The sequence below is a fragment of the Lathyrus oleraceus genome, chromosome 2 (genome assembly GCF_024323335.1).
Source record: "Lathyrus oleraceus cultivar Zhongwan6 chromosome 2, CAAS_Psat_ZW6_1.0, whole genome shotgun sequence".
NCBI classification, from domain to species: Eukaryota; Viridiplantae; Streptophyta; class Magnoliopsida; order Fabales; family Fabaceae; genus Lathyrus; species Lathyrus oleraceus.
This window is the reverse complement of record NC_066580.1, coordinates 54345771-54489949: the sequence shown is the minus strand read 5'-3', so window position 1 is coordinate 54489949 and position 144179 is coordinate 54345771. Positions and strand designations below refer to the sequence as shown.

At 36.3% G+C, this 144179-nt stretch overlaps 2 protein-coding genes and 1 pseudogene across 3 annotated transcripts; all 3 read left to right on the top strand.

The window, feature by feature from the left end:
* Positions 1-40241: 40241 nt before the first annotated feature.
* On the top strand, positions 40242-128240 carry LOC127118073 (cold and drought-regulated protein CORA). 2 transcript variants are annotated; one of them, XR_007802085.1, is made up of 4 exons: positions 40242-40409; positions 40560-40709; positions 40797-41030; positions 128142-128240. XR_007802085.1 is itself a non-coding variant. In XM_051048215.1 (3 exons), the coding sequence occupies exons 1-3, from the start codon at positions 40319-40321 to the stop codon at positions 40952-40954; spliced, it is 399 nt and encodes a 132-aa protein (XP_050904172.1). In that variant the 5' UTR covers positions 40242-40318; the 3' UTR covers positions 40955-41160. The 2 variants fall into 2 exon arrangements, 1 of the variants encoding a protein (XP_050904172.1); XM_051048215.1 differs by lacking the exon at positions 128142-128240 and having other exon boundaries at positions 40797-41160.
* LOC127121898 (serine carboxypeptidase-like 40) lies at positions 114153-116581 on the top strand (annotated as a pseudogene).
* LOC127118074 (cold and drought-regulated protein CORA) lies at positions 127248-128240 on the top strand. The gene is made up of 3 exons (XM_051048216.1): positions 127248-127480; positions 127671-127820; positions 127908-128240. Exons 1-3 carry the CDS (start codon positions 127390-127392, stop codon positions 128063-128065), a joined length of 399 nt encoding a protein of 132 aa, XP_050904173.1. The 5' UTR covers positions 127248-127389; the 3' UTR covers positions 128066-128240.
* Positions 128241-144179: the final 15939 nt, after the last annotated feature.

Here is a 144179-nt window from a genome sequence, read left to right as displayed (position 1 = left end):
CTGGTGACTAACTCGGAAGGGAATCAGGCTTTCCTTTCACGGATCGGTGAGAAAATAAATCTCACTGGGATTATCGATTCTGAATGTTGCCAAGAGAAACTGCTGCAAATGTGCTACACTGATGTTAAAAAATGACCCGTCTCTTCCGGAGATATGATCCAATCTGGTTTAATACATGTATGCATATGTTTGAGTTTTCCATGGCATAATGCTCCATACTGAATGGAAATGCTACGCGATTTGAGAATGCGAATGCAAATGATGATTACTACATGCAAGATGCAAAGGGAGGAAAACTCCTGCTGGGAAAGAAAATGATCACTTTACTGAGCACACAATTTCTGATTTGATCTTCCAACTCTGTGGGGACATATAACAATTCTGCTGAGGATACTTACTGATCTGACATTCTCGGAATGGTAGAGAAACAAACTCAACTGGGGAGTCACTTGTTGGGAAAGCACCAACCTCTCGACCATGCTGGGGAAACAAATTCTGAACTCGACTTAGACGACCCAACTTCTTACACGACTGGACAGTGTTGAAACAACAGGGTCTTCCTTCGAACAAACTTTGGCTCATTTGCTTTAGCCATCAATCAAAGATAGTAAGCTGCAAAACGGCAGGACATGCATGCCCCAGGGGATCGTATGGACAAAATATACTCAACTGTACTCAACATTCAAAATGATTTTCAGATGTTTTATCTTTCCGCACGTCATTGTCTAGCCTTCATGTTTTTAGATGCAATGCTTATAAAAAATTTGGACGTTTTTGCAAAGAAAACAGTAAAATAAAAAAACAAGAGAGCAATTTGACTAAATAACGACTTTTATTGATTGAAAATGACCTATAAAGGCAAATACATGAGGAAGCAATTCCTAGGAAGAGGTAATTGCGCCAAAAGAGAAAATAAACTATCCTATTGGCAATGTGAACACGGCATTCCACTATTTTCCAATTCTGTTATGACTCATAGATCTTCAATTTCCCCCAAATTCTTTGCTTTCTGAGAAAAGTGATTGGACCGATCATATCCTTCAAGATGATAGACACTGAAACGCGATGAAGTACAGGTAACTCAGACTGTAGCCTTCGCTTTAATCCCTCTTTTGCCTGGACCGCCTTTTTAGGTTTTCAATCCACCGGGATACCTATTTTTGCCTAAGCCGCCTTTGCAGGTTTTCGCCTTACCGGGTGTACATATTATTTTTATTCTTTATCCCTAACTTTTGCCCGAACCCTTTTTCTTTTCTTTTTCTTTTGGTTCGCCGGGATGCCCCTTTTTTCCTAGAATTTCTTTTTTGTCCAGCGGGTCAGTTTATGCGAAGTATTTTTTGACTACATCTGAACTCACAGGAGACGGAAAATCTTCACCATCCATAGTTGCGAGCATCAAGGCTCCACCAGAAAAGACCTTTTTAACAACATATGGACCTTCATAATTCGGAGTTCACTTGCCCCTGTTATCTATACCGGGAGGAAGGATCCTCTTCACAACTAAGTCACCTATCTGATAGCTTCGAGGACGCACTTTCTGATCAAAGGCCTTCTTCATCCTTCTATGTTATAGTTGTCCATGGCACACAGCTGCTAATTGCTTTTCCTCAATTAAATTTAACTCATCAAATCTAGCTTGAACCCACTCAGCCTCGTCAAGTTTTACATCCATCATCACCCTCAAAGAAGGGAATTCAACTTCTACTGGCAAGACTGCCTCCATGCCATACACAAGTGAAAACGGAGTTGCCCCGGTTGACGTACGCACTGAGGTACGATACCCATGCAAAGCGAAAGGCAGCATCTCATGCCAATCCTTGTACGTCACAACCATCTTTTTCACAATCTACTTAATGTTCTTGTTTGCCGCCTCTACAGCACCATTCATCGTTCGTCTGTAAGTAGAAGAATTGTGGTGTTCGATCTTAAAGTCTTTGCAAAGCTCTTTCATCATCTTGTTATTGAGATTCGAACCATTATCGGTGATGGTTCTCTCAAGAACCCCAAACGACATATAATTTCTTTCTTAATGAATCAAGCAACCACTTATCTGGTAACATTGGCATAGGAAACTGCTTCCACCCACTTGGTAAAGTAATCAATCACGACTAGGATGAAGCGATGTCCATTAGAAGCAGTAGGTTCAATCTTTCCAATCATATCGATGCCCCACATCGCGAATGGCCAAGGAGAATTCATAATATTCAGAGGGTTTGGTGGTATATGCATTTTATCTGCATAGATCTGACATTTGTGGCACTTCCGAGCGTATTTGAAACAATCAGATTCCATGGTTATCCAGTAATAGCCGGCTTTTAACAACTTCTTGGCCATTGCATGACCACCAGCATGGGTACCGAAAGATCCCTCGTGTACTTCCTGCCTTAACATGTCTGCTTCGTGTCTAACCACGCATCTGAGCAGAACCATGTCAAAGTTTCTCTTGTACAACACATCATCCTTGTTCAAGTAAAAGCTTCCAGCTAGCCTTCTCAATGTCTTCTTGTCATTCTTTGACGCTCCTTCAGGATACTCTTGGCTTTTGAGGAAATTCTTAATATCATAAAACCACGGCTTCTCGTCAATAACAGACTCGACTGCAAACACATACGCGGGCCTCTCGAGTCGATTCACAGCAACGTGTGGCACATGATTCTGCCAATGAACTTTAATCATGGAAGATAATGTGGCTAAGGCATCAACCATTTGATTTTCATCTCGGGGTACATGATACAACTTTACTGTCTTGAAGAAAGTCAGGATCCTTCTGGTGTAATCTCTATAAGGAATCAAATGCGGCTGATGAGTATTCCAGTCTCCATTGACTTGGTTAATCACTAGAGCAGAATCTCCATAAATGTCTATAGTTTTGATCCTTAGATCGATGGCTTCCTCAATCCCCATGATACAGGCCTCGTACTCAGCTTCGTTGTTGGTTACTTCAAAAGTCAATCTGGCGGAAAAAGGTAGGTGTGCACCTTTAGGATTAATGAGTACCGCCCCAACACCATTTCCATTCACATTTACCGCCCCATCAAACATCAGTGTCCACTTGTCATCGGGATCCGGTCCTTCCTCGACAAGAGGATCTTCACAATCTTTCATCTTTAAGTACATGATATCTTCATCGGGGAATTCAAACATCATCGGCTGATAGTCATCGATTGGTTGCTCGGCAAGGTAATCAGACAGAATACTACCCTTGATGGCCTTTTGCGACGTGTACTGGATATCATACTTTGTCAAAATCATCTGCCAACGAGCCACTTGTCCGGTAAGAGCCGACTTTTCAAAAATATACTTTACTGAGTCCCTCTTAGAAATCAACAAGGTAGTATGGTTCAACATATACTGTCTTAGTCGGCGAGCATCCCATGCCAAAGCGCAACAAGTTTTCTCGAGCAGCGAATATCTTGTTTCACAGTCGGTAAACTTTTTGCTAAGGTAGTATATTGCATGCTCTTTTCGACCAGACTCGTCATGTTGTCCCAATACACACCCCATCAAATTCTCTGTTACTGAAAGGTACATTATCAGAGGCCTCCCAGGAACTAGAGGTATAAGAATTGGAGGTTTCTGCAAATATTCTTTTATCTTATCAAAAGTTTTTTGACAATCATTGTTCCACCTGATTGCTTGATCTTTTCTTAGCAATTTAAATATCGGTTCGCACGTAGCTGTTAGGTGAGATATGAACCGTGCAATGTAGTTCAGCCTCCCTAAAAACCCACGAACCTGTTTTTCCGTTCTTGGTTCAGGCATTTCTTGAATAGCTTTTACTTTCGCTGGATCAACCTCAATCCTTTTCTCACTGACAATGAAACCTACCAGCTTTCCAGATCTCACTCCAAGCGTACACTTGTTTTGATTCAGCCTCAGTTTGAACTTTCTCAATCTTTCAAATAACTTTTGCAAGTTTACCAAGTGCTCTTCTTCTGTCTGAGACTTCGCAATCATATCATCCACGTACACTTCAATTTCTTTGTGCATCATGTCATGAAAGAGAGTCGTCATAGCTCTTTGGTAGGTAGCACCGGCGTTCTTCAACCCAAACGGCATTACCTTATAATAGAACGTTCCCCAAGGTGTAATGAATGTCGTCTTCTCCATGTCTTCTAGCGCCATGTTGATCTGATTATAGCCAGAAAATCCATCCATGAAAGAGAAAACCAGGACTGAGCAGTGTTATCGACCAATACATCAATGTGAGGTAATGGGAAGTCATCTTTCAGGCTGGCTCTGTTTAAATCTCGGTAATCGACACACATGCTGACTTTACCATCCTTCTTCGGCACGGGTACGATGTTGGCTACCCAAGGGGGATAATTGGTAACTGTCATACCCCAATTTTGTCCGGTCATATTTAAATTTTTGTAAATCTGACTTCATTTGTTAATTTGCATCATATGCACAGCATGACATGCATTTCATCATGAATAATACCTGAAATATCAGTCAGAATAAATTTATTAAGAATACAGACAAATTGGTTAAGTCGTTTCTCAAGAACATGCAAAATAAGCGGGTAAAAAGTTTCAAATTTAAAATTGCAGACACCAGTATTATTAATCTACTGTTCACGTAGTTTAACCTAGTGTGCTCGTTGTATTTTTTTAGCGACTGTTTTGATTACATTTTGACCCACCTAAGCCTTTTGACTGGTGCAAATTTATTTCAGAATTTGAGGAAACGCTGTATTTTTTCAATAAGTATATTTTGTGCTGATCATTTTAGTGTGTTTGATTTACTTTTTCGAGCAAATTTATATCCGACTTATATTTATAATCGATCACTATTTTTATTAGGTTAACAAATCAAAATAGTTATTAGAAATTTTTAATTGGATTTTTTATAATAGTAATTGTTTTCATCAAAAATAAAATAAAATTTACATTGGATTCTCTTTTTTGACAGCTGGTATCCAGCTTGCGTATCTCTTACCTTCACGCTACCTCCATCTCTGTCAACACACGCCACCTATCACCTCACTCACTTTAACTCTTTCTCAGTCTCACCTCATTCATATAACCCACTCACTATTCAGTACCTCACTCATAGACTCTCAATGAAAAGAAAAGAAAAGGATACTCTTCTCTCTCATTGGCTAAAAAAAACCCAACAAACACAAGAAAAGGGTTCTTTCTGAACGTCTTCTTCTTTCTCCTTCCGCCGGCACACAACCGCACCACAATATTCGCTTCACTCCCTCAGTTTGCTTCAACTCGCCGTCTTGCCTTCACCATCATAAAACAACCCATCACTCTGAACATTCAGCGACGCCGGTGACGACCTTCTTCCAGTCGCCGGAAACCCACACAAACCTTCTGCTTCACCGCTCACCACCACCTTTATCGTCTTCACCCACGAAAAACCAAGCTCACCAACACGATTATCCCTTTCTCATTCTCAATCGCCGAAATCCCCTTTGAACCCTCTTCTGCCACCAAACAAACAACCGAAACCACTTCTCTATTGGTCTTCGGATCTACATCGTGAACGAATTTCTCTTCAAATCCCAACCACGAAACTCGGTCCGATTCGAAGAGCTACCGCGCATTAACCTTGTTATTTTTGGACAGAACTCCATCCAACTAACAACGACGCCGTGTTGACATTCCGTTTCAGCAACACGAACCAACAACGACATTGTGACGTTCTCCCACTTTAGGTTCATTGAAATACCACGCATATGTGGTTCACGGCTCTGTTACACGACGGCACCGCAATGCCACTCACACTATTATGGAAATAATACGCTGATATTGTGAGATACGAAGTAAGGCATTGATAGTCAGCAAGCAACAATGTCAATCATTAGGCCGTCGGTAATGTTTCAATTTTAATTATGCTTGTGTGTTTTAAATTCGAATCGCATTTGTGTTCAGGTTGTTTTGGTTTGTTTTGGTAAATCGAGATTGGCGTTATAGTGTTGAAAAATTGTGATAAATATCTGATGATTCATTTCTATTTTATTGAATTTGTTTAGTATATCGTGATTCAGTTGCGGTTCCGTTTGGTTTATTAGTTGAAAACAACCTGCAATTTCGTTTGGTAGTATGGTGAGATACTGTCGTATGAGCTACTGCAGTTGTAATACTTAAGCCACTTTTTTTTCTTTTCTCTCTACATACTGTAAATAGATACCCATCCCCTAGGTTTCATTAAAACTAATATTATTTCAATATATCTTTTTTTGGGGGGTTTGATGTGATTATACTGTTGCTAATCTCTTCTCCCATATGTTTGCCTTAGGCCATGGATATGGTGATGCCTTAAAATCAACGTTTGTTTCTTTTTGTTTCTTTCTTTTAAAATTAGATAATGTTAATTATAACTAGAATTTTTTTATTATTAAATAGAATATGCCTGGCTTAATCTATAATTTGGGAGGATAAACGAAGAAGGAAATACGTTCCATGTCTTAAATTTTTTTCTCTTAAGCCATTGCCATATCCTGTTATCATTCGTTATGGTTAGTGTGGAAAATTCAAAACTACTTTTCTTATTTTTTTCATATATATTTCTTTATAGGTTCATGTTATTATAAAATGAATTTAAATCATGGAATTATAGAGATGAGTCTAGTTTAAACATTAAGCTTTCATGTAGATTAGACCAATTAGCCATCCTTTTTTACACCTCCCATTTGTAGATAAATTTGTGTTATATCATATTCTTTCTTTAATCAATTTCCTTTTATTTATGGATCCGACAATGTCATGTCGGTATGCCACCAAAAATCCAATACATCAAAAGAATACTTTCACCGCGTTATGATATTGCGAATGACATTAATTATGTTGTTATTTCGTGCAAACCGATTTTGAGCACATTATCGTTTTTTAAATCAACATCATTTACTTATGCCATTTTCACTCTAATCAAATTATTTAATTAATTAAATTTTGTTTAGTTAGTTAATTTGGATCAATTAATTTTAATTAACCTGATTATTTGATCTAATTAAATAATTTTGATAATTAATTTTGATTATCTTATTAATCGATTTAACCGAATTTTAATAAATTAATTTTGATAATTAAATATTGATTGATTTCTTCCACTATCATTTCATAATACACACTAGATTTCATTTCAATATCATCAATTTTAAATCATTAAACCATTTAAACAAATCATCAATTAATTCTCAATTTAATCTCGAGCCCATTTCTAAACACCTTTGTAAGTCGATTGCTCTCTAGCATCGCCATCAACCTCACATAGCTTACTCTTGGGCTTTCTTACAATGAGACCTATTCGGTTATTGAATAATCGAGTAGATGATCGATTCACTAAAATAAAATCCAATTTATTCACAAAACACAAATTTAAAACCTCGATCCAATATTGAGTGTTTTCATTTAAATTAAATAAAAGTACCCAATTACTATCAAATACTATTTCATTTGGAAATGAAAAGGGGGATGGTTTTGAGTTTTCAACTCCTCCTCTCGATTATTTGAATACGAGTTCTCTTACTCGGTTAGTCAAATAGTCGTCACTTCTATCCATCTAAGCACAAACAAATCAAATCATTTTATGATAAGAAACCAGAAAAGGGAGATGACTTTGAGTTTTCAATTTTTCTCCTCAATTATTTGAATACAAGTTCTCTTACTTGGTTAGTCAAACAATTGTCGTTTCTCTACAAACTTCCAAACCCAATTAAATCAAATTATTTTCATAATAGAGAAATGAAAAGGGAGATGACTTTGAGTTTTCGACTTCTCTCCCCAATTGTTTGAATACGAGTTCTCTTACTCGGTCAGTCAAACTATTGTCATTTCTTTGCTAACTCATATCGTAAGTCAAATCACTTTCATAATAAGCTAAATAAAAAGGGGATGACTTTGAGTCTTCAACTTCTCTCCTCAATTGTTTGAATACGAGTTCTCTTACTCGGTCAGTCGAACAATTGTCATTTTTCCACCAACTCATAACTTAATCAAATCATTTTTATAACAAACCGTACGAAAAGGGAGATGGTCTTGAGTTTTCAATTCCTCTTCTCAAATGCTTGGATATGAGTTGTCCTACTCAGCCATTCGAGTACTTGTCGTTTATTCTAAAATACATCAACCATACACAACCTTATCTTCATAAATATTCAGATGAAATAGAAAGCGGTCTAGAGTCTTCTATTCCCTTTCCCGATTATTAGGATACGAGTTGTCTTACTCGGTTATCTGAGTATTCGTCATCCGTTTAAAATACCTTAATCATCATTAAGATTCTTTTCACAATTAAGGATGAAAAAGAAAGCGGTCTAGAGTCTTCTATTCCCTTTCCCGACTGTTAGGATATGAGTTGTCTTACTCGACCATCCGAATAATCGTCATCCGACCAAAAACATCTCGACCAATCAAAACATCTGACATATTAATCCAACTTGTCACCCCCGTGTGACTGAAACTCTTTTCAGAAAGAACATTGTTAATCCTTTCTAATGCGTACAACAAACTAAATGCTTAAGCCTCCGCCGAGAGTAGACAAGCCAACGTTTAGCCTTTAGGATGCGATCTAAACAGTCGTTCATTAAAAGACACCAACCAACCATAGTTCCCCGAACTACGAATGCTCTGATTTCCTTATTATACCATAAGGATACGTAGGCAGGAGATTGTTGTATCTTCGCGAGCACACTAATAAAAAACCTCCCCTTTCTCCTTTCTGAGGTTCTCATCCATTTCTATTTTTAAATAATTTTATAACCTAAAGATAACAAACAAACATAAATTAACACTCGAAACGCACATTAGAACTAAAAGGTTCCCGTTGAGTACAACGGACGTAAGGGGTGCTAATACCTTCCCCTTACGTAATCCACTCCCGAACCCGAATATGGTTGCGATGACCACTATTCCATTTCCTAAAGGTTTTATCGATATTTTCCTATTCCTTCATTGGGATTAATAAAGTTCGGTGGCGACTCTGTTCGAACATAAATATTTTCCGCGACCATCGCGAGGAATCGTATTTTTCGAGATGCGACAGATGGCGACTCTACTGGGGACTAGCTCCAAGCAAAAGAGAGTGAAGTCTAATTTTGTTCAGTTTCTGTATTGTGTTAATCTTGTTTGTTTGTCTGTTATTGTTTATTCTGCTATTATTATTCTGTCATAATTATTATATTGTGATTTATTGACTATGTCTTATTTGGGGTTCTCTGGTTGGTGATACTTTGTGAGATAGGCTCTTTACCCGAGTCTGAGAAAAACTATAAGATTAAGTTGGTGGTCATGTAGTGGGCGCCCACAAGGAGTCTTCCTTGTTGGGAAGAAACGAAGACCCCGCCTAGAGGAGATTCTCTTGAGATATTATTGCCCGACGAGTCTTCGTCACGGCAATAGTATTTTCATGTTGGATCAATGACTCTAGGGACCTTTTAACCCACTATATCCGATGGTTATGTAGTGTCGACCTGAAAAGTCCCAGACTTATTGGGTTAATACGAAAGCCCCAATCAGATGAGATCCCTTGGACGTATTATTACCTTACAGTAATATTTCCAACCTCGATCTATGACTCTGAGAACCTTGTTAGAACCCTGGACTCGAGAGTCGTGTAGTAGAATCCTCATGGAGTTTTCCTTGTTGGGATAATACAAAGACCTCACCTAGACGAGATCTTCTTAAGGATACTATTGTCCGACGAGTCTTCGTCACGGCAGTGACGTCCTCAAGAAACATCCATGACTCTGGAAACCTACCAACTGTAGAGCCTACCCATGGGGTTCCATTAATCAGAGATACCTGTCATTTACCCGTTATTCTGATCCATATGAAAACACTTTGAACTTGTGATCCTGAACATGTCACTACAACTCATACACATATCATTGCATCTGCAATCGTCATGCATTGCATATCACCTTTCATACAAAATATATACAAAAAACTCATCCACCCTTCGTCCATAGCCTGTAGTTGATTTCTCGATACTCATATCAGACTTGAAGTAGCTCTTGAAAGATCATGGATCCGTTGGAGCAAAGTCATATTGCATTGGGAGGAGATGTGGACTCGATGAAAAATCAGCTAGACCAACTGGTGGAAGCTATGATAGTTTCATCAAAAAAGGAAGACATCCTCAACACTGGCAATCGTTGGACTGATTTGTTTCTATTTTTGCATTTGTAGTTTCTTTGTTGTTAAAAGCTGCTTGTGTTTAAACATTGTTGTTTTTAATGGTAATATTGATGAAGTAATGATGCATGTTTTGAATTAATTATCTGGCATTCGCTCATTTTTTCTTCTCTTATATCAAAAACAAAAATACATCAGTGTTTCTCCCATTCACTTTTCTTTATCATAACCTTTGTTTTAGCAAAGATTTGAGGGAGGATGACGAAAGCAAGATACCCATAATTGCTGACTGTATGCTTTCGGATAAAATCCTACTGATGATGTACAGACATTGTTTCAAATCCCCAAACACTGGAGAGATAAGGAGTTAATCCCTAGTCAACCACTTCGAGCCTAGAAGTAGGAGTTTCTTTCGGATCTAAAAAAACCTTACATTAAACCTGGGGCAGGGTAGTGTTCAGTTAATCTAACTACACATTCGGATTACAAAACGAAATATCCTGTCTGAGGATCAACCACATGACATTCTTCGCACACATCCTGAAGTATCGAAGGAACCTTGCAAAATCCAAAAGTTATGTTGGTTGTTCTCCCAATGACCATTGACTTGGTAGTCAAAATTTTTCAAAAAAGAATCAAAGAAAAGCCCGCTAAGTCGATACCCTAAAAGGAGACTTAGGCAAAAACCGGGGCAATCCCGATGGACTAAAGCTTCAAAAAGCGGTCCATGCAAAAGTTAGGGATCAAAAGAAAAATCAAAGGAGGTCACGAAAACCCTCAACAAAATAAAAATAAGATTTACTGACCACCATATCAAGAATCAAAGGGTCACCAACATCCATGAAGAGCAAAATAAGTCATTTCAAGAGATCTTACACCTATAAAATCTCTTAAAAGTTGAATGTGTATGTTGAATTAACTGAGCATAGGATTGGAGTTCATCGTGAAGAATGGGTGGGTAAAACAAAATTTGAGCCTTACATCCTTTGTTTCAAAAACCATGAACCAAGCCACGTTACAACCCTCAAAAGACCTAATTGAGGTAGGGTTATTTCCGAAAGCATATTACAGCAAAGTTGCGTAAACTGACTCCTAAAGATTTTCTAATCTTCAACATCGATGTCATTATTCTCACCGTATCTTTCACACTTTAAACTGCTAAATCAACATTACATTTGGACTCATGGTCCACTCGTCACACATTATCACATCATTCCAATAAATGATTCTTTTTCAAAACTTGCATGAGTATCGCATTAAAATTACCATTTCTGAACAAACAATTTTAACTGCAAGACAGTACTTGACGTCAGGGAAATTCCAACAATAAGGAACAATTAGAGGAACTTGGACATTCGTTGGTGCTAACCCGAATCAAGACTACCTCATAACCCACGAATCAGGTGCATGCCACCCAAAACATCAAGTTGATAATAGGAAAATTACTCCAAGAGTTGGTCAGTCTTAAACAGTCTCCAACATCTATTAATAAATGTGCAAATCATTTCAAGAATCAGTTTATCCAGAGCAAATCATCTCAGGACTCTATTAACTAGGGGCATGACACCCAAAAACAGCGGTTGATCGGAGGATGATTACTCCAGGAATTGGTCTGTTATAAACAGTCTCCAACATCTGTTAATAAATGTGCAAGTCACTTCAAGAATCAGTTGATCCAGAGCAAATCATCTCAGGACTCTATTAACTAGGTGCATGACACCCAAAAACAGCGGTTGATCGGAGGATGATTACTCCGGGAATTGGTCTGTCTTAAATAGTCTCCAACATCTGTTAATAAATGTGCAAGTCATTTCAAGAATCATTTTGATCTAGAGTAAATCATATCAAGACTCTATTAACTAGGGGCAGATCACCTAGAGGCTCTGGTGGCCAGAGGCAAACCCCTTCAATATTCAATTAGGGTGATTTAAGTCGCTTCAACGCTCATACCAGGGCAAGCTACCTCAAGAGCACAGAAAAGTCAACCACTCCAAGAGTCGGTTAACCAAGGATAAATCCTTTCAGGGATCAAAATTTTGGGGCAATCCATCTCCAAATTATGGTACAATTGCTTTCAAAATCCTTTCGAGGTAAACATTTTGCATAGACCCATCACATTGGGGCAAGATGAGCCATACAGGAGCAAGTCATCTCTCTGACTTCAAGCTGTTCAAGGGAAAGCTTTTTCACACGTCATCAACTGCAGAGTTCAAGATGCGTGTCGGGGAATCACGCTATCACCCCATAAAATAACCTTTTGACAGACAAAAGCCTTTCTACAAAAAAAAAACCTTCTCTTCTAATACCCGTGCAGGGGAATTTTGGAAACCTTCCAATCATTACATAAATCATCATCATGCATTAGTCATGTCTCTTTGCTCTAGCATAAAGCCATGCATATCATATCATTTATCAGGCATAACCCATAACATGAACCTGACATAAAAAAGCCTTGAAACCCAAAATCTGACACCAAAGCCCAACATCGTTTGGCCATTTCGAAGTCCAGTTCTCGTCTGGCAATTTATCACAAAGTCCAGTTCTCGCTTGGAAATTTATTTCAAAGTCCAGTTCCCGTCTGGCAATTTATTTCAAAGCCCAGTTCCCGTCTGACAATTTATTTCTAAGTCCAGTTCTCGTCTGGCGACTTATTTCAAAATCCAGTTCTCGTCTGGCAAACTATATCAAAAATCAGTTCTTGGACGACAAATCATTTTCCAAATACCAGTTCTCGTCTGGTAAATTATCTCTTAATACCAGTTCTCGTCTGGTAGGTCACTTATTTCGATACCAGTTCTCGTCTGGTAGGTCACTTATTTCAATACCAGTTCTCGTCTGGTAGTCAATTATTTTCACCAGTTCTCGTCTGGTAGCCTATTTTAAAAAAAGTCAGTTCCCGCCTGACAAACAAAAACAAATTCAGTCCCGTCTGACATTTCAATTATTTTCACCAGTTCGCGTCTGGTAACATACCCTTCGAGTGTTGTCCTCATCTGGCAGTTCAATCTCCTTCACCAGTTCTCATCTCGCAGTTCCCATTTAAAGTTCAACCTCATTGACAGTAAAAAATAAAACCCTACAAAAATATCCAATTACCTAGTTGCATTCCTACATGCATCACGCGAATCATCCATACATGGTTTTCCTACCAAACAGAAAATTCAAAAAACACAGTCATATCAATCATCAGCATACTCATGCATAACACTCTCACAAAATGGGAACTTCAACAAAATAAAAATCATTCGCATTCCTACATGCACATCCCAAATATCCCTAGTAATTGCATACTTGCATATATCTTATGCATCATCCCATGCATGGTATTCCCACCTAAAGTGGGACATCATACAAAAATCAAACATAACAAATATCAAGATCCAGGTTCATTCATATGTACCCCAGACACTCTCCATCTAAATGCTATAAAGTTATTATCTTGCATATGCTCGTGGAATTATTTCTCAACAAATCATTTTTCAACTTTATGATTAATAATGACATTCCTAGCATTTTTCTTTACAAACATTGCTCCCCAAGCAGAGGTTACCCTAAAAAGCCTCTTATGAGCTTTTTCCCCTACAGAACATTTCTAGTAAATCTCCCTCGAAAGGAGTCTTTTCCTAAAAAGTTCCCCCAACAGACAAATATTCGAGATACTGCTTCATTTATCTGAAGAATCTCATCTCTCTGTTTGAGATATTGCTTCATCAATTTGAAGAATCTCATTTGTTTTCTAGAGATACTGCTCTAAGTATCCTCGGAAAGTCTTAGATTCAATTAAGGTATTTTTTCCTTGCTGAAACACCTTAATTCTATCAAATAAGATGTTGTTTCGACTCGATACAGAGAATCTCACTTTTACTGTTAGAGATACTGCTTGATCAATATGAAGAGTCTCATTTCAGATTTTTTAGAGGTACTGCTCTAAATATCCCCGGAGAGTCTTAGATTCGGTTAAGGTATCTTTCCCTTGTTGGAATATCTTAATTCTATCATATAAGATGCTGCTTCGACTCGATACAGAGAGTCTCATTTTTTCTGTTTGAGATGCTGCTTCATCAATATGAAGAGTCTCATTTCAGTTTCTTTTTAGAGATACTGTTCTAATATCCTCGGAGAGTCTTAGATTCAATTAAAGTATCTTTCCCTTGCTGGAATATCTTAATTCTATCATATAAGATGCTGCTTCGACTCGATACGGAGAATCTCATTTTTACTGTTTGAGATGCTGCTTCATCAATATGAAGAGTCTCATTTTAGAATTTTTAGAGATACTGCTCTAAGTATCCTCGGAAATTCTTAGATTCAATTAAGGTATCATTCCCTTGTTCGGAATATCTTAATTCTATCATATAAGATGCTGTTTCGACCTGATACAGAGAATCTCATTTTTACTGTTTGAGATACTGCTTCATCAATATGAAGAGTCTCATTTCAGATTTTTTTAGAGATACTGCTCTAAGTATCCTCGAAGAGTCTTAGATTCGATTAAGGTATCTTTCCCTTGCCGGAATATCTTAATTCTATCAAATAAGATGCTGTTTCGACTCGATACAGAGAATCTCATTTTTACTGTTTGAGATTATGCTTCATCAATATGAAGAGTCTCATTTCATATTTATTTTTTTAGAGATGCTGCTCTAAGTATCCTCGGAAAGTCTTAGATTCAATTAAAAAAAATTCCCTTGCTGGAATATTTTAATTCTATCATATAAGATGCTGTTTCGACTTGATACGGAGAATCTCATTTTTACTGTTCGAGATACTGCTTCATCAATATGAAGAGTCTCATTTCAGATTTTTTTAGAGATACTGCTCTAGCATCCGGGAAAAGTCTTGAGATTTAGCTGAGGTATCATTCCATTACCGGAATATCTCGATTATGACATCTAAGATACTGTTCTGACGATTCTTAGAGAGTCTCGATTGTTTCATTTTACCTTCTAATAACTTTTCTTACTGTATTTCTCACTGCATTTTCTTTCTGCATTTCTCCCTTGCATTTCAAAGGACAAAATTCGGGTCTTTCCGTATTTAATTATCTTCCACCACGAATGTACGAAGCTTGCTATCATTCATACTTTCTGGTTCAAGGTAATTAAATAGGGGCAGCTGTCATACCCCAATTTTGTCCGGTCATATTTAAATTTTTGTAAATCTGACTTCATTTGTTAATTTGCATCATATGCACAGCATGACATGCATTTCATCATGAATAATACTTGAAATATCAGTCAGAATAAATTTATTAAGAATACAGACAAATTGGTTAAGTCGTTTCTCAAGAACATGCAAAATAAGCGGGTAAAAAGTTTCAAATTTAAAATTGCAGACACCAGTATTATTAATCTACTGTTCACGTAGTTTAACCTGGTGTGCTCGTTGTATTTTTTTAGCGACTGTTTCGATTACATTTTGACCCACCTAAGCCTTTTGACCGTTGCAAATTTATTTCAGAATTTGAGGAAACGCTGTATTTTTTCAATAAGTATATTTTGTGCTGATCATTTTAGTGTGTTTGATTTAATTTTTCGAGCAAATTTATATCCGACTTATATTTATAATCGATCACTATTTTTATTAGGTTAACAAATCAAAATAGTTATTAGAAATTTTTAATAGGATTTTTTATAATAGTAATTGTTTTCATCAAAAATAAAATAAAATTTACATTGGATTCTCTTTTTTGACAGCTGGTATCCAGCTTGCGTGTCTCTTACCTTCACGCTGTAACACCCTTCTAAAATACCCCAATAATGAATTAATTCAACAAAATATAAATCAGAGTAGATATGCAATTTAAGGGTGTCACACTTGACACTTCACACCATTCACCAAAATAACTTGTCATGCTCATTTATTAATCAAAAATACAACATTGCACATTTCGCAGCGGATAGAGATCTAATCAATCATGCAAACCATGTAATCACATTACATGTAAAACTGTTCAACAACCACAATTGAAAACAAAGTAAAACATCCCGTCCCGATGTTACATCTACCAGAGCATGACCCACTAAGGAACTACACTAGACTCCAAGCACTAGCTTCTACTCAATCACTGCTCGTTACCTGAAACATAGTTGTAAGGGTGAGTTCCTCAATCGATATAATAAGCATTATAAAATATCATGTAATGCTAAGTAAATTAACACATTTCATCACCCTAATCAGATCACACATTCAGTAACGGCAACACCAACTCATAATCACAATCATATTCAACACAAACACAAAACACACGTATAATATTGGAATACATCCATTCATATTGTACGCCATACATACATTATGCAATGAGACTCCATGCATGCGGTACCGACTATTCGTGAACACATAGTTCAACCTCACCGATCAAATCCAGATACGGCTACCAAGCTCACTAGTCCCACTCATTTGAGACCTAGTGACTCACATCACTAATTCCTCACCATGGGAATTAGCTACCACCCCAAGGGCTATGCTATGCACGCTAAATCACCTAGCATGCAAACATCAACAACAATCCACAATAATTCACTCACTAATTCCTCACCATGGGAATTAGCTACCACCATAAAGGCCATATTATGCACACTAAATCACCTAGCATGCAACCATCAACAATCCACAATGGACATATGCTCACACACTAAGCCATAAACAGTCCATTCACAATAGCATACATAATAGATATATTCACAACATTATGCACACCATCATACATCATCAATACAATTATCACAGAATCATATTATGTCATGCCACATAATCAATCACAGTATTAGCACACTCTACTAATACCTACACTGCTCAAAACAACGGGAAATTGATCCCTCCTATATCATACACCAATATAGGCCAATCATCAATTGTTCACAATATTTAAAATATCAGTTTTTCTACTTTTCAAACAGTGTTAACCGGTTAACGCCCTGGGTTAACCGGTTAACGCAAACAGAACACGCTTCCTGGCACATTTTAACAGTGTTAGCCGGTTAACACCCTGGGTTAACCGGTTAACGCAAACAGAACAGCAAATTTTCATAAATCACAACAGTGTTAACCGGTTAACACCCTGGGTTAACCGGTTAACGCAAGACAGAAAGCTGTTCCTGCGCTAACACGAAGCAGAATGCAGAATTCTCCGTATTTTCCGCCGTTGGAGGACTTCCGGACCTCCGATTCCAATTCCGTAAAAAGCTGCACGTTCGGAAAATCACAACTCACCCAAATATAGATTCAATTACAGCTTTAACATAACTTATTCATCACAATTTTTCAGCACTCATCATCCCAATTAGGGTCAATTCAACGGCTTATTACTACCCATTACATGTTAACCCATAATACCCATTAAACGACGATAAACCCCCCTTACCTGAGTTAATCCGGCAATTGATTCTTTGACCTTCAACAATCGCGAACTCTCTTCTTGAGCCCTAGCCTCTTCTTCTCCCTTTCTCAGTTTCTTCTCTTCTGCCCCTTTTCCACTTTCTGTTGCTTCTCTGGTTTTCACGTAAAAACCCTTTTTACCAAATGGGACCTTATATATATTCCAACTTATTATTCCAATAATAATAATTCCAATAATATTCCAATTATTTAATTAAATTAATAAATATACTATTAACTTAAATTAAATAATTATCATATTTTATCGGGGTGTTACAACTCTCCCCCACTAAAAGAGTTTTCGTCCTCGAAAACATACCTCAAGCGAATAACTCTGGATAAGACTCCTTCATCTGACTCTCAAGTTCCCAAGTCACATTGCCACCTGCTGGTCCTCCCCAAGCTACCTTTACCAAAGCAATCTCTTTACCCCGCAACTGCTTCAACTCTCGATCCTCGATCCTCATAGGTGATGTTTCAACAGTCAGGTTATCTCTCACCTGTACATCATCTACTTGGACCACATGCGACGGATCAGGAATGTACCTCCTCAACTGAGACACATGAAAAACCTCATGTAAATTCGCAAGTGACGGCGGTAAAGCGATACGATAGGCTACCTCCCCTATCCTCTCCAAAATCTGATAAGGACCAATAAATCGAGGTGTCAACTTCTTCGACTTCAAAGCTCGACCAACCCCAGTTATCGGAGTAACACGAAGAAACACATGATCTCCTTCTTGGAACTCAAGTGACTTCCTCCTCTTGTCGTGATAACTCTTCTGACGACTCTGAGCAATCCTCATCTTCTCCTGAATCATCTTAATCTTTTCCGTAGTTTGTTGAACAATCTCCGGTCCAACCACAGCACTCTCACCGGACTCATACCAACATAAAGGTGTCCGACATCTCCTACCATACAAAGCTTCAAACGGTGCCATACCAATGCTCGAATGAAAACTATTGTTGTAGGTAAACTCAATCAAAGGTAAATAACAATCCCAAGCACCTCCCTTTTCCAAAACACAAGCCCTCAAAAGATCCTCTAGTGACTGAATCGTCCTCTCAGTCTGACCATCAGTCTGCGGATGATATGCAGAACTCAATCTCAGCTTAGTTCCCAAAGCCCTCTGCAAACCTTCCCAGAACTTCGATGTAAATCTAGGATCTCTGTCCGAAACAATACTCGACGGAATACCATGCAAACTTACAATTTTCTCAATATACAACTCAGCTAATCTCTCTAACGGATAATCCATTCTGATCGGAATGAAATGAGCCGATTTTGTCAATCTGTCAACAATCACCCAAATAGCTTCTTCAAATCATGATACATCTTCGTAGCCCCAGGATGAATACTCAGGCCACTACGATGTCCTTCCTCAAGAATACTCTTCTTAAGTTCGGTAACATCCGGAATACACACCCGATTACCAAATTTCAAAACACCATTCTCATCAACTCTGAATTCACCACCTTGACCTTGATTCACTAGAGTCAACTTATCAACCAAAAGCACATCGGATTTCTGACCCTCTCTAATCTCATCCAGAATACCACTCGTTAACTTCAACATTCCCAATTTAACACTGTTGTGAGTACTCTCACACACCAAACTCAAGTCTCTAAACTGCTCAATTAAATCCAATTCCTTAACCATTAACATAGACATATGCAATGATTTCCGACTCAATGCATCAGCCACTACGTTTGCTTTACCCGGATGGTAATTCAAACCAAAGTCATAATCCTTCAGAAACTCTAACCATCTCCTCTGTCTCATATTCAGCTCTTTCTGATCAAACAAATACTTTAAACTTTTATGGTCACTGAAAACCTCAAATCTTGACCCGTACAAGTAATGCCTCCATAACTTCAGAACAAATACTACAGCTGCCAACTCTAAATCGTGTGTCGGATAGTTCCTCTCATGAACCTTCAGTTGTCTCGAAGCATAAGCTACAACCTGCTTATTCTGCATCAAAACACCACCCAAACCCAACAATGAAGCATCACAGTAAACCTCAAATGGTTCCGATGGACTCGGTAATATCAGAATAGGAGCAGTAGTTAACCTTCTCTTTAACTCTTGGAAACCTTCTTCACATTGTGAATCCCAAACAAACGCTTGCCCCTTTCTAGTCAACATCGTTAACGGTAACGCCAACTTGGAAAATCCCTCAATGAATTTCCTATAATAACCTGCAAGTCCAAGAAAACTCCTTATCTCAGAAACCGACTTCGGAGCTTCCCACTTAGATACCGCTTCTATCTTAGAAGGATCAACAGCAACACCACCTCTTGAAATCACATGACCAAGAAAACTAACCTCTTCTAACCAAAATTCACACTTAGACAGTTTAGCAAATAACTTCTTTTCTCGTAGAACTTCTAAAACCACTCTCAAATGTTCAACATGCTCTTCTTCAGATTTCGAATACACCAAAATATCGTCAATAAACACCACAACAAACTTGTCTAGGTACGGATGGAAAATCCTATTCATATACTCCATAAATACTCCAGGCGCATTAGTCACACCAAAAGGCATTACAGAATACTCATAATGTCCATACCTTGTTCTGAAAGCAGTCTTCTGAATATCCTCAGTTTTCACACGTATCTGATGATACCCCGATCTCAAATCTATTTTGCTGAACACACTCGCACCAACCAACTGATCCATCAAATCATCAATCCTCGGCAAAGGATACCGATTCTTGATCGTCACTTTATTCAGTTGCCTGTAGTCCACACACAACCTCATAGTACCTTCTTTCTTCTTAACCAATAACACTGGTGCGCCCCACGGCGACACACTCGGACGAATAAATTTCTTATCCAACAGATCTTCCAACTGACTCTTCAATTCAGCTAACTCAGCAGCAGACATACGGTACGGAGCCATCGATATCGGCCTAGTACCAGGTACCAAATCAATCGAGAACTCAACTTCACGCTCTGGCGGTAATTCATTCACTTCTTCAGGAAACACATCAGGAAAATCACACACCACGGCTAGATCGCAAATCACCAGTTTATCTTTAGCCTCCAAAGTCGCTAACAGCATAAACAACTCTGCCCCATCTGCTACTGCCTCATTCACCTGCCTTGCTGATAGAAACAAACTCTTTCCTTCCTCAATCTCAGGAAAAATCACAGTCTTATCAAAACAGTTGATATAAACTCGGTTAAACACCAACCAGTTCATACCCAGGATAACATCAATCTGCACTAGTGGAAGACACACTAGGTCCATCCCAAAGTCTCTACCAAAAATACTCAAAGGACAATCTAAACAAACTGAAGTAGTAGTCACTGAACCCTTCGCAGGAGTATCAATCACCATACCCCCATGCATCTCAGATATCTCTAATTTAAGTTTCACAGCACAATCCAAAGATATAAAGGAATGAGTCGCACCTGTGTCAATAATAGCTACAAGAGGAAAGCCATTAATATAACACAGACCTCGGATCAACCGATCATCTGCAGAAGTCTCAGAACCCGATAAAGCAAAGACCTTGCCTCCCAACTGGTTCTCTTTCTTCGGCTTAGGACACTGTGGGCTAATATGACCCACCTCTCCGCAGTTGAAACAAGTCATAGTCTTCAACCGGCACTCTGCAGCCAAGTGACCACCTTTTCCACACTTGAAACACTTCTTCTCATTACTGGTACACTCATGGAAACGATGTCCAGCCTGACCACATCTGTAACACTTAGCAGGGGCACTGGAGTCTCCCCCACTAGGTCTCCTCATCCCACTCTGTCTCTGGAAACCTTTGCCAGCTGCATACGGTTTCCCACGATCATTCTGATTCTTGCCTTTCCTATCAACCCTCTGCTGATAGCTCTCCGCTCTGGCTTTGGTATCCTGTTCAAAAATCCTGCAATAGTCAACCAAGTCGGAAAACACTCTAATCCGCTGATACCCAATAGCCTGCTTGATCTCGGGACGTAACCCGTTCTCAAACTTCACACATTTTGAAAATTCCCCAGTAGCCTCATCATAGGGAGTGTAATACTTCGACAGCTCTGTGAACTTAGCAGCATACTCAGTAACAGACCGATTGCCCTGCTTCAATTCTAAGAACTCTATCTCTTTCTTTCCTCTGACATCCTCTGGAAAGTACTTCCTCAGGAATCTCTCTCTGAACACCGCCCAAGTGATCTCAGCACTCCCAGCAGCTTCCAACTCAGCGCGGGCAGCAACCCACCAATCATCTGCTTCCTCTGATAGCATATGCGTACCAAACCTGACCTTTTGGTTATCGGCACACTCAGTCACTCGGAAGATCCTCTCGATCTCCTTCAACCACTTCTGAGCACCATCTGGATCGTATGCTCCCTTGAACATTGGAGGATTGTTCTTCTGGAACTCACTCAGTTGACGAGCAGCTCCCAGTCCCACAACATTCGGATTTCCTCCAAGTACTCCAGCTAGCATACCCAGAGCCTCATCAATCGCAGCATCGTCTCTACCTCTTCCAGCCATCTCTATTCTGAAAACCCAACAAGCTAAAACAATAAGTACTGATAGGGTTACACAACACCTATCACGTACAGGGAAACAGAATAATTACGACTCGACTCGACCGACTATGCTCTGATACCACTAATGTAACACCCTTCTAAAATACCCCAATAATGAATTAATTCAACAAAATATAAATCAGAGTAGATATGCAATTTAAGGGTGTCACACTTGACACTTCACACCATTCACCAAAATAACTTGTCATGCTCATTTATTAATCAAAAATACAACATTGCACATTTCGCAGCGGATAGAGATCTAATCAATCATGCAAACCATGTAATCACATTACATGTAAAACTGTTCAACAACCACAATTGAAAACAAAGTAAAACATCCTGTCCCGATGTTACATCTACCAGAGCATGACCCACTAAGGAACTACACTAGATTCCAAGCACTAGCTTCTACTCAATCACTGCTTGTTACCTGAAACATAGTTGTAAGGGTGAGTTCCTCAATCGATATAATAAGCATTATAAAATATCATGTAATGCTAAGTAAATTAACACATTTCATCACCCTAATCAGATCACACATTCAGTAACGGCAACACCAACTCATAATCACAATCATATTCAACACAAACACAAAACACACGTATAATATTGGAATACATCCATTCATATTGTACGCCATACATACATTATGCAATGAGACTCCATGCATGCGGTACCGACTATTCGTGAACACATAGTTCAACCTCACCGATCAAATCCAGATACGGCTACCAAGCTCACTAGTCCCACTCATTTGAGACCTAGTGACTCACATCACTAATTCCTCACCATGGGAATTAGCTACCACCCCAAGGGCTATGCTATGCACGCTAAATCACCTAGCATGCAAACATCAACAACAATCCACAATAATTCACTCACTAATTCCTCACCATGGGAATTAGCTACCACCATAAAGGTCATATTATGCACACTAAATCACCTAGCATGCAACCATCAACAATCCACAATGGACATATGCTCACACTCTAAGCCATAAACAGTCCATTCACAATAGCATACATAATAGATATATTCACAACATTATGCACACCATCATACATCATCAATACAATTATCACAGAATCATATTATGTCATGCCACATAATCAATCACAGTATTAGCACACTCTACTAATACCTACACTGCTCAAAACAACGGGAAATTGATCCCTCCTATATCATACACCAATATAGGCCAATCATCAATTGTTCACAATATTTAAAATATCAGTTTTTCTACTTTTCAAACAGTGTTAACCGGTTAACGCCCTGGGTTAACCGGTTAACGCAAACAGAACACGCTTCCTGGCACATTTTAACAGTGTTAACCGGTTAACACCCTGGGTTAACCGGTTAACGCAAACAGAACAGCAAATTTTCATAAATCACAACAGTGTTAACCGGTTAACACCCTGGGTTAACCGGTTAACGCAAGACAGAAAGCTGTTCCTGCGCTAACACGAAGCAGAATGCAGAATTCTCCGCATTTTCCGCCGTTGGAGGACTTCCGGACCTCCGATTCCAATTCCGTAAAAAGCTGCACGTTCGGAAAATCACAACTCACCCAAATATAGATTCAATTACAGCTTTAACATAACTTATTCATCACAATTTTTCAGCACTCATCATCCCAATTAGGGTCAATTCAACGGCTTATTACTACCCATTACATGTTAACCCATAATACCCATTAAACGACGATAAACCCCCCTTACCTGAGTTAATCCGGCAATTGATTCTTTGACCTTCAACAATCGCGAACTCTCTTCTTGAGCCCTAGCCTCTTCTTCTCCCTTTCTTAGTTTCTTCTCTTCTGCCCCTTTTCCACTTTCTGTTGCTTCTCTGGTTTTCACGTAAAAACCCTTTTTACCAAATGGGACCTTATATATATTCCAACTTATTATTCCAATAATAATAATTCCAATAATATTCCAATTATTTAATTAAATTAATAAATATACTATTAACTTAAATTAAATAATTATCATATTTTATCGGGGTGTTACACACGCTACCTCCATCTCTCTCAACACACGCCACCTATCACCTCACTCATTTTAACTCTTTCTCAGTCTCACCTCATTCATATAACCCACTCACTATTCAGTACCTCACTCATAGACTCTCAACGAAAAGAAAAGAAAAGGATACTCTTCTCTCTCATTGGCTAAAAAAAACCCAACAAACACAAGAAAAGGGTTCTTTCTGAACGTCTTCTTCTTTCTCCTTCCGCCGGCACACAACCGCACCACAATATTCGCTTCACTCCCTCAGTTTGCTTCAACTCACCGTCTTGCCTTCACCATCATAAAACAACCCATCACTCTGAACATTCAGCGATGCTGGTGACGACCTTCTTCCAGTCGCCGGAAACCCACACAAACCTTCTGCTTCACCGCTCACCACCACCTTTATCGTCTTCACCGACGAAAAACCAAGCTCACCAACACGATTATCCCTTTCTCATTCTCAATCGCCGAAATCCCCTTTGAACCCTCTTCTGCCACCAAACAAACAACCGAAACCACTTCTCTATTGGTCTGCCGATCTACATCGTGAACGACTTTCTTTTCAAATCCCAACCATGAAACTCGGTCCGATTCGAAGAGCTACCGCGCATTAACCTTGTTATTTTTGGATAGAACTCCATCCAACTAACAACGACGCCGTGTTGACATTCCGTTTCAGCAACACGAACCAACAACGACATTGTGACGTTCTCCCACTTTAGGTTCATTGAAATACCACGCATATGTGGTTCACGGCTCTGTTACACGACGGCACCGCAATGCCACTCACACTATTATGGAAATAATACGCTGATATTGTGAGATACGAAGTAAGGCATTGATAGTCAGCAAGCAACAATGTCAATCATTAGGCCGTCGGTAATGTTTCAATTTTAATTATGCTTGTGTGTTTTAAATTCGAATCGCATTTGTGTTCAGGTTGTTTTGGTTTGTTTTGGTAAATCGAGATTGGCGTTATAGTGTTGAAAAATTGTGATAAATATCTGATGATTCATTTCTATTTTATTGAATTTGTTTAGTATATCGTGATTCAGTTGCGGTTCCGTTTGGTTTATTAGTTGAAAACAACCTGCAATTTCGTTTGGTAGTATGGTGAGATACTGTCGTATGAGCTACTGCAGTTGTAATACTTAAGCCACTTTTTTTTCTTTTCTCTCTACATACTGTAAATAGATACCCATCCCCTAGGTTTCATTAAAACTAATATTATTTCAATATATCTTTTTTTGGGGGGTTTGATGTGATTATACTGTTGCTAATCTCTTCTCCCATATGTTTGCCTTAGGCCATGGATATGGTGATGCCTTAAAATCAACGTTTGTTTCTTTTTGTTTCTTTCTTTTAAAATTAGATAATGTTAATTATAACTAGAATTTTTTTATTATTAAATAGAATATGCCTGGCTTAATCTATAATTTGGGAGGATAAACGAAGAAGGAAATACGTTCCATGTCTTAAATCTTTTTCTCTTAAGCCGTTGCCATATCCTGTTATCATTCGTTATGGTTAGTGTGGAAAATTCAAAACTACTTTTCTTATTTTTTTCATATATATTTCTTTATAGGTTCATGTTATTATAAAATGAATTTAAATCATGGAATTATAGAGATGAGTCTAGTTTAAACATTAAGCTTTCATGTAGATTAGACCAATTAGCCATCCTTTTTTACACCTCCCATTTGTAGATAAATTTGTGTTATATCATATTCTTTCTTTAATCAATTTCCTTTTATTTATGGATCCGACAATGTCATGTCGGTATGCCACCAAAAATCCAATACATCAAAAGAATACTTTCACCGCGTTATGATATTGCGAATGACATTAATTATGTTGTTATTTCGTGCAAACCGATTTTGAGCACATTATCGTTTTTTAAATCAACATCATTTACTTATGCCATTTTCACTCTAATCAAATTATTTAATTAATTAAATTTTGTTTAGTTAGTTAATTTGGATCAATTAATTTTAATTAACCTGATTATTTGATCTAATTAAATAATTTTGATAATTAATTTTGATTATCTTATTAATCGATTTAACCGAATTTTAATAAATTAATTTTGATAATTAAATATTGATTGATTTCTTCCACTATCATTTCATAATACACACTCGATTTCATTTCAATATCATCAATTTTAAATCATTAAACCATTTAAACAAATCATCAATTAATTCTCAATTTAATCTCGAGCCCATTTCTAAACACATTTGTAAGTCGATTGCTCTCTAGCATCGCCATCAACCTCACATAGCTTACTCTTGGGTTTTCTTACAATGAGACCTATTCGGTTATTGAATAATCGAGTAGATGATCGATTCACTAAAATAAAATCCAATTTATTCACAAAACACAAATTTAAAACCTCGATCCAATATTGAGTGTTTTCATTTAAATTAAATAAAAGTACCCAATTACTATCAAATACTATTTCATTTGGAAATGAAAAGGGGGATGGTTTTGAGTTTTCAACTCCTCCTCTCGATTATTTGAATACGAGTTCTCTTACTCGGTTAGTCAAATAGTCGTCACTTCTATCCATCTAATCACAAACAAATCAAATCATTTTATGATAAGAAACCAGAAAAGGGAGATGACTTTGAGTTTTCAATTTTTCTCCTCAATTATTTGAATACAAGTTCTCTTACTTGGTTAGTCAAACAATTGTCGTTTCTCTACAAACTTCCAAACCCAATTAAATCAAATTATTTTCATAATAGAGAAATGAAAAGGGAGATGACTTTGAGTTTTCGACTTCTCTCCCCAATTGTTTGAATACGAGTTCTCTTACTCGGTCAGTCAAACTATTGTCATTTCTTTGCTAACTCATACCGTAAGTCAAATCACTTTCATAATAAGCTAAATAAAAAGGGGGATGACTTTGAGTCTTCAACTTCTCTCCTCAATTGTTTGAATACGAGTTCTCTTACTCGGCCAGTCGAACAATTGTCATTTTTCCACCAACTCATAACTTAATCAAATCATTTTATAACAAACCGTACGAAAAGGGAGATGGTCTTGAGTTTTCAATTCCTCTTCTCAAATGCTTGGATATGAGTTGTCCTACTCAGCCATTCGAGTACTTGTCGTTTATTCTAAAATACATCAACCATACACAACCTTATCTTCATAAATATTCAGATGAAATAGAAAGCGGTCTAGAGTCTTCTATTCCCTTTCCCGATTATTAGGATACGAGTTGTCTTACTCGGTTATCTGAGTATTCGTCATCCGTTTAAAATACCTTAATCATCATTAAGATTCTTTTCACAATTAAGGATGAAAAAGAAAGCGGTCTAGAGTCTTTTATTCCCTTTCCCGACTGTTAGGATACGAGTTGTCTTACTCGACCATCCGAATAATCGTCATCCGACCAAAAACATCTCGACCAATCAAAACATCTGACATATTAATCCAACTTGTCACCCCCGTGTGACTGAAACTCTTTTCAGAAAGAACATTGTTAATCCTTTCTAATGCGCACAACAAACTAAATGCTTAAGCCTCCGCCGAGAGTAGACAAGCCAACGTTTAGCCTTTAGGATGCGATCTAAACAGTCGTTCATTAAAAGACACCAACCAACTGTAGTTCCCCGAACTACGAATGCTCTGATTTCCTTATTATACCATAAGGATACGTAGGCAGGAGATTGTTGTATCTTCGCGAGCACACTAATAAAAAACCTCCCCTTTCTCCTTTCTGAGGTTCTCATCCATTTCTATTTTTAAATAATTTTATAACCTAAAGATAACAAACAAACATAAATTAACACTCAAAATGCACATTAGAACTAAAAGGTTCCCGTTGAGTACAACGGACGTAAGGGGTGCTAATACCTTCCCCTTACGTAATCCACTCCCGAACCCGAATATGGTTGCGATGACCACTATTCCATTTCCTAAAGGTTTTATCGATATTTTCCTATTCCTTCATTGGGATTAATAATGTTCGGTGGCGACTCTGTTCGAACATAAATATTTTCCGCGACCATCGCGAGGAATCGTATTTTTTGAGATGCGACAGTAACCGCTAGAAACCCTGCATCCAACTGTTTCTGAACCTCCTCTTTGATCTTGACAGCCATATCAGGACTCGTTCTGCGAAGCTTCTGCTTTACCGAAGGACAATCTTCTCTGAGAGGTAGCTTGTACACCACAATATCTGTATCCAAACCAGGCATATCTTCATACGACCATGCGAATACATCCACATATTCTTGCAGCATTTCAATCAGCCTTCTCTTGACCTTTTCCTCTAAAGCAGACCCTATCTTGATCTCTTTCTTTGCGTCCTCAGTACCAAGGTTAATGACTTCCAACTCTTCCTAATGAGGCTGAATGACCCTTTCCTCCTGTTTCAATAGTCTGGCCAATTCTTTGGGGAGTTCACAATCTTCTTCACTCTCCTCTTCAGCTTGGTAAATGGGATTATCGAAGCCATACTGAGCCATAACAGAACTGTTTTTAATGGAATCCGCAAGATCAATTCTGCACGAACGATGTTTCATGCTTTATTTTAGAAAAGAGTTCAAGGAAGTCACAAAAAAAACATTTCCATTTTTATTGTTTTGAATACGAAAGTAATAAAAACAGAAAGACAGTGAACACAAATTTGATTGCAAAACGTCCTTTATTGATGATAATCATTGAAAATTCGAAACATGATGTGACCCTACAATGAACCACTACGCCTTGGGCAGAGCGTAGGGCTTTCATGCAAAATGAAAAATAGAGGAAAATTACTCTGTCTGAAGAATAACATGGACTATTTTTTCAACAGTCCAGTTGTTGATCTTCTCTCCTGGCGCACACGGGCGCACCCAATTATCCATATCACAATCACTGTCATCATCTTCATTGTCTATTGCAAAGACATCACCGTGATTCATCAATCCAGCACTAGTGAAAGTACACGGCCCTTTCTGATTCTGGACACCCTGCTCTGATGATTGAAAAGGCTGATAACCAATGCCAAGCATGTCTTCTTTTACGGGCACATCAATCACCTTGCCCCAGCCTTCCGCGTTACCTGTAATGATGCAAGAATGATATGTGTATGATGCGTATGCTATGTTTTATCATTTCTCAGATATGCATATGCGGGTTAACTTTTTTCTTTTTATCCATTATTTTTTTGAAAATAAACATGCTATGATTCAAAATGATGAAACAATGGCTGGTTGGCTGTGTATCACGAGGCACAGGATCAGAACTTCAGCATGAATTCGGAACCGGGAACCATAGAACACAGTCATCAACTTAGAACCCATACTTCAGAACCAACGGTCACTAACAAGAACCAAACAAAAGTCACCAACAGGACACGGTCACCAACAGAACAAGTCACCATCAGTACCTGTAAATGACTCATTCCCGCCCCACTCACGGGTGTAATCTAGGCCAGGGTAAGGTTAAGAGAAACGTAGGATAAACAATCCTTTCAAAAATATCATCATATGCACACGAGAGACTGTACGAAGCCTAACAATCCTATGGGGAGACGATCACACCATACAAAAACATATAGCATAAAGTAAACACACCAACAAAGGGGCTCAAGCATACATGGGTAGGGCTTTAGTCAAGAGGGGTCATATCAACCTCGACAAACAAGCCATGGAAAGGTAATCAAATGGGCTCTTAACCACTGACATTAAACGTCAGGGTGAGCAGATCAAAAGGGTAATGAGGATAAGACCTCATAGCTCTTAACCCTGGACAGGATGAGCTCATGACAAAGCGTGGGGATTCTGAAAGATGGAACCCTCTCCACTGACTGACCGGACAAAAGATCTTGGGCTTTTGTTCTGAAGCATCGACACGTACTGCGAGCATAAAGAACGACACACTGAATAACGGGGGATTGACTACTAATCCCTTTTATCCGTCAATTGCCTCTTCATGGAGGTCTTTAGCACTGGTGCCTCCTCTTGGAGGTCTTTGGGCACAAAAGTAAACATACAAAAACATTGCCTCCTATCGAGGTCTTCCATCTAAGAAAACGGTAAAATGCTGGAAATATGTAAAGGGGATCAAGAGATCTACCATATGGATAAAGATCCGAAGTAACAACAACTAAAGAAACAAGAGACCCAGAGATCTCTCAAGCTAGCACCATCAAAGGAAGCAAGTCAGCAAAGCAATCAGAATAAATCTCCAAATGGTATCCCACAAATAAAGTGGAATACCAAGCAAGCTATCTCTTCAAGAGTCATGTGAGCTCTCACAAAAACTCAACAAACACGTTAGAATAACAAGATGGGGTGTAATCAAGAGTTGCGCCAAACAGAAGAACCCTAACAACAACAACGTCAGGTAAACAGTGCACGGATGCAATAGAAAACATGTCACAACAAACCCAAAACAGATTAGAGAGCAAACAGAAAAACCAACAACTGTCATGATCGTTACTGCTTCGCTTAGCGAAGACTTAGCGAAGCTTCGCTATAGGTTCTCTTAGCGAAGTGCTAGCGAATGCCTACGGGTTCTATGTTCTTCCTTGATAACAAACCAATTTCAGAAAACCCTAAATCCTGTGGTACCCATTTTGGAAACTAAGTGATTAAACATTCAAGGCATTGTTCTACACATTCATGCACATCTAAACCCACATGCAAAACCTAATGATACCCACTCTCCCAAATTCACCCATAATGTTTCTTACTTCAGAAATTTCAAATTGAAAGCATAAAGTAATGGAAAATAGGGTAAACCTGGTTGGAGAGGTCGATTGAAATTGAAATGCATGGTTGGGTTTACAAGGCAATGTTAGGGTTTGTGTGAGATGGAAGTGAAAAGTGTGTGAGTCAGAGTGAGAGTGAGAGTGAGAGGGAGTTTTTTCAGTGTGTATGGAGGCTGCTCGAATTAGGGTTTTGTTCCTATGAATTTTTAGAATTTATACTCTGATATTTGTGGCTTGGTGGGCTCAGAATGAAGGCAATTCAAGCCCAAGATTTTTTGGTATATCAGTAAGCTCGCTAGGCGAGTGAGGTAGCGAAGGGTTCGCTAGGCGAGCACCCAGCGAGGTTCCAGCGAACACTCCCAGACTAGGATAAAAACATAGCTAGCACTTACTGGCCAGGCGAGTGTCCAGCGAGCAGGTAGCGAGCAATTCCAGTAGCAACATCATCAAGGTTCGCTGGAGCGAAGGAGGAAGCGTGGGCTTCGCCTAGCGAGCATGACAGCTCAGGAAGTTCCTTCTGGGCGCAGGTGACTCTGGTGGTTTATCTTGGGATTCGCTAGGCGAACCATTCTGCTCGCCTAGCGAGCATGACAGCTCAGGAACAGACCTTTGTCCCTTCAAGATTAACGTTTTGAATGATGAGAAGACCCCATTTGAACATGTTGGAAGTATCTCAAGTCATTCCCTAGCCATTTGACCCTCAGTTGACCAACAGTTGACTTTTGACTTCACAGTTGAATACAAACTTCCTTGAGTGTTGAGAAAAACCCTAGTTGATGCACAATCTCCCTTGTGTTGACTGATCTTTCAGATAGAACCCACAAAGTGACTTGGATGATATCCAAGCTTCTTGGAAGACAAACTCTTGGAGCTAATTCTGATTGATATGATGAAATGCAATATAAAATGTTAAATGACCTAAAATGAATGCATGAATGAAGAGGGCAAATTTGAGGTGCTACACAGTAGAGTAGACCGTTTGATATGATGTTGGTTTTTTCAAAAGTTTAGAAGTGTTTAAGTGATGGGAAATTGGTATGATAAAGTTGAAAACAAATTAAATTGTTACATTGGGTTCTGGGTTTGTAAACAATCAGAATCAGAGACGTTAGAAAGAGACGATGTTGGTGGCATATTTTTATTGACAATTTTAACCATAAAAAAATTGAATACAGACATTTAGAACAAAGAGCAGAAATGTACTTTCTAGAATATATTACTTTCTTATATATGGTAGATTGGTTTCATATAATAATTATAAAAAAAATGAAGTTGTACTCTTTAACTTTTACTTCTGAAAACTTGTTTATTGAAAAGCCAAATTTTTTAATGAAATGGTATTTTAGATACAATGTAATTCAATAAGATAGAGTGACAAAAATTTACTTATATTTAAAACTACAAAATATAATAATATTCTGGTTTATGAATGCAGGTGAAGTAAAGGATTGGTTTGTTATAGCTACTAGTATTTATAATTTACTATCATTGAATCAAATTTACGTGGCATAACTATAGCATGTCGTGCTTTCCATAGCCAAAGGAGAATGTTTTACTCAAATACTCTATATTATAAAAAAAATCCTAAAATAACCCAATTTTTAAATTAATTCTCAATTTACTTCAGTTTCAAAAAAAAAATAGTAAGGCATAGGCGTCAGAACAATTGGCGCCCACCCTTAATTTTTAAGAGGGGTCGCCAATTGGATTGGCGAAGCACATGGTGCTGCCAATCCAATTGGCACCCATGTACATTGAATGAGATGAGGCGTCAATTCGTCTGGCGCCTCAGTGTAATGTGCATTTTTTTTGTATAAATAGAGGTCTTGTGTGATTCATTTTTTCACATCTCTTTTCATTATATTGCAAACATGTTTGGTGTTCATTGCCGCTATGGAAAAGTGATTTATTCGAAAGAAAATCCTCTGATGGTGAGGCTCTTCTAGAACATTTGCCGTTTCGATCAACTAAAGAGGGAGCCGGTTCGTTGGTTAGATTGAAAAATACCAGAAGAGGGAAAAATTAGAAGTATTGAGAGACTCGATAGTATATTTGATTAGGTGCGAGTAAAAACTGATAAGGATGCCATGGAAATGATGTTTTGAGTAGATGACATCAGTTTGATTATTGTAATCAGTTAGAAATGTTGTTTTTAAATATTATGGTAAGTATTTTCATCTGTATTCGATATTTGTTATTTGTGTTGTTTATTTAGACTTGCTCGATTTTAAGTGTTCTTATGTTGGAGTGATGTTTGTTGTTAACCTTGTTGTAACAAAAAGTTATTAATATAAAAAAAACCAAGGTTACAAAAATTGAAAGGAGGTACTAAATTATGATGCAGAGGTTGCTCCTAGATTGGGACATTTGTTCTTATTGTGACCGGGTTGACGACATATATTACATAATCTTATCATTTTATCAGTCATATCCATTTCTGTTCTAATACGCGTGTTGTTTGACCGTCCTTTTTTCTTTCCTCACATCTCATCGTTGTGCCAAACTATGTTCCCTTCATATGGAGGCTAGTATTCCTCCATTGCTAGCACTGAGAAGCTTTCGTTATACACATTCAAGACGGTAATGGCCTTGTAAACATCAGATAGAAGGCTTTAAGCGTCCTGGCGAGTATGTGCGCATGCCGCAATGACATGGGAGCAAGAAATATGGAAGACCTAGAACTTTCCACAGTCGCACCAACTTCTATTTAGTTTGACAAGATAGGATAAATTTGGCCTCCCCTCATTGTGGCCTATTGTTTCATGTGCACTAAAATTTTTCCTATGACGGTCAAAGACTGTAACCGCGTGTGTGCTAGCTTTGATAGTTTCCTCTTTCATCACTTTCATACAACATTCACTGAATAATTGACCTGACATTAACATTGCACTCCATCTTTCACCCCTGGTTGCGAAGGTAGATGTCAACCTAAAATAGGTTATTCTGACCAATGCGGTTATTGGTAGATTTCTAATGCCTTTGAATACGCCGTTCATGAATTCCACAAGGTTTGTTGTCATGTGTCCCCATTGACATCCTCTGCCAAACGTCCTTGTCCACTACTCTAATAGTATGTTATCCGCCCACCTTCCTGCATCTGCATTAGACAATCTAATTTCGTCACGGTAATTTGGAAATGACGGATGAGTTAGAGCATACCCTGCATTCACCACTTTTTTGCGAAGGTTCTTGACTTTGATTGCACGCATGAAGTTTTGTGCAATATGTCTAATGTAATAGACATGGGTAGAAGGAGGATCATGTCATCCGTTATCATGGTTATTGTAAGCACTCGCAATGGCAGCATGTCTATCTAAAATAAAACTGAGATTGGCTTTTGGAGCGACATGTGTTCTGAGATGACGAAGGAAGAAACCCCAACCACTAGCGGTTTCACCTTCAACCAGAGCAAAGGCAATGGGAAAGATATTATTGTTTCCGTCTTTGCAACAACCATAAGAAAATTTCCCTTATATTTTCCGTATAACCATGTTCCATCAATTTGAATAATAGGTTTGCAGAATGCAAAACCTTTGATGCATGGTTGAAATGCCCAAAAGAGGCGGTGAAAAATTCTATTTCCGGAAACACAAGTTCTGTCTGGCGTAAATGCTGGCAATGTCTCCATAATTGCAACAATTCCTGGTGTGTATTTTTTAAGTGCCCATAAAAATCGTGGCAATTCTTTGTATGAATCCTCCCAGTTGCCGAATACCTGTTCAACAACCTTTTTCCTTGCAATCCATGCTTTCTTGTAAGATGGAGTATAGTTATATCTTGTGACGATATGGGATATTATTATACTTATCTTCACTGATAGGTCTTTGTTAACAAGCGGCAAAATGTCTTGACATATCAATTCAACACTTAATTTACGGTGATCTTGTGCAACATTAGTGGCAATACAACTGTGAGGCGGGTCTATAGAAGCTATCTCCCAAGAATCGTTTCTCTTCTTGTGAGACACAGCCAACCAAACCTTGTAAAGGATGTTACGACATTCGATGACATACCTTTTAGAATCAGTGCGTTTCACGGTGAAATCAGCAGAGTTATTCATGTGAAATTTTTTGATAGCTCGCACACATTCTTCTTTGATGTGGAACTTGTCTCCCACTTTTAACTCACCCTCTGATCGAGGATACGAGTTATAAAAAACAATGTTGGGTGTTTCATCGTCATGCAAATACATGTTTGTCATATGTAGAGGTGGATTATATACATGACTTGGAGGTAATGGAACTGGATGATCATCATCTTCAATATTGTTGTTCAACATATGATTGACTTGTGTCTCGGTTTCTTCTTTTTCTTCATCAACGACGTTGACTTCTGCTTCATCTGAGTCTTCTGAATCAAATTCATCATATTCAACTTGATTAGTTATCTGAGATTGTTGAGATGATATACTTTATTGAAGAGTAATATATAACTCAATAGAGTTACAACCAGAATGTTCATGAATAACAAACATATATTCAACATCTTCATTGTCATGTACCTTTAGCGGGTAAAATTTACATTGATTGTTCTCGAAATAAATTGGATTTTGGTACATGTTTTGTGACACAGGACCAGATCCTATGCATGACTCAAGTCGTTTTTTTAAATGCAAGAAATTTGAATTTATCTTGATCGTAAGTCGAATAGTATCGGTGTTTCAAAAACAAAACCCGTATACATCACACTCATATGTCACACCGTTGCAGTGAGCATTGATAATATATCTGGGTGAAGATGACATAGTAATATTTGGGTGTAGATGAATTTGTGTTGGTTTGAGGATGACATGGGAAGATAATTAAAAAGAATGTGACATGGAATGCGTGCAAGAGCTAGCGTCATTCCATGTGGAACCTGCATGCATTTTCTCAAAATGGGCGCCAGTATATATGGCGCCTTGTATGTGCAGACCTCGAGATTCTGCATTGCATGCAAATAGCCATGCAAACTAGGGAGAAGACCATGGATGTAACCTGCAACGACCTAAGAGGCGCCAGTCCATATGGCGCTAGCTTTGAACATTACATGTGCACGCCAAACCAATTGGCGGTAACTTGCATGCAAACTTTTGCATGTCTCTCATTATAAATAGTCATGCAATAATCACTTCTTCATCAACATCAATCACTTCTACACCTGCAATAACCACTCTTCAATCTGCAACAACCACTCTTTCATATGCAACACTACGACACGATCTCTCTGCTCACTATGGATGAATCGCATAGAGGCACAGTTGCAAACATAACAACTTATGTAAGCATTTACTTCTTGTATTATTTTTCTAACACAATTTTTTATAAAGTAACTCATTTTGTTGTTTAATTTTTAGGATGTTTCTAGGTTTCGAACTCGTGTCCACGAATTTGTTCACATGGACGTGATGATTGAACCTTATGTCGAACTCGTCGGTTTTGGACATGTAAGCAAAATAATGTCTTGGTCAGTTGATACAAAATTTATTCTTGCATTATGTGAAAGATGGAATCCCGAGACACACACATTCTGATTTTCATCCGGTGAATGTATCATGACGTTAGAAGATGTCTACATGTTATTGGGACTGCCTATCGAAGGTAAGGAGGTAAATGGTAAAACAACTATGGGAATTCAATTTGCATGGACCTCTTGGATGTTGACTTGTTAGATGATAACTCGAGAGGTTAAGGTATACTCTTTTCATGCCTTGATGCATATTACAACAACTTACAGTTAGATGAAAATTCTACCGAAGTCGCTCGAATAATAAAAACTAGGTGTTATATTATGCTTTTAATTGGTTCATTTTTGTTTCCCGAAGGTAGTGGTTCTAGTATGCACGTTATGTATTTACCTTTACTAAGACATGTAGATAGAATAAGAAGTTACAGTTGGGGGTCCGCTTGTTTGGCTTATCTTTATAGCTATTTCTGTAAAAATGCACACAAAGACACATCTACATTTTCTGGATGTGTTGTTTTTCTCCAAACACGGGGTTGGTCCAGACTACCGTCCCTAGCGCCCGTTAACCACAACCCGTTCACATTCCCGTACACACAAAAGTAAGTTCTTAAAAATGGAATATATTTACTTACTTTACCAATTATTATCTCTAAATAATATTTTTACTTTTATGGTGCAGATGGTCGACACGTGGTATGAGTTACATTAGATGTCCTAGACACTGTATTATCCAGTATCCTAATCTCTTGGATCACCTTCAACCAACAAATGTATTTCCATTAACCTAATTAATTTGTAATAATTTGTTAATTTCTTCTAACAAATTTATAATCTAATATATGTTCACATTTCAGTTCATTTGGCGTCCATATCTAAACTTGGATCATGACCATGAAATCAACGCACAAGACGCAGCTGTTTGGACTACATGCACACCGATCATAAGATTCACCATTGTGGAGATGCACAATAGTGATCATGTTAAATTTCAGTTCGGTATGCTTCAACACATCCCAGATCCCCCGACAAACCTCGGAGAATGGCATCTACAAAATGTTAACGACCAATGGAACTTTAACCCTTGGCAAAGCTTCGCTAGATCTTAGTATCGAAAATGGAAGCACTGCCAAGACCATGTCTTAACTGACAATATGATGCCAACTGAAGAAAAACTAAGTCGTAATTATATAGCTTGGTACAGATCGGTTGGATTTGAGTTCATTGTCGAGGATATGTACCTATACGACCCACTCCAGACAACTTACACACAAGAAAGTTCAACATCTAACCCCCAACAAAATTGTTAGACCGGTTACTCACAACTCCCTATCCATCAAAATTTCTGAACCACAAACACACAAACCTACGATTATAACATGCCAAACACCCAACCACAATACCAAGAGCATACCCCATACCACCACCAACAAGTAGATCCTCATCAAGACACCCAACATCGCTATGCACCCAACACATCACCCTACCATAGCCGCCTTAGCCAAAACACCCAACGATCATTTAACACCAACTGTCCCTCCTTCTACTATAGCCAAGAAGCCCAAAGATCACTGAACCAAAACCTGCAACAACCATATGGCTACCAAACACCACAACAATCATTTCAACCTTTCCTCGATGCTTCATTGACACCAATGTCACCCTTCAATCGTCCTGGTTGCCCTCTGATAACTCAAACACAATCCAACTACTCTGGCATGGGTCGTGAACTCAGTTATGGCGGTAGCACTTCAATGCATACACAAGACTATGCGAATTTGTCTGAATATCTTAGGCAATCTCTTGTAGTTGGTGGTGATGTTCCTGGGTCCTCAGATACTCAAACACCTGGGCTGAATCATCAACGTGGGTTTGAGACATGCGTTCGGGTAGCTAGGGGATGTAGGACCGGAGGTCGATTAGGTTCCCGATCAACGACATTAGCCTTTTTGTGTAAACTCGTATTAATATTAATATCAATTGGTCCGATTTCGACTTTTATCTAAATTGTACAATATTTTTCAAAAAGAAATTATGAAACACACACATGCGCCAGACCAATTGGTGCATCCTTTTTAAATTAACACATATGCGCCAATTGGATTAACAACATTAGATGCACTAGTCAATCCAATTGGAGTCACCTCTCTATGTTTAAAAGCAGGCGTCAATTGGTCTGGCACCACCTCTTCAAAGTGAGATATTTCGGGAAATAATCAAAAAAGTGAATTATTTTTAGATTTTTTTTGAAAATTTAGATTATTTGAATAAAAAATTCGTCAACAACAAGTAACACTATTTGAAACAATATTTAGCATTAAAAAATTATTTATTAATAATTATCATTATAGTAAAAATAAGTTAGATAAAAAGATTCTTTAAATCCAAGTGGCAATTTGGCAAAAAAATAATAATTTAATTAACCCAATTTAATTTTTTATAATTCACCCCATTAAAGATATTCTTATGAAAAATTGTAACATTTGTTAAAATTATTCATATATTTTTTTTATCATTATTTTTATAAGTTTTCAAAAATAACTTATGAAAATGATTTATAGTCCATATAAAAATAATTTAATTATTTTATTTTTTATTAAAGAAATATCATATGCAAGCTTTTTTCGTAGTTGTTCATTTTAAGAGAAAAAATATCCCTACATCAAATATATATATATCTATACCGTATTTTAGTGTTCATCAATACGATGAATAGCAAAATATCATAATAATATATATTTTTTAAGTTTTAGATTAAATAATACTTATATAAAATTGTGTGATTAATCAATTTCATAACTATATTAACCAACATTTTATATTGTATCAACCAACTTTTCTAATTGTTTAAAATTATTTTTGATACTTGGACGTTTATTAACCAACTTCATAACTTCATTAACTAACTTTTTATATTTCATTAACCAACTTTGGTGTATTAGTAAAAAAAATTGTAATATCTGAACGTATATTAATCAACATCATCACTTTATTAATCAACTTTTTTTATATTTTACTAACCAACTTTATTTTACAACTTTAAAGTACAGGCAGGATCGATCCCGACTTTTTAGATACTCAGAACAAATAATAAAAATGGACCCCTAATAAAAAATACAATTTTTAAAAAAAAATAACAACCTTTTATTCGTCATATAAAAATGTTACTGAACTCACTTCTCTATCAAATCGTTGTATTCATCCGCGTCGGCATTAACTATAAGTACTTCCTCCTCCAACTTGAATACTGGAAAAACCTTTTCATAAGTCTATATAAATAGTATAAACAATATTAAAATCGCTTTGATATAATTAATCTTAAGTAAAAATTATCAAATTAAGATTATTTGTTAGTTATGGTAGAAGTCTTAAACAAGAGAATATCTTTACATAAGGAAGAGCCTTGCAATTGCCTCACCTAAATACAATAATGAATTTGTAAAGAAAATAAGATTCAGAAACATTGAAAATGAAAAAAGATCATTATATCATAAAGTTACAGAAGATTGTGTTAATCTATTCGTACCACGGTGCATAGAACTCCACTAGAACATCTTTTGTTTGATCTAAGACGACCTTATCAAAGTTATCAGGCGTAAAAACTATCACACTAGATGGAAGAGAAAATATCTTCAGGTTGATACCTACATTAAAAATATATTTTATACTAATGATAACATATCGGTTGCCCAATGATAAATTCATATTTTTTTTTATAATTTATTTAATATAATATTAAATATATAATTATATTTTTAAAAAATAAAATATGATAATCAGTATATCCAGTTCTATTATTTGGTGTTTAGTTATTTTAATAAGCATAAACTTTTTATCCAAAGAGATTCGAGAGTCGGGTGGAGTTTCTCCTCCATACAGTAAAGCAGCTATTCTGTTAAAACTGTCATTTTCTGCTTAAAAACAAGTAGACAAAAAACACCACTGCTTCATTTCAGACCCTTCAATCCATCTTTACTAGTTTTAAAGATAAGATTGAATTAATACTGACTAACTCGTTCCCAACTACCAAGTAATGGTTCCGTATTGATTCCTCCTTTCTTGCATTATAAATAGACCACACTTTCTTACTATTTTTCTCATCCTTCACTACCAACTATCACATTTCAATTCATCTTGAATCGAGTACAATGGATTCCAAAAATGCAATCCTCATCTTTGGTCTATTGGCCATGCTTCTTGTTATTTCCTCACAAGTGTCAGCTAGGGACTTAACTGAGGGTGAGCTAGTTGTAAATTATTTTTCTTAATTTGAGCTTAATATATATATTTTTTCAGAGCATATTATATATGAAGGGATGAAATTAGAAGTTATATAAAGACATTATGACTAAGTTATAATTAATGTCATATATAATTACAATGTTGCAGAGGTTGCTGAAAAGTCAAATGAAGTAAATGATGCCAAATATGGACACTATGGTCATGGTGGTGGTAGTTACCATGGTGGTGGCGGCAGTTACCACGGTGGACATGGTGGACATGGAGGACATGGTGGACATGGTGGTGTTTCCAACAATGGTAACCATTTATATTACATTCTTAATTAGTGATAAATTTCAAGAATAAATGTCAATATACAATATAAACATACTGTTGTATTTGCAGAGGTTGTTGAAACTTCAAATGACGTAAATGATGCCAAATATGGACACTACGGTCATGGTGGTGGTAGTTACCATGGTGGTGGTGGCGGTTACCATGGTGGACATGGAGGACATGGAGGACACGGTGGACACGGTGGTGCTTCCGACAATGGCAACTGATTATATCATGATGCATGATGCACATTCAAAGTAATAAGTTTCATGAATGAATAGTGTTTGGTGTAAAATAAAAGAGGTACAAATAGTCATCATTATGTTGTGGTTATTATGTATTATTTTGTATATGGTGACGAGTTTTATTTCGAGTGAAAGTGATGAATGTGTTATTATTTGTAATATATCAAAATATATTATCGTTGTTTGTACTTTGATTCCTTTTAAGTTTGTACTTTGCATATTACTGATTTGTCTAAGAAAATTGGTCGATTAATTGACATGACAAGCAATGTATAATTCTTAATAACATAATCTTTTAGTAATGAAAAGTCATGCATAAGTCATAAACATAAATTAAAAATAAAATAAAAGCCTTGCGAATGGCTCTCAAACGGAACATTAACTTAAAAAAAAATTGACGAAATAAATTCTTCAAACTAATTATGGGAGATTCAATATTATTTAAGAAAAATTTACAGGATTTATAATTATTTTTAAAAATTATTGATTTATAAATATCAACTATTTTGATTAATTAATATATAAATATAAATAAATAATCTCATAAGAATCTGAATCATAGATCAGTCGTTTATTCCAATTTAATCTATAAATTATTTTGCTTTCAAATTTATAAAAAAATGATAAATTTATTAAAATTAAATAACACTTAATTTAAAAAGATTTCACCTATATTTTAATAATCGAAGATTAAAAAATAAAAAATAAAAATGATTTCACGTCACATATTAATATTTCTCAATAACATTGCTAATACACCATAAAAATATTGTGTTCAAAAATTTAAGAGTGTCAGTACCCTGGGAACTTTTATTATTTTTCACATGATAAAAAGAGACTATCAACGCTTAAATATTAATGATCTTGTCTTTTTTTATTTAAAATTTACATCTTAATGCTTGTTGAGTGAGTTCTTCATTTACTCTTAATATATATCACATCACATTCAACACTTATCTTGCCTAAATTCTTGTCTATAGAAGTATGATAGTGAATGCTGATTTGCATTTGCAAGAAAAAGATAAAATTCATTAATAAGATATTAAAATTATTATTATTATAGTATTTAAAGTTTATAAAATATTAATTTTAAATTTGTGTTCAATTTTACTTTAATGTTGACATCACCTTTTGACTTGTCATATTTAGTAATAAAATCATCTTTAAATGCTCTAACTTATAATCATTTAGAATAAGCTGTAAAGTAATTTATATTTATAAATAGGAATCTAAAATATTATTGTTATTATGACATTTAAAAATTAATAAAACATTCATCTTAAACTTATATTAAATTTAGTCAATCACCATTTGTTATTTTTAATAATAAAATTATCTTCGTCACAAAGAATATCACGAAGAATTTACACATATAAATATTTTAAATCGTAAAACTCTGAATAAATTGTATGAGTAATTTATATTTATAAGTAGGTATGTAAAAAATTATTACTTTCAATAAAGAAAAATTGTTTCGAACAAAGCCACTCATAACGCACAAAAAGCCCTTATAATGCATACAATTTCGAGGGGTAAATGTTGTTCAACAAAAAAGGTCATGTCAACTTTTTGTCAAACATAAAATCCCTTTACAAAGTTGTCCGGGTTAAAGTCCTTCCCAAACTTAGACTCATGGTAATCCACTCAACTAGCATACAAAATTGATGTGACTTTCTTTAAGGACAAAACCACTCACAAAACCTATATTAATAAAATTTATTTATGTTAATTGTATTATTTAAAAACATTAAAATTATATTAACTACCATTGAAACTTATTTAAAAAGTGTATTAACAAACATTAAATATGATTTTAAAAATGTATTAATTAACATTAAAATTGGTTTTTTTTGTATATATTTAATTATTTTTTAACTATTTAAATATCAAATATTTACTTAATTTTTTAACTTAGAGTATACTCCCTCCCTATGTTTTTTTTTTTATAAATCGTTTTAGAAAAAACTATGTTTATAATATAAGTTATTTTTTTACCAATAAATAATTAATGTTATTTTTTTAATTATATTTTTAAAAGTTTATTATTCTTTTTTTCTTTTCATCATGTGAATTTATTTTTCTTATATTGAAGGACAATTTTGTAAAAACATTCATAATTTTTTATTTTCATACAATAATTATTATTTTTCTTAATACATGTAAAAACAAAAAAAACAATTTATAATAAAAAACAACATACAAATTTTATACAAACAATACAAGAATTTAACTTACAATTTTACACTAACATGCCTATTTTTCACTATCAATATCAAACTTTTACACAAACATATAATCTATGACAAATAAACATAAAAATTTTACACTAAAATGCATTTTTTTCATTCATAAAAAACATACATACATATTTTTATTACCAATTAAAATAAAAATCTAAAATATCTCATCCTAAATTACATGAATAAAAAAATTATTTAAGATGTATATTTGTAATTGAGTACTACTAAGAAAATCAAGTTTTGAAACCCAAACTAACTTCTCGAAATGAAGAGAAAAGGAGAGAGTGGAAACTCTTAAAAAAATGTACAACTTATATCCTTGGTTTTGTACAAAATCGAGAATATATAGCTATCAGGGACCCCGTTTTTAATCCCAAATACTATATTTTATGTTTTGTTTTTAATTTTTCAATTGGTTTAGGATCGTTATTTCTTATTTGGTGCCTTTGTGTTTTCCAATTTTTTATATTTGGAATCAGGAAGATAATATTTTCAAATGCTTTTTTTTCTATAATTTTTTATTATTTTTAAGTTGTATTATCCGTCTGTTATATGGCCCAACTGAGGGTAATATCTTTCGAATCAATATTTTTAAATTAATATTTTCAATTATATTATTTTTTATTTTTTATTTTTTATTTAATTATTAAATAATCTACTCCCTTAGTTTTATCTCAAAACCAAGATGATAGTTATTTTACATGAATTCCTAGAATATGATGCTTTTTAAAAAAATTAATTTATTATTTGCTTTTTTCATAAAAATCAACGTGTTTGTTCTTTTGCATGAATACTTTATATAATTAGAGACTCTAACTTTTCATTTATCCATCACCTTTCATCGTCATTCACTTAACAAAAAACCCTAGGCGGTTTTTATCAAAACTTTTTTCAACATCAACTTTTTTCAATATCAACTCTTTTCAACATCAACTCTTCCAACATCAACTCGATGAAGCTTCATCATCACGTTTGAGGTGCGTAACTCACCAATGAAATGTTATTTATCACTGAAATGGTGTTAATTTTAGAAATATTCATAGAAATAACGTTAGTTTTAGAAATGTTGTTACACACTATGGTGTTGCGTACTAACTGAAATGGTGTACTATCCATATATGTTGGTTTTCTAGAAATGATTCATCATAACTTGTTGTTTTAATCTTTAATCATGTTCATGCAATATGTTTGTAACTTGCTTCAGAAACAGTCATTGTAGCTTGTATTATAAATGTGCTAGAAATAGTAATATTGTGTCTTCTTATTACCTTATTATCCGTGTTTTAATTTGTGTTAGAAAGAAATCATGTGTTGTGTAATTAGTTATGTGTTAGAACTTAGAAATATTCAATATTGTGTCTTCTTATAAGTTGAATTTGTGAATCATTTCGGATGAAATGTCATGTATGTTTTTAGTTAGTATGTCTCTATGGTCTTTCTCTCTCTCTACTGCATATTTCTAGTTAGTATGTTACAATGGTCTGGATCATTTTGGATGAAGTGTTGTGTGATGTGATGTTAAAGTTCATGTTGCTATGTTTCTTAATTTACATAGACATGAGTGATTCGACAAGCACATCTCATACAACCTCTTCTACAACCTCTTTTAATACAAAGATTAAAAAGAAAAATTAGAGGTGTCGTGATGTTGACCAAGGTGAAAAAATCCCACAAAAGTAGTGTTTGCTTCCCGGTTATTTTTTATGTAAGAACCGATAAGGCTTATAGTGAACTTGCTAATGATTTTAGGGGTTACTTAGCATTACAAGGTAGAAGCATACTGAGTATTTTGATAGATAATTAGGACGACGTTGACAGTGATTTGAAAGATAACATATGGACCAATATTACAATATTTATTATGAATTTTATGATTTGTTTTACAAGTGTAGATGATCATTTATTTTTTGATTTAATACTAATAGCATTTCTATTATGTAAACATGTGAAGTGTTTAATGTTCTAGACGATAAAATGTTGCAAAATAAAACGGTGAACATGGTGAACATGCTGGTAATTTTAGGGGCTATTTAGCATTACAAGGTAGAAGCAAAGTGAATATTTTGATAGATAATTAGAATAACGTTAACAGTGATTTGAAAGATAGCATATGGACCGATATTACGATATTTATTATAAATTTTATGATTTGTTTAACAAGTATAGATGACAATTTATTTTTGGGTTTAATACTAATATCAACTCTATTATGTAAACATATGAAGTGTTTAATGTTCCAGAAGATAAAATATTGTAAAATAAAATTCGGATTAAAATTCAGAGTTTTCTATCCCTAGTCCACCAGCGTAACCACAATAATTCCCCTAGGTCCAACACATATACTAATGGTCAGTATTCCCTATGTGCCCAAATTCGGATTAAAAGAGTATCTCACATGAAAAGCAGTAAGAACAAGGTGCAATTAAATAGAATTATATATCAAATTACTCCTGCAATATCAAATCAAACATGTGTCCCAAAAATATCAAAAAAGGTTCATAAAACACAACCTAACATAAAGATAAGTAATAACTCATAGCTCAAATTACAATACCAAAATCAAATAAGCTTGCATAAGAAATCCCTTGAAGAATTGATCTCCAATGGCTTCAAATGCTCTCCCAATGTGACTTCTAGTGCCTCAAACCCTTCCTCCACGTGTACAAAATCAAAACCCTTTAAAAAGTATCAAACTTCCCCTTTTAAAGCAGTCAGAACACATCAAAAAACCCCAGAAAAAGATTCATCGCCCCCGCGTGATACTTTTCCATCACACACACAATTTTGTACATGTTGCATTGCACGTGCGATACTTTTCATCGTGCTCATGATTATTTCAGAAGTTAGATATTCCTTTTAGCTTCATTTTTCAAAAAACTCCGCCTCAAAACGAGTTATGAAACTCCAGATATATTCAATTTACTAGATAAACATCAAGATATAGATTATGCTGAAAAATGCTCGTTTTTTTTCATAATTTCTTCCTGATTTCTTGGTTTTGCTATGTTTTTTCGACTTCTTCACTTTATTCATATTTCTTCATATTTATCTCATCTTTAACTTGAAATTCCATCGAATTCATGGCAAATACTCATAAAAATTATGTAATGACAAACTGTTATCACAACCTCAAACTTACTATGTTGCTTGTCGTCATGTAACTTGCATGAAACTGCAAATTTCAAACAGAAAACTAATTTGCAATAATTATGAATGAACATCAACAATTGTGTTACAGATCATCATTCCAGTTTCCAATTTCAATCGGGCAAATTTGGAATTTTTTTTCTAACACAACAAGTACTCAACCTGTCTCTTGGCTCACTAATTTTTCACTTGAATTGATACGGTAATCACACAATAAATGTACAAAAGTATTTTACCATAAATTTGTAAAATTTCTAATAAAAGCAATCAAATTCATCTAAACACACACTTTTGGAGGTCTTTCAAGGTTATAATGAGGCTTATGTCTTGGTAGGATAGTTTGGGATAGTAGGCATAAACCTTTAGAGTTAGGTACCTAGTTTTCTTTATTTTATCATATTCCTTTTCATATCAATTCTTGCTTAATTACTTTGGTACTAGATATTAACATTTTATGGTCCTAAACATTCCTTTTCTAATTTTTTTAAGAAGTTGCTTTGACTTCTTGATTTTTCTCTTCTTTTTTTTTGAATTTTTGACCAAAATATCTAGTACACCAACCCTAAACTTAAACTTTGTTGACTTCCAAGAGCAACCCCAAACTTATTCTTTTCCATATGACCAAGGAACTAAATTTTCTACCTAACTCCAAAGAGAGGGTGGAAAGATTTAATCTTTCAAGTCAATTGGCTAATTATTGTGGCTGTCTCATAGAAAGAAAGGGCTTAGACTTAAAGTAGTTAGCAAAGCATATAAACATGATATAGATGTTAGTTTGAAAAGGTTCAGAGTACCATAAACAAGTTCTTCAATATGTATTTATCAAACCAATAGATTAAATCATAAATAATGCAAATTCTAGAAAATTGCAATTGTACAGATATTCTCATAAGAAGGAAAAGTAAACAATGAGAGATTTGGCTCAAACCTTACTAGTTAAGGTATCTAGAGATTAAGTACAAGGTAGTTAGTTGTTCCTTTCTTCCTCAACTCTCAACCCACAAGGAAATTTCCTGATTATCACCTTTTTTATTGATGATGCTTATGGTTCATATGTTCACTGCTAAAATTGCAATTTTGGAAATCTGAATGAAACAACAGCAACAAACTTGTTTGTTAAAGACAAACATAAATTTATTGGTACAAAGGAGAACCAAGTATTGTAGATAATACTCTAGATTGACTTTAGAGATTGACTTGTTGGACGTAAAAGGGAATCACAAAAATTAATACAAATTCATAAAACTCCAAATTTACATGTCATTGGAGCAGAAGAAGTCTTGCACGTCTTGCATGGTGTTGTTGAAGTCTTTGTTCTATTTGGTCTACTTTTCCCTCGTCTGATTGATGATGATGCTCGAGATAAGTGACTTCACTTTGGACTCATTGCTTAGAACAACAACAACAACACTAGAAAGTGCAAAGAGATTAGAAAAAAATATGATTAAAGAGAGTTTTTAGTCTCTCTTTCTTCTTTCAATCCCTTTCTCAAGTCTTTATCTTACTGCTCCTAAATGTGACATGCTACAAAACAAAAACAATTAATTGAAATAAACTAAAATTTAAATTTTGCAAATGAAATAAAAACTTATCCGATGTGTTGCCTCCTATTAAGTGTTTCTTTCAGGTTTTAAGCTTGACATTTTGATTTTTGTGTTAGGGCGACATATATGACAAGAAAAACATATCATCCTTCTTCTTCCTTTTGTTTGGTAGGAGTTCCATCACTTTCAAGAATTGAAGGTTTTCTTCCATATTCTCTTCAGCATAAATCTCCTACCAAAGCATAAATCTCATCCAGTCATTCATTTATTTCTCCTATTTTATCAGTCTTGTTACTAGGTGTAAGATTATTCTTTTGTTGAAGATCTTCTAGTTGGATATCTAAGTTTGAACAAATTATTGAAATTGAAGCTTCTTCCAAAATGATACAATCTTCATCTTGCATTCTCGCTCTTATCCCACATATCGTTTTCATCTCTGTTGCTTCTATCTCTTTATCAGGTGGTTTTCTTTTTTCTTCTTATTTCTCTTTTTCAAATCCTCCTTCATTAAATACTTCACATTCATGTTTGCTTTCTCTTTCAATTTCCTTATCTCTAGGACTATCTAACATATTTTCATAGAAAAACCTACTAGATCTCGATTTTAATGCTAATTGGGTAGATAATTAACCAAGTTGCATCTCTAAATTCTCGAAGGATGTTTCCATGTCACTTTGCATGGTTTCTTGATTCCTGTTGATTTTCTCAAAATTGAGTTGAGTCATATTTATAAACTAAGTCAAGGTTTCTTCAAGTTTAGATGACTCCTCCTCCCATGAATGATCAATGTTGATGTAAGGTTCTGGCTCTTAATAATTTGTAGCATTTTTTAGAATGAGTGTTTTTGATGCAAGCTTCTTTGAATATGCTTCGAACTTTGCCAAGCTAGCACATAAGTCATCTTGCATGACTATCTTGACATAGCATACAAAACAAAAAGAAGAATACCTTAGTAGCACTGCACAAGGTTAAAAATTTTAAACAAGTATAAAACTAAAAATAAAAAGAATAGAAAATAAAAATTAAGAAGAAACAAAAATAAAATATTTACAAATGAAAAAAATAATAGTAACCTAAATAAAAGACTAAATTAAGCGGTGCACAAGCGTTGCCTTGTGGAAATTATCAACAATCCCCGACAACGGCGCCAAAAACTTGATGACTTCTCGGCAAGTGTACTGATAATGTCGTAGTAATAAAATAATATCAAATTCACAGGGACTGCTATTTAACAAGATAATATTATGCAATGTGTATAAAATAGTAAATTGGCGGGGGGGGGGGGGGGGGGGGGTTCAGGTTTCAAATGCAAAAATAAAATAAAATGTTCTGACAGTAATGAGATAGCTGTCAGGATGTGTATATAATCCCACGTCGAATGAACAAAACCGCTATACCCAATCCCTTGGTATATAGCTCACTAATCTATACTTGGAGTTTCTATCCTTAGTCCGCCAGCGTAAGCAAGTTTAGGCAATGCAATAGAACATTAACTCCTAAGCCACTACTCAGAGTTTTCTATCCCTGGTCCACCAGCATAAGCAAGATTAGGCAATGCAATAGAAAATGAACTCCTAAGCCACTACTCAGAGTTTTCTCCCTAGTCCATCAGCGTAAGCACAACAATTTCCCTAGGTCCAACAAATAGACTAATGGTCAGTATTTCCTATGTACCCAAATTCATATTATAAGAGGATCTAACATAAAAAGCATTAAGAATAATGTGCAATTAAATAGAATTATAGATCAAATTACTCATGCAATATCAAATCAAACATGTGTCTCAAGAATATAAAAAAAAGGTTCATCAAACACAACCTAACCTAAAGAGAATTAGTTACTCATAGTGCAAATTATAATACCAAAATCAAATATGGTTGCATAAGAAATCCATTAAATAATTGACCTCCAAGTGCTTCAAACCCTTCCTTCACATGTACAAAATTAAAATCCTTGAAAAAATAACAAATTTCCCCTTTTAAAGCAGTCAGAACACATCAGAAAAGCCTAGGAAAAGACCCATTGTGTGCTTGATACTTTTCCATCATGCACACAATTTTGTACACGCTTTATCGCACACACGATACTTTCTATTACGCGCATGATTATTCCATTAGTTAGATATTCCTTTTATCTTCATTTTTCAAGAAACCCCATCTCAAAATGAGTTACGGAACTCCATATATGATCAAATTATTGGACAGTTGTCAAGATGTAGATTATATAGAAAAGTACATGTTTCTTCATAATTTCTTCCCGATTTCTTGGCTTTGCTCTATTTCTTTGAGTTCTTCACTTTATTAATATTTCTTCATACTTAGCTCATATTTAACTTGAAATTCCATCGAATTTATCGCAAATACTCATAAAAATCATGTACTGACAAACTGTCTTTAGAGATTCTTCTAAAAGCCTTGATCGTTGCCCATCTCCACCATCACACCGTGAGAAATGGAAGAGGGAACTTCAAAGACCATATGGCAAGTTCACATTAGAGCCTACATGCAATGTGGCTATAAAGGTTTTAAGTAGATACTTTTTTTAACATTACTTATTTCAGTTAATTAAATTTGGTAAAGATGAACTTCTATATGTATTATAGGATGTAGTGGTTGAACAATCCAAAGTTGGTATCTTTGTTCCATAAGATCGTCATGACATCTGGGTAGAAGCGATTGGAACCTAGGAGCATGTTAGGCGTGCTTGTGGTCTCGGAAGAGGCTTTGTATTGAAGTTACATTTTGAGGTATTAGTATAAGTTTAAAAAATTTGCATTGTATGTTATTGTTATTGTATATGTATTTTATTTTTGTATTGTATTTCATTTGTTTTTATGATACAGCAACTTAAATCAATTAGTGTACTCAACCACCCAATTTCAGATTAGTTGGAATTACTTGAGAGAGTAGCTATGGGTGATGCAAGCACAAAAGATAGTTGTTCTGCCCCGCAACATAATATTGAGACCACACCACCTCAACTAGATAACACTCAGAGACTATCGAGGATGATATTGGAGATTTCAGACATCTACGAGTCTATTAGATTAAAACATGAACTAAAACAAGAATATATGCTTCATAAGAGTTATATTATGGATTTTTTGAAGGCAGCTGAATGGCTAGACATAACTGTACTATGATTATGGTGCTCCTAAGTATAATTTTTATGATGATTTCAATTTAAATTCACTATTCTCATCAAGATTCCCTCTATCTGGCCCCTGGGTTGACTATTTCAACCTAGAATCTCATTTGAAGCATATGTCACATGTTTTCTTTAGTTTACATGGCCCATGGTTTACCAAGTCATTTCGATTGTCATATATCATCGTTTTTCTTCTTCCTCCTCATTACAATCTTCGACCTTCCTCGTGACCGCCATCGTTTGAGTTTCAAATATCGTTCTTCATCAAATTTTGTCGTTCCAACTATAGGCCTTATCATTGTTTTTCAATATTCGTTGTCCACATCTACATGTATCAGGTGAAAAAGAAATTAGGGTTTTAAAATGGGAGGAAGCAAAACCTCATCATTGGAAACTCAAGCAGAATGAGTTTACCCATATGTGTACGTAATGAACCAATGAATATATGGGTCTCAAACACCATTGAAAACCCCAATAGGAAATTATGGAAATGTCAAAATTTAGGGGTAAACAAGTCGTTAATTTTTATCTCTATTTTTATCTTAAGTTTAACTCATACTCATTCTTATTCTGTACCAAATTATAGAGTGTGGTAAGTTGTGAATTATTCATATAGGACGATGAACTTGGTCAGGTTCAAAGAACTCAGAAGATTCCCACAAATTGCAATAATTGTGAAATGGTAATGGCTTACTTGAGGGAATCCGGGAAGGCCATTGGAAAGGAAGCTGGGAAGGAATTTGGCAAGAAATTTGGTGTAGAAGTCAATTCAAAGAAGCATTAAAAGATCAAGAAGAATGGTTACACTTATGTTGTCCTAGGTTTTGTTCTTCATAGTTGTCAAGTTCATGTTATAGTAGTGTATCAGATGATATTGTAATGTTTTAATTCTATCAATTATGATGTCGATGTAATATTAGTTTATGTAATGGAAAATTTATGTTTTGGTTACAATTGTGATGTTTGATTTCTATCAAATTTGGGTTTTCTAAAATTAGGTTTTGTTTATTTTTTGTCATGTGGCCATGTGATTAAGTGCATAACAAGTAGCACAAAATTAAAATTCTATCAAACTGTCAATTTGTCTGAAATGAAAGTGAACATATTGTAGATAATAAGAAGCACATAAAGTGCATAAGTCATTACATTTGTAGTACAAGATGGCACATAAAAGTGCATAAGTCATTACATTTGCACATAAAAGGAAGCACATAAAAGTGCATAAGTCATTACATTTTCATTACAAAATGATAACATACTAATTGACAAATAAGACATAACAAACTCATTACAAAATGATAACATGTTACTTGGCACATAAGGCATAACAAATTCATTACAAAATGATAACGAATCTAATTAATTTTTCCTCCAAGATTTTATTGATCTTAGACATACACCCAACTTTGAATCAGGTCCATGAGAAGTTTTTCCTTGTGTTATAGTTCCTTCATCATGCTCTGTCAATGTTATAGGCTAGTCATAATTTGAATCAGGACCTATAATTGGTTTTTGAAACACTTTTAGCTTCAATCTCTCTCTTTCCCTCTTTCCCAAATTCAAAAATGGTTTTTAATCTTCTTCTGTTTTGGTTCAGTCTGACTTGTTTCAACCATATTTGAATCAGCTTGACTTGCTTAAACCATACTTGATTTAGCCTGACTTGCTGCAACATCATCATCATCAACATTACATTCATCAAAATTAACTAGACATTCAACAACATCACCACGCCTTGCAACAACTTGAACATTCCTTGTATCAAATTGAATATTTTATGCATCAAATTGGACATTAATTGCATAAGCTTGAATATTTCCTTCATAGACTTGGACATTACTTGCATCAGCTTGAACATGACTTGCATTAGCCTTGTTCTTCTTTGGCTCAACTTCATCATGGATCTTTTGGATATGTATGTCATATCCAAAAAATCCATCTCCATCCTGTATATCTTTAGCAAGTAAGCATTAAGATAATGACACCCATTCAAGCGTAGACATCCTAGATGGTTCATATGGAGTACCATGGATGTGAGGGGTTCTAATACCTCCCCCTTGCATAACCGACTTCCGAACCTGTTTGTGGTTGCGATGACCATTCTTTTGGGGTTTTCTAGATATTTTCCCTTTCCTATGGAATAAATAAAAATCGATGACGACTATGTATTTTTCGCGTAGCGACAATGTCTTGCATAGATGTTCTGTTGCATTCAAATAATTACAGTTCAAGCATATAAAATGCAGTAGTTTAGAAAATTACCTTTCTTTTTAAATCATTATGATCTTGTGTTTGGCTCTTGTATGACATTGCATTGTGACCAAATATATCACATTTGGTACACTTATAAGCTACACTAGATCTTCTTCTCCTAACACCATCCTCACCACATTCCTTAATCCTAACCTTTCTAGGTATCCCTTGTCCATTTTTGTACCCAAATGGTTAAAGTTCATCAGTTTCAACTTAAGGCCACATGTCCTACCCATTTATAAGACTCGCAGAAAAACAATAACAAAGTGCTTACCTTTTTTCTTGAATAACAGTCATCTATAAAATCATCAGGGTTTTATTTCCTATAACTCAATGAAGCCACAACATGCCTACATGGAATATTAACCAATTCCCATAAATTACAGCTATAAGATCTTTTGACAATGTCTACAATGAATTCTTGAGTGTTGAATGAATGTGTATCCTGAAATTTTTCAATAATAGACCAAGTTGGTAGCCAATGATCACTCATAAAACCCTCCTTATCTAACCTCTTCCTAGGAATTGACTTAACTCTATGTTACAACTTCTCAAGTTTGGTGAGAAATGTTGTTAACCTATTCATAAGGTACTTTCCAATCCATTCACACATGGTTAATATAGGCCTATCCCTAACAACTAAAATAGTGGCATTAAATACTCAGTAATGTTATTCATTAAAACATCACATTTAAGGTAAAAACTAAATGCATGCTTACACCAATATTTGGTAGGATCACATTAGCCAATTCTAAGCTTTGACATCCATTTGCTTCACTTCATTCATCTTTTTCACCCAACATTGATAGTAATTTTCCTTGGCAGCTTCCATCATCAAATTCCTTATAAGTGTGCCATCTCCAAACCTTTTCTTAAAATTTGCATACAAGTGTCTGAGACATAACCTATTCTCAATTCTTTCAATCATTTCTTCAAAAACAACCACTAATCCCTATAACAAACAAACAAATTCAATCCATGCAATAGGTTAGCAACACTTATAAGGAAATGAATTAAATACTTGATGAAATAAACTTTGTTAACTACATACCTTTTGTTGATCGGAATTGAATACATATCTTTTATCTTGTCCAACATTTTCCATTAGTAACTATAGAAACCACCTCTAACTTTCCTTTATTTCACTTTCAACAACACCAAAAGCCAATGGGAAATATTGGTCATTAGGGTCCCTACCCACATCAATTAGGAGTTGTCCACCATATTTTTTTTATCAGGTGGCTGCCATTAACTCCAATAAATGGTATACATCCATTTATGAAACCCTTCTTTCAAACATCAAAACAAAAGTAGAATGATCCAAACCTTGGTTGTATTGATGGGCTTGGTCTTTCAACATTGATCTTTACAGTATTCCCAGAATTAACTCTTGTTAACTCAACAACATACCTTCATAGGTTTTCATATTGCTTATCAGCATCTCCATCAATAATTTCCTTTGCAATCAACTTTGCCTTCCATGCTCTAGAAACACTTATCCCCACAGAGACATTTTGTCTCATATCTTGCATTATATCACATATTCTCACTGTTTTAGAAGTTTCCATTTTCTTTACTACTTCCTTGGCCACCCACTTTTATTTTTGAGATTTATTATTCAAAACCCTAGCACATATGTGGATATCCACCAATGTCTTTATATCATAAGTATGCTTGTGGCCCACTTTATAACACAACACTAAAAAACCACATTTAACCTTGCATTCTACCTTCACGTTATAACTCTCGTTTTTAACAAAGGTAATTTCCCTACTATTTAACACTGACCACTCACGAACTGCATCTCTAAAATCATCTAGTGAATTAGATTCCATATCCCACTTAAACTTGTAGTCCTTATTGAGCTGCTCCTTTCTAAACTTTTCAAACTTTGGCCCTTCATCATCACCAGATTCATCTGGATATGAGTTGTCTAGTTTTGTGTAGTTCATCACTTAAATAATAATCATATTCATATTTCTTTTGGGGCTTACCTAGATAGCCTGCAACTATCCCTTCCTGACTTATAGGTAGATTAACATCAATTCCATCAAAACCATCTATAATAGCAGTAGTTATCTCATCCTCACTATCATTAAAACATTTCGCACCATCATCATTTAATCCTTCCATATTTGTCATCCCATTAATGCACCTAGGTACCTTGACTTTAAGTTCTATGTCACTCACATCATGTTCCAGATAAATATCACCATCAAAATGAACGGAACAAGCATATGCAGCAAAATTGTATGCATCATCATCATTCCTCATCTAAAAGAAATTTTCATATATTTTAAGAATTTTCGACCACATCCTATAACTTCCTTGTTTATAACCCCACCCCATCACCAACTTATGTATTTTAAACATTATCCACTTGTCAATCATTTGTGAGGAAACTATCGTATCCACACTGTTATACCCTGATTTTGGTCCTGAAAATTTTCTTCATCAATCATTCATTTTCTTTCCTCCTCATGACCATTTCATCCGGTCATGAATCTATCCACCTACACTAGTTATTTAGACATTGCCACTACTTGCCATTCCATGACTATTAAATTTTTACCTCTCTATTTGACTTTATATGTTTGGTACATTTTGATAGAATTAGTTGGAATGTCATTCTCATGTCTAAATTCAATCCATGTTTTGTCTCTCTCATGGAACATCATTTTCCCTTTCAATCTTAATTCAAGGAGATTCCATCTATATTCCATCTCATATTTCTATATATCATGTTCAAACTTGCATTCACATTTTTTCATTCACATTGGAAAAACTTCCATTCATCCATACACATACTCATTCATATTTCAATTACGTCATTCATCCATTTACATGGCATGTGGATAAAGTATCTCATCACCCAAACATCGGGAAGTTCTAAGGTCCACCAAAACACCGTTGAAGAAAAACACAATGAGTAAAGCAATGAAAACTTCTCTTCTTCTATCCTTTCTCATTATTTTCTCACACTTTGTGATTGAAATCCACGAAAAAACAAACAAGTTGAAGCTCTTGACAGTCTTCACAAAGCAAAATACATAGAAAATTCAGAAATTGATAAGAGTGAATTTGAAGTACAAGAGATTGTGTAGGACATTGATGCCGTTGCTGATTCTCAAAAGGGTGTCAAAGAGAATGATAGAATCAAAAGGCTTCCTGGTCAACCCTTTGTGAAATTCTCTCAATTTGGAGGGTATGTTATATTGGATAAATTGAGTGGTAGTGCGTTTTACTATTACTTTGTTGAAGCTCATCAGTCTAAAGAAACACTTCCACTTCTTCTTTGGCTCAATGGAGGTCCTGGATGTTCATCTCTAGCTTATGAAACAATGCAAGAATTGGGACCTTTTAGAGTAAACAGTGATGGCAAAACACTACACCAAAACAGATACTCATGGAATTATGCTGCAAATGTTTTGTTCTTGGAGTCTCCAGTTGGAGTAAGATTTTCTTACTCAAACAAATCAACAGAATATATTAGCAATGGAGACAAGAAAACAGCTAAAGATAGCTATTTATTTTTGGTAAATTGGTTGGAAATATTTCCAGAATATAGAAATAGAGATTTTTATATTTCTGGAGAAAGCTATGCTGGACATTATGTTCCTCGATTTGCACATACCATCCTCTATCATAATAAAAAGGCAAATAAGACAATCATTAACCCCAAAGGAAATCTTGATAACAAATGCAGTGATCCATGATACTACAGACTCAACAGGAATGTATGATTTTCTTGCTACTCATGCTATCATCTCAGACAAAGCAGCTTATGATGTCAACAAAGTTTGCGATTTCTCGTCATCAGATAATCTCACCGCTGAATGCAATTCAATTCAGTTGCTGATTTCTTCACCGTTGGCTCAAATTCTTCTTGCTGCTGTTGTTGCTCTAGTATATTTCTCTAAAAAAATCAAGTTTGGAGTCATCAATCAGTGGAGTCAATTGCAAGCTCAGTTTTTCACCAGCGACTCCCATGGCTCAACCTGCTGTGGCAATCTTGAGTCAAGGTTCCAATGCAAATGTGGTAAAACCTGTTACAATTCCACCACCGCCACAACAAATTCAACCATCTTCTTTCACCCACCCTGCAAAGCATAACCAGAAAATTCAAAACCATGTTCGAGAATAAATTACATATTGAATGAAACCATGCTTTAAGTAGTCATGCAAGATAAGCCTGCAGCATTCCATCGCCAAACCTGCCAGTTCACAATGCAACAATGTTGAAAGCAAAGAACTAGAGAAAGAAATGGAGAATAGCAACAGAGAAACGAGACATGTTACTACAACCACTGTATCATTAAGATGAATAGCTTATGGAAAGGTGGATTTTTTTAGTGAAGTTATTTGAAACTTGTTGCAGTAAATTATCAATTTCACAGTTGCACTCACACTGTTTGAAAGTGGGTCTTGTTCATGATAGTTTCATTGTTACCAAGCTCAATGGTTGCCTGTTATGCTTCTTGCTGCAAGGGCTTCCAGGATTGAAAACCAGGATGCCAAAATGTCCGCCTCTCCGACCACAACCGATACCTGCAATCACCAGCAACATCCTGCAACATGGCCAACATTTTGCATCAATTAACACTGCTACTTGAACTAGGTCGAATTATGTTAACACATGCGAATAAGACGATCTTACTTCAGAACTTAGAGAACTGGGGTGGTCTGAATTAGACCTACACAAGGAAGATAAAAAATCAGCAGATTTGAGCTTGGAGGGTGAACTCTCATCATTAATTGGAAAAACCTTTTCAAAAACAGGTGAAGAAAAGGGCAGCAGGATCGACAAGTCTGAGGTTGTTGCCATGAAAAGGAGGGCTCTAGCGCTGAAGCGCAAGGGTAAACCTGCAAAAGCTAAAGAAGAATTAAAAAGAGCTAAAAAAATCTTAGAAAAAACAACAGGAAGAACAAGAACTCCTTGGTGATGCTGAAGATTCCGATGATGAGCTGTCAGCATTAATATGTGGCATGGATGATGATAAAGAATTTCAAATCTGCATGATCGTGAGCATGATTTTGATTTTGATAATCTCTTGGGCATTACTGATAATCTTGATGGTAATTTAGAAGTGACCGACGAGGATTTGATGGACCCTGAGTTGGCTGGTGCTTTGGAATCACTAGGTTGGACTGAACCTGAAAATACATTTTCCAAATCTCAGACCTTCGACAAAGAAGCGTTTCTTAGTGAAATTCAGTTATTAAAAAGAGAGGCTGTTAATCAAAAGCGAGCTGGTAACACCGAAGAAGCAATGGCCATGGTCCATGATTTAATCACCAGGAGTTCGATTAATCTCATAACTACAAGGAAAGTTGCAACAAAAACCTTAAAGTTGCAAGAATTTTCACTGTAGTAAAAACAAATAAATTAGCAAAGCGGTAAAAATTCCTCAAGCAACCCAAAAGAGAATCAAGAAGAATTCAAGGAAAGAAAGTGTATGAATTGTATTAACTTTTCCAGATTAAGTATCAAGCGAGACAGACAAAATTCAGCACCTTAAAGCACTTCCAAGAGATGCCCTTTTGATCTCCATAAGTCGAATCTGAAACCCTAGCAAGCTGAGTATAAAAAGAGGAGCGACCACGATTCAGAAAAAAGGAGATAACGGCGGAAAAAACCCTAGAAAAGAGAAAAAGGAGATAGAAACGAAAAAACCCTAGAGAGAAGGAGACAGTGGCGAAAGAGGAAAAACCTTTTAAAAAAACTTTGAGGCGAAGAGAGGAAGATCCAAGCATCACCATCGCCGCCGAATCACCGCCGAAGGTGAGCGTTCTTGTTTGATTTTCTTTTGAAGCCATGGTTTTCGCATTTAGAGTGAGAGTAGGGTATTGCGAGAGGTTGGTGCGAGAGGTTGAGAGATTGAATGAAGACGAGTGAGATTGAGGGAGTGGGAGATGGTCTTCGTGAGGAAGACGAACGAGTGTTCTGGGTTTTGCTACACTTTCTCTCACTTCCTTTTCTTTTATTTATTTTTCAAAACAGGCAATGAAAACCCATTTAAAACTTAATGACAATTGGTTTTTCCATGCAACCTTTCATTAACTTTTGTCTGCTGGTATTAATGTGTTTTATTCCCACCTAACAGCCAGGCGGCTAGAGTTGATCTTTGGGATCCCTCTCACCATTTTTGTTGGGCTTTCTTTCGTCCCAGACCCATCTCATATTTAGTTTATTTTATTTATTTATTTTCATTATTTTTATTTTGGTTCTTGTTTATGTATTTGGTCGTTGGTAGCCTAACAGCAAACAACTTGTGGCCAGGTGGAGATGGAGTTAGTTCATCTCCCTCTTAGTCCTGGGTTCGATACCCATGTGTGTTATTTTGGTTCTTCAACATTCCATTTTCTCAGTTTTTTTTAATTCTCATGTTTATGTTTTATTATGATTTCTCCTACACTCGTAGTTTCATTATCACTTAATAACACAAGTTTGGTTTCCTTTAATTTCATCATCCATTCAAAACCGCTTTAAAAATATAAATCACCTAATTCTCGATTCAATGTCGAGCCCATTTCGATACCCTTGTAAGTCGATTGCTTTTAAGCATCGCCATCAACCTCACATAGCTTACTCTTGGGCTTTCTTACAATGAGCCTGTTCTCTTGCACTTACACTCTTACATTGCATTATTTATTGTTTGGGCCCGATTTAATTATTCCAGTACTTTGAATCCCCATTTGACAAAATGTACCCCCACTCCCCCGATGTGTAATAATTTTACTGCTTTTCATTTCTTTATTTGTTTGACTGTTTAGTTAGCTACTAACACAAGAATAAAATCAACCATTTCCAAAAGATCAAAAATAATGACTCGATCCAACGTCGAGTATTTTTCTCAATAAACGAATCAAATCCATTTCTTCCTCCCATTCTATTCCATTTCTTTCAAAACTTTATCAAACGCTTGATCCAACGTCAAGCCATTTTTCATAATCAAAAACTCAAAAATATTAATTCATGTTCAAGACCTTTTCAATAAAGATGGAAATGGAACGTGGTGTATACCGCGCACTCCTGAGACTAGGATTCGAGATGGATGTCTCGCATATCCTAGCTCTCGCCATCATCCAAACTTATCTATTCTATTTCTCTCAAACACTCATTCAAATTCCTCAATCGCTCATCAAATGCTTGATCCAATGTCAAGTCATTTTCACAACAAAACTCAAAAAAATACTTAATTCCTACCTTAACACTTTTTCAATAAAGATGGAAATGGAACATGGTGTATACCGTGAACTCCTGAGATTAAGATTCGAGGTGGATGCCTCGCCTATCCTAGCTCTCGCCATCGTTTAAAATTGTCAATGCGGTTTCTTCGAACCCCTTTCTCAATCAAACCTAAAAATACTTAATTTTTACTAAACACTTTTGTCAATAAGATGGAAATGGAACATGGTGTATACCGTGCGCTCCTGAGACTAGGATTCGAGATGGATATCTCGCTCATCCAAGTTCTCGCCATCACTCAAAATACATCCAACCAATCAAACTCTTTTCTCGCCGTCGTGCGATTGACTCCTTCAAACCTTTTCTCAAACGAAAGGTACTTTGTTTCAAAACAATGCAAGGCAATGTTTTTCCACCTGTTTTGGGTAGTCCAACAATGTTTTCATCGATTTGACACAAAGTAGGTTTCGCTAAAATCGACCCACAAACAAACATTTTTCTACCCAGAACTACGTAAGCCTTGATTTCTCTGTTGAGATACGTAGGAGCAGGATTTGTAAATCTTGTCAGGCCCACTAATAAAAAACTTAGGTTTAGTCCTTCGTTAAAAATCCAAAAATATTCTCCTCTCACCCTTTCTTTCTTTCCCACCTAATAACTTAAAAAGCCTAACATTTCAAACTAACACTAACGCACACAACTAACCTAATGGTTCCCGTTGAGTACAACGGACGTGAGGGGTGCTAATACCTTCCCCTTGCGTAATCGACTCCCGAACCCTGATTTGGTTGCGAAGACCATAATCATTGTCGTTTTGTATTGGGTTTTATCGATATTTTCCCTTTCCTTTTTAGGAATAAATAAAGTTCGGTGGCGACTCTGTTCAGTCCATCATTGCGAGCGTGCGATTGTGCTTCGCTTAGGTCGTATCCCCATTTTTCGAGGTGCGACAAATGGCGACTCTGCTAGGGATAACAACCCCTACGTGAGTCAAGCCTAGTTAGGACGTTTGTGTGCCTTTGTTTGTTTAATTGTGTGGCTCTTCCTTATTTATTGCTTTTATTATCTTTATTGTTATATTGATATTTTTGTTATATATTGGTTCCACTGTGTTGGGTACTTGGATATTTGATTACAAACCATGTGGGAAAGACTCTACACCCGAGTCTAGAGTGGAAAAACATAAGATAGGATGATGGTTGAGTAGTACAGACTCCCGAGGTGAATACTTCGTAAGAGTCGGTACGAGAACCTCACTTAGAGTAGATCCTTTTACAAATATTGTCGCCCGAGGTGTATACCTCGTAAGCTTCGATGTTTCAAAGGGGTCCATGACTCTAAGAACCTTTTAGAACATTGAACCTTTGGCCTACTAGAAATGATGGTTGCGTAGTATGGATTCTCGAGGTGAATACTTCGTAAGAATCGATACGAGAACCTCGCTCAGAATAGGTTCTCTTGATGGAGTTGACGACCGGAAAGTATTTTCCGTAAGCGTCCAACATTCTTTTGAATCCATGACTCTGAGTACCCTGTCTAGAACCAAGTCGGTGGTTGCATAGTGCGGACTCCCGAGGTGAATACTTCGTAAGAGTCGGTACGAGAACCTCACCCAGAATAGATTCCCTTGATGGAGTTGACGACCGGAAAGTATTTCCCGTAAGCGTCAAACATTCTTGTGAATCAATGACTCTAGGGATCCTTTGTAACAGAGCCCTAGATCATACCCGGTGAGAACCCCGTTTTGGAAAGCAATCAAATTTATCCATACCTCGGACCTTTGAACCTATCCAAAAAAAAAAACATTGCATCCATCCATTCATTGCATACGCATAAAAAGCAAAACTCTTAGTTTGTTTCGCATTATTTCAGGAATCCAAGACTTGTTAGCAAGATGAATTCTGAGAGAAGAGGCACTTTTCAGTTCAAATACAAGAACGTGGACCTTGTCAGCCTGCAGAAGTTGAGTTCCAAAGTAACACCAATCAAACTCAACAGCTTCATGCAAAACTATGGAAGAATTCTGGACATCCTAAATGAGAAGATGGACATGATGACCACAATGACTATTGCTCAGTTCTATGATCCACCTCTACGTTGTTTCACATTTTCTGACTTCCAATTGGCTCCTACCTTGGAAGAATTTGAGAGGATCATAGGCCAGAATTTGAAGGATCATAATCCATTTCCCAGGTTCAATAAAGATATTCCTCCCAAGAGGATAGCTTTAGCTTTGGGTCTGAAAGTTTCTGAAGTCGTGGATAATTGGGATGTGAAGGGATCTTTCAATGGTTTCTCTAGGAAATTCTTGGAAGATCAAGCTAAGAAGATGGAGAAAGAAGGGAATTGGGAAGCCTTCTATGCTGCGTTAGCCGTGTTGGTATATGGGATAGTTCTCTTCCCAAATATTGACCATTTTGTGGACCACCTGGCGGTGAGAATTTTCCTCTCTGGTAACCCTGTACCGTTCCTCCTGGCAGACCTCCACTACGCTCTCCATGATCGCCATGAGAAGAAGGGAGGAATCATCTTATGTTGTGCGCAGTTGTTGCATGTCTGGTTTAGATCCCATATGCCCGAAGAAGGCCCTTTTGGTGTTGCTAGAATCCATTTGGAACGAGTTTGTACACGGCTGAAATATCATTTGGAACGAGCCGATGCTAGAATCCAGGCACTTGAAGGTGGGGATCAGGATGCTGCCTATATGGTGTTGCTAGGTGAATGCAGATATTGGAGAAACCTCTATAGGGACATAGAGGTGACCAAGGCTGAAGACTTGCACATCATTCAAGATCTCCAAGGGCTTTACACTGTGTGGAAGGGCAAATTTCTGAGGCTGTCCGGATTTGCGAGTTCCATCATGCGAGAGCTACCTGAGAAACTACAAGAAGCTGATTGGTGCATGTGTCCAGAGAACACCCCGCATCAAGTCTTTAATTTTATTAAGTTTTATAAGGCGATGCTAGAAGGGCTGACTACCGACCTTGCTACGGTTCGGAAAGCCCATAAGCCATAAGCACGTTGTTTGTATTTGAACTTTGCTATGAGATTAATGAAAAAATCGCTTTTGAGATTCATTTTATTATGTTTCATTTCCTTATTATTTTAAATATTTGCAAACAAGTATTGTGGCATTTCTGAAATGAATGATTGAAACTAACCAGGAGTTTTGCAAACAAAATGCATCCATACATGCATTCATACATTTTCAAAAAAAAAAGAGTCTCACTCCGCCCTTTCTTCCTCCAGTTTCACGCTGAATTTTCAACACCAATATAATACTCGCACCAAAGCAAGACAGAGAATGGCTGAACAAGAGCAAGAAAGCGCCCGAGTTAGAGCTGAACTAGATGAAATCAAAGGAGGCATGTCCCAGATGCGAGAGATGCTGCAAGCTTTAGCCTTCAGGTTTGAGGTTCCGCAAGCGACCGTGATTTCAGAGACCATTGGCCCAGCAGTGGAAGCCCAACCTCAGAGGACGTTACCCTCGACCCTTCCTCCGTATGGGCTATCCTATGACTTCGTCCCCCGAGCGGAGGTAGTGCACGACATGGGGCAATCTGTCCAACAAGCCGTGCCATTACCGGTTTACACTGACGCACGTCCAATCATCCATATTATGGTTCCACCAGCTGCCTATGCTAGGCATATTCCTCATTATGAAGATCAAAACCACATGTACCAGACTGTCGACTCAACCGTTGCTGGTGACGAAGTAAGGCTTGAGGATTTCAGAGAAGTAAAGGAGAACATGCAGCTCCTCGAGAAGAAGTTGCTGCCAAAAAAATGTGCCTGGTATTCGGGTTGGTGATTCCAGCTAAATTTAAAACTCCAGACTTCGACAAATACAAGGGGCATACTTGTCCAAAGAGCCATCTCATCATGTATTATCGAAAAATGGCTGCACACGTGGAAGACGACAAGCTGATGATCCATTGCTTTCAAGACAGCTTGAGTGGGGCTCCTTCCAAATGGTACCTAAGTCTGGATCAGAATAGGATCAAGTGTTTCCAAGACCTGTCAGACGCGTTCATAAAACATTACAAATACAATATGGACATGGCGCCTGACAAAAGACAGTTTCAGAGCATGTTTCAACATGATAAGGAGTCCTTCAAGGAGTATGCTCAAAGATGGAGGGAACTGGCTTCTCAGGTTGAACCACCTCTGGCTGAGAAGGAATCGGCTGAACTATTTATTGACACTGTCCAACCTCAATTCTACGAGAAGATGGTTGGAAGTGCTTCCCTAGGATTCTCGGAGCTTGTGGCTATAGGGGCTCGCGTTGAATATGGTGTAAGGAACGGAAAACTGGCGGCTGTAGCTGGAACTTCAAACGTTAATCAAAAGAATTTCTCTGAAGGGTTTCCCAGGAAGAAAGAGGGATAAATAAATGCCGTGACTACTGGTCAAGGAAGAGCTCCTCCAAGAAGGAGACCACAATAATATCCACCTCAGCAGTATGTTCAACAACCAATTCCCTATCAGCAACCCATGTATCCCGTCCAGTACGCTCCTCAGCCGTACGTGGCTGCCGTGACGCCTGCATTCAATTAACAGCCTACTCAGGCTTATCAAGCGCCTCCAGTCTATCGACCAACTCCAGTTCAACAACGTGCTACGGATCCTCCAACTTATCAACAAGCACCAGCAGCTCCTGTTTATCAACAGCCGAGAGCTCAAGCGCCAAGGCAAAATGCTCAAAACCAAAATAGGAGACAAGGGGAGAGGACGACCTTCAATCCAATCCCAATGTCGTATACTGAGCTTTATCCCTCCTTGTTGCAAAAGGGTTTGGTGGTTCCCAGGCCTATGGGACCTCCACCTGATCGTCTGCCTCCATGGTACAACCCTAATGCACACTGTCCTTTCCATGAAGGTGCCCCCGGGCATGACCTAAAGGGTTGTTACGCTCTAAAGCATAGGGTTCGTGAACTGATTAAGAGCAACATCTTGTCATTTAAGGACATGGGACCGAATGTGAAGAACAATCCTCTTCCTCCCCCATGGAAATCCTGCGGTAAATGCCATTGAGGACGCTTCTGTTGGTGTTACGGTTAATAAGGTGGATGATGTAAAGACTCCTTTGGCAGCATTCCATGCCCGATTGGTGGAAGTTGGCATGATTGATGTTAATCATGAAAATTGTGAAGAGTGTGCCACATACCCAAAGGGATGTCAGGTGGTACGAGACAACATTCAAGATTTGATGGATAAAGGAGTGCTTCAAATATCCAGTGCTGTGAAGAACGAAGATGTGTTGGTAATTGAACCTTGTTTCAATTTACCTGAACCAGTTGAAATCCCATATTATAGTGGTGGAGTGGTTCTAGTGAATAGTAAGCCGTCGCCTGTGGCAATATGTATGCCCACGCCTTTTCCCTACGAGAGCACCAAGGCTGTGCCTTAGAAATATGAGATTACTGTTGTGGATAAGGTTGTTGAAGGAAGTGCAGAAGCTGAAGTGCAGAAGCTGTAAGTGAAGACGTCACCAATATTGCAGGAATGAGCAGAATGACCCGTAGTGGTCGAATCTATACGCCTGAATTCAATGTGACTCCTCAAGGGCCGGCCAAGGAATCAACTGTTGTAACTCCTGCTAAAGAACCCGAAGTGGTCCAATCCGAAGATGCTATGGAATTCTTGAAGTTAATCAAGAGAAATGACTACAAGGTTGTGGACCAGTTGCATCAAACGCCGTCTAAGATCTCTATTTTATCTCTGCTGTTGAATTCCCAAGCCCATAGGGAAGCTTTGTTGAAGGTACTTGCTCAAGCTCATGTAACGCAAAGCTTAACAGTAGACCAATTTGATGGAGTAGTTGTAAATATCACAGCCTGCAATACTTTGAGTTTCAGTGGAGAGGAATTACCCGAGGATGGACAAAATCACAATCGTGCTCTCCATATCTCAGTAAAATGCAAAGATGATGCTTTGGCAAAAGTGTTGGTTGATACCGGATCTTCTCTGAATGTTATGCCAAAGAGAACACTCGCCAAGTTATCTTATCAAGGACCAGCTATGAAGCCTAGTGCCTTGGTAGTGAAAGCTTTTTATGGTTCCAGGAGAACCGTGATTGGAGAGGTTGAATTGCCTATACTGATTGGCCCTCATGTATTCCCGATTAATTTCCAAGTCATGGATATTAATCCAGCGTATAGTTGCTTACTAGGACGTCCTTGGATTCATGCTGTAGGGGAAGTTACCTCCATCTTACATCAGAAAATGAAGTTTGTAGTGGACAATCAATTAATCATCATTTCTGGAGAGGAGGACTTTGTGGTCAGTCACCTTTCATCCTTCAGATACATCGAGGCTGATGAGGATGCTTTGGAAACTTCTTTCCAAGCTCTTGAAATAGCCAATGCCACTTTTGTGGAGATGAAGGACCCGGTTGGGAAAGCTTGTTCATCTTTCGCTTCTCTGAAGAGCGGAAAGTCTAGAATTGAAGGAGGAAACCCTGAAGGTTGGGGTCAGCTTATCGATATTCGTGAGAAGCATGATCGCTTTGGTCTGGGATATGTGCCTTTCGCTGCAAAAGGAGCCCGAGTCCCTACAAAGGACAACACCCGAAGCATCCAAGAAGTATTCCTTAGCACAGGATTCATCCATGGAGATCAGGTCAATGCAATTGGAGATAGCGCCGAAAATGAAGATGAGCCATGTTTGGTTTACCGGTGTGAGACAGCTTTGAACAACTGGAAGGCGGTTGAGATCCCCGAAATTTTTCCTTTGTCAAAGTAATAATTATTGCATTTTTCCTTTCAAATCCTTAGCTCTGCCCAAGACTCATGGATCATGTTGTAGGGCCCCTTTTCATTTTCAAATAATCATTATCAATGAATGTAAGACATTTTGTTAAATTCTTTTTATTCATTTACTTGGCTTTCTCTTAAGAAAATGGCAATCCTTTCAAAAACAAAAACATTTCATTTATGCATCTTTTATTTTTTTACTTTTCTAAAAGAAATCAATCATTCAAACATGCAGAATAACTGATAACCCCGTTAAATCCAATGACTTTACTACCTCTCATAACTTTGACTCCCCTATCTACCAAGGGGAAGAAGAGGATGAGGAAGATTGTTACATCCCCGACGAATCGTCAAGGCTGCTCGAGCACGAGTTCAAAGCCCTTTAGCCACATGAAGAACCGGTGGAAACGATTAACCTTGGCACAAAGGAAGAGAAGAAAGAAGTCAAAATCGGTACCACGCTTGAAGCAAGCATCAAAGAGAGATTGGTTAAGCTGCTGCAAGAATATGTGGATGTATTTGCATGGTCATACCAGGATATGCCAGGTCTAGACACCGACATCGTTGAGCACAAGCTGCCGCTTTAGCCAGACTGCCCGCCGGTAAAACAGAAACTCCGAAGAACGAGACCAGATATGGCTCTAAAGATTCGTGAAGAAGTCAAAAGAGAATTTGACGATGGTTTTCTCGCAGTGGCGAAGTACCCACAATGGGTAGCTAATATTGTACCTGTGCCTAAAAAGGATGGAAAGGTGAGAATGTGTGTTGACTATAGGGATCTGAACAAAGCTAGTCCAAAGGACGATTTCCCTCTACCATACATTGATACTCTGGTAGACAAAACTGCAAGTTTTGCTGTATTCTACTTCATGGATGGTTTTTCTGGATACAATCACATCAAGATGGCTCCAGATGACATGGAGAAAACCACTTTTATTACCCCTTGGGGCACTTTTTGCTATAAGGTAATGCTTTTCTGTAGCGGGGTATTCGTTACCATTAGAGATATTGACTAAATCCAAGGTAAACCATACAAGTCGAGTCGCCACTGCACTTCTATTTATCCAAAGGAATGGTTAGAAAGCGAACAAAAACCTAAAAGTTTTATCGAATCAAAAACTAGTAAAAATGTCAGAGATCTGGGTAAGGGGGTTGGTTATGCAATGGGAAGGTTTTAAGCACCCAAAACATCCTAGGTACTCCTAGGGAGCCCTTTTCACATTTGTTGTAAGGTTGGTATTTTTGTGAAAATTTATTTGTGCAAACATGATTGAAGAGATGAGAAAAGAATATACAGGTTTATTTACATTTTTGTGTTTGGATGGATGAACCCAATGCCTACGTACCATCTTAAAAAAGATTAGGATCAAAACCTCATAGTTTGGGATAAAAATCTCAAAACAAGTTGGTGAATTATTGGTCCAAAAGCCTTAAGGTCTTTTGTTATCCAAGGGAGAAAACTCAACCTAAAACCACAAATCCACCATGTGAGGATAGCTTCAACATGCTAGTGAGGGGTTAACCCTATAATAAGCATGGAAGACTCATTGTCCATCACTAAGGATATAGGTGAGCATTACATCTACCTCAAGGATAACTCAAACCTAACAACTAAAGGTTATGAAAAATTTCGTCAAGAAGGTGGCCATTGAAACCACAAAAAGACATTTGAATGGGTTATATTTACCAATGAAAAGTATATACAAAATATGGTCAAAGTTGACTTAGAAGTTCAATTCAAAATAAGTGTTATGAAAAGAAAGTTTGAAAATCAAAAGCATAAGGCTTAGGTTTCTAATGTTTGAAAAGAAGTATTAAATGTTTGCACAAAAGTTTTGGCTTGGGTTAGAGTGGAGAGAAGAAAAAGAAAGGCTAAATCCTAAACATACAAGAGGTGAGGGATAAGAAACAAAACCATAAATGGAGTTCCTCTCTTGAGATCATATTGATGATCCAAGTAGCTCCCATCCTTTGGAATAAGCAATCACATAAGCATAAATTCAAGCAACCAACAATCAAATGAACTCTTGGAAAGCTCCAAATGTATCTTGGATCTCTCTTGCTTAGAATCTCATGGCAATGGTTCCTCAATTTGAATCAAGGTGGAATCCCTAGCACAAGAACACACACATTAAAATATTCTAGCAAACAAACAAGGAATGGACAAGAAGAGTTTAGAAGTTGGTCCTTTCAAGGTTATCTTCAACATTAAGCATTCTAAAGGCCTAATGCCTAGTTGCTCTTTGACTTTTATAGCACTCTAAAGGCCCAATGCCTAGTTGCTATTTGACTCCAAATTTGCATAGGGAAAGTCCTAAAGTCTAAGTCCATTTTGTCCAATTCTTTGCATTTGGTCCACAACAATCAAAACAAAACACAAGCACAATGATATATACACAATTATGTGCTCAAGTGAGCAAAAGGCAAATTGCATTAACATAAACATGTGCTCAAGTGAGCAAAGGAAAAAGCAAATGAATAATATGTACAAGAATAGTAAATTGCATAAAAGTAGAGTGCAAAAAGTAAATGTTAATGGTTAATGGTTAGTGTTAGTAGTTAGTATGCCATAAGGCAAATTTAGCGCTATGTTAAGCAATCGTAATTGGACTTATGTAGAAGTCACAACTATCCGAGGCCGGTCAATAATAATGTAGGCAACAACACAAGTTAAAAGTCTTGATTAGTGAACCAAGTTCCAACAACTTGCCATGCCAAAAAGAAAATGGGCAATGATCTTGTATTGGTTTAAGTCCTTTGCATGATTTAGGAAGCAACCTATCCTTAATGCAAAGCCATTCATTTGATCAATTGATCAAGATGAATTAGATTTGAATCAAGGAAGATTAAGCCTCCCTAATCAATGCTAACTTATCAACCTTTAACTCATTGATCAAAAAGAAAAAAGAGAAGAAGAAGAAGGAGATGAATAATGGATAATGGAAATGGAAAGAATAAAGTGCATTAAATGGAAATGGGATGTACCAATCAACAAGTGTTGACCAATGACATTGAGGATCATGGTCAAACAATCAAAAACAGAAGTGAGATAAAGATTGGAGGTCAAGAAATGAACAAGATATTTTTAGGCATTTTTAATATTCAAAATAAACTTGAATTAAAATATTAAAGGAAGGTCAAACTTCAAAATCACTTCAAATCAACTTTGAAAAGTCCAAGTGATTTATCCTAAGTTCAACAAGGTCAAACAAAGTTTGACAAAAAATTTCAGCATTTTTAAAAGTCAGAGACTATTTTTAATCAATTAAAAATGAATAAAAATAACCTAATTGAACTAAAATCTCAAATAAATCTCAAATCAATTAAAAAATTGATGAGAATACTTTTCATAGATCCATCATCATTCAAATAGGTTGAGAAAATATTTTTGTATTTTTTGAATATCAATAACTAATTAAAATGAATTAAAAATAACCAGAAAAGAGAAAATTCACAAAAAATATCAAATGACAAAATAAAAAATGTTAAAAATCATTTTTAGAAACTAGAATTTAAATGGAGAAGAATGCAATTGGTCCCATATTTTTTGGATTAAAAATGAAAGAGGTATGAATTTTTGAAATAAAATGGAATTAAAAAAGTAAAATGGAAATTAAGTAAATCAGAAAAAGGAGAGGCGTATGATCAAGCCTCATTAATTGATGTGGCTGATCAAACGCTCCACATGCGCGCGCTTACCATATACATGAGTCAAGCGCGTGGTACCGTGCATTAAATGAAGTCAAACATAACAAGGGCCAGGATTAGATCGTGGGAAACGCATCCAATGGTCCAGATTCAATCTGGCATGGTGGACGGTGGTGTACACCACCGTCTTCTCCGGCGAGCACACCAGCTCCGGCCAGAGTTGCAGGTTTGCAAAAGTTAACCAAAACTCACGATCCATATACCAAAATAAAGCTGGGGTGATGTACATCACCCCTGTACCATTAGTTTCTCTTATAGATCCCCATAGTAAGAGAAATTAGAAGGAGAAAAATATGGTGTTCATGTTGAACTTCATGGATTTCAAAAATTGAGCATATAGCAATGATGCCTCTATAGAGAGGACTTCAGACAACACAATATCAAGGTCAATAGATCAAGGAGTAAGGAGTTTCGAAGAAAAAACCAGTTGATGCACACCTTTGAATTGTGGAGCTTTGAGTCCCTTTCCTTGCTTCCTTTTGCCAAACAGAACTTCAATGGACTAGATGATGAAGGTTTAGGAACTTTAGATCTGAAGATTCAACCAGATTCAATTGAATTTCAGATATGAAATTTTGAAGAAATGTGAACTTAGTTCCTTTGGTATGGTTGGGAATTGATTTCTGCAGAGCTTTAGGCGCCTTTAGGTTAGTCCATAATGAAGCATAACACATGTATTTATAGCTGGAATTGGCTGAACAAGTGAGTTTGCTCGTGTGCATGGCGAATGGATTTTCCTTGCATGGGCTTGTGTGATCATGTGGAAGGCCCAAACTCAATTGTATTTGCATGCTGATGACCAAACAACTTGAAATGGACGTGTAGTTTGCAAGGCAATAGCTTGTGCATGAAGTTTCAACATGAATTCCATAATTGTGCCTAAAACTTTAACTCTTCGAAAATCCCAATTAGAAAATCCAAACATAAGCATGTGGGTAATGGTTGGAAAGGTCTTGACATAAGGAACAAATGTTATGTTGAGCAAAAACTCATTTGAATTGTGGAAATTTATGATAACATGCCATGAAGTTCATAGTGCAAAACATGCCTTTGAGAATTTTGCCAAATTGAACCAACTTCAAGCCCTTCTGTTTTGATGATGCAAGCCTCAAATGGAAAAACCTCCAACATCAAAGTTGTATATCTTTTCAATAAAATCAAAATGGACTTAAAGTTTGCATCATTTGGAATTTTGATGAAGGAGTTATGGGTACTTGAAGTTGGACTTTTTTGCCTTTCAATGCATTTGGTCCAAAGTGACCTATAATGTTTTGCACTATCACATGTATTTCTTTTGATATTTTGAAATTTTGTTCAACATAAAATTTGAAGTATACATCTTAAGCGTTCCAATGAATTTGATCCCACCTTAAAATCATAAAAAATGAATGAGTTAAGTTCTTGGGAAGTTGACCCAAAATTAGGGTTTTCATTCAAAATGACCTATAATGTCTTGGAATAGGAGATGACTTTACAAGCTTCAAATAAATTTTTGATGAACATGAAATTTGTTCATATTTTTCTTAAGAACATGTTTTCTCTTGGGATCATCTCCATTTGACCAACACACAAAAAGTTAGGTCTCAGTGTATTTAAAAATAGTCAGATGAATTGATTGATCAACTTTCCAAGTCCACAACTCATATCTTGATGAATTGATGATTGAGGACACTCAAATAAGTTCAAATATGCATGAAATGATGAGTTAAAGAACTTCCCTTGATTTTATTTGATCATGGGCTGAGGTTGCTTCATGAGCAAGGCATTGTGGATGATCAGATGAATTAGGGTTTCCTTGAGGAACAAACCTCAAACCCTTTGACTTGCTTTGATAAAAAATGATGACTTGAGATGCTAGGGAGGCATATTTGATGGATGAGAGATTTGGGAACCATTGCCATGCTTGCTTTCATCTTCTCTTGGCCATATCTTTGCACAAAGGATCTCCTCGAAGCTGTTGACCTTGTGATTGCTCAAGCTACACACAAGAGATGTTAGTGACATATTTTTGTGCTTTTGGTTAGTAAATAAAATGAGAAAAGCAATGATATACAATTCAAGCATTCTTGGTGATCCCAAACCACTCACAAGGAGTCCCACCCAAAGGTAAAAGGAACCAAGATACTTATGATCCTTGAGGCTTTGCAAATGCAATGTTATGATGCCATGAGGGATGTTAGGGCCAAAATTGGGGTCTTACAGATGCCCCTATTTAAGGTCATTCTAGCCGGAGAAGCGAAGGTTAAAATCTTCGTCTCGACGAGGTAGAATGGGCTTAAATAATAACAGAGAGACGAATTTTGGTCCCTAAGAGACCTCATGATGCAAATGTATGTATGCAACAAGTAACACTCTATGGAGATATGTGTCCACAAAGGAAGAAATAAACCAGGAATAACCGAAAATCCACTAGAGTGACATACTCAAAAACGGGACAGAGACTCTAAGGATTCTACTGGGGAGTAAAGGGATAAAAGTGCGTGAGCAGGTCACGACTTGAAACTGCCTGAGAGACACGAAGGAAATCCATGCAACGGAAAGACTCGAGCTGACTCAAAGATGCCTGTATTGGGGAATATGCCAATACAGCAAAAATTATCCGTAACGGATACTTCGGATAAGAATCCGGATCCGAGCTGGGAGAAATCCACTAAGGGACTTCGTTGGGGAACGCCCAAACAAAACTCCTCTAGGGAAGCAGCGAAATGAGGTATTACCGGTTACTGGGTAATAAGCTCAAAAAGACATGTGATCTGAACACCGGTATAAGGGTGAGAGAACAACATGCTCGGGAAGAATGAATATCTAAGACCGGTATAAAGGTGAGAGATATCAAACATCCGAAATCATCTGAGGAAGACCTAAAAAAGGTATACTTCGGCTCAGGAAAATCTGACTCCGCAAGGGACAAAAGTCCTAATAGGGAGCAGAAGGGAAGGAACACCAGGGATACCGGTTACTGGGCATATAATAGGTGACCAACCACAACGTGAATTGGGGAATATTCCCAAGACACTCATCATCCAAAAGAGGGTTAAAAGCAAACTCGATTATAGGATGGACATTCGGTCCCATAAAAAGGGATACGAATCTTACTCGACTGGAGGAAAATAAAAGATTTCGACCGAAGAGTGCATGAGATATATTATCTATTACCGTCAGAACGTAGACAATATACTCGCATGGACGATTATCCACAACCGGTTACTGGGTTAATAAAGGATAAATCGACCGAAAGAAAAGGGGCATCAGGATACCAAATACTGGGTATACAATGATGACCTAAACAACGGGAAAAACGATCATTGCTGACAAATAGGCAAATGAAAGATGACTCGCTGGGGATACATTGACAAAGGCAATGATCCGAGAGATATACTCAAAAAGGGTGAAGGACTATCAATACCAAATATTGGATAATGACAACCGTCAAGGAGGGGATTACATATACCGGATACTGGGTAGAAAACCACGGAAAAGTAACCGTCATCCATTAGGATGAGAAAAAGGTTTACTCCGCAAGGGAATGAAAATGGGGTTTACAACTACCGGTATGAGGATAAAGAACCACAAAAATAGGACTTCTAACTACCGACATTAGGGTAGGAGGCCACATACTCCGCCGGGGAAAAGATGGACGATTACTAATTACTGAGCAATCATTCATGTACATCACAGGGGAGTGAAGGAAACAGTCGTAAGAGGCCAGTCTAGGATCAAACTAGATAGGCACGATGAAATGAAGCATGTCCCTATGAGGATATAACTCAAAGGGGAATTCCATCCCAATATATGTGTTGGGAGGGAACAGAAACAACCATCATCCACGAGGATATAGCTCGGTGGGGAATATGGAAGGAAAGATGAACACTTTCTGCTTATGGGGCTGACCCTATATGGAGGGATCAGACACAGACATCTGCTTGGGGAAATGTATTACTAACTAGCAGGGGATAACAAACAAAGATATATGGAAAAGAATGCAACGTGAATATCTGAATGTTTGAGAATTATGCACACATACGTGGTTTATGCATGATGAATACTGACAAACAGACATATCTAACACAAATAGGTCCAACGAACAAGTACACAAACATCCGGTACTACATCTCAAGAGAGAAATCCAGAACCACAAAGATCTCTGCAGGGGAATGAGCATCAGTCATTCTAACTGGAGGGGCAAAGTCGTTGCACAGATGAACTCTGACGTAGAAGTAACTCTATCGGGGAAGTTATCAAAGAGGAGGATGGATCTCGGGAAGGGAGCAACCATAAACCAGAAGCTTCCAAAGACCACCAGATACTGTCCCAATGAGATCATATCTGCTGAGGAGGAAAGATCCCTACTCTGCTGAAGGAAGGAGGGATGAATAATCTTACCAAACACTCTGCTCGAGAGAAAAAACCACGAGAGGCCCCGGAGGAAGAGGACATGAGCATGCTAGGAGTATACACAAATGTCTTACCCTGTCGAGAATCTTACCATCCTTGGGAGAGCACTGAAGGCATTCTCAGTATCCCTTTATCATTGTGAATGTCCACTTTGTTTAAAAATAAATTATGAAAGATTTGATTATTTAAAACAATGATATTTTTTCAATTAAAACAGACAAAACATTTGTTGAATAGAAACAAATAAGAGTGCAAATAATTGGGTAAAGGCTCAAATTTGTTTGATGGGATGGTAGTCTGCAAATGGCAAGACTCCATAGATCTTTACAAATTTGAAATTGGTGAAATATATTGGAAAAGGGCTACATTGAACATAATGACCATTTCTTCACCAATTCTGAATCCGATGTATTCGAAACTTTGGTTGATGATGAATGAGCGAGAATCTCTGACGGATGACAGTTGTAGAACAAAGTCTTGTCAAGATGCAGTTACTTGCCAAATCCCTATTTTATGCCTAGATTGCCCCAGGAGGAGGTACTCAATCTAGCGGGATACATTCATTTTTTTCATGTCTCTAACTTTTGCCTGGATCTCCCTTTCGGGTTTTCAATCCACCGAGACGCTCATTTTTGCCTAAGTCGCCCTTTCGAGTTTTCAACTTAGCGAGCTATTCTGTTTTTATTTTAGGCGAAGTATTTCTTGACTGCATCTGAATTCACAGGACGAGTGAAATCCTCCCCATCCATAGTTGTAAGTATCAAAGCACCGCCTGAAAAGGCTCTCTTAACAACGTATGGACCTTCATAGTTTGGAGTCCACTTGCCCCTGGAATCGGGCGCGAAAGACAGGACTTTCTTGAGCACAAGGTCACCTTCCCGGAACACACGAGGTTTAACCTTCTTATCAAAAGCTTTCTTCATTCTCTGCTGATATAACTGACCATGGCACATGGCAGTCAATCTCTTCTCTTCAATCAGATTCAACTGGTCGTAACGACTCTGAACCCATTCAGCATCAGTCAACTTGGCTTCCATCAAGACTCTCATTGATGGGATCTCCACCTCTACTAGGAGCACTGCCTCCATGCCGTAATCAAGAGAGAAGGGGGTTGCCCCTGTTGAAGTGCGGACAGATGTACGATACCCATGTAAAGCAAATGGCAGCATCTCATGCCAATCCTTGTACGTGACAACCATCTTCTGTATAATTTTCTTAATATTCGTATTAGCAGCTTCAACGGCCCCATTCATCTTGGGTATGTAAGGAGAAGAATTATGATGTGCTATCTTGAACTCGCTACATAGCTCTTTCATCATCTTGTTATTCAAGTTAGATCCATTATCAGTAATGATCTTATCTGGCACACCATACCGACATATGAGTTGATTCTTGATAAACTTCACGACCACCTGCCTGGTCACGTTTGCATACGATGCCGCTTCAACCCATTTGGTGAAGTAATCGATTGCTACGAGAATAAATCTGTGACCATTGGACACTTTCGGCTCTATCATGCCAATCATGTCGATTCCCCACATGGAGAAAGGCCATGGTGATGAAATCACATTCAGAAGTGTCGGAGGAATATGAATCTTATCCGCATAAATCTGACACTTGTGGCATTTCTTCACATATTTGCAGCAGTCAGACTCCATTGTCAGCCAATAGTAGCCTGCTCTCAATATCTTTCTAGCTATGGCATGTCCATTGGAATGTGTACCAAATGATCCCTCATGAACCTCAGTCATTAATAGGTCTGCTTCGTGTCTATCCACGCATTTGAGCAGCACCATTGAGGTAGAAACTGCCTGACAATCTCCTCAAAGTTTTCCTATCTTTCACAGATGCCCCAGGCGGGTAAATCTGGTTCTGAAGGAAACACTTGATATCATAATACCACGACTTATCATCTTTCACTTCTTCAACTGCGAATACATGAGCTGGTCTACCCAAGCGCATCACGGTGATGTTGGGAACTTCATTCCAAAGTCTCACCACAATCATCGAAGCAAGTGTAGCAAGAGCGTCTGCCATCCGATTCTCATCTCGAGGGATATGATAGAAGTCAACCTTAGTAAAGAATGTTGAAATACTCCTTGCATATCCCTATATGGAATGAGGCTAGGCTGATTCGTTTCCCATTCACCCTTAATCTGATTAACAATGAGGGCCGAATCACCATAAACATCAAGATGCTTGATCCTAAGATCAATGCACTCTTCCAATCCCATAATACAAGCCTCATACTCAGCCATATTATTCGTGCATTTGAAAGTTAGCCTTGCTGTAAAAGGAAAATGTGTGCCCTGAGGGGTAATAATCACTGCCCCAATACCATTTCTATATTGATTTACAGCGCCATCAAATACCATACTCCATCTGGAACCAGGCTCTGGCCCTTCATCGAGCGTAGGCTCATCACAATCTTTCATTTTCAAATACAGAATCTCCTCATCCGGGAAGTCGTACTGAACAGACTGATAATCCTCAATTGGTTGATGTGCCAAGTGGTCAGCCAAGATACTACCTTTAATAGCTTTCTGAGCTCGATACTCAATATCATACTCAGATAACAACATCTGCCAACGGGCAATTCTCCCAGTTAAAGCAGGCTTCTCGAAGATATACTTGATTGGATCCATTTTGGATATCAACTAAGTCGTATGATTCAACATATAGTGGCGTAAGCGCTTAGCATCCCAAGCCAAAGCACATCATGTCTTCTCGAGCATTGAGTATCAAGACTCACAATCAGTGAACTTCTTACTCAAGTAGTAGATGGCATACTCTTTCTTTCCTGATTCGTCCTGCTGACCAAGGACATAACCCATTGAGTCTTCAAGAACAGTCAGATACATAACCAATGGTCTTCCTTCCACAGGCGGAGACAGAATCAGAGGTTCAGACAAATATTCTTTAATACTGTCAAAATATTTCTGGCAATCCTCGGTCCAATCATGAGACTGATATTTCTGGAGTAGCTTGAATATTGGTGCACATGTGGCAGTCATGTGTGATATAAATCTAGAGATGTAATTCAAGCGGCCAAGAAAACCTCGGACTTGCTTCTCAATTTTGGGCGCAAGCATCTCTTGTATTGCTTTGACCTTTGCAGGATCAACCTCAATACCTCTTTCACTAACGATAAAGCCCAATAGCTTGCCGGAACGGACTCCAAATGTACACTTGTTGGGATTCAGACGAAGCTTGTACTTCCTCAAACGCTGAAAAAGTTTCAACAGGTGCTCTACATGTTCAACTTCCGTTTTTGACTTAGCGATCATATCATCAACGTATACCTCGATCTCCTTGTGCATCATGTCATGAAACAAGGTAGTCATAGCTCGTTGATACGTGGCTCCGGTGTTCTTCAAACCGAAAGGCATCACTCGATAACATAATGGTCCCCAAGGTGTGATGAATGTTGTCTTCTCCATATCCTCGGGTGCCATTTTAATCTGATTATATCCAGAAAATCCGTCCATAAATGAGAAGACTTTGAACTTAGCTGTATTGTCTACCAACATATCTATGTGTGGTAGAGGGAAATCATCTTTCGGACTAGCTTTATTCAAGTCTCTATAGTCCACACACATCCGGACTTTTCCATCTTTCTTAGGCATGGGCACAATATTGGCCACCCATTGAGGATATGTAGAAGTCACCAGAAACCCTGCATCAATTTGCTTCTGAACTTCCTCCTTGATCTTCACTGCCATATCGGGATGAGTTCTTCTGAGCTTCTACTTCACAGGCACGCACTCAGGCTTCAAAGGTAGGAAATGTTGCACGATATCAATATCTAGACCAGGCATCTCCTCATATGACCAGGCAAAGACGTCGACATATTCTCGTAGCAACTCAATCAACCCCTTCTTAACAGACTCTTCCAGGAGTGCCCCAATCTTCACTTCTCGCACACAGACCTCAGACCCCAAATTGACTATTTCCAGATTCTCAAGATGCGGCTGAATGATCTTCTCTTCATGCTCAAGTAAACGGGTAATCTCGTCAGGAATCTCTTCAACATCATCTTCTTCCGCCTCAAATACAGGGAATTCAAAGTTGGGAGATGGTGTTGGATCATTATGTTCAATGGGTTTGATCAACCTGCATAATGTTTTTTGGATATAAAGAGCTTTTAGAATTCAGACAAGGCAAATCATTATGCAGATGAAAAGATTGATTTTATTTTATCTTTAAGGGTTTTATGTGATCACCAATTTCATGCAAAAAGCGAAAAGGGAAAATAATTGGAAAAACAAACATTTAACATGAATTTATTGAATGAAAGTATCATTGTATTTATGTGCCAACAATATCATCACTTCTCCTTTTGGCATGGGAGGAGGGGTTTTAAACACAATGAACATTACTTTGACTTATGGATAACTGTTGGAATATCCACAGCGACCCAATTATTGCAGATTCCTCCAGGGATAATGAAATTTCCAGAATCCTCTTCGTCCTCTTCCAAAATGGCAGCAACTTCTTCATCTTGACCAGTGTGGATGAAACCCCCACTCTTGAACAAACCTTGCTTGTTGAAGACGCCAGAAGAATACCCTATGCCAGCCCGGGACTTGTTATCTTCAAACCTGATCATTTGCCCCAATCCAGCAGTTGCACCATGCTCAATGGCCAACTTCGCATCTTTGTAGGAAGCAAATGAAGGAGTTCTCTTCTCAACAGGTTCAGCAATAGATAAAGCTTGGAACGGAGTTCCAACTTCATCCTCAACATCTATATAAGAGAAGGAAGACAAATGGATTACCAGAAGAGCATTTTCTCCCCCTACCACCACCAGCTTCTTGTTCTTTACAAATTTCAGTTTTTGGTGTAGGGTGGATGTCACGGCGCCAGCCTCGTGAATCCATGGTCTACCTAGGAGACAACTATACGATGGGTGAATATCCATAACTTGGAAGGTAATCTGGAAATCACTTGGTCCGATTTTGACTGGGAGATCAACCTCACCAATCACAGTTTTGCGAGACCCATCGAAAGCCTTCACAACTACCCCACTCTGCCTCATGGGAGGCCCTTGATATGACAACTTCGCGAGAGTGGTCTTTGGTAATACATTCAACGATGGCCCAGTGTCTACCAACAAATTGGACATGGCGTCATCTTTGCAGCTCATAGATATATGTAATGCCAAGTTGTGATCTCTTCCCTCCTCGGGGAGATCAGCGTCACAAAAACTCAGGTTGTTACAAGCGGTGATGTTTGCAACAATGCTATCAAACTGTTCTATCGTGACATCGTGATCCACGTATGCCACATCCAACACCTTCTGCAGAGCTTCTCGGTGTGGTTCTGAATTCAAAAGGAATGATAACACAGATATTTTGGATGGCGTTTGTAGAAGCTGATCTACAATGTTGTACTCGCTTCTCTTGATGAGCCTCAGCATCTCATCACAATCTTCTCTCGTATTGCCACTCGGGCCAGCAGAAGCAGGAGTTTTCAACGTAGAGGAGGGTTTAGCAAGAATTGCCGGATTCGGAGCGCTCACAGCATTCCCAATCGGGCGTTCAGCAAAGTCAGTATCACCACTTTCTCGAGCGTCAGCTTGAGGCTTCAACGGAGCTGAAAATACACGACCGCTACGGGTCAACCCACTGACATCAGCAATGTTAACAACAGATGAAGAGGGCAAGGACACCTCTTTCCCATTTTCCACTGCTACATCGTTGTAGCGATAAGGAACCGCCTTCTCGAAGGAGTACGGTACAGGTCCGACTGGCTTGATAGTTAGAGCGGGAGAAACCTTCTTCTTGCTGCCATCATACTTGATGACAGCAGGCTCAGGTATCCGGAATACTGGAGAAATTACGTTGACTTCGAGAGCATCTTCGTCAACATTTCTGTTTTGAAGGATCTCAATGACTCCCTCATCCAACATCTCTTGAACACCTCTGCGCACCTGGCGACACCCTCTCTGATTAACAGAACAAACTCGACATCTATCGTGGTCATGCTCATAATGGCTATAATCACACAGCAAGCGATGCATCTCTACCAGTGATTTCCGGATATGACTGACGTATTTCACTTTGTACTTGCCAGGACAGCCCTGGACCATATTAACAGATTTCCCATGCTCGTGCAATGGGTTCTTCTTCACATTCGGACCTACGTCCTCGAAAAACAAAATCCCACTTCTCACAAGGTCTTGCACCTTGGTCTTCAAGGGATAATAGTTCTCTACGTCATGTCCGGGTGCACCGGAATGATGCACATAATGAAGTTCAGGCTTGTACCACCACTGGGGGTTAGCAGGTACAACGGGAGGGTCACGTGGAGTGATTAATTTTCTATCGATCAGAGATGGATAGAGTTCAGCATAAGTCATCGGAATTGGATCGAAGGTGACCCTTTTCCTCTCATAGCTGGTGCTGGCATTGTTGTTGTTGTTTCGAGGCTGGTAGGTCTGTTGTTGTGGACGTTGTTGTTGTTGATATTGCTGAGTTTGCGGTTGTTGATAATGTTGAGCTTCCCTGAAAACAGGTGCTATATGAGCCACCTGATGTTGATTGTTGACTGGGCGAGCAATCTTCTTCTTCACAAAGGGTCTTCTCTTGACATGGGCAGACACGGCATGTGCCTCTCCCTCCTTCTTCTTAGCAAATCCTCCATATCTCTTTGCTGAAGATCCTTCATCTCGGGTTAATCGTCCTTCACGGACCCCCTCTTCCAGTTTCATTCCCATATTCACCATCTCGGTGAAGTCTGACGGAGCGCTGGCTATCATTCTCTCGTAATAGAACGAACTCAAGGTCTTCAAAAAGATCTTGGTCATCTCTTTCTCCTCAAGGGGAGGCACTATCTGAGCTTCCAATTCGCGCCACCTCTGGGCGTACTCTTTGAAGGTCTCCTTATCCTTTTGTGACATTGCTCTCAATTGGTCCCTATCAGGAGCCATATCCATATTGTATTTATATTGCTTGACGAAGGCCTCACCAAGATCGTTGAAAGAGAGGATGTTCGAACTCTCCAAACCCATGTACCACCGGAGAGCGGCACCAGACAAACTGTCCTGGAAATAGTGGATGAGCAGTTGGTCGTTATCAGTTTGCGTCGACATCTTGCGAGCATACATCACAAGATGGCTGAGAGGGTATGTGTTTCCCTTATACTTCTCAAAGTCAGGTACTTTGAATTTAATAGGGATCTTCACGTTGGGCACAAGGCACAACTCAGCAGCACTCTTACCAAAGATGTCCTTCCCCCTCAAAGTCTTCAGTTCCTTGCGAAGCTCAAGGAATTAATCCTTCATATCATCCATCTTCTCATAAACATCTCGACCTTCAGATGGTTCAGAATGGTAGATGGTATCTTCAACCCTTGGTAGCGTGTGCACAACAGGAGGTGGCACTGAAAGGACCGGGCTAGATGTCGGCAGGGAAGCAAGAGTAGGGGCAAAACCCTCAGGTACAAAGTTGGCGGGCATTCCCCAAGGGAACCCGGCTGGCAAGGATGGTGCAAAGTGAGCAGTTGCAGCAGGCGCAGCAGAAGTCACGATCTCAGAAATGACCGTCCTCTGGGGAGGAGTTGAGGGTGTCGGAGAAGACTGGCTCTGAGCGGCCAAGAATGACTCCATCAGGGCAGTCAGCCTGGCTACTTCCTCTTTAAGCTCGCGGTTCTCTTGTTCCAAATGATCCATCAATCTTGAGGAATTGGCTCTGGTGTAGTACCGGTGAGTCAGCTTGTCTTCAAAATAAATGAAGAACACAGAGTTAGACCACGGGACAAGAAGCCTGGAGCAAAACCTGCTTATGCACATGATGCATGCAATGCTTGTGCATATGATTTTTTTTATATCAGAGGAACTTTAGAGTTGTACTTGCAAATTTTGGAAAATATTACATTTTTATCACATATGAAAACATCTTATCAATAATATCTGGAAAAATATTTGTTACACCAAAGAAGTATAACATTGGTAACCAAGATACAATACAGGAGAAAAGGAAAATGACCATCCTATGGATCCCTAGAAACAATCATCTAAATCTCGGGACACATGAAGATAAGATGCACGAAGCCTCTTCACCTCCTCCTCATAGGCTGCCTCCATATCTGCCTTCTCTTTGGCGAGTCGATCGTACTTCCTCTTCCAGAACCTAGAAGACTGAGGAAGTAGAGAAGTCCATGCATCATCAGGATCATCAATGACCTGATGCTCAAGAAACTCAATCAAAGCATCCTTCTCCTTAATCTGCTGAAGCAACTCTTCTCGTTCACGGATCCAAGCACATTAACAATCTTCATCTCTCAACTCCTCTACTCCTTGGTCAGGGAGGGTTGATGGCCCAGCCACAACCAAAGGTGTAGGTCTCAGATACTCGTACGGCATGAGGTACTCAGAAGCTCTCCTCCTAACCCAAGCAGTGTAAGGCTCCAAAGCGACACAATTCTTTGGACCCAACTCCTTCCTTCCTTTCCTATGAATCTTGCGCCAAGCGCGGATCATTCTAGATTTCAAGCCTTGGGGATCTATACCCTCCTGAAAGAACACACCCTCTAACAGAATGTTATTGGGTTTATCCTTTAGGGGGAACCCAAGCTGACGACACGCCAAAACAGGGTTGTAGTTAATCCCACCACATGTACCAAGAAGAGGCACATTGGAGAATTCACCACAAGAGTCGATAATCTGCACGCCATCATACACACGGTTGTACCAAGAGATATCATCATTAGTGAGAGACATAAGTCTCGTGGACCACCGTAGACATCCCTTGTTCTCCTTGAAAGCGACCGTCTGTGGTAAGTTAGAAATAAACCACTTATACAACAGACGTAAACAACACACAATGGCACCACCACATTTTGCATTCCTCATATGCAAAGAAAAATAAGTGTCACCCAACAGAGTCGGAACGGGATTAAGAGTAGAGAAAATCCTAATAGCGTTCACATCCACAAACTTGTCGATGTTGGGGAACAATACTAACCCATAGATGAGAAGTACAAATATAGCCTCAAAGGCGTCCTCACTCATGGCCTTCCCATACATAGTAGCTTGAGCAATGAGGAACTCAGAAGGGAGACCTTGAATTCCACCTTGGGTAGTCATATGAGCACCAACCAGTGCAACATGTCAGCTATCTCTCGAGAAGTAGGAATACTCTCTAAGCCACTGAACGGAAACTGGTCTAGAATAGGTATACCCACAAGGTAGGCATACTCCTCAAGCGTGGGCAAAAGCTGGAAATCCGGAAAAGTGAAGCAATGGTACAATGGATCATAAAACTGCACCAATACACTCATCAATCCTTCATCCACCTGAGTAGTCAGAAGAGGAAGAAGCTTCCCAAAACGAGCCTTGAAACCCAAAGGATCTAGTACATAGGATGTCAAATTCCTTAGCTCTTTCAAATCTGGTTGTCTGAAGCTGTACTTCTTTGTATTCCTTCTTTGTCTTTCCATGTCTGAAAATTTGCAAATAGACCTCTTTAAGTTCCTTGAAAATTTTCTTATTATTTTGATGATATGGATGCAAATGGGTGCATGAATGCATGAATGCAATAATCACACTCAAGGATCAAGCAAAGCACACCAAACAAAGGTCATGGGATGGATCATGTCATCCGTAATATCAATCATCCATTTTGGTGGATTATGGTTTACACCTTATCAACACCCAAGTTCCATTGATATTAAGGATTCATGAACGGATCGACCACGAATTAAGTGTTTGTTGCAAGTCACGAGCATGGAGTCTCGGTTTAGAACCACCCAAAGGAAGTGTACTAGGGTTTAACCTGCCAAGCATGTTCTACAAGAGGTTCCCATAATCATTATCCCATCTTTCGGATATTATTGGAGAAACGACTACTCGTATTCCAAATATATCCTCAAGAGAGACTCTTATGAGTGTAGTATCGCGTAACAATCGTATCAAATCTTACACTTGAACGACTTTCGCACTACATCCTAAGAATATGCCAAGATGGGCTTGGTAACCTAAGGTCCTTGGCTTCTAAGGTCTATATTGGAAAGAGTAATGTCTAACCACAACTACTTGTGTGACATTATTGATCCCAACATGACCTCCACCAAGTGAATGGACTTGCAAGTCAACTTGCTAAGGAATAACTCCACACAAGTCAATAAGACTATGCCATTCTCCTATCCTAAGTGCACTCGAGTTCGGGTATAGAACTCATCTCACAAAGATCACCAAGCATGCAAGGAATTAATATTCAAGCAATTCAATCATTACATACAATACAGTAATCCCAAATTGCACAAAAATATGTCACAAAATAATATACAATACAATTTAACAAAAAATGAAAAGTAGGCAAAACCCACTAGGCAAATGTCCCCAGCAGAGTCGCCACTTTTCTGTAGCGGGGTATTCGTTACCATTAGAGATATTGACTAAATCCAAGGTAAACCATACAAGTCGAGTCGCCACCGCACTTCTATTTATCCAAAGGAATGGTTAGAAAGCGAACAAAAACCTAAAAGTTTTATCGAATCAAAAACTAGTAAAAATGTCAGAGATCTGGGTAAGGGGGTTGGTTATGCAATGGGAAGGTTTTAAGCACCCAAACATCCTAGGTACTCCTAGGGAGCCCTTTTCACATTTGTTGTAAGGTTGGTATTTTTGTGAAAATTTATTTGTGCAAACATGATTGAAGAGATGAGAAAAGAATATACAAGTTTATTTACATTTTTGTGTTTGGATGGATGAACCCATTGCCTACGTACCATCTTAAAAAAGATTAGGATCAAAACCTCGTAGTTTGGGGTAAAAATCTCAAAACAAGTTGGTGAATTGATTGGTCCAAAAGCCTTAAGGTCTTTTTTTATCCAAGGGAGAAAACTCAACCTAAAACCACAAATCCACCATGTGAGGATAGCTTCAACATGCTAGTGAGGGGTTAACCCTATAATAAGCATGGAAGACTCATTGTCCATCACTAAGGATATAGGTGAGCATTACATCTACCTCAAGGATAACTCAAACCTAACAACTAAAGGTTATGAAAAATTTGATTAAGAAGGTGGCCATTGAAACCATAAAAAGACATTTGAATGGGTTATATTTACCAATGAAAAGTATATACAAAATATGGTCAAAGTTGACTTAGAAGTTCAATTCAAAATAAGTGTTATGAAAAGATAGTTTGAAAATCAAAAGCATAAGGCTTAGGTTTCTAATGTTTGAAAAGAAGTGTTAAATGTTTGCACAAAAGTTTTGACTTGGGTTAGAGTGGAGAGAAGAAGAAGAAAGGCTAAATCCTAAACATACAAGAGGTGAGGGATAAGAAACAAAACCACAAATGGAGTTCCTCTCTTGAGATCATATTGATGATCCAAGTAGCTCCCATCCTTTGGAATAAGCAATCACATAAGCATAAACTCAAGCAACCAACAATCAAATGAACTCTTGGAAAGCTCCAAATGTATCTTGGATCTCTCTTGCTTAGAATCTCATGGCAATGGTTCCTCAATTTGAAACAAGGTGGAATCCCTAGCACAAGAACACACACATTAAAAGATTCTAGCAAACAAACAAGGAATGGACAAGAAGAGTTTAGAAGTTGGTCCTTTCAAGGTTATCTTCAACATTAGGTATTCTAAAGGCCCAATGCCTAGTTGCTCTTTGACTTTTATAGCACTCTAAAGGCCCAATGCCTAGTTGCTCTTTGACTCCAAATTTGCATAGGGAAAGTCCTAAAGTCTAAGTCCATTTTGTCCAATTCTTTGCATTTGGTCCACAACAATCAAAACAAAACACAAGCACAATGATATATACACAATTATGTGCTCAAGTGAGCAAAAGGAAAATTGCATTAACATAAACATGTGCTCAAGTGAGCAAAGGAAAAAGCAAATGAATAATATGTACAAGAATAGTAAATTGCATAAAAGTAGAGTGCAAAAAGTAAATGTTAATGGTTAATGGTTAGTGTTAGTAGTTAGTATGCCATACGGAAAATTTAGCGCTATGTTAAGCAATCGTAATTGGACTTATGTAGAAGTCACAACTATCTGAGGCCGGTCAATAATAATATAGGCAACAACACAAGTTAGAAGTCTTGATTAGTAAACCAAGTTCCAACAACTTGCCATGCCAAAAAGAAAATGGGAAATGATCTTGTATTGGTTTAAGTCCTTTGCATGATTTAGGAAGCAACCTATCCTTAATGCAAAGCCATTCATTTGATCAATTGATCAAGATGAATTAGATTTGAATCAAGGAAGATTAAGCCTCCCTAATCAATGCTAACTTATCAACCTTTAACTCATTGATCAAAAAGAAAAAAGAGAAGAAGAAGAAGGAGATGAATAATGGATAATGGAAATGGAAAGAATAAAGTACATTAAATGGAAATGGGATGTACCAATCAACAAGTGTTGACCAACGACATTGAGGATCATGGTCAAACAATCAAAAATAGAAGTGAGATGAAGATTGGAGGTCAAGAAATGAACAAGATATTTTTAGGCATTTTTAATATTCAAAATAAATTTGAATTAAAATATTAAAGGAAGGTCAAACTTCAAAATCACTTTAAATCATTTTTGAAAAGTCCAAGTGATTTATCCCAAGTTCAACAAGGTCAAACAAAGTTTGACAAAAAATTTCAGCATTTTTAAAAGTCAGAAATTATTTTTAGTCAATTAAAAATGAATAAAAATAACCTAATTGAACTAAAATCTCAAATAAATCTCAAATCAATTAAAAGATTGATGAGAATATTTTTCATAGATCCATCATCATTCAAATAGGTTGAGAAAATATTTTTGTATTTTTTGAATATCAATAACTAATTAAAATGAATTAAAAATAACCAGAAAATAGAAAATTCACAAAAAATATCAAATGACAAAATAAAAAATGTTAAAAATCATTTTTAGAAACTAGAATTTAAATGGAGAAGAATGCAATTGGTCCCATATTTTTTGGATTAAAAATGAAAGAGTTATGAATTTTTGAAATAAAATGGAATTAAAGAAAATAAAATGGAAATTAAGTAAATTAGAAAAAGGAGAGGCGTCTGATCAAGCCTCATTAATTGACGTGGCTGATCAAACGCTCCACATGCGCGCGCTTACCATGTACATGAGTCAAGCGCGTGGTACCGTGCATTAAATGAAGTCAAACATAACAAGGGCCAAGATTAGATCGTGGGAAACACATCCAATGGTCCAGATTCAATCTGGCATGGTGGACGGTGGTGTACACCACCGTCTTCTCCGGCGAGCACACCAGTTCCGCCCAGAGTTGCAGGTTTGCAAAAGTTAACAAAAACTCACGATCCATATACCAAAATAAAGCTGGGGTGATGTACATCACCCCTGTACCATTAGTTTCTCTTCTAGATCCCCATAGTAAGAGAAATAAGAAGGAGAAAAATATGGTGTTCATGCTGAACTTCATGGATTTCAAAAATTGAGCATATAGCAATGATGCCTCTATAGAGAGGACTTCAGACAACACAATATCAAGGCCAATAGATCAAGGAGTAAGGAGTTTCGAAGAAAAAACCAATTGATGCACACCTTTGAACTGTGGAGCTTTGAGTCCCTTTCCTTGCTTCCTTTTGCCAAACAGAACTTCAATGGACTAGATGATGAAGGTTTAAGAACTTTAGATCTGAAGATTCAACCAGATTCAATTGAATTTCAGATCTGAAATTTTGAAGAAATATGAACTTAGTTCCTTTGGTATGGTTGGGAATTGATTTCTGCAGAGATTTAGGCGCCTTTAGGTTAGTCCATAATGAAGCATATCACATGTATTTATAGCTGGAATTGGCTGAACAAGTGAGTTTGCTCGTAGACATGGCAAATGGATTTTCCTTGCATGGGCTTGTGTGATCATGTGGAAGGCCAAAACTCAATTGTATTTGCATGCTGATGACCAAACAACTTCAAATGGACGTGTAGTTTGCAAAGCAATAGCTTGTGCATGAAGTTTCAACATGAATTCCATAATTGTGCCTAAAACTTCAACTCTTTGAAAATGCCAATTAGAAAATCCAAACATAAGCATGTGGGTAATGGTTGAAAGGTCTTGACATAAGGAACAAATTTTATGTTGAGAAAAAACTCATTTGAAGTGTGGAAATTTATGAAAATAGGCCATGAAGTTCATAGTGCAAAACATGCCTTTGAGAATTTTGCCAAATTGAACCAACTTCAAGCCCTTCTGTTTTGATGATGCAAGCCTCAAATGGAAAACCCTCCAACATCAAAGTTGTAGATCTTTTCAAGATAACCAAAATGGAATTAAATGTTGCATCATTTGAATTTTTTATAAAGGAGTTATGGGTACTTGAAGTTGGACTTTTTTGCCTTTCAATGCATTTGGTTCAAAGTGACCTATAATGTTTTTCATTATCACATGTATTTCTTTTGAGATTTTGAAATTTTGTTCAACATAACATTTGAAGTATATATCTTAATCTTTCCAATGAATTTGATCCCACCTTAAAATCATAAAAAATGAATGAGTTATGTTCTTGGGAAGTTGACCCAAAATTAGGGTTTCAGTCAAAATGACCTATAAGGTCTTGGAATGGGAGATGACCTTCCAAGCTTCTAATAAATTTTTTATGAACACTAAAGTTGTTCATATTGTCCTTAATAACATTTTTTCTCTTGGGATCATCTCCATTTGACCAACACACAAAATGTTAGGTCTCAGTGTATTTAAAAATAGTCAGATGAATTGACTGATCAACTTTCCAAGTCCATAACTCATATCTTGATGAATTGATGATTGAGGACACTCAAATAAGTTCAAATATGCATGAAATAATGAGTTAAATAACTTCCCTTGATTGTATTTGATCATGGGCTGAGGTTGCTTCATGAGCAAGGCATTGTGGATGATCAGATGAATTAGGGTTTCCTTGAGGAACAAACCTCAAACCCTTTGACTTGCTTTGATCAAAAATGATGAATTGAGATGCTAGGGAGGCATATTTGATGGATGAGAGCTTTGGGAACCATTTCCATGCTTGCTTTCATCTTCTCTTGGCCATATCTTTGCACAAAGGATCTCCTCGAAGCTTTTGACCTTGTGATTGCTCAAGCTACACACAAGAGATGTTAGTGACATATTTTTGTGCTTTTGGTTAGTAAATAAAATGAGAAAAGCAATGATATACAATTCAAGCATGCTTGGTGATCTCAAACCACTCACAAGGAGTCCCACCCAAAGGTAAAAGGAACCAATATACTTATGATCCTTGAGGCTTTGCAAATGCAATGTTATGATGCCATGAGGGATCTTAGGGCCAAAATTGGGGTCTTAGACTTTCGATCTCAAAAATGCTGGGGCAACTTACCAAAGAGCTATGGTCACTCTTTTCCATGATATGATGCACAAGGAGATAAAGGTTTATGTTGACGACATGATCGCTAAATCTCAGAATAAAGAAGATCATATTAGCCATCTGAAGAAGCTTTTTGAACGCCTCATAAAATTTAGATTACGATTAAACCCTGCAAAATGCACATTTGGTGTCCGTTCAGGGAAGTTGCTTGGTTTCATCGTTAGTCAACGAGGAATTGAGGTAGACCCTGACAAGGTCCGAGCTATACAAGAAATGCCTACTCCACGCACCGAGCGAGAGGTTAGAGGTTTCCTTGGACGTTTGAATTATATCTCAAGGTTTATCTCACACATAACGGCCACATGTGAGTCTCTCTTCAAATTGCTTCGAAAAGATCAAGCTGTTGAATGGAATTCTGATTGTCAAAGTGCTTTTGAGAAGATTCGTCAGTACTTGCAAGAGCCCCCTATTTTAATTCCACCTGTCCCAGGAAAGCCATTAATCATGTATATGATTGTGCTTGAAGGATCAATGGGATGCGTGTTGGGGAAACATGACGAAACTGGTCGGAAAGAACGTGCTATTTACTACCTGAGTAAAAAGTTTACCGATTGTGAAAGTCGATATTCGCTTTTGGAGAAAACTTATTGCGCACTAGCATGGGTCGCTCGTCGTTTGAGGCAGTACATGATTTTCCATACTACTTTGTTGATCTCAAAAATGGATCCAATAAAGTATATCTTTGAGAAACCTGCCTTGACTGGAAGACTTGCCCATTGGCAGATGCTTTTGTCAGAGTACGACATCCAGTACGTAACCCAGAAGGCAATCAAGGGAAGTGTTTTAGCAGAGTATCTTACTCATCAACCAGTTGAAGACTATCAGGCGTTGACGTTTGATTTCCCTGATGAGGATATCATGGTGATAAAGGATTGTGAGATCCCAGGCCCCGATGAAGGACCAGAACCAGGATCTGATGGAAGCTCGCGTTCGATGGTTCTTCCAATTATAGTGGTCATTATGTGGGAGCTGTTTTGATGAATCCAAATGGTGGCTTTACCCCTTTCACAACAAGGTTGTGCTTTGATTGTACGAATAATGTCGCTGAATATGAAGCTTGTATCCTTGGTCTTGAAGCTGCAATTGATCTCCGAATCAAGATCCTTGAGGTGTATGGAGATTCAGCCTTAGTGATCTATCAAGTCAAAGGAGAATGGGTAACTCGCAATGCGAAGCTGATCCCGTATCGTGCTCATGTTGTAAAGATGATAGAATACTTCGACGATATCACTTTCCATCACATCCCAAGAGTAGAAAATCAAGTGGCTGACGCTTTGGCAACATTAGCATCAATGTACCAAGTCAGATTCCATAATGAAGCTCCACTTATTCGAATCGAGCGAAGAGTTGAGCCTGCTTACTGTCAGCTAATTGAAGAAGAAACTGATGGTAAACCTTGGTTTCATGACATCAAGCGATATCTTTTAAGTCAAGAGTATCCAGAAGATGCTACATTGTTGGATAAGAAAACTCTAAGGAGGTTATCGTCCAAATTCTTTTTGAGCAATGATGTGCTTTACAAGAGAAACCATGACATGGTTCTGCTCAGATGTGTGGATAGACACGAAGTAGACAAGTTGATCAAGGAGATTCATGAAGGATCTTTTGGAACCCATGCTAATGGACATGCCATGGCCAAGAAGATTTTGAGAGCTGGTTATTATTGGTTGACCATGGAGTCCGATTGTTTCAGCTATGCAAGAAAATGTCATAAATGCCAAATTTATGCTGATAAGGTGCATGTACCGCCAACACTACTGAATATTTTGACATCACCTTGGCCTTTCTCAATGTGGGGCATCGATATGATTGGTGCTATAGAGCCTAAAGCTTCCAATGGTCACCGCTTCATCCTGGTTGCCATCGATTACTTTACTAAATGGGTAGAGGTTGCTTCCTACACCAATGTGACGAGACATGTGGTTGCTCGCTTTATCAAGAAGGATATTATTTGCCGTTATAGAATCCCAAGCAAGATCATCACCGACAACGGTTCAAACTTGAACAACAAGACAATGACAGAATTATGTGAAAGTTTCAAGATTGACCACCATAATTCTTCTTCATATCGTCCAAAGATGAACGGTGTTGTTGAAGCTGCCAACAAAAATATCAAGAAGATCCTGCAAAAGATGGTGAAAACTTATAAGGATTGACACGAGATGCTACCATTTGCTTTGTATGGATATCGGACCTCAGTCCGCACTTCAACAGGGGCAACCCCATTCTCCTTAGTGTATGGGATGGACGCAGTTCTCCTAGTAGAAGTAGAGATACCTTCAACGAGAATATTGATGGAAGCCAAGATGTACAAAGCTGAATGGATCCAAAATAACTATGATCAACTTAATCTCGTTGATAAGAAGCGGATGACCGCACTGTGCCATGGACAATTGTACCAGCAACGAATCTAGAAGGCATTTGACAAAAAGGTCCGTCCTCGAGAGTTCAAGGAAGGAGATCTCATGCTCAAGAAGATCTTGCCAGTACACAAAGATTCACGTGGGAAGTGGACTCCCAACTATGAAGGCCCATACGTGGTAAAGAGAGCATACTCTGGATGTGCTCTATTTCTCACAACTATGGATGGCGAAGAGCTCATTCACCCTGTGAACTCTGATGCAGTCAAAAGATACTATGCCTAACAAATCCCGGTGGATTGAAAACCCGAAAGGGCGGTCCAGGAAAAAGTTAGGGATAATAAAAGTGGTAGCTCGCTGTAAGACCCCAATTTTGTTCCTAAGATCCCTCATGACATCATAACATTGCATTTGCATAGCCTCAAGGATCTTTGAGCATCTTGGTTCCCCTTGCCTTTGGGTGGGACACCTTGTGAGTGGTTTGAGATCACCAAGCATGTTTGAATTATATATCATTGCTTTTCTCATTTTATTCACTAACCAAAAGCACAAAAATATGTCACTAACATCTTTTGTTTGTAGCTTGAGTAATCACAAGGTCAAAAGCTTCTAGGAGATCCTTTGTGCAATGATATGGCCAAGAGAAGATGAAAGCAAGCATGGTAATGGTTCCCAAAGCTCTCATCCATCAAATATGCCTCCCTAGCATCTCAATTCATCACTTTGATCAAAGCAAGTCAAGGGTTTGAGGTTTGTTCCCCAGAGAAGCCCTAATTCATCTGTGCATCACAATGCCTTGCTCATGAAGCAACCTCAGCCCATGATCAAATACAATCAAGGGAAGTTCTTTAATTCATCATTTCATGCATATTTGAACTTATTTGAGTGTCCTAAATCATCAATTCATCAAGGTATGAGTCATGGATTTGAGAAGTTGATCAGTCAATCCATCTGACTATTTTGAAATACACTGAGACCTAACATTTTATGTGTTGGTCAAATGGAAATGGTTCCAAATGAAAAAATGTTCCTAAGGACAATATGACCAACTTTCATGTTCATCAAAATTTTATTTGAAGCTTGGAAAACCATCTGCCATTCCAATACATTATAGGTCATTTTGACTGAAACCCTAATTTTAGGTCAACTTCCCAAGGACATAACTCATTCATTTTTTATGATTTTGAGGTGGGATCAAATGAATTGGAAATATTAAGATGTCTAATTCAAATGTTAGGTTGGACAAAATTTCAAAATCACAAAGGAAATACATGTGATAATGCAAGACATTATAGGTCCCTTTGGGTCAAAGGCATTAAAAGTCAAAAAAGTCCAACTTCAAGTACCTATAACTTCTCCATCAAAAATCCAAATGATACAAAATTTAAGTCCATTTTGATTGTATTGAAAAAATCTACAACTTTGATGTTGGAGGTTTTTTCATTTGAAGCTTGAATAATCAAAACAGAAGGGCTTGAAAGTTGGCCAATTTTAGAAACCTTGCCTTGACATGTTTTGCACATCACACTTTAAACTCAAAAATCACAAATTTCCACACTTCAAATGAGTTTTTGTCCAACATAAAATTTGTTCCTTATACAAAAACCTTTCCAACCATTACCCATATGCCTATGCTTGGATTTTCTAAATGGTATTTTCGAAGAGATGAATGATTAGGTTCAATTGTGGAATTCATGTTGAAACCTTGTTGCACAAGCCAATTCAGGGCAAACTACACGTCCAATTCCCTTTGGTCTTTGCTCAGAGTTCATTTGGCATTGTTTTTGGGCCTTGTGCATAGTCATGCAAGCCCATGCAATGAAGCTTCACATGCCATGCACACGGTTTCCTTCACCCTTTCCTTGCCAATTCAGCTATAAATACAAGCTTCATTCCCTCCATTTCACACGCCAATTCAACCTGAAGTACTTCAGAAATATTTCCCTAACCATCACTAGAGAAGCAAGCTCACTTTTCTCATTTTTTTTCAGATTTGAAATTCAACTTCATCTGGTTGAATTCTCAGATCTAGTGCTTCTAAACCTTCATCATTTATCTAATAGAACTTCTGTTTTAGCAAGGCATCATGCTCAAGACACCAGAACTAAAGCTTGCACTCCAACTGGTAATTTCTTCGATTCTCTTCATCCATGAACCTTTTTGTTTGGATATAATGTTTTCTGAAGTCCTCACTTGAGAGGCAAGTTAGTGGTAGCTTCAATTTTACTTTTCCTTGACCTGCATTTTTCACACCTGAATCTTATACCTCAGATTTCTCCATTTATAGAGATCTTGAGTATGATTCAAGGTTACAAGGGTGATGTACATCACCCCAGCTTCATTTTGGTATAAGGATCGTGTATTTTCATGGAGGTTTAAAAACCGTCAAGTTTGGCCGGAATTTTCAGACTCACCGGAGAAGAAGGTGGCTCCAGTGGCCGCCTCTCTCCAGTTTGAATGCTGACCGTTGGATGTACATCCCACGTTTTAATCTCAGTCGTGCATTGTGTTTACTTTCATTAATTCATCATGTTTCGCGTGGACTAAGGCCTACCGTGTGAATGCGCTCCTGGACCATTAGATGTTGCCACGTCAATTAATGAACTCCATCAGACGCTCCTGGTTTTTTCTAATTTTTAATTTTTGTTTTCATTTTCTTTAATTCCATTTTATTTCAAAAAATCATATCTCTCTCATTTTTAATCCAAAAATTATGGGACCAATTGCATTATTTCCCAAATAAATTCTAGTTTCTATTTCTGATTTTTAATATTTTTTATTTTGTCATCTGATATTTTTTGTGAATTTTCTCTTTTCTGGTTATTTTTAATTCAATTTAAATAGTTTTTGATATTCAAAAAATGCAAAAATATTTTCCTAACCTATTTGAATGATGATGGATCTATGAAAAATATTCTCATCAATTTTTGAATTGATTTGAGATTTATTTGAGATTTTAGTTCAATTAGGTTATTTTTATTCATTTTTAATTGATTAAAAATAGTTTCTGACTTTTTAAAATGTTGAAATTTTTTGTCAAACTTTGTTTGATCTTGTTGAACTTAGGATAAATCACTTGGACCTTTCAAGGTTGATTTGAAGTGATTTTGAAGTTTGACCTTTCCATTCATTTTAATTCAAGTTTATTTTTAATATTAAAAAATGCAAAAAATAGTTTATTCATTTCTTGACCTCCAATCTTCATCTCACTTCTGTTTTTAATAGTTTGACCTTGACTTTCAATGTTATTGGTCAACATATGAGGATTGGTACATGATATTCCATTTAATGCATTTATATTTCTTTTACCATTTTGTCCTTTCCATTTCTTTTATCCATCTCATTCTTCTTCTCCTTCTTCTCCTTTTTTCTTTTTGATCAATGAGTTGAAGGTTGATAAGTTGGCATTGATTAGAGGGATTTAACCTTCCTTGATTCAAATCTAATTCATCTTGATCAATTGATCAAGTGAATGTCTTTGCATTAAGGATAGGTTGTCTTTTAAATCATGCATAAGGCTTAAACCAATACAAGATCAATTCTCTTCTCCTTTTTTTGGCATGGCAAGTTGTTGGGACTTGGTTCACTAATCAAGACTCCTAACTTGTGTTTGTTGCCTACATTATTATTGACCGGCCTCATATAGTTGTGACTTCTACATAAGTCCAATTACGATTGCTTAACATAGCGCTAAATTTGCCTTATGGCTCACTAACTACTAATACTAACTATTGACAATTAACATTTACTTCATGCAATTTACTTTAATACAATTTACTATTCTTGCACATATTATTCATTTGCTTTTCTCTTTGCTCATTTGAGCACATGTTTATGTTAATGCCATTTGCCTTTTGCTCACTTGAGCACATAATTGTGTATATATTATTGTGCTTGTGTTTTGCTTTGTTTGTTGTGGACCAAAGTGCAAAGAAATGGACTTAGTTTCTAGGACTTCCCCTATGCAAAGAAATGGAGAATTGGACTTAGATTCTAGGACCTTCCTTATGCAAAGTTGGAGTAAAATGGACCTTAATGTTGAAGATGGATTAGAAGGACCCAATCTCTAAACTCACTCTTGTCCATTCTTGTTTTACTTCATGGAACTTTTGGTGTGTGTGTTTTTGTGCTAGGAGTTTCTCTTTGAGCTTGATTGGAGGATCATTACCATGTTCATCTAAGTGGAAGAAACAAGATACATTGAGGATCTCTTATGAGACTTGTTTGATTGCTTATGCTTTGTGGTTGCTTATTCCAAAGGATGAGAGCTACTTGGATCATCAATATGATCTCAAGAGAGGGACTCCATTGTGGTTTTGATTCTTTATCCCTTCTCTTTTTGTTTTACTTAGGATTTAGCCCTTCTTCTTCATCTCTCCACTCTAACCCAAGCCAAAACCTTTTGTGCAAACATTTAACTATTGCTTTCAAACATTAGAAACCTAAGCCTTATGCTTTTGATTTTCAAACTTTCTTTTCACAATACTTATTTTTGAATTGAGTCTTTAAGTCAATTTTGACCATTTTTGTACATACTCTTAATTGGTAAATATAACCCATCTAAATGTCTTTTTGTGGTTCCAATGGCCACCTTCTTAATCAAATTTTCCATAACCTTTAGCTATTAGGTTTGAGTTCTCTTGGTGGTAGATGTAATACTCACCTATATCCTTAGTGATGGACAATGAGTCTTCCATGCTTATTATAGGGTTAACCCCTCACTAGCATGTTGAAGCTATCCTCACATGGTGGATTTGTGGTTTGGTTGAGTTTTCTCCCTTTGATAACAAAAGACCTTAAGGCTTTTGGACCAATCAATTCACCAACTCTTTTGAGATTTTTACCCCGAACTACGAGGTTTTGATCCTAATCTTTTTTAAGATGGTACGTAGGCAATAGGTTTATCCATTCAAACACAAAATGTAAATAAACTTGTATATTCTTTTCTCATCTCTTCAATCATGTTTGCACAAACAAAATTTTCACAAGTGTGAAAAGGGCTCCCTAGGAGTACCTAGGATGTTTTGGGTGCCTAACACCTTCCCATTGCATAACCAACCCCCTTACCCAGATCTCTGTTTCTTTTACTAGTTTTTGTTAAAACTTTTAGGTTTTTGTTCGCTTTCTAACCATTCCTTTGGATAAATAGAAGTGCGGTGGCGACTCGACTTGTATGATTTACCTTGGATTTAGTCAATATCTCTAATGGTAACGAATACCCCGCTACACTCGCTAAGTTGAAAACCTGAAAGGGCGACTTAGGCAAAAAGGAGCGTCCCGGTGGATTGAAAACCCGAAAGGGCGATCCAGGAAAAAATTAGGGACAAAAGGCATAAACTACATCGGTTCGTCACTGATCAACACAGAAGAGCTAAAAATGGAGGATCAATTTAGTTACTCTCTTCAGAAGCGAGGTCTCGTAGAGTCATTGTTATTAGGGATAGTAGTAGTCATTGCGATTCAATGTAAACCTTTCCCTATTGCCATTTTCAAATTTGTAACATTCCATGGAGCTACGCCATTTGTGTGCTACCATTTTTGAATAAATACAAGTTTGCATATCAAATCCTATCATTTTCTATTTTTTCTCTGGTTTTCTTTGTTATTCAAAATGTCATTTATTTGTTAATAATGAATTTTGAATTCAAAAAGAAATTTTCAACATATTGAGAAACACAATTTTGCTTTGACATGTGGAAATATTAAAAGGAAATCTTTTATCTTTCCCCGCAAGTCTCAAGTTGCAAGACTCCCCTTGGATGATCAACATCTATCTCCAGAGAGCACAAATTTATCATTCTCTGGAAGGATTATTGGGCCAGTTGTAACTGTTCAGGTTGATAGATCCTCCTTTGATGCATTTACTCATTCCTTCGGTTGAGTTATTGGTGTTGAGGATTCAGTACCTCCCTAAAGCTTTCCCTAATTTCCAGTCTGTATATTGTTAGCATTTGCATTTCATGATCATTCATACATCATGCATATAAGCAAAATCCAAATCATGCATAGCCCGAAGTGATTCGCGCTCACTTGCATAATCTCAGGTCTCGTTGTTGATTGTATCCCTTGACCTCTGAGACCAGTTATTACTGGCATCGTCTGTTAAGTCTGGTTATCACCAGTGTCTTTGACCAAATCCAGTTGTAACTGGTATCCTTTAAGGTCTGGTTGTAACCAGCATTTATTTTTAACCCAATTGTCGTTGGCATTACTGTCAGTCTGTTTGTAAATACATTTGTGTTTGGTATCTGAAGTTTGGTTGTCGCCAACATCATTTCAAGTCCTGTTGTTGCTGGCAAACCCCTTTGTATCCGGTAATTATTTACTAATGACTTTCATCAAGTCTAATTATTGTTGGCATGTACAGAGAGTTTGAATACCTTGTCTTTCCTGATGGTTCCGTGAAAGTCATGTATGACTCATCATCTCGAGGAGTTCCCTAAAGCTTGGAGGTTTTTCGTGTTAGAAAACTCCAATGATGTTGGTTCGGTTTGATTTCTCTGTAAAGAATCATCGTAGCCTTTTGCGTGGATGATCTACTTATAAGAAGCCTCCCATTTATCTTTGTTTTGCATAAATTGCCTGTTAGGAATCTCCAAAATTTGTGATTGGATGAATTTTTTGTGAGAAATCTCCAGAACTATCTGATGTACTCTAAAGTGTTAGGTCATGTATGAACCTATTGATGAAACTTGCTTTGTATGTTTTCCAATATTCCCAGGTCATGTATGAACCTATTTATAAAACTCCCTTTGATTTTTCCCAAGTGTTTTCAGGTCATGTATGAACCTGCTGTTGAAAACTCTTTGAATAGTCAAGTGTTGTTAGGTCATGTATGAACCTGCTGTTGAAAACTCTTTGAATAGTCAAGTGTTGTCAGGTCATGTATGAACCTGCTGTTGAAAATTCTTTGAATAGCCCAGCATTGTCAGGTCATGTATGAACCCGTTGCTGTTGAGCCTTTATTCCAGTATTACCAGGTCATGTCTGAACCTGTTTTGAAGAACCTTTTGTTCCAATATTGTCAAGTCATGTATGAACTTGTTGTGGAAATTTTCTCAAAGTGTTCAAGTTTGTCATCAGGTCATGTATGAACTTGTTGTGGAAATTTTCTCAAAGTGTTCAAGTTTGTCATCAGGTCATGTATGAACTTGTTGATATACTCTTTTTGAATTTTTCTGACATTTTTAGGTCATGTCTGAACCTGCTGTCAGAACCGTTCTTGATATTCCCCAGCATTGTCAGGTCATGTATGAACCCGTTGCTGTTGAGCCTTTATTCCAATATTACCAGGTCATGTATGAACCTATTTTGGAAGAATCTTTTTCTTTGATTATTCCAATATTATCGAGTCATGTATGAACTTGTTGTGGAAATTTTCTCAAAATGTCCAAGTTTGTCATCAGGTCATGTATGAACCTGTTGATATACTCTTTTTTAGTTTTTCTGAGTTTGTTAAGTCATGTTTGAACTTGCTGTCAAAATCGTTCTTGGTATTCCCCAGCATTGTCAGGTCATGTATGAACCCGTTGTTGTTGATCCTTTATTCCAATATTACCAGGTCATGTATGAACCTGTTTTGGAAGAATCTTTTTCTTTGATTATTTCAATATTGTCAAGTCATGTATGAACTTGTTGTGGAAATTTTCTCAAAATGTCCAAGTTTGTCATCAGGTCATGTATGAACCTGTTGATATACTCTTTTTGAATTTTTCTGAGTTTGTTAAGTCATGTTTGAACTTGCTGCCAGAACCGTTCTTGGTATTCCCCAGCATTGTCAGGTCATGTATGAACCTGTTGTTGTTGATCCTTTATTCCAATATTACCAGGTCATGTATGAACCTATTTTGGAAGAATCTTTTTCTTTGATTATTCCAATATTATCAAGTCATGTATGAACTTGTTGTGGAAATTTTCTCAAAATGTCCAAGTTTGTCATCAGGTCATGTATGAACCTGTTGATATACTCTTTTTGAATTTTTCTGAGTTTGTTAAGTCATGTTTGAACTTGTTGTCAGAACCGTTCTTGGTATTCCCCAACATTGTCAAGTCATGTATGAACCCGTTGTTGTTGATCCTTTATTCCAATATTACCAGGTCATGTATGAACCTGTTTTGGAAGAATCTTTTTCTTTGATTATTCCAATATTATCAAGTCATGTATGAACTTGTTGTGGAAATTTTCTCAAAATGTCCAAGTTTGTCATCAGGTCATGTATGAACCTGTTGATATACTCTTTTTTAATTTTTCTGAGTTTGTTAAGTCATGTTTGAACTTGCTGTCAGAATCGTTCTTGGTATTCCCCAACATTGTCAGGTCATGTATGAACCCGTTGTTGTTGATCCTTTATTCCAATATTACCAGGTCATGTATGAACCTGTTTTGGAAGAATCTTTTTCTTTGATTATTCCAATATTGTCAAGTCATGTATGAACTTGTTGTGGAAATTTTCTCAAAATGTCCATGTTTGTCATCAGGTCATGTATGAACCTGTTGATATACTCTTTTTGAATTTTTCTGAGTTTGTTAAGTCATGTTTAAACTTGCTGTCAGAACCGTTCTTGGTATTCCCCAGCATTGTCAGGTCATGTATGAACCCGTTGTTGTTGAGCCTTTATTCCAGTATTACCAGGTCATGTCTGAACCTGTTTTGAAAAATCTTTCTCTTTGATTATTCCAGTGTCGTCAAGTCATGTATGAACTTGTTGTGGAAATTTTCTCAAAATGTTCAAGTTTGTCATCAGGTCATGTATGAACCTATTGATATACTCTTTTTGAATTTTTCTGAGTTTGTTAGGTCATGTCTGAACTTGCTGTCAGAACTTCTTGATATTCCCCAGCATTGTCAGGTCATGTATGAACCTGCTGTTGAGCTTTCATTCCAGTATTACCAGGTCATTTATGAACCTGTTGCTGAACCTTTTGTTCCAATGTTGTCAAGTCATGTATGAACTTGTTGTGGAAATTTTCTCAAAACATTCAAGTTGTAGTAAGTCATGTGTGAGCTTACTATCAAAATATCTGATGTTCTAAGTGTCGTTTGTCAACTTTCACTTTGATTACTCCCCATTGTGTGTCTGACTCTCCAGCAGGATTGTTATCCCCAGCGAATTGGCTGTACATTGTTTGTCTATTTCCCTGTGGGCCATCAGAGCTCCTCACAGATTGGATTGTTTGTCGCAACATCTCCTGTTGAAAGTTCACCGTAACCCTAACAGATAAAATTCAAAAAAATAAAGTCTTTCACCCATGCATATCATATCATAACATTTGCATTTTTCAGGATCAAAATCTGGGTCTCCATAGTATTTAACCATCCCCCACTACGATCCGATGAAAAGTGTTGTTTCATTTTCCTCTGGTGGAAGATGTTTAAATAGGGGCAACTGTTATACCCTGATTTTGGTCCTGAAAATTTTCTTCATCAATCATTCATTTTCTTTCCTCCTCATGACCATTTCATCCGGTCATGAATCTATCCACCTGTTAGGGACCAATTAGTACTACTTTTTATATCATTTTATTGGTCCCTTTTACCAAGTTTTGATGTTATTACACACTTTTATTCTCACTATTTTGTATAAATGCAATTAGGTTTAATTTATTTTGTTTTGAATAGTTATTTCACATTTTTGTTAGTTTTGTAGAATTTCAGGGATAAGAAGGCTTTGGATTGCAATACCACATCTTGGAGGAAGCTTGCCAAACAAGGAAGCTGGAGAAGCAACAGTTCGCGCCGCGAACTGCCTTCGCGGCGCGAAGGCTGCGAATCCAGCAAGCTGACTGAGGGTCAAAAGTGCTGTTCTGCAGGAAAAGTTTATTGCCATTTTGATGTCTGCCTGGGAATTGCTTTTCTGCTTTAGATGACAATGTCCAATTAGGGAAATGTCAACCTTTTTTGTTAGAGACAAAATACATTAATCTAGGGCATGGAGAAATAGACTATTATCATTCACACATTGTTCTTGAGAGTTTTTGGAAGAGAGAAAAAAACAGAGTTTTTCTATTTGAACTTTCTGCTTTGTAACAATGATGATGAGGAGCTAAACTCACTTTTGTCAAGATTGGAGGTAGTAGCTATTCTCATCTGTTTATGTATTCACTTTGATTTATATATTTGATAAAGATTGTTGATGTATTGAATACTGTTTTTGCTCTACTTTGAAAACCAGATTTGAGTAGTTGTCGAGAGAGATTACTTGAGTTTAGACATAAAATAGATTTTCAAGTAGTGAATAAGTTGTAGAGATAGATTTATTCATTACTCTTCTTTGGTATTAAACATTAAAGATTTCTATATTGATAGTTAGGTGGAGAGATCGTCTAAGGATCAATATAGTGATTATCACGATATCATTTAGACATAAATGACTTTGAGAGGATACTTGAACATCATCAATAATCTTGAATCTATTTATTTATCATAAGGAATCATAAACATTTGAAATAGTGAACTCCAATCTTGCCAAGTTTTTATATTTGACTAAAACCATTTCATAGTTTTTGTTAACATTCACTCACAAAATATTTTTCCAAACAAAACAACCCTGTTAATTTCTAAACTTATAACATTTGAATTATAGAACGGCGGTAATATTACCCAATCTCTGTGGATACGATATAAAAATATTTGCCGAAGATATACTTTTCAACAAATTGGCGCCGTTGCCGGGGATTGGTGTCGATATTACAAGCATTGAAATAATTCTTTGTTTTAAGTTGTGTTACATTTATTACTATCCCTCTTTTGTTTCACTTGGTTTGTTAGTTTTGTAGATTCTAGTGTATGCGAGGAAAAGTAATCGAGGAGCAACTTCAATTCGATCCTGAAATTGAAAGAACACTTCGGAAGCTCAATAACAAAACACGAAGGAGAAGGAAACTAGCCGAAGAGAGGAACCGGAGAGAAGAAGCATCTACTTCCGCACTTGTCTCAATCGAAGAAGTGGTTGTAGAGGCTTGTGACGGAAACATGGCGGACGACAATCGTACCGAAATGTCCGCTAATAGTCCAAGAAGAAATGCTCAATTTGCCCGTGGAGGAAGAAATACAGAGATGAAGACCGGAATCCTCCAACTTCTCTATGCAAATCCATTCACCGGAATGGATCATGAAGATCCGTATACCCATCTCATCAAATTTTATGAGATTGCGGGTTCTACGGGAATTGATGAGACGGGTGAAGAGGCATTATTCAAAAGGACGTTCCCACACTCCTTAGTGGGAAAGGCAAAAGAGTGGTACCTTGATCAAGCAGCAAGAGTGATGACGGATTGGAATTTGCTAGAAGAAAAGTTCTTAGAAAGATATTTCCCTCAATCTCGATTCATGGAAGCCAAAACGGCTATCGCGGTATTCACTCAAGGAAGCAACGAGTCTCTAAATGAAGCTTGGGAAAGATTCAAGTCAATGTTGAGAAAATGCAAGGGTCATGGTTTTGATGAGCTCACTCAAATTCATATTTTTCTAAATGGGCTCCAATCAACTCACAGAACACTTTTGGATGCTATCGCGGGTGGCTCTCTTATGTCAAAGACTGCGGAAGAAGCTAACGTTATTATTGACCGGATGGCACTCAATGATCGTCAAAGTCAACATGACCGTAGTCCTTCACAACGTAAACCGGGAGTTCTTGAGTTAAATACCAATGATGCCATCCTTGCTCAAAACAAGCTACTCTCTCAACAAGTGGAGCTTCTCACTCAAGAAATGGCCAAGCTTCCATAGCAAATAAAAGAGATTCAAGGGATTCAAGTTCAGCATCAAGTAGCATGTTGCGAATTGTGTCAAGGGGATCACCCTACTGGTTTTTGTCCTCCACCCCAAGAAGAAGTGAGTTATGTGAACAATCAAAATCAGGGCTATCAAAGACAACAGCCTAACAATCAAGGCTACCAACCAAGAAACAATCAAGGCTATCAACCTTCAAGGTTCAACAATCAGAATTTTCAGCAGCAAAGTCCTTACCAACATCCAAACTCTCAAGGACAGCAGTCGCAAGGAGGAACTTCCAAGCTAGAAGACACTCTTCAACAATTCATGCAAGCTTCCATGGCAAATCAGAAGAGTAACGAAGCAGCAATTAAAAATCTGCAAAATCAAGTAGGCCAACTCGCGAAGCAACTGTCGGAACAAAACGCAGGGCCTTCTTTCTCTGCTAACACTCAACCGAATCCAAAGGAGCATTGCAAAGCAATTGTCACGAGGAGTGGTAAAGAGTTGGTAAGTGAAAAAGGTGAAGAGATTGTAGAAGAGAACATCACTGATGGGATGCTGGAAGAAAAAGACATAGTTGGTGAAAGGGAAAATGCTTCTGGAAATGCTCAGTTCGCGCCGCGAACCACCTTCGCGCCGCGAAAAGAGCAGGTTTTGCCAACTGATCAGCAGACTGATTTAGAAAGGAAAAAAGATGCTGAATCAAAGAAGAAGAAGAAATCTGAGAAGGGGGTGAGCGTCATTCCAACTCAATATCTACCCTATCCACATGCTCCATCAAGGAAGGAAAATGCTAGACATTATGCACGGTTCATGGACATCTTCAAGCAACTCCAAATCAACATTCCATTTGCTGATGCATTAGAACAAATGCCACGGTATGCTAAGTTCATGAAGGACATTCTTACCAAGAAAAGGCGACATGTGGAAGATGAGACCATATTGCTTGATGCACGGTGTAGCGCCATCATCCAAAAAACTCTCCCAAGGAAGGAATCCGACCCGGGCCGGGTTGTTCTACCGGTAACCATTGGAAGCACATACGTTGGAAATGGTTTGATTGACTTGGGCTCTAGTATAAATTTAATCCCCCTCTCCATTGTCAAAAGATTGGGGAATGTTGAGATTAAATCGACGAGAATGACTCTACAACTAGCCGACAAGTCCACCACCTCACCATACGGAATCGCTCAAGACATGCTTGTGAAAGTGGACAAATTTTTGTTTCCGGTGGATTTTGTAATAGTAGAGATGGATGAGGACCGTGATGTACCCCTAATTCTTGGAAGACCTTTTATGAAGACAGCTCGGATGATGATCGACATAGATGATGGGCTAATGAAGGTGAGAGTGCAAGATGAAGAGGTGACTTTTAATCTTTTCGAAGCTATGAAGCATCCAACTGATAAGCATGATTCTTTCCGAATCGATGCAATTGAAGAGGAAGTAGTGGAGGTCGCGAACCAAATTCATATCTCTAATCCTCTAGAAAGATCCCTTATCGGAGCATACAACGTGTTAACCGACAATGAGGAACGAGAGATTGAAGCAATGTTGCATGAGCTAGAATCTTGTGGTGAGCTGGCTTATCAAGAAGAATTAACGGAAGATTTGGATACAAAGAAGAAAACGGAAGAGCAAAAGTTAGAGTTGAAAATGCTCCCATCACACTTGAAGTATGTGTTTCTTGGAGATGAGTGTACTAAACCAGTGATTATAAGCAACACATTGTCCACGCAAGAGGAAGATAAGTTGATTCAAGTATTGAAAAAAAACAAAGGTGCAATAGGGTGGGTGTTATCCGATCTGAAGGGTATTAGTCCGGCCTATTGTATGCATAAGATCATGATGGAGGAAAATTTCAAACCAGTTGCGCAACCTCAGAGGCGTCTGAATCCATCAATGAAAGAGGTGGTCCGGAAAGAAGTTGTCAAACTATTGGAAGCCGGAATGATTTATCCTATATTTGATAGTGCATGGGTGAGTCCGGTACAAGTGGTCCCCAAGAAAGGCGGAATGACGGTGATTAAAAATGATAAAAATGAGTTGATTCCGACAAGAACAGTGACCGGGTGGAGGATGTGCATCGACTATAGAAGGTTGAACCAAGCCACAAGGAAAGATCATTTCCCACTACCTTTCATGGACCAAATGTTGGAGCGGCTCGCCGGCAAAAATTTCTACTGTTTCTTGGACGGATATTCGGGGTATAATCAAATTTCAGTAAACCTGGCAGATCATGAGAAGACAGCTTTTACGTGTCCTTTTGGCATCTTTGCTTACCGAAGAATGCCTTTTGGATTATGTAATGCACCGGCCACATTTCAACGGTGTATGCAAGCTATATTTTCAGACTTGATAGAAGAATGCATTGAGGTGTTCATGGACGATTTTTCTGTTTATGGATCATCTTTTGAATTGTGCTTAAAACACCTTGATGTAGTTCTGGGGAGATGCGTGGAGACCAACCTAGTGCTCAACTGGGAAAAATGCAATTTTATGGTCACTGAGGGTATAGTACTTAGTCACAAGATTTCTTCTGAAGGGCTAGAGGTGGACAAGGCCAAGGTGGAGGTTATTGAGAAACTTCCACCTCCGACTAACATTAAAGGGATAAGAAGCTTTCTAGGACATGCCGGTTTCTACCGGAGATTCATACAAGATTTTTCAAAGATCGCAAAGCCATTGAGCAATTTGCTCAACAAAGGTACGCCTTTTCTTTTTGATGAGTCATGTCTTAAAGCTTTCTTAGATTTGAAAGAAAAGTTGGTCACTGCACCAATAATCGTAGCACCAAACTGGAACCTTGATTTTGAGCTCATGTGTGATGCTAGCGATTATGCAGTTGGTGCGGTGTTAGGACAAAGAAGCGATAAAGTTTTCCATGCCATACACTATGCTAGTAAGGTGTTGAATGATGCACAAGTTAATTATGCAACAACTGAAAAGGAATTACTAGCCATAGTATATGCATTGGAAAAATTTAGAGCTTACTTGATTGGTTCAAAAGTTGTAATCTACACTGACCACTCAGCGATAAAATATCTGCTTACCAAGCCGGATTCAAAACAAAGACTTATTCGTTGGATCCTTTTATTACAAGAGTTTGATCTAGAAATTCGGGATAAAAAAGGTTCCGAGAACTTGGTGGCAGATCATTTGTCTCGTTTGGTCAATGTAGAAATTACAAACAAAGAAGAAGAGGTGAGAGAAGAATTTCCAGATGAAAAACTTTATGCGATTCAAGTGAGGCCTTGGTTTGCTGATTTTGCTAATTACAAAGCAACTGGTTTAACACCGGAAGACCTCACTTGCAATCAAAGAAGGAAATTCTTAGCAGATGCAAAATATTATGTTTGGGATGATCCCTATCTGTTTAAAGTAGGAGCAGACAATATTTTGAGAAGGTGTGTAACAATTGAGGAGTCAAGAGACATTCTTTGGCACTGTCACAACTCTCCGTATGGAGGTCACTATAGTGGTTTGAGAACAGCTACTAAAGTACTCCAATCGGGTTTTTATTGGCCATCTTTATTCAAAGATGCGCACGAACATGCGAAGAGTTGTGATACTTGCCAACGGAGTGGAGGAATAGGAAAACGGGATGAAATGCCTCTAACCAACATGCTAGAAGTGGAAGTTTTTGATTGTTGGGGTATTGACTTCGTTGGCCCATTCCCCTCTTCTTTCTCAAATGAGTACATACTAGTAGCTGTCGATTATGTTTCGAAGTGGGTGGAAGCAATTGCCTCACCTAAGGCCGATGCCAAAACTGTGATTAAATTTTTAAAGAACATATTTTCACGTTTTGGTGTGCCTAGAGTGTTGGTAAGTGATGGAGGCTCACACTTCTGCAATACACCCTTAGTCTGCAACATTATGGTGTAAAGCACAAGGTGACCACTCCCTACCACCCACAAGCGAACGGTCAAACTGAGGTTTCAAACCGGGAAGTCAAACGGATCCTTGAGAAAACATTCTCGAATTCAAGAAAAGATTGGTCCTTAAAACTGGATGAAGCTTTGTGGGCGTATCGTACTGCCTACAAAACACCTATTGGGCTGACTCCGTTTCAAATGGTGTATGGGAAGACTTGTCATCTCCCAGTGGAAATGGAGCATAGAGCATTATGGGCTCTTAAGTTCTTGAATTTCGACTCCACTCTAGCTGGAGAAAGAAGGAAAGGTCAACTCCATGAATTGGAGGAATTAAGGAACGATGCATACCATTCTAATAAGCTGTACAAGGAAAAGGTAAAGGCACACCATGATGGAAAGGTCCGCCATAAGGAGTTTCATGTTGGACAGATGGTATTGCTCTTTAACTCAAGGTTGAAGTTGTTTCCGGGTAAGTTGAAGTCAAAATGGTCAGGACCATTTGTTGTCAAGGAAGTACGGAATTATGAAGCCATTGTGATAGAGGACCCAAAGTCTCAAGAAAGCTGGACTGTCAATGGTCAAAGACTGAAAGTCTATCATAGCGGTGACATAAACCGTGATGTGTGTGTCCTGTCATTATCTGGATCAGGCTAATCGAGGTACCGTCGAGCTCTTAACGACGTTAAACAAAGCACTGGTTGGGAGGCAACCCAACGTTGTTAGTTTGCATTTTAATTTTCTCTGTTCTGTGATTTTTAGCTCTGTTAAAGTTTTAGAATTTTTAAGTTCTGTTTTTTGCAGTTCGCGCCGCGACCTCCTGTTCGCGCCGCGAACTGAATGAATAAATTTGAGTGGGTTCTATTTTTTGCAGTTCGCGCCGCGACCTCCTATTCGTGCCGCGAACTGAATGGAAAATTTTTAAGTGGTTCTGTTTTCTGCTGTTCGCGCCGCGAACACTGTTCGCCCCGCGAACTTTGCGTGACAGAATCACTTAAATTCTGTTTAGGTCATTTCTTTTTCATTTCAAACATTCCTCATTTCAAACCACTTTGCCGCGCTTTCACCCCACTCTCAAAATCCCACCAAATCTTAAGATTCTTGCGTTTCAATTGTTCAAAATCTTCATCTTTTGGCAAGCGTTAGCGATTCATAAGATGTCCAAAAGAACTAAAACCATGGCACCTCCTCAAGCACGTTCATTCAGGAAGTTCATTAGTGATGAACACGAGGCACGATTTGAGAGCCTCGTCAAGAGAACCATTTTGCCTGAGAGGTTTATTCGGCTAGCTCCAACCGGGGTGTATCATAGCGTGGTTGCGGCTTTTGAGCAACGAAAGTGGATGAAGTTATGCGAACCGGAAGCCGCAATCAACTACGACATTGTTCGAGAATTTTATGCGAATGCTATGCATCGCGAGGAGGGTACGGCTTTCATTTACCGATCCAGGGTAAGGGGCAAGATCGTTTCCTTTGGAAGGGATGACATTAATTCTTATCTGGGTAATCCCTTAACTCTCGGAGAGGGTGAGCGTTGTGAGTACAGTACCATGGAGGCAGCTAACAGGTGGAATCTGGAAGCGGTCAATGCTACCCTATGTCTCAGCGGAAAATCTTATGAACTGAATGATCAAGGACATCCGAAATTGTGGAAAAGGGAAAATTTCAATTTGGAAGCTAGGGCTTTTTTGGTGCTACTGTTGTCTAATATCCGACCAAGAAGCCACACCACCACAATTCCTATGGACGTAGGGTGTCTATTGTACTGCATCATGGTCGGAAAGTCTGTGGATGTTGCAGCCCTCATTGCAGGCGAATTGAGAAAGATAGTGTTAAGCGGAACCAATTTCGGGGGCAAAGCTGGTGTGCTAGCTTATCCAGGCCTTATCATGGGACTGTGCCGTAAGGCAAATGTTCCCATCCCTGAGGAAGTACACTTCTCGATCACCAGCGTGATCAATGATTCATACCTGAACAGGTTCCTGCATAACCCAAATGATAAGACTGATGCACCCGGTACTTCTTCATCCAGAGCCCGAGCCAGACCCCGACCTCAACCTCAACCTCACACTACCCCAGGCTTTGATCAGATGGCGTTTGCCAACTATTGTTGCGAGAGCTTTGAGGCCTCCAGGAGGTCTCAATCATTTCTTTTCGATGCTATGCAGCAGCAGTTCCAGAACACGTTTCTGGCACCAGAGGCACGCACTTTTCCTTCGCAAGCGGAATATGCAGCTTATGCAAATTGGCCTGAGGGCAGGCCAAATTTTATGGGGGGTGTAGGAGGCAGTGCTTACCCAAATGAGGAGATGGAGGATGTTCTTGGAAATGTAGGTGGTGACGAAGAAGAGGAGGATTGAGAATGCGGAGAAGTGGGAAGTTGTTGTATTTCTGAGTTTCTTTGTACTATTTCTGTTTTTGTTTTTGAGAATTTTTGATGTACTTTGGGTGGCTCTAGTTCACCATAACTTTATTTTGGCACTTTATTTTTGTTAGTATTTTGACAATTGCATGAATGCTAGTTGAGATTTAAGTGTGTTTTGATCAAATTGTGGTTTACCAACATTTTTGTTTAATTGTTCTTATTCTTAAGTTAAGCTTTAAGCAACCGAGAAATGATCGCAAAGAAAGAAGCATAGGACACTTCGAGTGGTGATGATAAGAATTAGTGTCGGCATTTCAAGGTACACTTTATCGCTTTCTAGACTTAACATGAGTAGTTTGATGGTTTGTGCAAATTCCATTCCATAAACTCATAGAAATGTATGTCATCTTTGAATCAAAATAGGACTTAACCATTTGTGAGGAAGCTTTCCATTGTACACTAAAAAGAGGGAAACCGAGCATTATTTTAACTCATTCTTATCATGCTAAATCATGCATCAAGCTATTTGTGTGTAAATTTTTTGAAAATGATAGAGGCATTGTTTGTGAGAAAAACCACTTGACCAAAAAGTTTGAATCAACTAACCTTGTGAGGAATAATCCTTAGTTAAACCCCTTTGAGCTTAATTTAGGATTCATTTTATTGATCATTGAAAAATCAATTGAAAATTGTGGAATAAATGAATCCTAATTTCTTTCGTGTCAATTGAAACCTTAAATCGAGTTGTTGAAAATTTTGCCTTTTGCTTATGTCTAAGTAGGGAGCATTATTGAATAAATTTGGTTTTGGAATCTAAAGTTGGGGAGAGTAAAGTGAAAAGTTGATTAGAAACTTGGAAAAGTGAATTGTTATAAAAGGGTGAAAATTTGAAAATTTACAAGAAAAAGAAAATAACCTTGAAACCATAGAGCATAGAAAAAAGATTAGAAAAAGAAAAGCAAAGAAAATGCTCATGGTTGTGTGGAGTTGAAAAAAAAAAAAAAAAAAAAAAAAAAAAAAGATAGGGACCAAGGAAAAGGAAATTGTGCAGAGTTGAATGTTTGGGAATGCTCCCTTAGGATAGGCAACTTTTTAAATTCTCTTAATCATATCCTTTCTTGTAACCTAAGCCACATTACAACCTTTGAAAGACCTTTTGATTCTCAATTTTCACATGATTTGGTATTTGTTATGATAACCGCATGATTTGAGTTGTTGTTGATTTAATTGCTTGGATAAGTGAAAGTAATCCTTCATGTTATTCATCATTATTATGATATGTGTGTAAGTTTGATTCAATTTTGACATATATGGTTTTGAATTCCATTGGAATGATTTTTGCACTCAACCATTTTCCTTATTCATGTTTTGTCTAGAATTAAGATAGGTGGACTGAGAAAAATTGCCAAACATTGTTGAACCATTTGAATGTCCTTGGTAAATCCTTGTTCCAATCTTTTGTGTTATTGTCTTGGTTGTGAGGGTGGAAACTTTTGTTTAGGGACAAACAAAATGCTAAGTTGGGGAGAGTTGTTAGGGACCAATTAGTACTACTTTTTATATCATTTTATTGGTCCCTTTTACCAAGTTTTGATGTTATTACACACTTTTATTCTCACTATTTTGTATAAATGCAATTAGGTTTAATTTATTTTGTTTTGAATAGTTATTTCACATTTTTGTTAGTTTTGTAGAATTTCTGGGATAAGAAGGCTTTGGATTGCAATACCACATCTTGGAGGAAGCTTGCCAAACAAGGAAGCTGGAGAAGCAACAGTTCGCGCCGCGAACTGCCTTCGCGGCGCGAAGGCTGCGAATCCAGCAAGCTGACTGAGGGTCAAAAGTGCTGTTCTGCAGGAAAAGTTTATTGCCATTTTGATGTCTGCCTGGGAATTGCTTTTCTGCTTTAGATGACAATGTCTAATTAGGGAAATGTGAACCTTTTTTGTTAGAGACAAAATACATTAATCTAGGGCATGGAGAAATAGACTATTATCATTCACACATTGTTCTTGAGAGTTTTTGGAAGAGAGAAAAAAACAGAGTTTTTCTATTTGAACTTTCTGCTTTGTAACAATGATGATGAGGAGCTAAACTCCCTTTTGTCAAGATTGGAGGTAGTAGCTATTCTCATCTGTTTATGTATTCACTTTGACTTATATATTTGATAAAGATTGTTGATGTATTGAATACTGTTTTTGCTCTACTTTGAAAACCAGATTTGAGTAGTTGTCGAGAGAGATTACTTGAGTTTAGACATAAAACAGATTTTCAAGTAGTGAATAAGTTGTAGAGATAGATTTATTCATTACTCTTCTTTGGTATTAAACATTAAAGATTGTTATATTGATAGTTAGGTGGAGAGATCGTCTAAGGATCAATATTGTGATTATCACGATATCATTTAGACATAAATGACTTTGAGAGGATACTTGAACATCATCAATAATATTGAATCTATTTATTTATCATAAGGAATCATAAACATTTGAAATAGTGAACTCCAATCTTGCCAAGTTTTTATATTTGACTAAAACCATTTCATAGTTTTTGTTAACATTCACTCACAAAATATTTTTCCAAACAAAATAACCATGTTACTTTCTAAACTTATAACATTTGAATTATAGAACGGCGGTAATATTACCCAATCTCTGTGGATACGATATAAAAATATTTTCCGAAGATATACTTTTCAACACCACCTATACTAGTTGTTTAGACATTGCCACTACTTGCCATTCCATGACTATTAGATTTTTACCTCTCTATTTGGCTTTATATGTTTGGTACATTTTGATAGAATTAGTTGGAATGTCATTCTCATGTCTAAATTCAATCCATGTTTTGTCTCTCTCATGGAACATCATTTTCCCTTTCAATCTTAATTCAAGGAGATTCCATCTATATTCCATCTCATATTTCTATATATCATGTTCAAATTTGCATTCACATTTTTTCATTCACATTGGAAAAACTTCCATTCATCCATACACATACTCATTCATATTTCAATTACGTCATTCACCCATTTACATGGCATGTGGATAAAGTATCCCATCACCCAAACATCGGGAAGTTCTAAGGTCCACCAAAACACCGTTGAAGAAAAACACAATGAGTAAAGCAATGAAAACTTCTCTTCTTCTATCCTTTCTCATTATTTTCTCACACTTTGTGATTGAAATCCACGAAAAAACAAACAAGTTGAAGCTCTTGACAGTCTTCACAAAGCAAAATACATAGAAAATTCAGAATTGATAAGAGTGAATTTGAAGTACAAGAGATTGTGTAGGACATTGATGTCGTTGTTGATTCTCAAAAGGGTGTCAAAGAGAATGATAGAATCAAAAGGCTTCCTGGTCAACCCTTTGTGAAATTCTTTCAATTTGGAGGGTATGTTACATTGGATAAATTGAGTGGTAGTGCGTTTTACTATTACTGTGTTGAAGCTCATCAGTCTAAAGAAACACTTCCACTTCTTCTTTGGCTCAATGGAGGTCCTGGATGTTCATCTCTAGCTTATGGAACAATGCAAGAATCGGGACCTTTTAGAGTAAACAGTGATGGCAAAACACTGCACCAAAACAGATACTCATGGAATTATGCTGCAAATGTTTTGTTCTTGGAGTCTCCAATTGGAGTAAGATTTTCTTACTCAAACAAATCAACAGAATATATTAGCAATGGAGACAAGAAAACAGCTAAAGATAGCTATTTATTTTTGGTAAATTGGTTGGAAAGATTTCCAGAATATAGAAATAGAGATTTTTATATTTCTGGAGAGAGCTATGTTGTACATTATGTTCCTCAATTTGCACATACCATCCTCTATCATAATAAAAAGGCAAATAAGACAATCATTAACCCCAAAGGAAATCTTGATAACAAATGCAGTGATCCATGATACTACAGACTCAGCAGGAATGTATGATTTTCTTGATACTCATGCGATCATCTCAGACAAAGTAGCTTATGATGTCAACAAAGTTTGCGATTTCTCGTCATCATATAATCTCACCACTGAATGCAATTCAATTCAGTTGCTGATTTCTTCACCGTTGGCTCAAATTCTTCTTGCTGTTGTTGTTGCTCCAGTATATTTCTCTAAAAAAATCAAGTTTGGAGTCATCAATCAGTGGAGTCAATTGCAAGCTCAGTTTTTCACCAGCGACTCCCATGGCTCAACCTGCTGTGGAAATCTTGAGTCAAGGTTCCAATGCAAATGTGGTAAAACCTGTTACAATTTCACCACTACCACAACAAATTCAGCCATCTTCTTTCACCCACCCTGCAAAGCATAACCAGAAAATTCAAAACCATGTTCAAGAATAAATTACATATTGAATGAAACCATGCTTTAAGTAGTCATGCAAGACAAGCCTGCATCATTCCATCGCCAAACCTTCCAGTTCACAATGCAACAATGTTGAAAGCAAAGAACTAGAGAAAGAAATGGAGAATAGCAACAGAGAAACGAGACATGTTACTACAACCACTGTATCATTAAGATGAATAGCTTATGGAAAGGTGGATTTTTTTCAGTGAATTATCAATTTCACAGTTGCACTCACACTGTTTGAAAGTGGGTCTTGTTCATGATAGTTTCATTGTTACCAAGCTCAATGGTTGCCTGTTATGCTTCTTGCTGCAAGGGCTTCCAGGATTGAAAACCAGGATGCCAAAATGTCTGCCTCTCCGACCACAACCGATACCTGCAATCACCAGCAACATCCTGCAACATGGCCAACATTTTGCATCAATTAACACTGCTACTTGAACTAGGTCGAATTATGTTAACACATGCGAATAGGACGATCTTACTTTAGAACTTAGAGAACTGGGATGGTCTGAATTGGACCTACACAAGGAAGATAAAAAATCAGAAAATTTGAGCTTGGAGGGTGAACTCTCATCATTAATTGGAAAAACCTTTGCAAAAACAGGTGAAGAAAAGGGCAGCATGATCGACAAGTCTGAGGTTGTTGCCTTGAAAAGGAGGGCTCTAGCGCTGAAGCGCAAGGGTAAACCTGCAAAAGCTAAAGAAGAATTAGAAAGAGCTAAAATCTTAGAAAAAACAACAGGAAGAACAAGAACTCCTTGGTGATGCTGAAGATTTTGATGATGAGCTGACAGCATTAATATGTGGCATGGATGATGATAAAGAATTTTCAAATCTGCATGATTGTGAGCATGATTTTGATTTTGATAATCTCTTGGGCATTACTGATAATCTTGATGGTAATTTAGAAGTGATCGACGAGGATTTGATGGACCCTGAGTTGGCTGGTGCTTTGGAATCACTAGGTTGGACTGAACCTGAAAATACATTTTCCAAATCTCAGACCTTCGACAAAGAAGCGTTGCTTAGTGAAATTCAGTTATTAAAAAGAGAGGCTGTTAATCAAAAGCGAGCTAGTAACACCGAAGAAGCAATGACCATGGTCCATGATTTAATCACCAGGAGTTCGATTAATCTCATAGCTACAAGGAAAGTTGCAACAGAAACCTCAAAGTTGCAAGAATTTTCACTGCAGTAAAAACAAATAAATTAGCAAAGCGGTAAAAATTCCTCAAGCAACCCAAAAGAGAATCAAGACGAATTCAAGGAAAGAAAGTGTATGAATTGTATTACCTTTTCCAGATTAAGTATCAAGCGAGACAGACAAAACTGAGCACCTTAAAGCACTTCCAAGAGATGCCCTTTTGATCTCCATAAGCCGAATCTGAAACCCTAGCAAGCTGAGTATAAAAAGAGGAGCGACCACGATTCAGAAAAAAGGAGATAACGGCGGAAAAAACCCTAGAAAAGAGAAAAAGGAGATAGAAACGAAAAAACCCTAGAGAGAAGGAGACAACAACGAAATAGGAAAAATCTTTAAAAAAAACTTTGAGGCGAAGAAAGGAAGATCCAAGCATCACCATCGCCGCCAAATCACCTCTGAAGGTGAGCGTTCTTGTTTGATTTTCTTTTGAAGCCATGGTTTTTGCATTTAGAGTGAGAGTAGGGTATTGCGAGAGGTTGGTGCGAGAGGTTGAGAGATTGAATGAAGACGAGTGAGATTGAGGGAGTGGGAGCTGGTCTTCGTGAGGAAGACGAACGAGTGTTCTGGGTTTTGCTACACTTTCTCTCACTTCCTTTTCTTTTATTTATTTTTCAAAACAGGCAATTAAAACCCATTTAAAACTTAATGACAGTTGGTTTTTCCATGCAACCTTTCATTAACTTTTGTCTGTTGGTATTAATGTGTTTTATTCCCACCCAACAGCCAGGCGGCTAGGGTTGATCTTTGGGATCCCTCTCACCATTTTTGTTGGGCTTTCTTTCGTCCCAGACCCATCTCATATTTAGTTTATTTTATTTATTTATTTTCATTATTTTTATTTTTGGTTCTTGTTTATGTATTTGGTCGTTGGTAGCCTAACAACAAACAACTTATGGCCAGGTGGAGATGGAGTTAGTTCATATCACCCTTAGTCCTGGGTTCGATACCCATGTGTGTTATTTTGGTTCTTCAACATTCCATTTTCTTAGTTTTTTTTTAATTCTCTTGTTTATGTTTTATTATGATTTCTCCTACACTCGTAGTTTCATTATCACTTAATAACACAAGTTTGGTTTCCTTTAATTTCATCATCCATTCAAAACCGCTTTAAAAATATAAATCACCTAATTCTCGATTCAATGTCGAGCCCATTTCCATACCCTTGTAAGTCGATTGCTTTTAAGCATCGCCATCAACCTCACATAGCTTACTCTTGAGCTTTCTTACAATGAGCCAGTTCTCTTGGACTTACACTCATACATTGCATTATTTATTGTTTGGGCCCGATTTAATTATTCCAGTACTTTGAATCCCCATTTGACAAAATATACTCCCACTCCCCCGATGTGTAATAATTTTACTACTTTTCATTTCTTTATTTGTTTGACTGTTTAGTTAGCTACTAACACAAGAATAAAATCAACCATTTCCAAAAGATCAAAAATAATGACTCGATCCAACGTCGAGTATTTTTCTCAATAAACGAATCAAATCCATTTCTTCCTCCCATTCTATTCCATTTATTTCAAAACTTTATCAAACGCTTGATCCAATGTCAAGCCATTTTTCATAATCAAAAACTCAAAGATATATTAATTCATATTCAAGACCTTTTCAATAAAGATGGAAATGGAACGTGGTGTATACCGCGCACTCCTGAGACTAGGATTCGAGATGGATGTCTCACCTATCCTAGCTCTTGCCATCATCCAAATTTATCTATTCTATTTCTCTTAAACACTCATTCAAATTCCTCAATCGCTCATCAAATGCTTGATCCAATGTCAAGTCATTTTCACAACAAAACTAAAAAAAATACTTAATTCCTACCTTAACACTTTTTCAATAAAGATGGAAATGGAACATGGTGTATACCGTGCACTCCTGAGATTAAGATTCGAGGCGGATGCCTCGCCTATCCTAGCTCTCGCCATCGTTTAAAATTGTCAATGAGGTTTCTTCAAACCCCTTTCTCAATCAAACCTAAAAATACTTAATTTTTACTAAACACTTTTGTCAATAAGATGGAAATGGAACATGGTGTATACCATGCGCTCCTGAGACTAGGATTCGAGATGGATATCTCGCTCATCCAAGTTCTCGCCATCACTCAAAATACATCCAACCAATCAAACTCTTTTCTCGCCGCCGTGCGATTGACTCCTTCAAACCTTTTCTCAAACGAAAAGGTACTTTGTTTCAAAACAATGCAAGGCAATGTTTTTCCACCTGTTTTGGGTAGTCCAACAATGTTTTCGTCGATTTGACACAAAGTAGCTTTCGCTAAAATCGACCCACAAACAAACATTTTTCTACCCAGAACTATGTAAGCCTTGATTTCTCTGTTGAGATACGTAGGAGTAGGATTTGTAAATCTTGTCAGGCCCAATAATAAAAAACTTAGGTTTAGTCATTCGTTAAAAATCCAAAAATATTCTCCTCTCACCCTTTCTTTCTTTCCCACCTAATAACTTGAAAAGCCTAACATTTCAAACTAACACTAACGCACACAACTAACCTAATGGTTCCCGTTGAGTACAACAGACGTGATGGGTGCTAATACCTTCCTCTTGCGTAATCGACTCCCGAACCCTGATTTGGTTGCGACGACCATAATCATTATCGTTTTGTATTGGGTTTTATCGATATTTTCCCTTTCCTTTTTAGGAATAAATAAAGTTCGGTGGCGACTCTGTTCAGTCCATCATTGCGAGCGTGCGATTGCGCTTCGCTTAGGTCGTATCCCCATTTTTCGAGGTGCGACACACACCACCTCTGTATATCATGTCGTTCTCCTTTACCATTAGAAATTGACCTCCATGGTGAAAAATAACATTAAACTATTGCATGTTCTGTGAAAGGGGTTGGTAAAAAGTTTTAATGTTTGACATTCAATACATAAAAAAGCTCATACATTGGAAGAGAGTTTGAAAAAATTAACCTCAAACATTGGAAGCTTCAATGGCGTCTTTGTGCTTCGTCTTCGATGACAAACAAATGCTTATTGGGACCACAACTTGTTTTCGTGCTTTGTGATGCTTCAATGGCGAGCTTCGAATCGTCTCTTTGATGGATTTAATGGCCGTTTTTGAATTTGGCCCTAAAAAACCCAAATTTTTACAGGCGTTTTTTCCGAAACTCGCTATCATTGCAGGGGGTACCGTATATTTAACCCAAAATAAAATGATCTGATTTTATCAAAAAATTTGTAGTTTCTGTGTAAAAATATGATGCATGGAAGTCAAAATGAGATTTTAAATAAATTATAAATGAGAAATAAATAGGCTATACCTCCCGGTTATTATATCAAATCGCGTTAAATATTGGCCTTTTCCCCTTGGTTATTAAGTAAAATTGAGAGTTATGTGGTGCGCACTACATAATTTTGAAAATAAAAAAATGTTATCTATCAGATTGAACCAATGGTCATTTCAATTATCCCCTCGATTATTCCCAAACCAAGGTGTTAGGTGGCATGTTTTTATGCCACCCTTTGTTACCTCGCTTGAGTAACCGAGGTAAAATCCCTTTTGCATCCAATGTAAAACGTGTTTTTTTGGAGTAGTGCAAGTTACTCAAAATAGACTTGGTTATCTTTTGCAACCTTGAAACTGATATGAGATTTCTAGTTATTTTTGGCACATGCAACATATCAAATAACTTTAAGTAAGAATTTGACATAAAATTAAACTGGAAATTTGTCTTTCCTATTGATTGAACTTCTATGCTATAACCATTGCCAGTAACTAAATTATTTGGTCAAACACATGACTTAATATATTGCAAATTTGAATTGTTAGAAGTTATATGGTGGGATGCACATTAATCAACAAATCATGCTTGAGGTTCCAGTCCTTGTGGTATTTGCAGCTGGTCGTGATGATCTAGGTACACATTGGTTGGTGATGTTGATGTGTTTTAACTCTTGTTTCCTTCTCGAGCATTATTTGTGTTGTTGGATGTAGAGTCTTGAGTCTGAGACTTGGTTGTTGTAGGCTCAAAATATCATTAAACATGTGCCAACAATCCATCATTACATGCTTATAGTTGTTACAAAAATGACATGTTGGACAATAGTGGTGTATGTTTACCTGCCTCAACCTCTTCCTCGAGTAGGTTTTCATATGTAACGAGAGTAATGACTTAGACCTCATGAGTTAGCATGTCTAGTAGACTGAGTGTTACCACTAGCTTGAACAAAATTGGTCGTGGCACTAGGTGCAACAAGTTCTTGACGATATTTCTCAAGTTGAATTTTTTGAATATACCATAGGCCTTAAATATCATAGATGTCTATTGGATCAGTCTTGACAATTACCATCATGATGGAAGGATTGTACTCTTCAGGTAGTCCCTAAAGTATGAAATCAATCTGATCACACTCAGAGATTGGATCCCTAATAGCCATGAGTGAGTTTCCAATAGATCTAATTTGAAACACAAATTTTGAAATTGTCTTGGTTCTGATCTTCCTCATCTTTAACTCTACACAAAGTTGATGAACATGGGCCTTCATCTAAGCATTGTAATGTTTGTATACTTTATCTCATACCTCATATGTATGTTTTCATGAGAGTCCTCTAGGAGTTTTCGTTACCTTTAGGTTTATTGGCTAAACCAAAAGTCAACATACAATTCGAGTCGCCACCACACTTTTATTTATCCAAAGGAAAGGCTAAAAAAGCGAACAAAAGCCAAGTAAGAAGTTTTTCAAATCAAAAACTAAAAAAAATGTCAGAGATCTAGGTAAGGGGGTTGGTTATGAAATGGGAAGGTTTTACGCACCCAAAACATCCTTAGTACTCTAAGGGAACCTCTTTTTGCAAATATGTGTTGTAGGTTGGTATTTGTGAAAAGATTTGTGGAAAAGATTGGAGGGATCAGAAGAGAATAGATTACATTTACAAATTTTGTTGTTTGAATGGATGAACTCATTGCCTACGTACCATCACAAAGGAGGATCAAAACCTCGTAGTTCGGGGTAAAAATCTCAAAGATTGGTGATTTGATTTTAATCAAAAGCCTTAAGGTCTTTTGTTATCAAAGGGATAAAACTCAACCTAAACCAACAATCCACCATGTGAGGAAGGCTTCAACATGCTAGTGAGAGGTTAACCCTATAATAAGCATGGAAGGCTTATAATCCAACACTAAGGATGAGGTGAGATTTAAATCAACCACTATGATAACTCAAACCTATGACTAATGTTTTTGAAAAGAGTGAAACAAGTGGTCATTGGAACCACAAAAACAACTTGAAATGGGTTATATTTACAAGTAAAATTTATTTACAAAATGAGGTCAAAGTTGGATTAAAGTTTATTTACAAATGAGTATTTATGAAAAATGGTTTTGAAAAGTCAAAGGCCTAAGGCCTAGGTTTGTAATTTGAAATAAAGTCAGAGTTTTGAAAATGATTTTTGGCTTGGTTAGAGTGGGGAGAAGAGAGAAGGGTTATTCCTAAAGCATACAAAGATAAGAGGGGAAAGATAACCCTTGGAGTTCCTTTTCTTGGAGTCATAGAGATGACTCAAGATGCTCCTTTCCTTTGGATTTAGCACACAAAACAAGCAATCAAATATTTGAATTCAAGCTCCTAGGATCTCCATTTGGCTTGGCTCTTAACTTGGCTACTCATGACAATGGTCCTCTTTTCACAACTTTAAGATGGGATCCCTATCACACAAAAGCACACATCAAAAAGCTCACAACACAATAAAGGGAATGGACAAAGAATAAGTTTGAGGAGAAGTCCTTTGAGATCAACTTTGAATTTTAGCATTCTAAAGGCATGAGGCCTAGTTGCTCTTCAACATATTTTGCATTCTAAATGCATGAGGCCTAGTTTCTCTTGAACTCCTTTAAGCATGGGTAAATCCTAATTCTAAGTCCTTTCTCCTTTTGCATTTTGGTTCATATCAAAACAAACACAAAACAACACAAAATAGCAATATATTTATATACAATAATGGGCTCAAATGAGCAAAAGAAAAGTGACATAAACATAAAATATGTGCTCAAATGAGCAAAGAGAAAATCAAGATGAATAATGAGCAAGAAATATATGACATTAAAAGTAAATGACAAAAATTTAAAAGCTCAAATTAAAGTTAGTAGTTATTAAGGTTATGTTAGCTTGTCATAAGACAATGTAGCGCTATGTTAAGCAATCGTAAATGGACTAATATAGTAGTCACACCTATCTGAGGCCGGTCAATAAGAATATAAGAAAAGAACACAAATTTGAGGTCATGACTAGTAAGTCAAGCTCCATAAACTTGTCATGCCAAACAAAAGGGGAAGGGCCTTGTATTGACTTTTGGTTATTTGCTTAACCAAGAAGTAACCTATCTTTGACACAAAATAACTCACTTGATTATGGATCAAGTTGAGTTATGTTTGGATCAAAGAAGGTTAAACTTCTTATTTGTCAAGACCAACCTCAAGACTTTAACTCATTGGCCATTGATTGAAAGAAAAGGATGAAGATGAAAGGGAGAAGTCAACAAACAATCCTAATTGATCAAAGTTGAATCAAATCAACCTCAATCAACACTAAAAAGAAGAGAAATGAATATAACAAGTCAAGAAGCCAATAATATTTTTTTGAATTAAAAGAAAATACAAATAAAAAATAAACAAACCAAATGGAACCTCAAATTCAATTCAACGCAACTTCAAAAAGTCCAATTAAATTCTCATAGGTTCAACATAGTCAAACAAACTTTGACTAATTTTCTCATAAATTTTTGAAATCAGAAAGTAATTAAAACCAATTAAAAACAATTAAAAATAGCATAATATGAATTAAAATCTCAAATAATCTCAAAACAATCAAGAAATTGTTGAGACTATTTTTCATTGACTTATCATGATCCATAAATGCTATGAAAATATTTTTGTATTTTTTAAAAGTCAGAAAGTATTTTAAAATAAATTAAAATCATTAAAAACCAAGTAATTCATAAAAAATATGAAATGAAGTCACAAGAATAATTAAAAATCAAAATATGAAACTAGATTTTTCATGAATTTTTTTGGAGTTGGTCTCATATTTTTATGACTTCAAATGTAATGAATTAATGAAAATGAAATGAATTAACATAAAATAAAAAGAAAATGAAATAAGCGAAAAAGCCTGAACCACATGATCTAGTTCATTAATTGACGTGGCACTTGTGGATGACTTGAATCTGAGGACACACAATACACTTGAGTCAACCGCACCACATCATGAATTAAAATAAGTAATTAAAAAGGATGCGTGAGATTAGATCGTGGGAGCAAGATCCAATGGCCCTGGTAAAAACACGTGGTGGTGGTGGTGGTGGAAACCACCGTCTTCTCCGGCCAGACACATAAACTCCGGCCAAAAGTTGCAGAAAACAAATCTCAATGAAAATGAAAAATAAGGACATGGAAATAAAGCTCTTGTGATGTAGATCATCCCTGTACCATTGGATTTCCTTCATGCTTCCTATATTGAGAGAAAGATGAAGGAGAAAATCATGGTGTCCACACGGATTGTTCATGAAATGAAAAATTGAATGCATCAATAGCTTGCCTCAAGTATGAGGACTTCAGAGAACCACCAAAACGCAAGAAATCTACATTGGATTAGGAGTTTCAGATCCAAAAAGTTTGAGAATATACCTTTGAATTGATGAACTTCTGGCCACGAATTCCCTAAGATCTTTGCTCATTCTTGATCTATGAATGCATGGGAAGTGATTGGCTAAGGAATCTGGCTTTAAAACTCAGTTAATGTTGCTGAATTTCAAGCTCGAAAATATTGAAGAAAGTGATTGATTCCTTTAGTGAGGGCTATGGTATCAATTCTGCAGCACTTGGGATCTCCAAAAGGTTGTGAAATGAAGCTCATGAGGTGTTTATTTATAGCTGAATGTGGCTGATCACACACTTTGTTCATGTGCATGGGATTTGAATTTTGGATTGCATGGGCCTTTGTGGACGTGTGAGAGGCCCATGGATGGCTTAAGCAACTTGTTGAGTTCACATATAAGGCATTTGGACGTGCACATTGGATGGGAACTGCTTGCATACCAAGCTATAACACAAAAATATCCAAAATGCACCTAAATGAAAATAAATTTGAAACTCACAAATGGTAGATTCCAAGGACTATTGTGAGTAATGGTTAGAAAGCTATTAAAATAAGGAACAAAAGTCATGTTGGGAAAAAAAATCATTTGGCATGTGCAAATTGATCAAAACTGGCTTGGAAAATTCAAGTATAAACCATATTCAAATCACTTTGAAAAATTAACCCAAAAGCAAGCTTAATCAAACCCCTCTGTCCTCATGATAAAAACTTCAAATTAGAAAATCTCCAACATCAAAGTTGTATATCTTTTCAATTTAGTCAATCTAGACTCAAATTTTGCATCATTCGGATTTTTTATGACAAAGTTATGTGTATTTGAAGTTGGATACTTTTTCAAATTCAATGAATTAGGTCAAAGATGACCTATAATGTTTTGCAATATCACATGTATTTTCTTTAGGATTATGAAATTTTGTCCAACATAACATTTTAAATATACATCTCAATATTTCCAATGTCGTTGGTCTTACCTCAAAATCATAAAAATTAAGGAAGTTATGCCCTTGACAAGTTGACCCAAAATTAGGGTTTCAGTCAAAATGACCTATAATGTTTTTAAATGAATGATGACCTTCCAAGTTTCAAATGGATTTTTGATGAACATGAAAGTTGTTCATATGGTTCTTAGGAACATTGTTTATTTTGGGGTCATCTTCATTTGACAAAAACATCAAAAATTATATCTCATTGATCCTCAACTTAGTCAGATGACTTGACTGGTCAACTTTTCAAGGCCAAACTTCCAATCTTGATGAATAAATGATTGAGGGGCCTAAAATTGGCTCATATATGCATAAAATGATTAATGAAATAACTTACCTTGATTAAATTTGATCAGAGATTGAGATTGCTTCATGGGCAAGGCACAGTCAAAGCACAGTGAAATTAGGGTTTCCTTGGGAAACAATCTTCAAGCTCTTTGGGGTATCTTGATCAAATTGGCAAATTGAGATACTTGGGAGACATATATGATGATTAGAAACTTTGTGGACCATTGTTATGCTTTTTCTCATCTTCATCTAGCCATTGCATTGGGCTTAGGAGCCTCCTAGGAGCATTGTGGAGCACGTGATCACTTGAGCTTCAAAACAAAAAGAGTTAGTGACATATTTTTGTGCTTTTGGTTAGTAATCAAATAAGAAAAGCAATAACATATAATACAAGCATGCCTGGGGGTCTCAAAACACTCAAACAAGTCCCAACCCTAGGGTTAAGGAGCCCAAAAATGCCATGATCCTTGAGGCAATGCACTTGTGCAATAACATGATGCCATGAGGGATCTTATGGTCAAAATTAGGGTCTTACACATAACAAAAATTACAGCCTTAACTCATTGATTCCATAACAAAAAATTGTTTTCTTGAAGCTTAATTGAGAGTTTTGAAGAAAATGTGTTGGAGACACCTGTAAATGCCATAAGTTTTGACGTAGCTTATAAAGTTTGAACTTCATGTTGCTCAGATTGTGGTGAAGTTTCGAGATTCACCATTACTTTTCTCTGAATTCCAATTGAGATTTGATTTGGAGGTAGAAAGGGAAGCTTCTTTGAAGCTTGATCAATGCAGTTTGGTTGAAGTTCTTGCCTGCAACAACGAACTAAGTTTCTCTGAAACTGGAATTCGATGGAATAAATTGCAGTTCTTGCCTGGAAACTAAGTTTCTCTAAAACTGAAAATCTTCGATGGAAAGGATGAAAATTGTGATACTAATAAGGGATTGAAGCAGTAGAAGAGTTTTACGATCCTCTTAGGCGTATGATACCCTGTTCGATGAGAAAACTCTCATGATATGAAGGTGTGCATTCACGATGAAGAGAGAGGAGAGAAATCAAACTTATCTTGTTATTGCATGAATTAGGCCTCATACATTCATATTTTCATACAAATGAATAGAAGTTAATTATACTATTCAAATTCTCATAAGTAACTTTCTTAACTAGTTCTATTCTATTCACTAATAATGTCCAACTCTTTGTAAAAATAAAGTTCCTTATTAAAAACATATTATAAATAGTGTGTGGATTATTTTAAAAAAAAAATAGCTCACTTTTTTTAGTAAAAAAATAGTTTCATATAAAAAATAAAATTGTACTCTTTAGCTTTCACTTCAGAAAAACTTGTTTATTGGAAAGCCAAATTTATATTAATGAAATGGTATTTCAGATACAATGTAATTCAATAAGATAGAGTTGCAAAAAATTTCTTATATTTAAAACTACACAATATAATAATATTATGATTTATGAGTAAGTTTTGATTGCCTTATTCAAACTTACTTATATTTAAAGTAACTTATGAAAACAATTTATAGTATACATAAAAATAATTTAAATTTATTTTATCTTTCGTTAAAGAAAATTTTCCATAATTGTTTATTTTAATAAACATTTGTGCTATCAGTTCTAAATTAACTGTTTATCCAAACAGACTTCATAAAGTGAAGTAGCTAAGAACAAGTAGACAAAAACAGCACTGCTTCATTTCAGACCCTTGGATCCATCTTTACTAGTTTTAAAGATAAGGTTGATTAACACAGACTAGCTACCATCCCAACTACCATCTAAAGGTTCCGTGTTGATTCCTACTTCTTTCCATTATATATAGAGAACACCTTCTTACTATTTTTCTCATCCTTCACTACCAAATATCACATTTCAATTCATCTTGAATTGAGTACAATGGATTCCAAAAATGCAATCCTCATCCTTGGCCTATTGGCCATGCTTCTTGTTATTTCCTCACAAGTGTCAGCTAGGGACTTAACTGAGGGTGAGCTAGTTATAAATTATGTTTCTTAATTTTAGCTTTATATATATATATATATATATATATATATATATATATATATATATATATATATATATATATATATATATATGTGAAGGGATGAAATTAGAAGCTATATAAACACATTATGACTAAGTTATAATTAATCTCATATATAATTACAATGTTGCAGAGGTTGCTGAAAAGTCAAATGAAGTAAATGATGCCAAATATGGACACTACGGTCATGGTGGTGGAAGTTACCATGGTGGTGGCGGCAGTTACCACGGTGGACATGGTGGACATGGAGGACATGGTGGACATGGTGGTGTTTCCAACAATGGTAACCATTTATATTACATTCTTAATTAGTAATAAATTTCAAGAATAAATGTCAATATAAAATATAAACATACTGTTGTATTTGCAGAGGTTGTTGAAACTTCAAATGAAGTAAAAGATGCCAAATATGGACACTACGGTCATGGTGGTGGTAGTTACCATGGTGGTGGTGGCGGTTACCACGGTGGACATGGAGGACATGGTGGACATGGTGGACACGGTGGTGCTTCAGACAATGGAAACTGATTATATCATCATACATGATGCACATTCAAAGTAATAAGTTTCATGAATGAATAGTGTTTGGTGTAAAATAAAAGAGGTATCATCTTTGTATTTGTGGTGAAGAGTTTGATTCGAGTGAAAGTGATGAATGTGTTATCATTTGTAATATATCAAATATATATTATTGTTGTTTGTACTTTGATTCCTTTTAAGTTTGTACTTTGCATATTACTGATTTGTTTAAGAAAATTGGTCGACTAATTGACATGACAAGCAATGTGTACGTCATAATAATATAATCTTTTAGTAATGAAAAGCCATGTATAAGTCATAAACCTAATCACGAAAATAAATCAACTCGACACAAAACAGAAAAAACAGGCTTAAGTAAACTTACAAAAAGATATAAGTCACTCATAAGAGATAAATTTAATCATCCCTAACATATCAAACTTACTTTAAAAATTTCTCATTGAATAAAATAGTATTCTTGCTATCAATATTTTAAAAATAGGACCGAAACAGTTAGTTCAACCGATTGAATCAGAAACCGGATATGAATTCGGTTGGATTAATCTTTTAAAATTATTAGTGGATCAAAACCGGAATAAAATCGAAAAAATCTGATTGAATCGTCCAAAATCATTCGAAATAAAGAAACGGAGTCGATTTTGTAAAATCGTCTCTTTAAAAAAAACATCAAATTAACCATTTTTTTAATTTTTTTTAAAATTTTGATGAGTCAATATCAAAACTCAACATACATTCATCAATCACAAAAAAAATTCCATATTTTTTTGAACCATACAAACTTCTAAATTGTGTCACTTCATTATAGTTTTTCTTTCAACTACACTCCATCATCATCACTTCATCTCTTTTAAACATAATCACGATATTTAACACAATATTGATTGTCGTTCAAGTCAATATTGTTTGTTGTTGTAAGACTTATTTATCGTAATTCAACTAAAATTCATTTTTTTTAATGAATTATATTGTATTTTATTTTTGATATCAATCTTAATTATTTGAACTTTATTTTAGTTATTATATTTTATTATTTTAAATTTAGTTTGAATTAGTTTGACTTATTTTATTATAATTCTTTAATTTGATTAAATTATTCTTAAATAAAATATTTGAAGTTAAACCTTAAATAGTAAATTTTACGGATTCGATCTCCGATTCTATTTTTAAAACATTGCTTTCAACACTAAATGGCCAAATAAATAGTAAGACCAAACAATCCGATGAGATTAATCTGGAACTTTGAAGAGATAAATAACATGGACATTAATGAAAAAATAACTTAAAAATAAAATAATTGATGAAATAAAATCTTGAAAGAAATTATGGTGGATTCAATATTATTTAGGAAAATTTTAGAAATTTATATATTTTTTAAGATTATTGAATTATAAATATCAACCATTTATTTACATTAATATATAAATATAAATAAATATTTTTATAATAAATTAAACATAGATTAGCTGTTTATTTCAATTTAACTTATTATTTATTTAATTTTCTAATTTATTAAAAAAATAAATTAATCAAAACTAAATAACACTTATTTTAAATTATTTTCACATATATTTTAGCTAAACAAAAAATAAAAAATAAAAGGTTAAAATAATTTTGACATGAGACATACTCACGTCACGTATTAATATTTCTCTATAACATTTTAGTTTTAATTCTTAGATCAAAACGCCATAAAAAAATTGTGTTAAAAAATTAAAGAGTGTGAGTATCATCGGAATTTTTATTATTTCTTACATAATAAAAAGTGTTATTTTTTCCGATGATAATGAATGATTTATTTTTTAAAAAAAATCTTAATACAAATTAATTTATTTTTTAATCATTACTACTAATATTTGATAATGAATATTTCCTCCGTCCCACGATAAGTGATTCATTTGACCATTTCATAATGATTAAAAAAAATGAATAAATGAATGAGAGAATCATATTTTTACTAAAATACACTTATAATGTATTGAAAATGATAAAAATAATATTAATTAGATGGTAAAATTGAAAAGGTGCATTGAAAATTGAAATGAGTTATTTATTTTGGGACACTTTTTTTACAAATGAGTTTAAAATTTATTATAAATCACAAAATGATGATCTTTATCATTATTATGGGACAAAGAGAGTATTATAACAAAAATAATTTATATTTATAAATGAGAATCTAAATAATAATAATATTATTATTATTATTATTATTATTATAACATTTAAAAATTAATAAAAAATTCACTTTAAACTTGTGTTCAATTAAAATTTTAAATAAATTGTACGAGTAATTTATATTTATAAGTAGGAATTATGTTATTCCTACATCAAACCATACACCAAATACTATTCACCGTATTTATATGGTGAACAGTGTTTTTTATTTTTTTAATAAATAAAAAAATATTTATAAAAAAAAATTATTTTTATAACACAAATATAAAGTATGTCATTAATCAATTTTATTATTGTATTAACTATAAAAATAAAAGTTATTAACCACATATTTTATTTATAATTTATTATCCAAATTCACTATTTCATTAACCAATAAAATATATAGTATTATCCAAATTTTGACATTAAAATATAAAATAACTTATATTTTATGGTTAATACAATAATAAATTTGGTTAATAACCTATATTATTGTGGTTAATACAATAATAAAATCGGTTAATAATAAATTTTATATTTATGTTATAAAAATAAAAATATTTTTATAAATATTATTTTTTTATTTATTAAAAAAATAAAAAATATTATTTATCGTATAAATACGATGAACAGTGTTTGATGTAGGTATTTGGTGTATGTTTTTGTGTAGAAATAGCAAAGCAAGTAGGTATCTAAACAATTATTACCTTCACTTAAAAAAGACAAAATTGTCATAGACAAAACCACTCATAACGCACAAAAAGCCATCATAATGCATGACTATTCAAAGGGCCAAAAATTCTTCAACTAAAAAGGTCATGTCAAGTTTTTATCAAGGGTAAAATCCCTTGCAAAGCATCGGTAAAAAATCTTCACAGACTTCGACTCATGGTAGTTCAGTCAACTAGCATGCAGAATTCATGTGATATTTTTTAGGAGCAAAATCTCTCCCAAAACCTCGATTCCGTTTTACTAATAAAAGTATATTTATTATAATTGTATTATTTAACAAACATTAAAGCTGTATTAACCAACATAAAAACTGATTTAAAAATTGTAGTGTATTAACAAACACTAAACATGATTTTAAAAGTGTATTAATTAACATTAAAACTGATTTTTTTATATATTTATTAAACTAACGATATATCTTTGTGTAAAAAAAACTAACAATATATATTTAATTAACTTAACATACAATTTAACACTAACATGCCTATTTTTGACTATCAATATCAAACTTTTACACAAACATATATTGTATAACAAACAAACATGCAAATTCTACACTAAAATGTATTATTTTTTATTCATAAAAAACATACATACATATTTTTATTACCAATTAAAATAAAAATCTAAAACAACTCATCCTAAATTACATAAATAAAAAAATAATTCAAAATATGTTCATGTAATTGAATACTAAGAAGAAAATCAAGTTTGAACACCCAAAATAACTCCTTAAAATGAAGAGGAAATGAGAGAGTGGGAGCTATTGGAAATGAAATTTTGTAACCGAAGGAAAAAGAAATAGGAAAGGAAGAGGAAACATGAGAGTGAGAACAAATCATTTTAGGGAAGTGAGATTTTATTTTATATGCAAATCATTCGAGCGGATTTTACCTCTCACGAGATTTTAAGGATAGGTCGCATAGAATGAGTGAGAATCTCAAATGTCTAGATTTGATAAGAGGGAATCCCTCACACTTTCTCTCTCTAGAGTTGCGATGGTAACCTCTTTGATCATTTGACTTAAAATTTGGTTTTTATTTTGAATTCCCCCACTTTATTTGTATAAGGGATAACCTTTCACGTATTTAAAAGTCAAATTTCTAAAATGCATCTTCTGGACGGTTACCCCTCTCATATTTGTTTCTACCTCAAAAAATAAACACAATTGATGAGTATGAGTATTACTGAACTCTATAAGAGAATGTGAGTTTTTGTTGTTAGGTGATTCATTAGAGATACTAATAATTTTATAAATGTCTATCTAGTGAGAATGTATCAAGTGTGAGTAGTGTGGATAATAGTCTTACACTGGTTGGTAATGTGGAGACTTGAGCATTTACAAGTGAGAGAACTCACTCACCTATCACCTTAAGGTTTTAAATGAATATGTGGTGTGTCTCTCACAAAGGTGTTGTTCTAGAAAAAAAAGTCACATAATGTTCAATGCTCCATAGTGAAAAAAAACTCTCCCAACAAATGGTATCATGAGCCTTTGGTTTCAGAAAGGGACCAGGTTACTTGTATCGAAAGTCAACGGTGTCAGGATGGTGAATAAGAAACGTTTCATTGAAGAGTGTCAACGGCGCCAGTGTGGTGAATAAGAAACGTTCTGTGCGGTACAAGAGTCTATGGAAGTAAGAAGAACTTTCACTTAAGGGGGAGCATTGTAGACTCACACTTGAGGGGGGAGTGTTGAGAATGTATCAAGTGTAAGTAGTATGGACAATAGTCCCACATTGGTTGTAAATATGGAGACTTGAGCATTTATAAGTGAGAGAACCCACTCACCTATCACCTTAAGATTTTGGGTGAATATGTGGTGTGTCTCTCACAAAAGTGTTGCTCTAAAAGAAGTCTCACAATGTTCAATGATCCCTACTGAAAAACTCCCCCAACACTATCAAGATAGAAAATCAAGTTTGTGAATTTCTGGAGATTGATTTCTAATGAAGAAAAACAAGAAGTCTTCTGCAACGTAGATTTTGTGTTTCTAACATTTGTCATCAATTCAAAGACTCAGTATTATGAACAACTACGAATGAGCATATTTGGTAAAATTTATTTAATTTTCATTAATTGGATATGGAGATTATAAATGTTACTTATAGAACAAGTAAGTTATATGCTAACTACATTACATAAGAACATAAATGATAGATTTCCATAACTAACTCCTAAGTGTCATAACTGAAATTAATTATGGTGGTTATCTCTTCATGTCAATTTGTTCTTCTACATTCCTTGTGTGATAATAAAGTGCATCTTGTAACATCCTCCAACAAGTTAATGGTTGATAAATTTCAAGCATGATCAACTTCGATAACATACTATTGAAAGGGTGAGGTAGCAATGATTTGGTGAAGAAATATGCTAGTTGATCCTTTGAAGAACATGGCAACAAGTTCATTAATCCTTTCAACATATTTTCTCTTAAAATGTGACAATTAATTTCTAGGTTTTTTTGTTCTTTCATAAAACATAGGATTTGTTGCAATGTGTAATGCATTTTGATTGTCACAATATAACAATGGTGTCATTGTACATCCGGCCTTCAAATCTTTGAACAAGTATACAAGCCACTGCAGCTCACATGTAGCAGCAGCCAAAGCCTAATACTCAACTTCACTCGATGATCTAGAAACAATTAATTGTTCCTTGGTCCTCCATGTTATAAGGGACCTTCCAAGAAAGAAGCATTGACCTAAAATGGATCTTCTAGTATCCGAGCATCCATCTCAATCAACATCCGAGTATCCTTGCAACTTGATTTGTGAGTATCTTGGTAAGAAATTTGTAACACCCCATTTTCAATTTATTTATTTAATCGATTTATCCATGAATTAATTGTGGATTGTTGTAGTTTATTTGATTATAATATATGGGGTGCAAAGGTTAGTTGGAATAAGTTAGAATTATTTATGATGATCTTGACAATTAAATAATAGGAGTCTATTTAATTAGTTGAGTAAATAATATTTAAATAATAAAATAATTAGGAAAGTGGAGTGTGTAGAGATTTTGAGGACAAGGTGATAAATACAAGGTTAAGTTGATGGTAGTATAGGGAAACATAATTAGGAGGAATAAGGTTGTCAGAAATATGAGAGAAGTGGAGAAAAAGTCAGTTTGCATATTACGTGAAAAAGTTAGAAGAGATAAAAGAAGGGTTAGGGCAAGAGGATGGGGAAGAAGGGCTTAGGAGAAAAAGTTCAGCGATTCTTTTATCTTTGTTGCAATAATCAGGTAGGGGGAAACTATTCAACTATGGATGCTAAATCATGAAGGGGTAGAGAGGTTTCCTTAACCTCCAATAGGGTTTGCTCTTAAATTGAAGTTTTGGTGAATTTTGATGAACCTTGATTAATGTTGTTGAATATTGATTGATTGTTGATTAATTGTATGCTAATAATTTTGTCTTCACATGATTGAATTGAATTACATTGGCGTGTTCTTGGGTTTTGATGAAAATTTGGTGTTTTAGGATATAATTTTGGGTGATGGAATCATGAGGAAAAACTGTAGTTGTGTCAATTTAATTATGTTTGATCCATTGGTGATATTAGAATGTGATTTGAGAGTTTTTGGTGGATTAATTTGGGATTGATATGAGGTTTGAAGGGTTGGAACTAGCTCTACAATCGTAATAGAGAAAACTATTTTTTTTTTCAAAAATCCTTCAGCTACAATCATTGCACCTAGATTGCAATTGATTGCACTAGTGAAATTTTTAGAAAATCCTTCAGTGCAATCGATTGCACCCTGACTGCAATCGATTGCATAGTGTAAAATTTTGGAAAATATTTCCGTGACAATCGATTGCACTCTAGATGCAATCGATTGCAAAGCATAAGTTTGAGAAAAATCTATTTTCTAATTAGTTAACATATCCCGACGAATTTGGTCATAACTTTCATTCCGTAAGTCCGATTTAGATGTCGTACAAAAGTGTTGGAAAAATGACATTCTGAACTACACAATGGTGGTGAGATTATGGATGATTAAATTAGGATTATGTGTGTGTTGTTGTGGTTTTCATTATGATGTAATGAATCGTTTAGCGAATCGTTGAGTTTCCGTTGTTGATAAATTGATGTGGTAAATTGCTCATATAATTGCAGGTTGTTTAATTGTTGTGTTATGATGAAATGTGGGTTTTGATGTATAGTTTCTATGTGAAGCTATCTTGTTGATGTTGTAAAGGAAATTATGCAGTTGATGTGATACCATTTGTTTTGTTGTAATTGTTGTGATAATGTTGACGTGACTAAGAGATAAATTGTTATACTTAAAATGATAACATGTTGAGTTGAGATACGTAGTTCCGGTGTGGAAACTACCTTGTGGTTGTTGTACTGGAATCGTACGATTCGATCTGATATCGTCAATTGTTGTTGAAATGTGGTTATGATGCATTCATTCATTCATGCATATTATGTTGTTGTTGGTGGTGAAAGAGGCGGGGTACGAGTCTCGGTGAGGGAACATGTAAATATCCCAAGCTTGGTGTGGGGCTCATGGGTTCGGCAGATGGAACCCGATTCATTATGAGAACCATTTTTGAGATTTGTACCGTATGCATATGAATCTATAATGTTGTTGAGAGTCACATTGCATATTGATTGTGTGTTGTGGTGAAGTGGATGAAACTTGAATACATGTGTTGTGGTACATAGTGGATTTATATTTGAACTGTATTTCATTTAATCTACTCTGATTGTTTATGCATGATTAATTATTTGAATGTATTTCTAACCCCTGTTGTTTGAATGTTTCCTTTACATGAGCATCGTGCAGGTACTCAGGAGTAGGTCTTACTGAAGTAAGTGGAAGTTGTCTCTTGGAGTATTTCCTTAGTTTATCATTTTTATTAGTGGTGTCTTTCCCTGATTATTTAACATCGGATTGGGAATGTTTGTTTACTTATTATGTTTCTTATGTTGAAGTAGATACCACTTTCTTTCAGGGAGATTCTAACTGATTCATTCGATTTGATTGATATAACTCATTTTAATTATGGCATGAAAGTTGAAGTTTGAGACTAAATGTCATGATATGTTATATCTTTAATAATTGTTTAATGATGATTCCGCTGGCGATGATACTCTAAGTGAAGGTGAGCATACGATGACAAGTTTTATATGAAATAATGTAACCCGTGTTACAGAGCAAGATATGTTTGATGTGAGTGACACCTTATGTGGTTTTACTTTTTATTAAATTATGCGATAATTTGTATGTGGAGTTTTAAGGTGTTACAATATTCCTATTCTAGGACATCAAAACTCAAGTGGATGCATTGAAATGATTCACTATTGGAGCAGATATGAATTTGCCCAATTGTTGAGTGCAAAAAGTTATATCAGGTCTTGTAGCATTCAGGTAAAGCAACCTTCTAACTAATCTAATGTATACAGGAATGTCATGGTATGGTATGCTAGCATCCTTATGGATTTTTTTTATGGATCCAATGGAGTGGAAACTGACTTTGCACATAACATTTATGAATCTTGTAAAAGGTTCAAACAATACATTATTTGGAATATTGAAATGCCAATTTGGAATAAGAAACCTCTATTCCAAGGAAGTATTTCAACTGACCTAAGTCTTTGATCCTAAATTGTTTGTGCAACTTCTCCTTAACTTGTTTCATTTCTTGTAGTGAGTTACCTGCCATAATAACATCACCTACATAAATAACATTATAGTAAAAAAAAATTGGTCTTTCTTTGTAAATAATGATACATTTGCAATAGCTTGTTTGTATTGATGTTTGGTGAGAAATGTAGTCAACCTTTCATGCCATTTTATACTAGCTTGTTTTAATCCATATAAGAACTTAACAAGCTTGCATACCTGATTAGGTTTATCATTTTTAACACCTGGTGTAATTGTCATATACAAATCCTATTGAAGTTCTCCATGCAAAAAGGCATTTTTCACATCTAGTTGGTGAACATGGTCGTTATTAATGGAAGCAAGAGATACAACTGTTCTCACTATTGTTAATTTGGAAACTGGAGAGTATGTTTCAAAGTAGTAAAGTCCTTCAATTTGGTTATAACCTTTGGCAACTAACATAGCTTTGAATGTCTCGATTATGCCACCAATATGGTGTTTGATCTTTTACACCCACATACATCCAATAGGCTTAGCATTTGGAGGCAAATCAACTATGATCCAAGTACATGTCTTTTCAAGTATAGTAAGCTCAGTTTGTATAACTTGATTCTCATATTCAAGATTGCAAGACTTATCATAAGATTTAGGCTCAATATGTGATGACAACGACAAGGAATAGTGATAATATGGTGTAGACAAGTTATCATAAGAGATGGAAAGAGAAATAGAATATAACACACCATTAGATGATATAATGAGATTATGAGATATGGAGCATACATAATGTTTCAAGTAGGATGGTTTATGTGTAACCCTAGAAAATGTATGAGTAGGTGTAGTAGGTTGGTTAATGTTAGGTGGTTGTTGATGAATCTCATTATTTTCATGGTTTGAAGGATGTGGTGAAGTTGGTTGGGCGGGACTGGTATGTAGATCAATGAGTGGTGGAGTAGGTTGGTTAGTAATATATGGTGGTTGATAGACTTCATGAATATCATATATGGAAGGATGTGGTGAGTTGTGTTGTGTAGAACTGGTATGTGGATCAATGATTGGTACATGGTTAGTAGAAGAAGGTGTAGTGGTTGTGGAGTGGTCAATGGATGTACTAGGATAATATGTCCATGATTGAGATGTTTAGGGTGTTTGTGTGGTGTATGGTAGTATATGCTCATGAAATGACACATTTTTGGAGACAAAAGTTTCTTTGGTGTTAAGGTCTAGTATAGTGTAACCCTTCATGCCATTGGTATAACCCAAGAATATGGATTTTCTTGCTTTAGGGTTAGATTTTGTTATATGGACACTAAGTGTGGAAGCATAACAAAGTGATCCAAAAATCTTGAATGAATCAATTGGAGAATTTTGTCATGGAATACCTGATATGGGGAATGATTGTTTAAGGTAGCTATGGGAACCCTATTGATGATGAATGTGGCATAAAGGAGTGCATATGACCAATATTGTTTAGGAAGTTTGGTTTGGTAGAGTAAGGCTCTTTCAACATTGAGTAAATGTTGGTGTTTTCTGTATACCCTCCCATTACGTTGAGGGGTTTCAACATAAGACCCTTGATGATTAATTCCTATGGACTCATAAAAGTTTTGTAACAAAAACGCATGGCCATTATCAGTTCTTATGGTTTTCGTTGTAATTTGGAACTAATTTTGAATCATGGTGATGAACTGTTTCGCTTTTGTAGATACTTCAGCTTTGGTTTTCAAAATAACAATCCATATGTATCTTGTATAGTCATCAAGGATTGTTATGAAGTATTTGTGAGTATGGAGTGAGGTTAGAGATAGAGGCTCACATATATCTAGATGGATCATTTAAAAATTGAATTAGTAGTGCTAGAACTATGACAAAATGGAAGTTTCTTTTGTTTAGCTAGGTAGAAAATATCATAAGTAGCTTTATTATTAAAGGAAATAGACGGGTACAACAAAGACATATGTATAAGATTTTTATTTAAAACGTGACCTATTCTAAAATGCCATAAAGTATTGCTAGGTAATATGGTGTTGATACTAATAGACATAAAGGGACGTGGTCCTGTGTCATCAACAAGGGAACAATCATCCATTTGCAATCTATATAGTCCTCCAATCCGCTTACCCAAACCAATCATCTTCATCATGCTCAAATCTTGTATGACACAATCATTGGCAGCAAAACCAATTTTAAATTTCAGGGATTTACAAAGCTTGAAGATGGATATCAAATTGAGATGGAACTCAGATGAATACAAAATATTATACAAATAAAAGGTGGATGAAAAATGAATGTTGCCATGTTGTTTGACACGTATAAAATGACCATTTGGTAGAGTGATGTTAAGATGTTTGATATCATGAGTTGAAATAAATAAATGCAATGAAGAGCATACGTAGTCATTAACACTATAATCAAGTATCCAAAATTGATTATGAGGTAATATTTTAGAAGTTGTGCAGATAATACCTGAAGATGTAGCATTTGATGGATTATCATGAATCATGGAGGAGGTTGTAACAGTATTACTAGAATTTGCTGAAGGTAGCAAATTAACTTGTTGGACCAAGCTAATTAATTGGTCATATTTTACTTGAGAAATGGTAGAATTGTTACTTGAATGATAAGTAACTGTAGAAGTATCACTTGTTTCAACAAGATCACAGTTTTGAATGGTGGATGCATTAACCTGGGATTTATTCTTGTTGAAATATGGGTGGCCATGATTTTGATAACATAAATCTACAGTGTGGCGACTCCTATTATAGAATGTACATTGTCTGGGAGGGTTCTTGAAGTGTTGATGCTTTCCTTTACGATCAAATCTTTGAGTTGCATTGACCAATAATGAGCTATCTTCTTCAGTGGTCGTGACAGGTTTTTTATTACTCTCCTCTTGCACTACTAAGGAGTAAACTTTTTTAATTGGTGGTCAAAGTTCCATTAACAAAACTTGAGTTTTCACAACAGAGTATTAATCATTGAGACCAGTTAAAAACTGCATAACTTGATCTTCATATTAATAAGCATGAAGATTCTGCATGGCTAAGCATATACATTGATGAGTACATGAACATGCAGAAAATGGGCAATATTCATTGAGTTCTTCCCATAAACCTTTCAACTCAATAAACTAATGCATAACAAACTTAGATGCTTGCTTCAAATTTCTTATTGAAGATCGAAGATTGAAAATATGAATACAGTCATCTTTGGAAAATCGTTCTTTCAAATCATTCCACACATAATGGCATTGACATGAAATTCGATGGTAGATAAAATTTGCTTAGAAACAAAGTTTACCAACCAAGAATTGATCAAGTAACTGCACTTTTCACATTGCTTGCGATTTAGGTCATGATTAAAAGGAATATCAACTGTGTCGTCGATGAACTTAAGCTTGCCTTTTTCGTACCTAAAGCTTACTACATGGATTTTCTCCATGAAAGATAGTTGGAACATTATACTTTGGCGAAATGCAAACAGAATTAGATACTTCGGGTTGGGATGAATGTTATAGTGTGATTTATTGTCAGCTTGTTGCCCTGATGGAGCAACGCGCAAAGTCATGGTTTGAAATGGATCGAAGAAGATGAATAGAAAAGAAAGAATTTGTATGAAAGAACAACTGCGAAACTGGGAAAAACCAAAACAAATCAAAACTGATGTGAAAAGAATGATGAGAAGAAGCAGATAGTGAAGCAACGAAACAAGAAGTTGCAGGTAATAAAGAAATGAATCAAGAAAGTGTTCTTGATTAATGAGGCAAAAGAGAATGAAGCTCGATTATTCTATCTGATACCATATTATGAACAATTATGAATGAGTATATTTGGTAAAATTTATCTAATCTTCATTGATTGAATATGGAGATTACGAATGTTACTTATAGAACAGGTAAGATTTGTGTTAACTACATTACACATGCACCTATATGATATATTTTTAAAACTAACTCCCAACTGTCATAACTGAAATTAGTTATGGTGGTTATCTTTTCATGTCGATTTGTTTTTCTACATTGCTTGTGTATAAGAAACTGCATATTGTAACACTCAGTAAAGGGAATCCTGATAGAATCGAGTGAGGATTGTTACAGAACTAGATCGTGGAGTACTTATGAGTTGTGAATGTGGTCCTAATCTTGATCGTGGATCTTGGAGGTTTTAATAGTCTCGTGAGTTGTGTGTAGTTTAAGAAAAATGAAGATTTAGATATATTTAGCTTAGTAGTTGATTTTAAGTATTTCAACGATTTATCTATGGTTATCATTTGTACGAAAGGACACTGCATTAATTTTTATAGTGGAATACAACGGAAATTTATGACGGTTTACCATCGGAGATTGGACTAAGTGTCAAGGAAGGACGAGCACTACTAAAAAAAATTAGTGAACGATTTAGACATCGATAAATTTCGATCACTGTAACGACCGAATTAGTCACCTAAATATGACACCTTATAAGTCAAATCATTTTGGTCACTAAATAAGTATTTATCGAAAAGTTGCAACCATTTATATATATATATATATATATATATATATATATATATATATATATATATATATATATATATATATATTAAAATTTCAACAACTAAATTATTAGTCATAACTTAAAATAGTAAAACATTTACTAATTTAATAAAACTTTTTGCAACCAAAAATTTGGTGACTATTAGACATATTATTAATATTATTTTCCCTTTCTTCTTTTAAATTATCTTTATTGAATTTTCAAATCCTTCTAAAATTTATACTAATTCTCTATTAAACTTTCGATTTCCTTCAAAAACAAAATTTAATTGTTCTTTGTTAATTTTGAATTTCCTCCTCAATTTTTACTCTCTATATATTAGTTTTAATAAAAAAAAATATCAATTAGTAAAATTTATTAGAGACAGAAATAGAGACCGAATTTATCATACAGTATTTCCTTATCGATCGTAAACTCGATTCCAACAAAGAGAGAAATTAATTCCAAATCGGTCACAAAAAATGGTCTCTGACCGTGGTCTCTGAAATCGATCTCTGATTTTGGTTTCTGATTTCAATCTTTGAATCAGACTTTGATACCGATCATTGAATTCAGTTACTAAAAATTAATCTTGGAAATAGTCTCTACCGACTAGCGACTAGGGTTTTCGCTATTGTACACATTTGGTTGTGGATTTAGTCATTGATGAATTTAATGATCGATTTTGTAAATATTCAATCGTTAAATGGGTCTCTAAAGGCGAGATTTCTAGTAGTAAAGGAACCCAACCACTATAAATTCTAGCGTACAATCTCCCTAAGCCTTTCTTTCTCTTTACTGTCAGCTTTGGCTTTTCATTATATATTTATCATTTTTGTAGTTTGTATATTTTTATGTTTTCTATTCATAGACATTTAATTGTGTAATTGTATGTTTGTTTAGACCTTGTCTTCTAACTTATTATTCTTGCTGATTATGCGGAATAATTATAATCTTAGAATGTTTATTTAGTTAATCGAGTTATATTTAAATATCTCCATTTAAATATAAAGAGATTAACTCTTACACTGTTAATGAGTCATTTCATCATTTTTTTTCAATTCCTTTTTAATTTCACCAAACATTGATCAAATTATGTAATCTCTATAAAAACTTTTAAAATTCCTTTCACATGCTTGTAAATTTGTTTTATAAATAATTTTTAATTTGGGAAGATCTATTTTTTATCCTCATATTCACTAACAAGTGCAAATCTTGTTCATCCATCTGATATGGCCTCATCGCCCATTGTAGTAAATAGACCCCTTCAATGGTTGACCTCTCAAACATAAAACAAAATTGATTATCGATCACTTGAGCCTAATTTCTTAATCTTTGTTAAATCACTTTTTCTCACAACTACATGGTACAATTCATAACTTTAATCCCTTTATAATTTGACCAATTTTGTATATCACACATGTTCTTATAGATCCTAATTAAAGTGATTATTCTCCATTCATACCAAATAATAGTTATAAATTATAGAAACACTTATTTTGTATATCATGTTCTGGAACCAAAACATTGTCTTCTTTAAATTTAATTCCAAGGGATTGGTATGATTTGTCAAAAACTTGAGTTATTGCTTCACTCACCACCTTCATGATCTTTTTTTGAGCTTTTTCTCATAATTCTTTAAAGTATTTATTTATACTCTAAACACTACTACAAAAAACACATTTACCACGGTTGGAAGAAAGATGTTATCACGGTTTAAAGTACATGGTAACAAAGGGTGTGGTAGTATGTGCCTCTTTACCACCACGGGCTAGTAACCGTGGTAAAAACACAATATCACGTGTAATGTATCACCATAGTTATGGAAAACAACTGTAGTAATAGGTGGCGGTGCTGGGTTCGATACTAAGCGCATGCATTTTTGGAGATTTTTCAACATTTCACCATGGTTGTAGGTTCCAACTGTAGTGAAAGACTTAGTGCACACCATTTCACAACGGTTGTAGCTTCCAACCACAGTGATATATTAAATTGAGTTTATTATAAATTATGTGAAATAATTATTTCATCAACATCTCACTAAACATATAACCTTTCAATTTGATTTAGAAATTAATAATATATTAAATTAAGTTATATTAGAAGAACAAATTATATTAATCAATATTTTTTGAGCTTTCTACAACCTATTATTTGTATCTTGCTCTTTAATATTTTAAATATTTTTCAATACTTTTTATTCTTTAACCAACACTTCCTTCTTTACTAATTCATTTTGCAAAGTATTAATTACTTTGCAGACAGAACTAACAGAGAAAGAAGTAATGACAAAAGAAATAGAAGTACTAAATCAAATTCTAACTGTCAAAGAGTGATATACAGATAATGGGATGAAGAAAGTTCAAATTTTTTATCAATGTAAGTTGTTTTCTAATATAACTTAATTTTTGAGATTATTATTTTCTAATTCAATTTGAAAGGTTATATATTTAATGAAGATTTGGTAAAACACTCAAACCACATATGATATATTAAACTAATCTTCTAGTAAATGTTGTTTGAACAAAATGAAAGTTGCAATGTTAAATGAATAACATTAACATTAACATAAACAATAACATACATATGCAAACACATCATACAATAACACAAACAAAAACATTTATCAACAAAAACATTTATCAACAAAAACAATAACATACCTTAACAAAACAACATACCTCATCAAAAATATCAACATACCTAATAAAAAACATCTATAATAACATAGACAACAACATCTATTAAAAAGATACAACAACTTACCTTAAAAAAACAACAACATACCTCAATAAAAAGTAAACATACTTCAATAAAAATATTAAATATAACACAAACAACAATATTTATCAACAATGACATAAACTTACCTAAACAAAACAACAATATTTCTTAACAAAACATCACCATACCTGATAAAAACATCTACAATAACACAAATAACAATATTTATAAACAAAACAACAATTGTAAACAAAACAACAACATACCTCAAAAATAACTTAAACTCTTTACTTATCTCAACAAAAACAACAATATAAAAACTATAATCCCATCTTAACAAAAAGAAAATAAATTCT

Bases quoted from the DNA above. Each gene is read 5' to 3' on its own strand.
- LOC127118073 (XM_051048215.1), top strand. From the start codon at position 40,319: ATGGATTCCAAAAATGCAATCCTCATCTTTGGTCTATTGGCCATGCTT. The intron at 40,410-40,559 runs GTGAGCTAGTTG...ACAATGTTGCAG, and splicing joins AGCTAGGGACTTAACTGAGG to AGGTTGCTGAAAAGTCAAAT. The intron at 40,710-40,796 runs GTAACCATTTAT...TTGTATTTGCAG, and splicing joins TGGTGGTGTTTCCAACAATG to AGGTTGTTGAAACTTCAAAT.
- LOC127118074 (XM_051048216.1), top strand. From the start codon at position 127,390: ATGGATTCCAAAAATGCAATCCTCATCCTTGGCCTATTGGCCATGCTT. The intron at 127,481-127,670 runs GTGAGCTAGTTA...ACAATGTTGCAG, and splicing joins AGCTAGGGACTTAACTGAGG to AGGTTGCTGAAAAGTCAAAT. The intron at 127,821-127,907 runs GTAACCATTTAT...TTGTATTTGCAG, and splicing joins TGGTGGTGTTTCCAACAATG to AGGTTGTTGAAACTTCAAAT.